Source organism: Tyto alba, unplaced genomic scaffold (genome assembly GCF_018691265.1).
Source record: "Tyto alba isolate M040663 unplaced genomic scaffold, T.alba_DEE_v4.0 Super-Scaffold_7, whole genome shotgun sequence".
Lineage (NCBI taxonomy): Eukaryota > Metazoa > Chordata > Aves > Strigiformes > Tytonidae > Tyto > Tyto alba.
In genome coordinates, this window is record NW_024881328.1 from 20,933,305 (window position 1) to 21,055,200 (window position 121,896).

The 121,896-nt window shown below is 37.4% G+C and overlaps 1 protein-coding gene across 6 annotated transcripts; it reads right to left on the minus strand.

Annotated features, from left to right (window-relative positions):
• Window positions 1–14,295: 14,295 nt before the first annotated feature.
• Window positions 14,296–101,932, minus strand: COBLL1 (cordon-bleu WH2 repeat protein like 1). Of its 6 annotated transcripts, none has more exons than XM_042784095.1 (14): window positions 101,398–101,932; window positions 51,632–51,811; window positions 44,708–44,909; window positions 43,554–43,782; window positions 41,887–41,925; window positions 40,908–41,002; window positions 40,542–40,781; window positions 31,821–31,965; window positions 30,708–30,776; window positions 24,935–25,193; window positions 22,303–22,388; window positions 19,344–20,971; window positions 18,528–18,710; window positions 14,296–15,886 (listed from the first exon to the last, which is right to left on the minus strand). In XM_042784095.1, exons 1-14 carry the CDS (start codon window positions 101,439–101,441, stop codon window positions 15,800–15,802), a joined length of 3,486 nt encoding a protein of 1,161 aa, XP_042640029.1. In that variant the 5' UTR covers window positions 101,442–101,932; the 3' UTR covers window positions 14,296–15,799. The 6 variants fall into 6 exon arrangements, with proteins under 6 accessions (XP_042640029.1, XP_032863757.2, XP_032863758.2 ...); XM_033007866.2 differs by lacking the exon at window positions 101,398–101,932 and adding an exon at window positions 66,929–67,030; XM_033007867.2 differs by lacking the exon at window positions 101,398–101,932 and adding an exon at window positions 65,105–65,230.
• Window positions 101,933–121,896: the final 19,964 nt, after the last annotated feature.

The window sequence follows — 121,896 nt, forward strand, 5'->3', positions numbered from 1 at the left end:
AAAGTTAAAGTCTAGTAAATTCAGAAATCTTGCATTGTGAAATTGGGTTTTGGAAGCTTTCATTAGATCTAAGGAGATTTTTCTCCAAATCTGGGAATAATAAGAAATTTAAAATGTGTTTTTATGCATATCTGCATACATGTGAAAGGAGAAGGTATTTTTCTCTTTCAAAATCACTAGAATAACTTAGCCCAGATTTGCACCCTTAAATTTGCACCAGCCCTCACTGAGCAAAGCAATTTCCAAATCAATTTACCTATGCATGTGCAATTTAGATATGCCTTGAAAAGGGACTATGAAATGGAAATGTCTGCTGAACCTTAATGATGGAGTCATTACATTCATCCCAAATGACAGAAGGTAAACCAAACAAATGCTTATCTGGCCAGCTGGAATTCCTAAGGTAGTGCCACTGTATGATAAGATATCTGCCACCATTTTAATATATCACCTGGTAGGGCATTTAGTACTTTTTGGAATTAATTAATCCCACAGGGTTTACACAGAAAAATGGGCATGTGCTCTGTCTCAAGAGTTTTTCCAAGAAATCTATATTCAGGCAATGAGGTATTCAATAAACCTTTGAAAAACCAACCTACAATTTGTGTCTTAAAAGCATTGTGCTGACTACTTGGAAGTTATTATATTAAAAGGTTATTAATGCAAATGTCTGTAATTCAGGAACCCTATCTAATGACAATCTCAGCACTTACAAACCTAATTATCACATCAGTGCACCTAACATTTTAATGTATTTATTCCCTTCGTATGGATGAGTAAATGTTTGCATCTTTATGTGCCTGAACATGTTTGAAAATTAACCCTAAGTGGGTATTCAGAGTACCTGACTTTAGACACTATACCAAGTTAGGTTGGCCATTTAATATAGAGGCATAGAACTTCCACGGAAAGAAACAGAAGACTCCAGAGGTCAACTAAAAAAAACACATAGCGGTTTTAGAGCTGACAAACATCCAAAAATAACTTTTTGTTTCCTCTGACTACATAGGAAATCTAGGGAGAACTTTCTTCTCACTTAAGTATCTCAGTTGGCTGTTGAAAATTAGACAATGCAATTAATTTGCTAAGTGATTTTCTCAAGATCTAATGGAATTTGTAGTTCAGTAAGGAATGCAAACTCTAAGTCCAAAATTAGTACTCTAACAATCAGGCTGTCCTTCTTTGTAACTATAATGAAGGTTTCTAGTTTCTAAAAATAAAAAAGGTAAAATGTATTAATACTTCAGTACTCCTGACAATAAGTCAGCTTTAAATCTGGTCCAAAGGGTGATTTTCCTTTGAGCTGAAAAGTATCTTTTCCTTTGATTTCAAGTTTACTGAAGCTGTGCTCTGGAGTTTGTTAGCTACTCTACTTCATTTAATAAGTGATTTTTTCCTAATAGTCCTAATTTTACCATGACAAATAGAAAAATTTCATAACACTGAATTCACTTTTGTGTATTTATGAAGGAGACATTACATAATATATGAATAATAACATACAAGATAATTCCAGACAATTGTGTTATATGTAGCGGCCCTGTAAATTCTACTTAAAAGTCAAAAATTCTTACAAAGTTACCCTTGGGGTGGGAGGCGAAATGAGAAAAATGCTGGCTACTGAACAAGTTCATAAATAATTTGCACCTGACTTCAAAGAAATTTCACATCTGATGTATCTGAAGCATTTGGGAAGCAGGAGTACAAACTGAGCTCACATCTAAAATTAGGAAAATTGTTATAGCCATTCAATCCTTTTAAATTCAACCTTCAGTGTTCTCCATTAGTTCCATAAATTTAGCTCAATCCATTGTACTTGTCTGAAAATTCAAATGTGAGAAAGCAATACACGTGTTTTTCTTATTTTCATTGGACTTATGTCATAAAACAGTAGCAATGCAGTTTTCAGACTTCTAAGATGCAACTTACACCCCATCATCCAAGAAGAACTACTGGACTAGTACATTCCATTTTCATAAAGTTCAGCTTTTTATAAATCCACGCTAGACACAAAAGTTGGTATTCTTTCTTATAACTAGATATTTGTGCTACTGAACCACTCAAGATGACACACCCATTCCACAGAAAGAATAAGCACACAGTCACATTTCTGTCAAATTAGCCACAGCACTTGATAGAGAATCTGTAGCAGCTTTATGTTTCTGGGTTGACATTATGCAGGCTGTGGGAGGACAGACAATATCTGATTTGGCAAAAAGCCTACTGGTAAAAATTCAACCCATTGAAAATCTCTTAACAAATTTGAACTAACAAAGTGATTTTGAGGATTCTTCTTCCTGTGGCAACTCTTCAAGGCCTCAAGCCCATCTTAGCATGTTGCCAAGCCATGGCCTCACAGCCAATACCAAGCCTCTGACCAAGAAATCATATTAAAGCTAGAATGTGTCGCTGAAGGTGATACATCATACTTCCTAACTGATAAATTGTACTTTGTACAAATGTTAGATGGTGCTTTAACTAAACTCCAATTTACATTCCACCAGTCTGCATGGTTTTAGTTGAAGTTACTTTGCACTGTAGCTGGAGGTAGCCCATTGAATATTTCATTCAGAGCAAATGTAATTGCAGTTCAGCGATAGGTGAAGGGAGTTAATGGGCAAAAATGGATGTACAGTTCTTAACAGTGTTTTGAGTGCCCATAGGAAGTAAGATGCCACCATCTAAATACGAGGCTTCCAAATATTCTACTTTCAAAGTGGCTTTAAAAGAAAGGAATATTCCAAACTCTTTTAATAGCACAGTCCCTTCAGAACATTTCTCCTTTTCTTTATTTGAAGGGAAAATCTACCATTAAGTGATTTGTTAAGACATTAAAACCCCATTCCATTTTCTACAGAGAGTTTGGCTGGCTCTCAAGCAAGAACGTAGGCTTCTATTATAACATATTGGGAGCTTTTAGAATCAAAGCAATTCATAATAAATTTATTCAAATTGGCACATTTCTGGTTACAATGTCTTCATTATATCTTCAGAGTTATGAAACATGAATTATATCACTGTAACCACAACACTAGTCAAGGAAATCTAATTTGCCATGAAGTCTGTTTGTACAGTCACCATGTAGCTCAAGGCATACATTTGATTATTTTCTTGTACTGTTTCTTATACTGGTGTTATTCCAAAGGCTATAGTGGTATTATAACCTCATTACATCTAATTTTTAAAAATATTCTTACATTGCACGCTCTAAAAATATATAGCTACAAAACAAATCAGAAATAATTACATCACTAAAATCTATTAGGCAAACATTAGACAAGTGTACTTCAGATTATTTTATATATTTCAAACACTTTCTGTTTAAGCAGTCCATGCATTTATCATCATAGCCAGAAAGCTAGCCAATATTTTATTCAATTCAAATTAAATCTGAATTAAATTAACACAGCATAGAATTCCTGAATCATGAGAACATTATCATTAAAGTGATCAACATAAACCAAAAAAGGACTTTTTAAAGCAAAATTAAAAGGTTCTCCATAAGTATCTTTTCTCTCTTATTCGTTTATTAAATTCTTCTGACAAGAATGAAGTGAATTATAATTAAAAAAAAAAGCAGCTGATAGCCTCTTTTACAGCTTCTTAGGATGGAACGATTTTTTTTCTCTCTCACTGCTGTCAGAAATGAAAGCCTGAGCTGCAATTATTAAAGGTCTGAATTTGCATTTTTCAGCAATCCAGGGAAATGAGAGCAGCTATTGTTATGATCATTATCATTATGAAGTTCTTTGTCTATACATCTTCTAACAAAGTTGTTGGTCAGCTGTTTATTAGATGCCTTGTCAGTTATCAGATAATCTCATAGTAGATCAAAAAGAACAGCAAATTAAAATAATAGCTTTGTATACTCACAGATGGTAAATCCTCTGTAAACTAAAGTAACTGGATGCAGCAGTTAGTGCTAGAAGCTAACAGAGGAAATTTGCAGAAGCTAAGAATATATCGATGGATTTGTTTGTAAATAGCTGATAGGGGTTTGTCTCCAAAGCCGGTTCTCTTTCCCCCCAGTCCTTCTTCTTGAGACAGCTGGACTAGATGACCTCTCAGAACTAAAAACTCCCCTAAGCCAGGACCTCTCAAACTTACTATATTTTGAACAGCTATTTAAGGACACATATTAAGGTCAAAAAGACTCTTGATAAAACCTTGCTGGCCCAAACTACCAGTGAGAAGGACCAACTTGAGAGAATAGAGAGTGCAAGATCCCTTCTGGAGTAGTAGAAGAGAGTATCTTCTCTGCCAAAAGTCAGACAAGTTCAGATGGCTCTTTAGGCGACTGAGCTGACTGAGTAAAATATGCAACCCCAGCCTTATTCTATGAATGAATCTTTGCAGACCTGCCTTGGAACATTTCTAAAAACAGCTCAAGCAGACACCCACTGAAACAGTGTGTCAGGACCTTATCTGCTAGAAGTACCTGACAGGAAAAAGTGAAAGCCAAGCAGAAGTTTTCTGTTCCTCAGGAGGGTTGAAGTATGTGTATTTTATTTCCAGTTTTCCCTTACAAAGTGTATTTACTTGTATTATTTTTCACCGTGATCAGATATGTGCATATCTCTAGTCTTCCTGTGAAGCCAGTCTGGAAAGACAGAGTCTAACATACTATCCTCTGATAAGTTTCTGCCCTGTTTCACTCCAAATGCTGTTGCTGCAGCAGTTACTGTGGGAGACTCCAGTGGAAGGCTACAGCTACAGACAGTCCTCTTGCCACTGGCAGCCTTTTGCAGAGCCCTCACCCCAGGGCCTATGCAACCAACCGCCCATGTTTAGTGTGTTACAAGGTAGAACAGGAGAGATGGAGTGAGGTAGTGGGTCCTCACACTTTTGTAATGCTTTGGAAGTGAGGCAAGATTACATTCCTCTGCACAGATTGTTAGGTAAACACCATGGGAATAAGTGATTGCTTCCTGGTCCTGCACAGGATGAACAGCTGAAAGAGTGTCTGCAGTTGGTGTAGGTTCCCACACCACCTCTCTGGCTACCTCTGGCAAACCAGTGGCATGGTCAGTCTTCAAAAGGTCTTGGTCCACCTCGCTGTGCTATATATGCACCACAAGTGAGTCACGGATGTGCTAGAAAGGCCTCCCGAGTACATGAGAGGTGGTGGGACACCACAGAGAGGCAGGCATTGTGGAGAACTCCTCTGGGTCTGCTGCATAGATGTGCATGAGGTCCTCTTATCTGAAAGGGTCTTCTGAAATGCTTGGCAGCAGTCACACAGCTGAGGTATTGCCATTGTTCCCAGAGTTGAGGGGATTACTACGTTTCCAGTGTCCAGCTGCTGCACAACTAAGGGAACAGAAATAATTTAACAGGTACTGCAATTTGTTTTCATACGAGGATTCCATTTTTCAGGGAGTAATAGTGAGAATATATCAAATTGTTGACCCTTTGCAAGCAGGCTTCAACATAAATTAATTGTTGTGTAAAAAACTGAATTTAATGTTTACAGTGCAATTTGTCACTGAAATGGAGGCTCAATTAGAGTCTCAATGATTTACTAAAGACATTTAAGCATAATGTCCAAACAATGCTACATAAATTAAACATGATGTAATTGAGTGTAACACTAAGTGGCTCATCACTGTTGATTCATGTGGAAATCACAGAAATTTTACTGATCATTATGCATTCATTCAGTATTAATGTAGATACCATATGTGCTTCCATAGGGATTCTACGGTTACTCAGCATTCATTAAGTTTTAATGTACCATTAAAAAGGCATCAGAAGACCCATCTAAAAATACTGCCACAAAGGTAGTTCATTTCAAGAGAGTTAAAGAAACATGCTTCACTTTAACATTGCAATACAAAGTAAGTTAATGATGAATCAGGAGAAATGTATTGAAATTTCACATGTAAAGGTGGCACACTGTAGCTGCCAAAGGAATCTCATTATTTTAAGTTGAAACTAATGAAAAACTATCACAGTAAACTGAACAATTTATGTATCATATTCTCACATTTTTAAATTCTTGTTTATTCACTGGCCAGAGAATTGAAAAGGTCATCTGTGAATCAGATGATCACATCTGTGAATAAATAACTTAGCAAGGTTCTATTCAGCTGGATATTTAGTATTTTAGAAGTGTGACACACAAGCTTCTTTCAAACTCATGATCTGGTACTGAAGATAGGTGTACTCACTGTGGCAAATAGCTGCAAAAGGAGACAAATTTGAAAAATAAATGTGGCTTAAAGAAAATATTCTCTTCCCAAGATATTGAGAGCAGCAATTCATAAGTCATGCTCAGACCTACATCTTTGTTTTGACAAACCTTGATGACATCTAACAGATAAAATGGCAACTGTTCAAGTCTCAAATGCCTATGGTACATCCCCTTACGTTATGTAAAGACATGAGTGACATAGAGACCATGAATGGGGATTGATGAGTTAATGTCTCTTTCAGAAAAAGAATTGGAGAGGATAGAATTAAACTAGCAAGTGGAAGTTCACAACAAACAAAAAGAAAGATGGTTCTTCAGACAGTGTGTCATTAAGTTAAAGCACTCTGTCACACAGTACTGTCTGTCACTGCTCAGATTTTACAGGAGTTGAAAGAATGAGTAGCTAAGTTCTTGAACAAGACAACTACTAAGACTATTAAATACTTAGAAATAATTTTCACTTAGGCATTCTCAGAGCTAAAAATTGTTGAAGGTTGAGCATACCTAGGGTAAGTATTACTTTGTGTGTTTTATATTATTATGGTTTTCCCTAGGTATGAATTTTTGATCATTGTCAAAAGTCAGATAACGATCAGTGGGCTGGAGCACCTCCCTTATGAGGACATGCTGAGAAAGTTGGGGTTGTTCAGCCTGGAGAGGAGAAGGCTCTGGGGAGACCTTCTAGTGGCCTTCCAATATTTAAAGGGGGCTACAGGAAAGGTGGGGAGGGACTCTTTATCAGGGAGATAAGATGAAGGGTAATGGTTTGAAACTGAAAGAGGGAGATGAGATATAAGGAAGAAATTCTTCACTGTGAGAGTGGTGAGGCCCTGGCACAGGTTGCCCAGAGCAGCTGTGGCTGCCCCTGCCCTGGCAGGGCTCAAGGCCAGGTTGGACGGGGCTGGGAGCACCCTGGGCTGGTGGAAGGGGTCCCTGTGCATGGCAGGGGGTTGGATCTAGGTGATCTTTAAGGTCCTTCTCAACCCAAACCATTCTATGATTCAATGATTTCTTTTTCATTTTAAAAATTCTCAATTAAAAAAAGAAATCATTAATATCAGACACAGTTTGAATTAAAAACATTTTCAGGCAGAGGCCTGAAGCCCACTTCCCCTGAGTCTCCTCTCTCAGGGTGCCTTGTCCTGATGGGCCAGCCCCAGGCAAACCCTGCATACAGCTCGTGCCTGTGTCTCATGGGCTTCTGGTAGAGCTCTCTTACACAGTCATGTGTAAGAGAGTTAGCACACAAGTTACCAGCAGCTACAGAAACTGTAATGCTCTCTTCTTCCCACCCCTTGGTCATCTTTGTAAAGGGAGACTCAGGTAAGCAGTGTCTCCAAGAACTTTCTGTTCCCAGCACTCTCTGGAGATGGTTAAAACATGTCAGCTCTCTGAGCTGGGATCACCAACAGCTCAACTGCCTGTTGGCTGTCTCCCAGAAGGCCTTCTGACCATTCAAAAATTAACCTTAGCAGTATGTCAGCTTTTAATAGGGGTTAAGAGCATGCTAATCCTTGAAAGTGAGGTGCCTAACTGTGCAGCTGCCTGGGTGCCCATCTTTCTCCCAGTCATGTACAATTTGAAAAGGAAGTCTTCTGCAATCCACTTCTTCAGCTTTTGCTTCACCTCTTTGCATCACTTCCTAAGTGCTGGAGTTTGGAATTGCAGCAGCCTGGCATACATACCATAGGGATTCACTTGCTTGGTACACGCACTTTGTAGCTGCAGGTGTCTCCCCATGTGATCCACATGTGAGTGGCCCCAAACACTTCAGTTTGCAGAATGCAAGTGCTTAATTAGCTTTTACCATTTGAAGAAATGGAATAGCATGTGCTGATGGGATCAATCATGCTGTTTAACCAAGATGACCAATTGCAGCTCTCTCCACATTCCTTCATTCGTCCGCCTGTTTAGTTCAAGTGTTTCATTTACAAAACTGCAATCAGCTTAACTATTTTAAAGATGATTTTTCACTGTATTTTTGGTAAGTCAGAACTATATAAAGCCTTAAGCAACTGTGAAATAAATTCATTTGTCTTCACTTTACCACTTCAAATTAAGTGTGACTGTAGCCATTGTGTCTTAGTTCTTGCTCAGGAACATGTCGTGGGGGGAAAAAAAAAAAAGTAAACAAACATGCAGACACACATATATAGCTGAGGAGGAAATGATGAAATTTTGAGTCTAACTACAGTTTATTAATTATTTTTTCAACTAGAACTATATTAACCATTAGTAAGTACACTAGTGGTTAATGTACACCAGCACTAGTACACTAAGTACACTAGTACCTGCAAATAGACACTGTTGGCCAGATTTATTCTTTAACAACTGTTGCAACTGCAGGTTTTGTAGACTTAATTCTCTCCCTGCCCTGAGCTGATTGCATGCTTCAACACCTTTACTCCTCTGGATGTTCACTACGACATGTGCAAGCCCATTCTTTAACATGCCCATTCTTTTAACTACTCTCTTACTCATGAAAATTTCCACGTATGTACTGTGTTTTAGTGTTTGCTTGTCGCTCTGGCTACGATGATATTAAATATCACACGCTAAGCAAGGTCAGCCCTGCTTAGTACTCAGAGGGAAGACTTTAAATGTGTCATTACTCTCTCTGTGATACAGGAGAGAGTACTGCATTATTTGTAGCCAGTATTTTGCTTTTTGGCTTACTGTGTTACAGACTGGTAAATGTTATTAGAAAACTCTGCTGCATTAAAATTAGCTTATTTATTAAAAAAACAAGACACAAAAGGAGGACTAAGAGCTGCATTCAGTCACTAGACATGACAAAGTCAACTTCTGTAGAGGTGGAAACATCAGCTGTCCAGATATACTAATGCTACTCTACACCTGACTGATAAATACAAAACAATTATCTACAGACTTCAGTTTCAGTATTTTAAATCATTCCAATCCTTATTTGAGCAAAAAACTGGCAACTGGTAGACTTCTTTAAATTACTCATATAACCTGATGTTTTTAGTTAAACCTCACTATTTATAATACATGACTATGTTCTATCTTTCCCCCTTCCTGCTTCTGTATCAGCTTACTTTAAAATTCACAAAATTTTCTGATATGTATATTGATGTACTATACTCTTTTCTTCTATTATTACCTGTAGGAACTCAGGTATCTGATACTCACAGGAAAATAAAGCACCATTTTGACCATCCAACCCTATGCAGTGGTAGTACTACATAACCTCATGAAGTAATCTTTGCATCAAGTCTGTAATTTGTGATCAAGTTAAATCTCAACTCACATACAGAATGTAAATAATGACTAAATCTAAGTTTCTGTGGGAATTTTCTTTAATGGTTAATTAACTTATTTCATATCAGTAAGGTTGACTTCCTTATACAAGTTACAAAGCAGCACTTACTCTCACATTAGTGTTAGCGGCACACGATGTTCTCATACATAAATCAGAGCAGGCTTGAATTTACATCTTAAAAATGATCAAAAACATTTGTAAAGGAGCCATGACTACTAAAACAGGAATAGCTTAAAATTTCAAGAATCACTGACATCATATAGACATCCTCAGGTGCTGTTCTAGTCCATTTAATAGAGGAATGCCTCTAATCAATGCCACTGTATACCTTAAGTGACAGTATTTCGTTAATTAAGTGATTAGCTCCACTTAATTATAGTCTGTTAAACGTATGAGGATCCTTCACACTTAGAGATGTTGAAACATTTTAACAATTGCATATTTGTTCAATATTTAAGTTCAAAATGAAACTCAGATTTAAAAAAATCCAAATAGAGACTTAAAACTATAAAAAGGCAATGCCTCATTGCTTTGATAGTCTCTGAGCATAGAAAGAACAGAAGCAGAGCCCCTTATACTGATAAGTGCTCTATTTTTAAAGTTTAATTTGAAACTTTGAAGACCGATGGAATATTTAATGAGCATTTATTGGCACATTGCAAATTCTTCTCTTCACAGTAAACCGAGATATAGGGGACTTTTACAGATTTACAGTTCATATAACCTAATGCAACCAGATACCACAGCTGCATAAAAATGCAGACAAATTATAAGACTAAATCTGTTTCATAGCTATGTAAATGCTTTTGAATATTCCACATGGTGATCTATCTAAATTTTTTGCCACTAAATAACTAAGGGAATATGATACTTAATTCATACATGGCACATAATTAGGTGTGCTATGAAGAATCATGTCAACCCAGTGAGATCAAAGCTTTAAATTTCAGGTATTCCAGTTTATTCTCTCCAATGGAAGGAACAATGGAATTTTCCATTAGCAAGTTGTGAGTTTTTTCTGGAGTTCAACTACATTGGTCTCAGAGATTCTCCTCCCTCACCACAACCTCCCCCACCTCAATGCCAACTTTTTACTGAGAGATAATTGGGTCACTATTAATACAAATAACAAAACAATGCCGCCTTATATTTCATACAAGACAAGACTAGAGTGTATTATTCAGAAATTCCCAGTCTTCCACTCTGAGCAAGCAAGTTTTCTTCAGCCTCTTCATCTATTTTACCAGTTTCTCTGAGGAGCATTCGAAAGACTAGGAAGGAACCTAAGAATCAAGCTTCCCACCCTACCCCTAAACTCCTGTTTTAAGCATTGTTTGGGAATGCCTGTGCACTCACAGAAACTGATGCTTTAGAAATTGCCAAGCAGATCATTTGTTGAAACAGAAGACAGTTGTTCTTCACATGCAGCAGCTGATATCAGCAAAACTGCTACTGAAAATACACTCATTATACAATCAAACTGATAACTAGTAAACATCACTGGCATTTTTGTATAATCACATTGGCTGTAGTATGTTATTGGCACAAGACCATTCTCAAAGTTTGAGAAGTTCACAGAAGAATTTGCAATGTACATCCATATCCAACCTTTCTGGATTGTTTCTGGCACTGGAGTTGTATCTATTTCTGCTGGAGGTGATACAACTCTTGTTGTTTCCAGGTGCTAACTTATACATGCACAATCACTCTGCAATAATCATTATCAGTAGAAGTAGTTGAAATTTCCCAATAGGTTTAGTGTCCTTTTCAGATACAGTTGTTTCTCCCTTTCCTAATGCTAAGAAATTTTCTTTCATTGCTATATTCGCAAATGCAGAATGATGCCTGTCCTGCACAGGATTGCATTTTCATCATTGTACTGACTACATGAATGGGAATCACAAGTTATCAGGCTTTCAGAGTTAAGCTTTTAGCTTCTGGCTTGTACCCATACATTCCAAAATGGTACAATATTTGTAGAACCCTGAAGCCAAACCAGAAAATAAAAAATATGAAAGGTGGAGGGAGAAGCAGCACTTCTTATTGTAAGACAACGATGAAGAATACCAAATTCATTCAACATCTTCCGCTGGGAAGCAAGTGAAGTCATTCCTCAACTGATAACTTGCCTATAGATTACTCCTTTGTGCATTAAACAGGGGAGGAGCAGAAATATACTTCTGCCTCTCCTCACAGAAGTGGTAATTCTTCAGATTAAGAAAAACAGAACTCCTTTTTCTCTACCTCATCCCCTCTCCTTCTCCCTCCCATTCATTTTATTCTCTTCAGTGTCTCGAATAATTTAGGAATAACTAAGTCCATTAACAGTTTTAGTCATCTTTCCAGTGTGATGGAGGGAGGAGGGAAGGAAGCGTTCATCTATTCTTTCACTTAAACACTAGCTATTGTACGGTTATGTGGATGTACATCTCTTCCAAATCTGCTCCTTGAAGACATAAACACACCAAAAATGTTAAGGTGTTATGTGCTTGTGCTGATGAGCAGGAACAGCTGACAAAAAATAATGCAACTTCATGTACAATACATTGTGATATATTCTTGACACACATTTTCTGTTAGTTACCATGTCACATAGCTCTTGCAAGGGACACAAACCAAAATGAAGTATTTTTAAAACATGTAGTTTCCCATTACTGGTAAATTTCACATCATTCTAATAAGGGCACCTTCCCTCTCACAAAGCTACCTAACCAGAAATTATAAAGAAAAAAAAATCCACCTTACCTGTGATTTTCAACTGGATTGTATAAAATCATCCACATAGAAAGCATCCTTTTCAATTAAAAGCTGTGAAGCGTTTCCACTGCTATTGCTACAGCTATCATTGAAGTAGACTCAGTAAGAAAGCTGTCGATAACAAGTGGTGTTTCAGATTCAGCTATCCAGTCAGCAGCCAAGTGCTAACAGAACAGCACAGCTTCAGAACCTCGGACCACTCACAGCACCCAGAAACAGCTGCTGTGCCTATGAAGATGGCAGCTCTGGTCTAAACACGCTATTTTGACTTCAGCCTCATATTCTGTTAACATAAACATAGACAACCAACTTAAGACACATTTGCCCTTCTGCAAAGAGCTCTATTTGCTTGGCTACCAACCCATCAGTTTAGTTATTTACAGTTACTCTTCAATCTCGTTGTAGCCCAACACCTGATAGACGCACTCTGGCCACGCACTCAAGGATGTACACCATACTGCTCAACAGCATCTTTTCTTTGTTTCTATTTAAGATAATTATTTCAATCTTCTCAGCAACTGTGTATTAAAATAGGATTCGAAGCAGCTCCAACTGAAAGTGGCTGCTTTGGCTGGTAACAGGTGCCTGTGCAAACTTAAAATCAAAAGCATTGGCTACTCCCGTGCTATATTCTCATCCATTACCTAGTATGTGTGATCCCACGCCTTTCGGTCCATATCCACATAATTTTAATGTCTTTGAGATCTTCGTGTGGTATGCTACAACATGCTAGGGCACAAATCTCAAGTAGCAGGGAAAAACTAGGGCACTGATTACTAGATATGTCCCAAAAAAACAGAGACATCCAATGGTTTAATGTCTTTCAGCTGCAAGTATGAGAGTTCTTATCTTGGCCTTAAAACCTCTAGTAACATGAATATTTCCAAATATTATCTGGTGATGCTCTCCCTGCAAAACTGCTTCCTTCTCCAGGTACTTCTGTAGCTTTAATTTTATTCTGTAGGATAAATAAAAATGATATCTGTCTAACTGGGGCTTGCAGTTGCTAGAAACACTTGTTACTTCAGCAGATATGTTTTCTTGTTTGAACAATGAATAAACATGTCAAGTTCATCAACAAGAGTTTTTCTGGCAGAATTTAATAAAAGAGTGTAAGAAAAAATGACTCTCTAGATATACAATAGCAAGATTTAAAAATGTCTTATACATATATGTTGGAAGAAGGGGGAAAGAGAAAGTTTTGCTAAACAATACTGCCAGCTAGTAACAGAAAATCTCACTGAAGAGTTTCATGGTACTGTAGTGTGTGCAGACATTTCAGTTAATTATCAAGCAAGTTAAGTGACACGGACAAGAAACCCTAAAATTCAAGCAAGGTGTTTTTAGTTTAAGTCTGTGTTACATAAGATGATATTTGCCTTCAGGGGTTCACATAAAAGGGCAATGTACTTTTAACATATGGAACTAAGGAACATACAGTAGTTATAGTTTTGTAGTCAAAATCAAAGAAAACAACAACAAAGCACAGTTATTTTAACTGTCTCCAATACCAGAATAATTGGACTTCACTGATTTGGTGGAAATAGTGAAATGTCATATAGACTTGTATTACCATAGGTGTAGATTAAATTAATTTTATGAAATAACTTTAGTCATCTTGGCAGAGAATACCAAGGTTTGAAAAAACCCCCATGTAATCCCCTCCCACCCAAAGTACAAACAAGGGGATTCCTTTTGCAGTGCAAGCTCTCTGCGGCAGGTACAGACAGACCACCATGGTGTATAGCGATGCCTGAAACACAGACTTCAAATATCACAGTGAACACAGACACTAGAATCCTGGGAGTGAGTTACAATTTTCAAGTCTGTCCCTCAAGGCACAGTGAAATGTAGAATGTAAGCCCCAGTTAGAAACTAGAAAAACCCCTACCTCTTCTGTCTCACCATTTTCAAATGAAGGATGAAGCGTTCTTTTGCAATCAGACCCTGAAACAGATCTTCTGAACTGCCATGTGGGTTCCCCCCACCCTTGGAATTAGCCCTTGATTGGAGGCAAGAACCAGAAGAAAGTGGTAATACACATTGACAGCGGACTAAGATACAGGAGAGAAAACAGGAGAGAACAGCCGTGAACAAATGTTCATCAGCTCTCTTCATGAATTTTTATTTACTAAAACATTCTCTGAAAGGGTTTCAGCATTAAGTTAACACTGTTATTTGTAATCAATAATTGACTCTGTACTAGAAAAGTAATGAGACCTCTCTGATTATTGCACAAAAACCTGGCAGCAAACCATTAACAGCCCTTTGAAATGCACATATAGATCAGTTTCTGAAACTGAGTTATAGAATGTCTCTAAAGTACAAAATAAATATATTGTTAAAGAATAGAAACTAAATACAATTACTTTTATTTAAACCAAGTCCAGCAAGAAAATATTTTAATATGGCAAACACCCCAGCACTTGCTGCATGCATCCAAAATCTAGCTAATTTCATGATAAGTGTGATCATATTTCCACCCCTCTTCCCAAAATGTATAACCTTGACAAGAAATGCAAAATAGATGAAATATAACATGAAGCATTTTCTTTTAATATATATTCCCATTTTGGTATTTAATGTTTAATCTATAAATAGATGCTTTCAGACACAAGAATGCTTAGCAAGTGTGTTATTGCGCTGTTTTAAGATTAAAATATTTTACATGAATAAATCCAAAGCAGTTCATTCTTTAGTCATACTTCCAGTGAAAAAAAATTCTTCTATTAAGTATCAAAACTTGAATTTTCATGTTATCAGTAAGTGGCTGTATGCTGATGACTACTTTAAAATATATCTAGTTCACAAAAACTATTGCTTATCTGAGTGCTAGGTAAATACTATGTACAGGAACTCAAAGAGGAGATGGGAAATATCTTGTAGTGCTACTGTTAGAAGTTTTTAAGTAGTACAAAAATTTCCAATAATTTATGTCCTGATTTTTTGTGTGTGTACTACCAGGAAAAAATTAAAGGAGATTAACAAAAAAAAAAAAAATTCTAAATACTTAAAATACTTATCCCTACGCTCAACTGAAGGAACAAAACCATCTATTTTTTTTAAACAAAACCAAAGTATTATATATAATTAAGATTTTCTATTAATTACAAATTTAATTTAACAAAGTAATATGGAGGCAGCATGTGGTAGATTTAAATTCATACAATCTGTTAAAGTAATACACAACTGAAAATTAATGATCTAAAATTCTTAGATTGCTTTAAATCTGTAATTTCAGCATAGTGCTACATATTGTTCAGTCTTGAAGGCTAAAATCAAGAATTTCTGATTCTCATTCTAACATAAGCAAAACTCATCTGCACCTTCTCTTAAACCTTTTTAGCAGCATAGTCAGCTTTATAAAGCGAAAAAGGCAAATTATTACCATAATTTACATATTCTAATAATCTTTCCAAGGCATCAAAAGGACCCAGCTTGAAATTCTTATCACAATTGACAAAAATATATTAACATATACTTGCATTTACACTTTCAAAAATTCGCAGTTAGTACTAAGTTGGCCTATGAAGCAGTAGTAAAGTGCAAAATATTTGGTATAATATCTAATGATTAGCTTTTGCTTCTGGAGAATACAAATGAGTAAGCCTGGCTCTTCCATTGACAGATATGGTGTTTGATGGAGGACCAACCTGGAGGGGGGGTGGGGGGGGGGTGGGGGTGTGGAAGAGAGAAAAGATAATAAAAAAAAATATTAAAAGAAATATTAACTTAATTTTTCAGATTCTTCTCTCTGTAGTATGTTACACAATATTACTTCAAGGAAACAGAAATATCGTTACTTCAGTTAGCATTTTTCTCATTGCAATGGAAGACCTCCTATGTGATTTCTGATTAATGCACAATGCTACAGAAGTGGAAATATAAGAAATTACTTAAAACCTTACTTTATTATACCTAAAATTTCCATTTATAACTATGTGAAGCACACAATTTTTAGTCCTCCTCCAGACCTTGTTGTAAAGAAATACTTTGAAAAACATCACTAAAACTCCCTATTGAACAGAACTGGTTTCTTACAAAATCTTCTAACACTCCTTTATACAATGATAATATTTCTTTTATCAGGAACAAACTATAACTTTTAGGATCGATAACAAAGACCTGATTTCCAGGGGAGCTGCATAAACAAACAATTCCCACTGGGGCTAATGGGAGCTGTGGATGCTCCACGGCCATGCGAACCACATACCACGGCGCACAGTTTACTAAACACGATGAAAACATTGTGAAGAGGAATGGTGAAAAAGAAACCTCATTTGACCCATTTTAGGTTAGCACTTACTGAGGACCCTACTGAACAGCAAAGAGACCATGTTTTTATTAAATTTGCCATAGGCCAAAACCCCTCTTTCTGCTGTCAGACATACCTATCCTACAGCATATGTGCTCTGGGTAAGAGTGAAAAGAACAGCATGTACAATTTTATGTTTGGCAAAATTTCAGTGGGTTCCTTCATTGCATTTTGGTGGGTGTGTGTGTGTTTCAGATTCTTTTTGAAGCCTGTTTCAGGCTTCTGTGTTGCAGAATGCTTTTCTTCATGCTTACAGCATCTTCACTATTAAAATTTCTCCTTAAAAAGTATAGCTCTCTCCTCACCCCAGCCTCAACAGATACTATACTATACTGAGAAAGAACAACTCCCACCCACAGAAGAGAAAGGGAGGGGAAGAAGACTTCCATCATCATCTCTCTCTTCTTCCCCATGCCATTCTTGTACCTAGACTGATAAAAGACTATATGGGTCAAATCTACCCTAAGAACATTTTTATTAGGAAAGAATTAATAACCATATAATGAAGTTTTTCTTTGTTTTCTTTCTAGTAGAAATAGAGTACTTGAATTTTGAAAAGCACATTATGAACTTTATTTTTTAAAACAGTTTTAAGCTACTGTGCCAACATCCATGCCTATGCACACTTCCCATAGAATCATAAAACGAAGTTCACACACTATGCAAAATAAAGTTGTGTTATTCAGAATGTAATTATGCACTGAAATAAAAAAAGTATTTGCAAACAAAATCCAAATGATATTTCTGGTAGAACAGGCAGATTTGACCTCAGTGACTGAACAATACAGCATCTTCCTCACCTTATCCTGTCTTTAAAGTGGCTGTGGTCAGTGACATGTAGTTAGAAGTAATACTATGGTGTATTATGTACTACTTTTACTAGAGGTCAAAAACTACTTGAGCATGCTTGTAACCCTTCCAGGACACTGAATCTTCCTATTAAGAGTAGAAGTGACAGGAGGTCTACAAGCCCCAGAGAGGCTATTTCAGTGCTACACTGAAACAAAACCTTACATATGAAATGGATTGTTCTAATATCTGATCATCCACTGAGAGACTATTACCCCAGGGAATCATGGACTTCCATAAAACAAACAAAAAAACTCCCTTACATTCACTCAACACACATTTCTTTCTTTCAAGTTGCAAGTGGAAAAGGGAGGAGAAACAAAAACTCCTGAATTTTTTTAGCCCTTGGCAATGAGAAATTATTCCTCAATATAGAATGCAACATACTAATGCTGGATCAAGAAGGCTTTGTGTGAGACAATCATTAAGTTGTCTGGTTACAAAATTAAAACAGAACAGATTTTAGAAGTGTGCTATATTTTACTGAAAGATAGAAGTATAGGTGAATTTTAGGAGATAGAAAAGAAAAATTAAGCTGCATTTTAACTTGAGGGGGTGGGAGAAGACATTCCTACCAGGACTGTTGACAAAACACTTAGAAATATCTTAGTAGTGATGCCAAACACCAGCAGAAGTCCTGAAGTATGTTTAAGAAGAATTAAGGACCTGATAGAGTCCAATAAATAGAAAAATACAATCTTCAGAACTTCTGTGTGCTATCTGCCTGCAAAAGACTGCAGCTACTTCAGGTCTAGGGTGAAGCTGCTTAGCATATGTCTAAAACCATACCACTCCAAACCGCACAAACACAAACAAGTAATTGAGTATTTTCCTGCTTTCATAAAAAGAGATGCTTAGACTGATAACTTCAAGATTTCTAATCCATTTCAGGAAGATTTCCAGTAGGATTTGTACTGTTTGAAAATATAGACATAGGAAGCTTTGTGTGTGCATTCACCAGTTTATTCTGCAAAACAGAACCCCCTTCCACACCTCTCTTCTCACCTTTAAGAGACCTCCTGGCAGCACTTTGTGCCAAAGTTAACTGCTTTCAGTGTCAGGCATAAATACGGTAATTTTGAAGGAAGTACCACGAGTTCAATGTTATGGATGCAATGATGAAAACTCACCCTTTTCAATTTGGCAGCAGCTTCTCCAGAGCGGATTGCAGCCAGCAAGCTCTGGTGGATCTGTTCTGGGTCAGAGCGCTGGAATGTCATCACAGATTGTCTCTTAGTGACAGGGGGTGTGTGGTCAGTGGAAACACCTGGCTGCACCTGACTCTTCTGCTCACTGTTCACATTGCTGCCTTTCTATAAAGGGATGAAGTGGGAGGAAAAACAAACCAAAAACCTTTAATCTGAATTAGTCATAAATGGACAACTAAGCCAACCTGGCACAAGGTTGCATATCAAACTGCCACCATTCTAGTGTTTGCTTCATTCAAGATTTCAGAGATCAGCCACTTTTCCACTATAGCACATAGTTTCTCCCTCAGATAATTATGCCAGCAAAATTTTATATCCCCATTCAAGTGCGTTTGTGCCATGATCACGTGAAGCCAAACTGATCATGCTACTCAGAATTAAATTTAAGAAATCAACACACAGAACCATAAAGAACAAATCATAAGCATTCTGATCATAAAAATAGGTAAACACAGTATAATGATTCTATTTAATTTACTGTTCTTCAAAGTAGGGGATGCTAATTATGGCAAGAAATCATTATTTCCCATAATCTGAACGAGGTTGTTTTCTCTTTAACATTCCCTGTATTCCTGTATTTCGTTATGATGCCATGACACTGCTAGACACTACCGAGGTGTTTACACTGTATGAATACAGCACTTTCTGATCAGGGAGCAGTTCAGAGACTAGCCTCTGGACCAGTCACACTAGATGACAGTTGATCAACAGTCAACCAATATTAGAAAAAAAGTTTACCTTATCCATTAGACTATTTTGTGACGCCCCTGTTACGGTCTGTAAGGAAGGGTTTTTCACTTGAGGCATGGAGGTAGCTGAGGAGAATCCAGCTGCCAAGGCAGCAGAGGAGAATTCAACAGGAAATTCCTCTCTCGGTGCCTGGTTAGTGACTGTACGTGTCTTATTGAATGATTGTGACCTTTTGACTGCAGATGAGACAGCAAGAGCAAAAGGAGATGGTCTCGAACTAGAGTATGGCTTTGGAACTGCAAAAGTTCTTAGAGTTCTTAGGTTCAGTGGTGCTGGTGGACAGGAAGGAAAACTTGAAGGCTTACTGCTTTTAACAGAAGTGGAGGATTCAATTTTTTTCCCATCATCAACTTTTTCTTCATCAACTCCTGGAGAAGAGGAAGTACTTGTTTTATGCAAAGACAAAGAAGTTGGATCAGGTGATGAGGTTTTTTTGCCCACCTCTGTATTCTTAGCTTCATTTTGAATGGAATTAGGAGCACAAACTGTACTTCTGGCAATTGCAGATGTAACATAATGACCTGAAGCTCTTCGTTGCATCTGCAGATAAAAAGAACTAGGCTTTGTTGTAGGACTTAATGCATTTGACTTGTCCTGAGTCTCAGAAGAAGCATTTGTATTATCCAAGCTTAGCATCAGAGGGACATGCTGTTTGGAAGACACTGTTTCCATCTGATTGCTCTCAGTAGTAATCTCAGCTCCAGATGTCACAACATATTCAGAAATACTGTTCACTCCATGCAGATCATCTGCTGCTGCAGTTTCATTTTGTGAACCAACCTGTAAATGACCCACACTTTTTGGAAGATGAGGAATTTCAGCTTGCAATACAAATTCTTTAGGGTCTTCATGCTTCAGAGAATTTTCCAAAGTAGATACCTCTTGATCCTTACGATCTGATGGAATTTCTGAATCCCAGCTCTTCATTATTTCTAAGGACTTTGGAGGCACTATTTTGTAAGTAGTCATTCCAATTTTTGGTATGTAATCCCTTGTAATTTCATTAGCAGGCTTGGGTTTGGGCTTAGGTTTGGTGTCCTGTCTATAAAGAGGGTGACCTTTTACAGGAGAGCCGTCTGGAGTTTTTGCAGTTGTTTCTGATGAAGCAAAACTACTGCCATTTATACAAATATGACTCTGATCTTTTATGGGAGTGACTTTTTGATGGGTAACTTCTTGTCTCTCAAGATTTTGTTGTGCTGAAGTATCTTCATCCTCTTGTATTCCATGCATCACTTGAAGAAGAGGGTTGTTTGTATCCGTGTTGTGTTGAGGGACAAGTCTTCTGAATGTGGATGATTCACAACTCTGAGGAACAATAATTTCTTTCTGTGTAGTCCTTCCCAAATTGCTACCTGATGGACCTGTCTGGATTGCAACATCCTGAGTTTTTACTGTGACCAAACTGGTTTGATTTGTTTTCTGATCTTGTTTTTCTGGAATAAGCTGAGGATAACTCTTATGACTTACAGAGATGTCATTTTTACATGTCTGGCAGTTTGATAGTTTGTCAACTTCAAGCTTGTTATCTTCTCTGGAATCTACTGTTTTAATTTCAGCTGTCTGAAGTTCTTTCCCTTCTTCCATTGTTGGAAGGAGTTTTGCATCACCATGACCTTTAAGTTAAAGGAAGATTCCAAAATTAATACAAATGCCAAAAAGATTTAAACTTCCCCCTTACATCACAAAGCCCTGTATCCAATGTATTTAATTACAAGGACTGGCTCCTCACTGATACTAAAATTTTCCTTAACGGTTACTTTAAAAGCTATTTAAAGATATACTTATTTTTGACTAATATTGCCAAATAATACTATTCTAGTATTCTTCCTTAATTAACAGGCTACTGGTGCCATGCATCAACTTAATAGAAAAGTCTATTCTAGAATAATTTTAAAAGTGCTAAAGAATGTCGGTTGATTATATAAGCATCAGTGACTCAAGAGCTCAAGGACTATTCAATATCAGGTTAGATCCAATTTTTATTTAATTCCACACTTTTGTGGCTTCTATTCTTTAGTTTTAACATTACAAATGCTATTTGTCAACTACACCTTATGTGTTTCTACAAGGGAACAACTGGAATACATATGGAGAAAAGCAATTATCCAAACTCTATTTTTCCAACTGTTTAGCAGGTCTGATAATTCAATTTTCTACTCCTGGACTAAGTACATAGTCCTCCCCGAAACACAGGAATATTTGGGTTAAATTATTTTAAATAAAATATTAGAAAAAATTAAATTCTTTAGGAATAATCATCTGGGCTGGTATTTTGGAAAAAAAAAAAAAGGCAGTTAAAGCTTGTATCACATATAAACAAGACAGATGCACCATGTTGTTATAATTTATAAACAGAGGTGTACTGAATATAAAAGCCAGTGGAAGGCTTAACGTATAAATATGAAAATTAGCATCACAAAAGGATAAAATAAATCAGTCAGGTCACTAAATCCACAGAAAAATTTATGATCCCTTGGATGCACAGGATGTCATAATTTCTTTTCAAATCAGTGTATCACTTTAAATAGAAAGAGAACAAAAATATTTGCATGTTCATGCAGAAAACTCATGTTAATTTCATACGCAAAGAACAACTGATGGCCTCTCCTTCCACGCTGCGGTGCCCATGTCACACCACATGGCACGATAACCTCTGTGTCCAACTTTCCCTCTCCTCAGCACTTCTCCACCCCATACTGCCCTACAACAGCACAATGCAGCTTTGACTATTGCTTTAATAAAAAAAAATTTAAAATAAAATATCAAAAAATCAAAACTGCACTTGTCATCTCAAAAAGGATACACAAGAGCTAGAGAAAGTACAAAGAAAATAATCTGAAGATAGCAATTCAAGAGTTGACTGTATTGTCATTTTTTTTAAAGGAATAGAAAAGTTCTCTTCAACCGTGCTTTGAAGTATTAAAAATGAGTGGGAACTACTCACCATCGGGTTTATTTTCAGCCAAAATTCTAAGCTTCCTGTCTTTTTCAAATGCAGCTTGCTCACTGCTTATCTTAGTCTGTAGTCCTCTGTAAAGCACAACAGTACATTAAATATGCTGCTATCATTCATTTCAGTAAACACAAGAAACGATGCAAGAGAACTGGCAATATTCTCCAAACACAGATGGACAAAATAGCATCACTCTGCCAAACACTGGAGTACCCAACAGAATAGATTATTTTTTTTTTCTAAACAAGAGGAAATGCTGCTATGATATTTTGCTAAAATGACAGGCAGCTTCATTCTCTCCAGTGTAAGCTGATGATCGTTTTTTCCTCACTCTTCTCCCCCTCCTTTTGTTTACTTGTGGAGTTTGAACAAGCCCCTTTCCACTAACAACACAGTTTTAGTGAAGCCACAATGGTTTATCATTCATGTAACACTGTTCTTATTGTGAAGTGTTCTGACACCCCCGACATGTAAAACCTGTCCTTGCTTTTGTCCCTGACACAATATACAGGAAACTGCACGAGACACTGACTACATGCGAACATATGAACTGTACAGTACAGACTTTTCAAAACAGTAATGAAAAATTTTCTGTTCCCTTCAAGAAATACATTGAAAACAACAAAGAAACATGCATCAAGCATGTTACGTGCATACCAAACATTTTACAAATGCAAACAATTTCTATCCTCAGATCATAAGGGACAAGAGAACTGCATAAATGCTGAATAAAGCCCTCATCTTTGAGGGGGGAGGAATACTGAGTCCTTGACTTAAAAAGGTAAATGAAAAAGGCCAAATTAAAATTTCTCTTTAAAAAAATTATTAGAACTTCAAACTTACATCTCTGTTTAAGATATTTTATTTTCTGTAGTTACAAATACTGGCATTATGAAGAATCCAATTCATTTGCCACATCAAATGTACTGGTTGTCAACCACCAGTGCCTTGAACTGAAACATCTGCTTTGATTAATTTAAAATGATAAATTCCTCAATAACAATCCATCCTCATGTTGCTTGTACAGTCCAAAATATACTATAAGTGTCCAATAAACCACTAATCAGGAGCATACGCTTTCAAAATTATTCTTGGAAGAAAGTTAAAGCTCAGTCCTGTATTCTGTACTCTTTTTTTTTTTTTTTTATTTCCATTCTCTTGAACACAGCTGAGGGACCAAACTACAGGTATTCATAACAGGCTGAACTTTTTAGTAAATAAATAAATAAATAATATCCCAAATCAACAATACACCACAAATTATCATTATAGAAATCAGTGGTTTTGACTGGAATATTACACATATCCCTGATTTGATTAAAAAGCACTTCTTCAAAGTAACTAGATCTTATATAAAAGGTGTGAATGATGGAAAGGTTTCCAGAAATATAATGTCAGAGAAACTCTAGTCCTCATTCTGGAGTCCCTGTGATATTTCAGGAAAGAAAGGATTGCCAAAATCTAATCTTAGAGCACAGTGCTTGCTACATGATACTCACCAGGACTGTAGGCCATGAAAGGCCATTACAAGCTAGTGGGGAAAAAAGAAACATCCCTGAACAATTGGCCAAATGGGCCCAGTAACACAGGTCTGATAATCTGCAAGTTCAAGACAATTTAAAAGTAACATTTGGTTGATCCTCCTCCTTGTAGGTCCCCATAAAGCAGACACACCCAAACAACTGGGCACAGTATTTGTCAGGACAGAGCACCAAAGATTTTTGCAAAGCCCCATTTGGCCTTGAACTGACAAAAAGACCCTTGAAATACAAGTCAAAGCTCTCCATACTACCTTGAAAGCTCTTGGCTTGTAGGGTTTATTTTGGCTTCAGTACAATAATTGAAATAGTTCTTTCAATTTAAATTGGGAACAGTAGCCAGTTAAGTTGCCCCAGGGAACAGAGAAATAGTGAATTACATTAACACAATGCGACTTCTCTGGACAATCAACATTTATTTCGAGCAGGCACTAACTCATGTTGGAAACCTGCTGAGTCAGGTAGTTTAACAAACATGCTGAAGGGCAAAGGTACAGCACCACCAGAAGGGAAAAGGAACGGTTAAGGAAACTAATATGTTTTTTAATTTTAAAAGACAGAATTAACTTGTTTTCCTGAGAGCAGATGGATCGAGATAGGACAAGACAACTGGCTAACATACAAGCAAAAGACAAAAGAAAAATTAAAACCAAAATAAATATGCAAGCAATAGGTAACTGTGCCCAGAAGAACAGAAATGGCTGGTCTACCTGTTTTTACCCCAGCTGTAAGAATGAATTTGTAAATTTTCATTTAGCTAATCAATACAATTTTTTTCACAGAACACTGCTTAGTAGATATGCTGGGTATTTTAGCAACGGGTTCAGCTTTTCTGGGGTCCAGCTGTTTGAGTAGTAAGGAAAGGGAGGCTTAAACAGAATAGCCTGTAGAACACTGTCATTTTTATTGAAAAGCCTCATGAATTACTGGGCACAGAAGAGTACTACAATGGAAGCTAAGCATATTAAGCTCATTCCTCTCTCAATTCTCTATTCTGTGCTCCACAATGAAACAGCACTCTACGTTTTATTTGCCTCCCCCATTCCCTCCCCAACGCTCCTTTCTTTGTCACAAAACGTACTTACTTGCCATCTGTGCTCATATTTTCTTGTTTTTCTTCCTTGAAGCTTTGTGAGTTGTCTGCAGAAACACTGCCAGGAGCTGAAGCTGATGAAGCAGGATCATTTTTTTCAGTTTCCAGTGGTACCTCAGCAGAGCTGAAGGCTGCAGTAACCTCTCCTATCCCGAGAGAGGCATTTGTGCTTTCACTGTCCTCTCTCACTTGCATACTCATCTCTTCCCTTTCATCAATTTCTTCCAGGCTGTATTCTAAGCTCCTTACACCTACACTCACAGGATAAAACAAACAAACAAAACAACCCACAGCTCTCAATGCTGGGTATAGATACAAAGGGACTGGTGAAGTCAGGCTAAGTAGTTTCAAGAAGGAAAATTAAAACTTCTTTTCATAATTCAGGTAAAAAAAAAAACAACCAATCAACCAAAAATCAAGACCCATTCAGAGTTTTAACTTCACAGTATTTTCTGGTTCTTTCCAATTGTCTCTTTTTAACATATGAGAATATGCTCATCACCATGCTACTGTCCATCTGTTTCTGCATCTGTAACTACTGTTTAACATTTACCTTGTTTAACTTAAATACTGGATTAGGATAGATCAAAAATATATTTAACAATATCATAGTCCCAAATGTCATGGAGGGAGACAGTTTATTTTACCCAGATTTCTTGATAGTTCCATTAGCTTTCCAATGAGGTTTAAAATACATGGTTCCTTTATATCAGAGTAAGTATGTTAGACAACTAAAGAGCAAACCAAATCTCAATTTTGCCCATTATTTGAACAAGTTTGATCACCACTATCAAAAATTTCCCATAATTATCCTAAGTATATTAAAACATAGTTAGAAGTGTCTTGTGCAGTGCCCTGTGTTACTGTAGAAATGCACAGAAATAAAGTACACAGAAAAGTCTTAATCCGTAATGAATTTTTCAGTTAGAGCATAGTTAAGCCAAAAGGTTTAAGTTACTGGATTAGGACACACATAAGTCAGTGTACCTGAAGTTAAACTAATAAATCCACCTATTTTGATTTCCAGAGGGCTTAACCATCTCTAGATTTATTGCCTGCCATCAATCTTCCTATAACAAGATGATGATTCACATTTTTCAAATATTAGTAAGTAGACTGTAGAATTTACCTCTTGGGCTCTGCAACTTGCAGTCTATAACACAGAGAAGACAGTTAATTCCATCTATAGAGTGCAATCTGGTACCATGGAAAGCTACTGGCGACAACTGAGCCATACAAGCAGTGTACACTTCTCAACCTGCCTAGGGTATTTCTGTCAGCTCTGCATGCACCAGTACCCACTAGGTACAGGCCTTGCACTTAGGCAGTTAGGTTTCAGACTTTTCCAAACTGTATCAGTAAATTTCCAAGTGTAAACCAAGGCTAAGAAAGAACACAAAGTACCGGCTTAAAGCAAGCAATACTGGAAAGTAGCAGATCCCAGAGTACAAAAAAATCTTAGATTGACTTTTTTTGTACAGTATGGTATCCTACAAGGCTTCAAGTACTTCTCTAGAAGTACACCATTATAGAAACATAATAGAGGACTGTATATACTGGAGAAAGCCTAAGTGCAGAACAGAAACTAATTTTTCTAACAGGGTCGTTAGTTAAGAGTTCAGTAATACCAAAGTTATTAATTCACAGTTACAGAGCAACTACAAAATCCAAACATTTTACTATTTAATTCTTGTAATAATGCTTTGCAGTTACACGTTAAGAAATGTGATCAACATGTGTCATAAAGCTGAATTCAGGGGTGATTCAGATCCCCAGAGAAAGAGGGGCAAGACTGCAAAATGGTGCAGATGAACTCCTTCCACGTGTTTTAAGCACAGGTACGTATAAATATGCCACAATGGTATTAAAGGGATTCCTCAAGAATTTAATTAGTAAGGACCTTCTCTTCTTTTCCCTCTCCCCAAACCCTTTTATCTCCATCTAGGGAAAAGTCATGCCAGCAGCCTCATAGTTTGGGAGATTATTTTAGTGATAGCAGTATAATTTTACGTGTAAAAAAAAATATATATATATATATATATATATCTCACAAGGCACAAAGCGTAACAAAATGTGGGCAAACATCAAACCCTCTGAGACTATCCCACAGCTCATAACCAGCTCTCAATAACACTGTCTCCTCCACCAATAAGACCTATTACTCTATGGGCCAGAGCAATCACCAGCCATAGGAACAAAGGCTAAGACCTTCAGTCTAAATACTTGGTGGAAACCCGAATTATACAACAAAGCACAGCCAGGACTTCTGACAAGACAAGTGGAAGCATTCTGGAGCTGCTATGGCTTTGTGCCCAGGCACTGCTGTCATCTCTACTGCTTTTCCTCTGGTGAGAAGTATACCAAAGGCTGAGTTGTATCTATACTGATGGGATGGAAACTTAGTTCGAGTTGGTAGGAGACATTCCTGCTATGTGAAAGTCTGTTCTCTGCTGAGCTAGGAACACTTCCAAGCTTTGGAGTGCACTACCCTGACCTACAAACATACAATACCAAACAAAAACAACCCTCACTTTTTTAGAAGTGCTCTACTCCATTTGTCAGCATATCATCAGTCTTGCTTGGAGCTCATTTCAACTAGTGGTTTTTCATCTGTTACTGGATCTCAATCCAGATGTGGGCCACCACTGCTGCGGCAGAATAAAGTCTGAACACATTTGATACAGGAACTACATTTAACAGCCATCTTTCACTTACATCATGCAGTTAACCCCCCAGAGGAATAGCTCAGATTTTATGACTTGTTTCCAAACCCTCTGTTCAGTTTTTATATGCAACATATCATGAGGAAGTACTTATGGCAATATTGGCTACATACTGTTGCCTTATTGCTTATACACTCTGTATGTAAGTCCATATATAATATAAATTGCATTTTTGTCTGTGTACAATTTATTCTCTATGAACATTATCCCTAAAAGAACGTTGATAAAACCTCCAGGATGACATTGTGAATACATACCTGCTAAGATGACTGACATACCAACTGCAAGTCTCCTTTGAGTTGGTAAGAATACTCTTTGCACAACAGAAAATAGGCTGACACTGCTCTGTGAGCCGTTATGCTTGTAAGCACCAAAGTCAGACTACATCATGCAAATCTGCCAGTGGTTTTGCTCTTGACTATATAGTCCTTAACAAGGTTCTTAAGAGATATCATAAACAAGAAGATCATATCAACAGATTTGTTTGATGGGAAATTATTTTAAAATCTGTAATTTTTAAATTAGTTAAAACACCATTTCACCCTCTTCCCTAGAGAAGACTGAGCATTAATTAAACTTTGGGAAGAGTAAAAAAAAAAAATCGTAATCAAGAAAAAAAAATGTTGCTTATAATCCCAAATGTTCAAATTAATTCTCTGTCAATATATATTTTAGTAGATGTATGCCTTCAAACTACTTTTGTCAAGGTTTGTACAGGCTGTTTTTTACACCATGGGAAAACTGTCATTTCACAACAGAAATATTGCCTATTCCAAATTATACAGCATAGTTAATGTATACGTACGTATCTATTAGCTATGTACTACTTAGACAGCAAATTGAACATTTGTAATGGTTCATTATAGGGCAGAAGGTAATGCTATATTTGCAACTTAACTTTTTTTTTTTGCTTATTTGCTAAACTAGCAATGTGTAACAGAACTACTTTGGGAATGCCAGTCACAGCTGAGCAAAAACTCACAATGCTTCCAGAAGCCTGGTAATCAAAGCAGTATTAATCCAAATGGAAGGAACTACCAAGTTTATGTAAAGTTAAGATTATGTCCAATTTAGCAATTAAAGAGATATCGAACTATTTTATCTATTTAACAATACCCAAATGTGCATGATTTTCAGACTATGAATAGGACAAGTGTGCTGCAATTGATTTTGGTGCAGGTGAATATTAGTTCTCACAGCATGATGGGCTTTATATAAAGGGTGCTTTTAGCATAGGCCTCAGGACAGTTTCAGAGATGCCACCAGAGAGCAGCAGTATCCCAGGAGAAAAAAGGAAAAAAAAAAAGGCAATGAAGCTGTGCTATTCGACTTGTTTCTACATTAAAAAAACAAACAAACAAACAAACAAAAACATTTTGCATTAAGTCTTCAGCAAAGGACACTGCATGAAGACATCAGCAGCAGAACTAGAGAATGAAGACTGTCACTAACTGCAGAGGTAAATCCCAGGCTGTTCTAAGCCCAGTGAAGATGATTACACTTTTCTATTTCTTTCCCTTGAAGCTTAAATTAAATTTTTTAATTAATAAACTCAAATGATTCAATCAGAGCTTCCTAAATCTACCGAAAAGCAAACAAGCCATTCCTATGAAGTTCAGGGCTGTTTATTCAGGGCAGCACTTGGACCTTACAGTGATGGAAAATGCACAAATTCTAACATGGTTCTACAATCTTAAGATAGAAACAAGCTCAAGAAAACAAAAAAATTATTTTAAATCATAGTATGATAACTTTTCTCATCATCTTAGACCCATCACATTTAGATAAATGCAGTTTTCAACACAGAAAATTAAGTACTAATTAACATCATTAAGAGCCACTCAGAAGTGTCTACCCTACTTCAACTGCCAAAAAAACCTAGGAAAAGCAAAGGTTACATCTTCATTACGCCTTCAACCTCAGACAGCATAGTATAGGTTCACAAATTCCATTTATTAAGTTACATATTATTTTTATTAAAGATCTTTTCTGACAATTTACATAAATTGCCCTAAACACAAACTAAGCCCAAATTTACTGATTACTGATTTTTTTTTTTTTTTTCCCCTCTTTGCCAGAAACCTAGGATAGCAGGTGACTTCTTCAGCTCTCATTGTGGTACATTTGTATTTTACCACTCCAACCAATTTGACTGGCACCCTGAATAAAACAGCTGGAAAACTACTTAAAGAGTTCCCATCAAGTAGCACAGAAACTGAGTGTTCAGTCTCATACACTGCCAGTGGACTCCACATGCTTAATGTTTATATATGTTGTTTTTAGTAAAATATACTGAAGAGTGATTTTTCCAGACTGCACTGGCACTGATTATTCTAAAAGCTTTTACAAATTTTAGAAGACTCCTAGATGCTGTATCTTGCCTCTCAACCCTACAGTCTGATGATTATAAACAAGAGTACTTACCAGAACGAACTGCAAAAATTAAGAAAGTACGATGTTCAACAGCTAAAGAACTGTATTTTAACCAGCTATAATTTTATACATCACATTTTTTCCATAATATCCAACAAATTATTTAATGTATAAACAACTATTTATGTCTACAGTTTATATTTACAACTTATGCTTTCAAAGGCTTTTCAGATGAAACCAAAAGGCAGGCACAGATTTGCTCCTACCCCTAGATAACGCAGGTCAAGGGCTGCACAAGGTGGGGTTCTGAAAACAAGACTGGACTTTAACTTTTGAAAGCCTTGTTATGCAGTATACAAAAATCACAGAAGTTTTGGCTTGTTCATGTCTACAACTTGTGGGGGAGGAGGAAAACAGGGATAATGTTTAATTTATTAAACATAAAGCACAGATACCAAAACAAAATATACTGTATGTGCTTTTGTAGACAGTAAAACATCTTTATTTTACAAAGCCACATTTGTATTTCAAAGAAAATGTTAACTGATCTAAAGTGTTAAAATTAGTTCTACACTTATGACACATCTATAGTATAGTAATTTATTACTATGAATTATCATAGCTCCCTATGGAGTAGATATTAACAACGCATTTGGAAAAAGAACCAACCTGTTTCAGACTGCATTTCAGTGGGTCTTTCTTCCACTTTAGTAGGGGCTGATTCTGTTGACTCTGTTACTGCAAAAAGTCAAGTAACAAGCTTTTTTACTCTCAATTTCTGCAACAACAAAAGTTCTAAATAAAATGTTAAATTGTGATCTTACAGACAGGCGAGTTCTTCAGGAAATAAACCTTCTTATAAGCAACCAGTGCTTGCTGTCGCATTGCCCAGATATTTTAATCTCAACTCTTAGGCATTTTTGCTCAAACAGAAGAATTACAGAAGAACAATACCAAACTTTCTCCAAAATTATTCTTCTTATTCCATTTCCTATTAAAACTTCTCTGATTCAGAAAAGCTAATATTTTCTCCTCAGCCCAAGCTGTCCATGTGACTAACACCAACACAATCGCTGTAGTTAACCTAACTATAATTAATTTGGTATTTTCTGCTTTTGTCTGGTCTGTGTGCCCTAAAACCTGCCTACTTTCTCACACGTTTGACAAAATAACAGAAGATTGGCAAGGAGGATTGTAAACACACTCAAGTGACTTGCAGCTGGGGTGTAGAAACACACATATATCATACTAATTGTTGTCTAGTCCTGTGTGTTTGACAAGTAGAGCATTTGTGTTCAGATAACACAGGCCTGTGATAGACTTCGAGGCACCCTATTGAACATGCTTGAGATTCCTGACCTGCTGTGGGAAAGATCAAAGCACAGTGGTAAACTATGCCTGCATGAATCCCTGGTACACAGATGGATACAGCAGGTTTGGTGATCCTCTAGCACGGACCGAGCTCCGCGGTGCCTGTGTCCCTGCTTGTGTGCCTCTGCCTGGGTGCTGCTTTGGGGATCTCCCAGTTAGAGAGGTAATAAAAATAAATCTACTCTTTGCATTTCATCTGTGGTTTTGTGGTTGTTCCTGCGTCCTGCCTGTGCTGGCTCACATACACTACATGAGACAATCTCATAAAGTAGTATTACCACTCCTTACTATCTGAAGATGTTTTTCACTCATTTTTTCACTTGAAGGTCTTATAAGGTGGTATTTCTTTAATGTTTAACCAAATTGCCATACTTTCTGTTGCCTCCCAATTAAACAGCATAAAAAGATTACCAGTCTCATTACTGCTTTCACTTTGATCTTCTGGTGCTCTAGAGGGTGGCGACGGTGCTTTGCGCTTCATTCTCCGTAGAGAGGAGTTCACGGAAGCGGTGTCACTGAGCGGCAGAGAACCTTTTCGCACTAATCCCAGAGGGGCCTACGAAGGGACACAGGGGAGAAAGAAGATTATTAGCAATCAAAGAAAACCAGCAAAATAGCTCTAGTAATTATTCTCCAGAAGTATTTATAACATGCATTTAGGAAAAAGAGGATATATACCTGTTATTAATTGTATTATGTTTCTTATCTTAATTCCTCCAAGGAGTAGTTTTCAAAAAAAAAAAAGATTTTCTAGAATAACTGAATATATTCACAAAGGTACAAGATACAGCAGTAAATCAGTTGTTACATATAGTATAAAAGAAAATTTGAATTCTTCTATGCCCAAAGGCTATTCTAAAAACCCCAAATAATTCCCTTCTGAAAGTACGTAAAAATCACTGTGGACTACACCTCACCACAATGACATCACACAACATTTCCTTTCCCATTCATTCAACAGCAATCCAAATTGGGCAGTGTACATAATTATTAGGATTTTTTTTCCCTTCTTGAAATACTTGACCTCTTATAGAAATTTTTTGAATGATAGCTTTCAAAACTTATCTTGGAAAGTACAACTGTCTTATAATCATAATACTTACTGAAGTTAAATTGTAGTAAGTTGTAAAACAATAATTATAATACCTGCTGATGTTAAAGGGTAATAATGTCCTCATTTTTGCAGCAAAAGACAAAAAATTTTCTTAATTCACAAATAATAAAAATCATTAAAAAATGGACCAAGACTACCTGCTGAAGACTTCATAGTTTTATGACACATCAGTGTAATTGCATTTTACATTGTTTTAAAAATAAAATCCTGTGTCTCAGAAAGACAGTGGTTAAAGCTGACCACCATATTTAACTGCAGTTTGTCTTATGCTGAAGAAATCTGGTATTTCCACATCTATTAGAATAACATTCACTATCCCAGCAATAAAGAAGTGTATTTTGGCACTAGACACAGCTGCCTACTTCTGCAGTAATTCTGATTCCTATCACTTGTCTACTTGACAATATAATAAAATCCAGCAGTGACATTAATTTCTGGCTAGAAGGATCCACACAGCAACAGGGGTCATCTTCATAGAACTTCTCTGTGCTTCAATTAACCAGCCCACTTCACAAAGCAGAATATGGAGGAACAGACATGACAAATATACCTAACAAACTTGTCTCCTCAATGATCTATTCAAAAACATCAGTGACAACAGAAGGTACCACTGAACAAATAAACATCATATAGTAACGGGGATATTAGAGACCAAAAGCTAGAGTATTTGGTTGCACACAGTCAAAACTGTGAGGAAAATTATTCACAAAATAAAAGATACTGGCACAAGATGTCTGTGAAGCAGTGTTTGGCAGCTCCTGTTAGATCTCAATAGAATACGTGAATGAATGAACCGGGATGGTGAAAACCATCCTCTGAGCTATCCTGGCCATGCTCAGTCATGTTTTGTCCCACCTCGATGTCAGGCAGGACAGATCCTTTAGATACTTTACTGCACTGAAGGAGCAACACTGTCCAAAACATTCACACAATTCTTCTACCAATCACTTTAATGTCAAAGCAAGCAACTCAAACCTTTTACAGAAAAGCACTCAGGGTTTGAAGGAGAAAAAACAAAGCACAAGCTGAAATGCTCTTTTAAGAACAGCAGAGGATATTGACATAGCAAGCAAATACTAATTAAAAATATTTGCATGCTTGAATAGTTTTTAAACAAGTTAGTCTCTAGATTAAAATATCACACAATAAAAATCACTTTGTACTTTTATAGTTTCTTATTCACAGTTCCCAAATAGTTCTTAAATAAATAAATAAATAAAACAAATAAAAGAATGAATAGTATTCAGCATCTGAATTTATGCAGGAGGGCAATGTCAAATGCAGTATTATTTTCCCAGATAAGGCTTTTTCTTTTGTTAAATCATTTTCCTCCTTGCTGTTGGGCAGCTCTAAGTCGCTGCTCTCCAGGCTGCAGCCCCTCTGTTCTGCACAAAGACACTGTTTCTCTGTTCAAACGACTGCACCCTCATCTGCTTCACACAGGCTCCCTCAGCTGACTTGGCTGGCAGAGTTCTGCACGCACTCGCTCAGCTAAACAGATGTCACCAGAGTTCCCTCCTGCACAGAAAGAGTGTGTGTGTAGGGGGGAAATAATGTTCTCAGCATAAGAGCACAAATGCTACTAGAAGATTTTTATAAGCCTCTCTACTGCCCTTTGCATCCAAAGAAACAAACGATTTGCAAAGAGAGATTTTGAGAAAGTACTAAATGTTCCAGTTAAGGTTCAAGTGTTGAACAGATTTTCTCAGGAATTATTCAACATATGAATATTAAGAGCTTTCAAATCCTAACAAAGGCTGTAATATGAAAATAGTACTTTAAACAGATGGAAAAAAAATAAAATAATATTATTAAGACATTATCTGAGGAAGTTTTGGAATATACATCTGGGTATTCATGTGTCATACCAACTGCCAATGACAACCAGTGTTTCATCAGTTACACTTAAAGTTCATGTTAGAATCACTCAAGTAATTAACCATCCTTGTGCAGAAACACCAGTGAACGCTGTTAAAACTTCCACAACACATGCAGGAGTTCCACCTCCTGGAACAAAAAAGGGCAGATATGAAGCTTTTTAGCCTCAAATGTGTACAGACAAATCTGGCACCAAATCCCATACCACCTCAAGCAGACACTTGTACAGACCAGTGCTTCCCAAGTTCCAGCCTCTGTAAGCAGTGGCATACATGGTGCCTGGCCATTCTTATATCAAAAAGCAAATGAAAGGTAATTAAGCCACAACAATTTTGCAGCTCGAATAAAAGATTAAAAAAAAAAAAGTATTTGGTAAAGAATGTAGTGGTAGTGGAGCATTTCGGCGTGCTGGAATGCAAACCTCACTGCCAAGGGTCACTATATACAGGTTTTCATAGCACCAGTACCCACCTCTTTTGCTCCATACGTAAGTAGGCTTAACAAAAGATACACAGGTGACTGGGACATCAAAGCACATTACTAGCCATATTGCTAGTACTTCTTTCTTCCCTTTGTACAAGGTATGTCCAAAGAGTAACAGGAAAAAAAACCCTGTATTTGCTCTTACAACAATTAATGCACTCAATTTCTACTACATGACTTAAGCATCCTAAAATACTTAAACTTAGCCAAAGTACTACAGAAGAAGTAATGTACCTCTGGCCTATTGGAAAGAAAGGACACACATAATATATCTGGACAAAGTCAGCTGGTGTTATTCCGTCCAAACACCTGATACTACTATTTGACACACTTGCTGGTACAGAAGTAAATACCCTAAGGGGACAAGGTTATGCATTTGGTATACTGAAAAGAGGATGCATGCAATGTTCACCACCAATTCTGAATCCTATCATCTCCATGAAAACTTCAGGAAGAACAAACAGGTAGTCCTGAGTGTTGTGTTCTTCCAGGTAAGTCTAGCTCTACTCAAGACCTTCCTGATGTTCATAGTGCTCGCTGCATAGTGCTCACTGCGCAACTTCTTTAGAGGGTTTACCATCAAGTTTCAGGCAATTGATCTGCTGGTGTCATTTCTTAAGCACCCTCCCAGAAATCTTGACTAAGTTGTTCTGTGACACTGGTTAATAAATCTTTTCAGAAATACTTTATGGTTTAGTTGCTTCCCATGTTTCCCCCATTCTCCCCTCTTCTCCTTCCCTTTCTTTTCTAAGGAGCAGACTGGAGATTGATATTTCTTTAGGAGTTAAGGTTGTATAAATAAAAGCAAGCTGTGTTTCTACAGTTGAGAAGTTCCATCCATCATTTAAAACTGTAAATGCTTTGACTAAAAATCTTCACTTAATTGTTCCTACCCAAGCACAGTTTACTTATGCTCCTTTACAATAACTGAAAACAGTGTAAGTAGACAAATGTTCATGGGATAAAATGAAGATATCACAGTCTAGCTTTTATAAATAAAGCATTAGGAAGAAAATTAGCAATAGCATTTTGGACATAATCAACTGCTTTTCTTTTAAAATAAGTTTTCTTTTCAAGAAGTGTTATTACTAGAAAATTGCATACACTTTTATGAAAACTGTGAAGATACATACTGCATTACACAACAGCACTTTGCAAAAACCCTTGAGAGTCCTCTCTACTTGCAAGTGTATTTACACTTGCTAGTTTCAAACATACTTCTGGCAAGAGCCATCTTGCCCAAAATTAGAACTGACAAATAAGTGAAGGATTTCAATATTAGAGACCAACATGCTCATTTTCCAATCTGATTTAACATAGGAACTTGTTGGACAAACATTAATCATTTAAGCTTATTAGTTATCTTCTGAGTCTCATATAGAATGAGGAAGTCATGCTACATAACTTGTAAAAGCTACTCTTCCATCCATTGTACTAATTTCTCCCCTAAAAATAGGAACATATCTCCAAAAAGTAATTCTATAATCACTCTGAAATTGAGGCAGAAAAAATTCCAATCCTCGTACCATAATGTAACTGCTCATATAAAAAGAAAGCAGTTTCCTTTTTAAGGGAAATGAAGTGGAGATGCTGTAGGAGGTAGACATTAAAATTCTTTTTCATACCGTTAAGAAACTGGACGACAATACATTGCAAATTTGAAGACAGACAACAGTGAGAACTCTGTTCCCTTAAAGTTGGCTCATTTCACTGTTGTCTGATGCTATTACTTTGGCATGTTTCTATCAAAACCAAGCAAACAGTTTATCCAGGCAAAACTGACATTTCACTTTGTCTTCCTTGTGGATGTTACAAAAGAGATTTGTCCATAATAAGGCACATGCAGAAGGTCATCCTGGTCCATAGAAGAAATAAAGTACGTATCCAGTCTGCCAAACAAACTGAAGGGCAGGCTTCAGAACTTAGGCATTCTTAAAGAAAATGATTTGCAAGGAAATGCTTTTTGTAAGGCAAAATCAGATAAAAAGTAACCCTTAAGAAAAAAAAAGTCTATCCTAAATTTTGTCAATTAACTTAATGGGACACTGCAATAACAGTGAAACTCCCAGATATACTAAACAGCCCAGCAAAAACACTGATCAGCCTAGTGAGCAACCCACAAAAGACTTTAAATCCTACTAGTCCGATGCACATTTTCAGCAGTGGGGAATATGAGAGACCGAATTCTTATACTGTTTACAATGAAGTAATTGTGGTTGAATGTGACCATTGTACTTGCCTCAGTACAGAGAACTGACTTGGATTAAATGAGTATAAGTTGGTCACTTTAGGCTGAGGAAACATTAATGCACATGATATAGATGAAAAAATGCTGTGAAACCATCAAAACTGACTTTGTTTTACAACGCTTATAAGTTTAATTTCAAATTCCATATTTAGGATGTGAATACTTGGAATACAGACTGATTCTTACTATGTATTTAAATAGTGCCCAGTTTAATTTATGAAGTTGCAAATCCTGTAAATGACATTTTTATTTAAAGAACGTTATTTTTACGTTGTTCCTTGCCTAACACCTTATGTTTTTAAGGGAACTGTCCCTTATTTTACAGTTAAGTGAAACCAGAAGTCTCAATAGCTAGAGATACCTGTTTGTTTATTTTAGAGACTTCAGTGGAAGCTCTGAGAAACAAGCTCCCAAATCTTCCTCTTGCCAGCATTACTCAAGCAGTGCTTGATCCCACAGCAAAAACAAGTATGTGTTGGTTTCTGGTAGTGATGGAGCCCTGCTATTTTTTTTTCTGTTCTTCTAAATATGTGCATACAGTTTTGAAAAATCAAGAGTCTGATTCAATCATGGGAATACAAGAGTCTAAGTCAGAAGGGACCTTTGGAGATCATTTGGTCCAACCTTCTGCTGAACACAAGGTTATTGCATGAGCCTGTCACAGCACATCTTGAATATTTCCTGTGAGGGAGTGTCTAACACTTGTCTTGAGCGACATATTCCAATGTCCAGTTGTTCTCACAGTGATGTTTTTTTTTCTTGTATCTGAATAGAATTTCCTGTGAAGCAATTAGTGCCCATTGGTCCTCATCCCGTCACCATGCATCCTTGTGAAGAATATTCCACTACTTTCCCTGTAACACCCTCTAGGTATCAGAAGAAAGCTATTAGATCCCATCTGATCCTTCTTTTAGACAGAAAATTTACATTCTTCAACCTTAACAATCATGGTAACCTTCCACTGGGCTCTTGCCTGTTTTTAATCTCTACCTTGAACTGCAGGAACCAAGTCTGGACACAGTAGTACAGGTGTAGCCTAAAAACTATTGAATACACTGGATTCAAGGTAGATCACATAGCCAGACCCCAGCCTGTACTGGTGTGCTTGGGATTACTCCATTCCAGATAAAGAATTTCACATGCCTTTTTTTTTAAACCTCATGCAGTTCCAGCCTGTCACTGTCTTCCAAATAGTGGCTCTTCCAGTGTACCTGCCTCTCCACCCAATTTGGTATCAACTTCAAGTTTGATGAGGGTGCATTAAATTCCATCATCTAGGTTGTTTATAAAGATATTCAACAGTATTGGCCACATTACCAACTCCTCAGGAACTCCACCTGACAACCAGTCTGACTTTGAGCCATTAACCACCACCATTTGAGCTGTCCATCCAGTTTCTGTCCTATCTTGTGGTTCATCTGTCTAGTCCATATCTTATTTTACCAACAAAAAATGTGGTAGAATGTGACAAACACCTTGCTAAAATAAAGGTAGATGACTTCATCCCTGGACTTCTGCTTGCCACTAACTTAACAGAAGCTTTTCTTGCTACTGTTGACATCTCCTGCCACTTCGAACTTCAGGCTTGCCTTTGCATTCTTAGCTGCATCTCTGCATGTCCAAGATGTATCTCTCTATTTCTTTTGGGGAATTGCTCTGTTCCCTTTCCATCTCTCACATGCTTATTTTTGCACGAGCTCTCTCAGTAGCACGTTTAAATGAGAATGTTTATTTTTATGCCTACTGCTTCTCCCACTTAGGGGAACGGACCACTCTTGTGCTGCAGGAAGGCTGTCTCTGAAAATATCTCAGCATTCTTCCAAGGAGCAGCTTCATCCTCCAAGGAAGTCTCTCATAGGATCCCTCCTAAGAGTTCCCTGATCAAGTTGAGCAATATGTACTATGCAGTCCAAATTCATTCATTAGATGATTTTTACTGGAAAGTAGATACTAAAAAGACAAAATATTTTACATGAATTAATAAAATTCAAAGCGCAGAGCAAATATTTTTCCTCATTTAAATCTCTAGCTCTATATTATCTGATAAATGACTGCGCAATCAAATCAGAATGAAACAGAAGTAATATTACAAGACATGTGCCAAAGACTTCTAAGTTTTAAGAGAGCTGTACAAAGTAGTACAAAATAGAAAATGCACACAAAAATATAACTTAATCTGGACTTATGTCCTTTCTTTGTGAGTTATTCAAATTCTGTCAAGTCACTTTACATGAATAAGAAATGTCAGTACAAAATAATAAATCTAAGCGATTTTGTTGAGTGACAGATCCTAGTGCAGCAGCCATATATTACTGTTAGATATAATAGGATATTAATCATTTAAAGCATGCTGACATTAATAAAGTATTTTCAAAAATTTTAATTCAATTAAAAGACAAACATGATGAGGGAAAAAAAAATTGTGAATCTCCCCCCACCCCCAACGTTCCTTTTATTAAAATACATAAAAAAACCTTTGTCATCTTAGAATGATAAAGCTTTTCAGCAGGACACAATACACAAACTCAGAACTTCTGTTAAACAGTGCTCTCTTGTGGTTCTGTGCATCAATGAAAGGCTAAATCATCGCAGAAAGATAAAAGAAGTCACAGTTTGAAATCTCTTGACTGAGTCAAACACAAAATTAATTTTTCAGACTTGTAGTTCATTTAGTTCTGCATTTTATTTTTCTAGCATGCCAATAACCTCATTTATTAAAGACTAACTTTAGATACTACATTCAAAGCAAAGTATGAAATTTTTAAAAATTATAATGACAATTCTACCCTTGATCTTTAATTGGAATTCATAATTGACAATACATGCAATACTAGGATAATACATCAATTCTCCCCAAATTCTGTAGGCAAAATTTCTGCATTGCATGGGATATATAGGTTACTTAAATATGTATCCCACATCTCATAGCTTCAATTAAATATATCCTATTTGATTAAAATAAAAATCTTCATTTAACTTGCTGGGAGCATAAGAATGTTAAGGCTACTCCCCATGGTTTCCACCTTTTTTCAGTAATGTAATGTAAAGAACATTAAAATTGACTCGAAATATAAAAACACTGATTACTAGATATGGTCAAGGGAGACAATGCTCTCACATTTAAATACATAAACTACTAATCCAAAAGAACAAAAAGTTGCTCACAATACTAACTTATACAAGAAGTTGGTTTTACCTTTTCGAAATACAGCAGCTACTTTGGAGACACGATATAAAGTTTAAAAGGAACACAACTTTGAAAATAACTACAGAAATTGAAACTAAAAGTTTTAAAAGCAAGTACTGCAGTTTTATTTCCCATTTATTTCAAGTCTCAGCAGATAATAACAGGGTTATCAGGATTATTGTGTATAAACTTCTCAGGAGAAGTGAGGCAAATGTAACTAACCTGTTCATTCCTATCAAGGCTGTTAGATTTCACAGTATCAGATGCTGGTCTGACTTGGGCTTGTGCAAGTTCCTGGGGAGCACTCTGAGAATTTGGCATAGGTGGTAAAGGAGCTCTCCGTTTCTTCGGCATTTCAGATGGCAGAGTATTTGAATCATACTGCTTGCCAACAGTGTTAGATCTCGTGATAAATGTTGGCCTTGGCTTGCTCATCAATGGAGTTGCTGGGGCACTGGCAGCCTTGGGGTGTAGGGGAGAAGGAAAAAAATCCAGGTTACTTACACCTTCTGGAAAACAATTAACAGTATTGATTGCTCAACATGAATATGTTTCTAAAAGTTTTACTTATACAAAGTTGTATCTTACTTGTTCTCTCTTCTTCTTGCTTCGTTGAAAAAAGCTGAAAAATCCTTTGTTTTCTTTCTCCTTCAGAACATCTAAGTTTTCAGATTGGTAGGAGTCTAAAATAGAAAACAATAGTTCTAGATGTTATTTATTGCCCAGATTATTTTTCCCGTATTCTTACTATTTCACTGCCTGTCATAAGCCGCCTGGAAGGATATGCAAAACACACTGTAAATCACCTGTAGCAATAGTTTTTCTAAACACTGCAGAATAAACAGGTTTCCTACCATCTGTGTTCTTCCTCTTTCTCAGAACTCAGATTAGACGAGTTTCAGCTGCTATTAATACCCCTCACACTTAATCCAGCCCATCCCACTTGTCATATATTTTGGTTCCTATCACAGTGGCTGTAAAAGGGAAAAAGAACATCAGCTTCTCCAGCTCTTAATTCCTACCAGTTTAAATTCACGGCAAAGTGTGAAGTGGGACAAGTCAGGCAAAGCCTGCAGATAATGTGACTATGGAGAAGGATCCCTGAAACACCTGACAGGTGCTGCACACGTCACTGCATGGCAGTCATTGCAGTCAAGTCCATTCTGGTGTCTCGCAGAATTTATCCTCCTAACATTGTCTTATTCATTCAGACAATTTGCAAATCTAAAGGTTTTCTCTTTTTAATTCCTACTAGATTTACCTTTCTTAAAGAAATCCCACTGAATGCAAATGCAATGAGCAACAGAAATCAGCAAGGCCACTATGGGGTCTTGGTACAAGTATCAGTATAAACATGGCTGTAAATTTAGTCAATCTACCTAGGGTAAAACTATAGAGATATACTTTATAGCTAGGTATATCCACTTCTGTATTATCTTTTTAAATATGCATTTATGATATGACGGAGACAATTATTCATGTCGCAGTTAAGCAGATGTTATAATAGGAGCGGATGGTAAAGTCACATAAGTGCTACAGTTTCACCGCCTATTTCAGTAAATCGTACCTTGCAAAGACGGTAAATTTAAATCAACTGGTGATGTGGCTACAGAAAGACAAAAAGAAAGACAGAAAATGTGAATCTGAATCAAGGATGAAGTCATAAGTTACAACCACAGAAAGCCAAGCTGAATGTTCAACATTAGGAAAAAGTAACTGGGTACTTTCCTGAAGTAAAAGGATGAGTATCTTTACTATCTAATGCTATAAGCCTTTTAAGAACTTAAGCCTGAAGACATGAAACATAGACTGGAATCCTGTAAATAAGGAGAAAGGTTCCACTTATATTTCTGAAGGAAAGAGGAAAATCAGTATATAGTTCACTCTGTAAATTTTGGATTGTCAGGGCGTCTAAACTTGGAAAACAAAGGGAATGTAAAATTAAAATATAATCTGAATAAAATAAATTTTGAATTTAAATTCTATTAAGTAAAAGGTACACTTCACCATTTACTTTCATAAAGAAAGCTGAAAATTCAGAGCTGTGAAGCTGTCAGCAAAATTGAAATGCTGAACTACTTTGTATCAAGAGGCACTGCCGTGTGGAATGCATACATGCCCTCGTATTCTCTCTTAAGGATTTTTGGCTGTTGAATCAAATGAAGCACACGTCACACTGTGCAAAAGCCAGACAACAAACAAGACAGTGCACTATGGGCACATGTAGTCCAGGTATTGGTTTCTGGTGGGGAAGAGAAAGGTATTTCATTTTTGTTTCTCCATGGGAAGAGAATGTATTTTCTAAATCTGTCATTCGCTTGTTCAAGATAACTGGCCTTTGGAAAATAACTGAGAGAACTCTTGGAACTGTAACCATCAAACGATAAGGTTTCTGTACTTAAGTTGAAGAGGGGAAAAGACACAACGGAAAAAAAAAAGAAAAGAAAAAAAACACACAACAAAAACCCTCAAGTATTTGAGTAGAAAGAAAAACAAGCAAATAGAACGGTGGTCAAGAACAGGAGTGAGCCAATATTACTACACTGCATATTGAGCTAAAATTTCCTGTGAGCAATGTCTGAAACAGAACAAATCACACTGTATGGTATTTTCAATCACAATACAATAAACCCTTCCTGAAAAAGACAGGTTTACAGATAAAGTTAAATCCAGGCACAGGAATGTCTGTACACAAGGAAGTTAGTTCACTGTTCCCCTGTTTTACCACAATTAAAAAGACAATTACTATTCTTTCACAATCTATAAAATCAGCTAACAGCACTCAGAAACATAAATACCAGCAGAATATTATAACACTTTTAAAATTTTAAATAATTTTTAAGTAAAACTAAATTTCTCTAATGTTTCTGTTCTTTTCAGTTCATCATTATACTATGTCTTTTCTATGAGCTAAGGGAAATACAGTGGTGGTCTTTTTGGAAAAAGGGTGGGGGAAGAAAAGGAAGGGGTTACTTTTAAGTGATGGTTTGTACTTAACCACCTTTGCTGGTACCTAACATTTCATCAGAATATAAAACCCTTATATAGCACTTCTCAAACACAAGTACAGGTAAACTTGTCCCAGTTTCAATTTTGTGGAAGGCTAATGAAATATATACAAAATTGCTAGAAATTAATTTCTTCATAAGTAAAAAAACCCAACAAAACATATACATTATTGAAATACTAAGTAATTATCTTTTCTAATAACTCTTGTAAATTGCAGTTACTTACCTTGACTGATATCCATGGCATACAATTCTCTTAATCCAAGGTCATTAAGAGATTTTGTCACATCAAGGGGTTCTTGAGACTGGTAATTCTTTAACAGTAGAGCGTGTGAAGGATCAAACTCACATTTACTACAAATAATTGGTATGTGTTCTTGAAGGGGTGAATGTGGACTAACTCTTACTACCGTCTTCTGTGTCTTCTTGTAGTTTATCACTACCCTTACTGTTTGCTGAAGAGAAGAAAATTCCAATAAATACCAGTACAAATTCCAAAATAACTGGCATTTTTATAACAGCTTTACAGTAATCACAGGAATTCCACTTATGGCCAACTTCACCAATGTTATAAATTCAGAAACATTACAAGAGAAACTAAGAACAATTTTGCTATTCCCTTCTATACAAGAAAAAGACACACGAAACACTCCGCTCCACCTTTAGCATCTGTCATTTGCCTGTGAGGCAGGGTACATGTCTGGAGTGGGATGCCCTGCTAGGTTAGACTTGGTAGCTGTAGAATTCAGCCAATGAGAGTGTGTGTGTGTGTGTGTGTACATGGCAAAGGTAAATGGGCAGCATAAGAGCTCCCCTGGCCCTGTGGTAAATGCTTTAGGTAAACTAAAAACCAGTATCTTTATTTACAGCAGACGGACAAAGGAAGAAGGGAAGATTTAGGCAACACCTGGAAGTTGCTTTAATACTTCTAAAAGCTCCTGCCTTCTTAAGGGTATATAAAAAAAGCCTAGTAACAGCAAAAAAGTACAGTATGTATTAAAGGAAAATGAACATACAATCAGAAGGGCATATATATCACAGAATGGCAGATGGTACAAGTTGTTGATTTTCAGTTTGTAGAAGGCTGTATTCAGCCACACTTTATCTGCAGAATTTGTCAAAAGGACAGTAAAGCGTGGGATTTCAAATAATATTGTAATGTTTCCTTCTTTCGGCAGCAAAGATGTTTGCTGCAACAAATTGAGATATATTTTACCTAAGAGGAGGTTATCAAGAACATGGAGTCAAGCATTTCATAAGGGTACGTGGTGACAGGATATGACAAAACAGGAAAAGCTGAAACAGGCTGAGCTATCAGCTCGACTTGTTGAATACAATAGTGATTCTAATTTCTCAATACACTTTAAGTTTAGTTTTCACCTCTGGTATAACTGGAGCAGGTTTCTTCTTATCCATTTGCTTTGGCTTTACAATCACCTTTTCCACTTCAAGCATTCCCACTGGTGTGTTGGGTTTGAATTTAATCTGGCTATTTTCTGCTGATACCAACTCTATAGTATAACTTGATGGATTTAAATGATACTGTGCACAGAGAAAGATCAGCAAGTCCATCATGGGCTTCCTGTAAAAAATAAATGGAACTGTCACAACAGATGACAATTAAGCAGGCTATAACAAAATGTGCCACTAAACATTTAACCCAAGTCATCCTTTCCATACCATGACTAAATAATTACCACCAGGCAACAACTTTAAATATCTGCAACATCAAAAAAAAAGCCAAGCCCAAAAAAAACTAAAAAGAAAAGAGAACCAGCTTGCACAAAAGTATGTCAAATGCTTGGGCAAAAGGGGAAATTTTTGCTTGTGTGAAGTGATGCTTTTCCTGAGGTCAGCAGGGAAATGTGGATTAGCTGCCTCGTTTGAAATTTAATGGGAACTGTAACAGTGGTGATCAATGCCCTGCTATTCATTAGGAACAATTTCCTTCCAAAGCTTGAAATTTTTATATCCATTCTGAGGTTACAAGGAACTTTATTTTCAGAAATTCTGAGCATGAGCCATTTGGAAGAAGCACGAGAAATGAAGTTTGAGGAAGTGACCTTTTAAGGAGGTCTTGCATTAGGGATCCCAAAACGAGAGCCAGGTGTTTAATACAGAGAGAAAGAAGCTAAATGACAATGTATTGAATGCAACTTCTTGAGAAGCTCTGTGTGATACAACAGATGTCCTTTTCACAATGAAGTATGGCAAACCAAATTTCTCATATGTAATCACTAACTGTATGTCCTTGTTCTCTCAGTGCTCAAGGAAGAACATGAAGAACAACGTATTAAGACAGGCTGATCATTCCCAGTTGCTACTGGATTACATTTATTAAAGCTGTACTTTAAACAGAAGTGTCATAGAAGTTTAAATAGACCAAAGGTAAGGACAGTATCCTAACTTTGCATGTTACAGCAACTGAATAAGGTTATAGTACTTTCAGGTCATTGGAACTGGTCATTCCTCAATAATTTTTAGAGTTGGGTAATCATCTGTAAGGAGCATTTCATTTTGACACTCTCTGCATTTCTTGATTATATCTACAAACAAGTAAATCTATCACCTGATCTGTTTCACAAGGATATTATGAAAATAATTTAAAAGGCTGTGAAGCAATCCAATGCTGTGTTGAAAAAAAAGTGTCTACGAGAAAATTAATATAGGGTTTGGCTGGTATGGCTTTATCAGAAATCTTAAATTCTAGATGTAATCTCGTAACAGATCCAAGTATTCTGGTAGCATAACCAAATGTGGAAATAGATGGCTTCTACAAAGAACCATCAAGTTGAGCAGAATTCTAGATAATATAAAGGTCATGAATACATTTAAGTAGTAAGTTAAAACAGACCTCTCACAGGATATCGTTCTGTAAAAAATACTAATGACCAAATGTTAGAAATTAAAGTGAACACTTTTTTTCCCCCCTTTAATTAACCCTAGACTTCATTCATGTTTTCACTTAGTCTTAAAGAACAAGTGTTCTTTAAGCAAACTGTCTTCTGATTTCTAGAAGCAGGGCTGTACTCTGGTGCACATGCTGCATTTCCAGGAAACAGAAACAGTTTGAAAGCTGACAGATATAGTTACTGCAGACCCGTTGTTTTCCTCCCCTCCCCCACACCAGAGGAAAGTTTCTGCCTGTGTAAGTGGCAGAAGAATACTTGCCTTAGGAGACAAAGGCAGGAGGAAAAATAAAACCAGAAAAACAAAGAAATCATGCTCCACAGTGTCAAAAAGCATCTATCAGATGGTCTGAAGAGGTATAGAAGAATGTAATATACTCCTGGGCCTTCATCTAGATGATATGTATCAGCCTGAGGAATGCAATGATGCACTGGGCACTGCAGCACTGCAGCAAAATAACTGTTCCTCTCTTTTCACATAGCTAAACTAGAGTTTATTTCAAGCCTCTCACATATATCACAACCTGCTCTGATCAGAAGAAAGAAGGAACTACTTTATTTCTTGTACTTCTAAACTATAACAGAACAAATAATAAGTGAGCTGAAAATGCAAAATATATTATTCCCCCATTTCACTGGGGGCAGGGCAAGGGAAAGCCAGAGGAGATTGCAGACACTACTTCTGTAATGACCCTTCTGGTTATCAGTCTACCCAATAAGTTACCCATTACTTTTTTTCTGGTGCATTTTTATACACTGACTAGCTTCATAAGCTGCCCTTCCTTTAGCCTTCAGTTATCGGAGCAGGGTAAGAACAGTGAAGATGACCAGGACAAGAATTCACAAGCAAAGATCACAGAAAGCCATCCTATGGAAATGCATCTCAATGACAGAGGCAAGCCCTCATGTTAACCAGTATCACAAGAATTGACAGAATGGTAAGTGCTCACAAACAACAGACAGGTACATGCAAATTAGTACACAAAAACAGATTCAGTGCAGATTTGCTTTCCATTGGTACTTCTGGAAATGATCTGCTTGACTGGAGGATGCTCTACTTTAAGCCCTTCTACTCTACTGAAGGCCAAGGCACCTTCAACAACTGTTTTAGAAAGATATTCCTACAGTGATAGAAAAAGTAATATTTTTTTGTAATCACATCCTCCAAAACTTGTAAAACTATTTTTTTGCTAAAGCCTTCCAGGATTGCAGGTAGAGGAATACATACATCACAGTAAATTTAACAGCTTCCATAATTAATATTTAGTAAATGTCCAAGAATTAGCCATCAGCTGTCTCAGAGTACATGATCTGCTTGTCCTCCTTTATCTAATTTCAGTAAAATCTTCTTTTACAACTTCTTTAACTTCATTACATTAGTTTTCCAGAAATCTCTGATCATAAATTTATTTACATATCCCTATACCCCTTAGTCTCTCATGCATTTTCCTCTGGTTATTCCTACCTGACTAAATAACAACAAAAAGCGTCTAATAGCAACCTCTCATTACATCACATAAGTGGTAGTTAAACGATGAACCTCCACCTAGAAGGTATTAAACCATGTTATGTTTGTAACAAACAGAGAAAGGTGTCACTTCAAATACTGGATCAAGTATTTAAAGGAGAAAAAAAAAAAATCTGCACTCCTCTCTGAAAATGAGGGCTAGAAACTTGTTACTTTAAAAAAAAAAGTTGAGATTCTTACACAATCAAACTTTAGGAACAAGGTCTTCCCGTCATGAGACTCACAGTAAGCACCACCGAACAAACAAAACTCTGTCACTAAGCTCCAGAAGTATTCCTAGGTAGGGACGGAATTTAAAAAAAAAAAAAACAAAAAAACAACAAAACACGGAAATAAACCTACACAGTTTGGCTTTCTATAGATCTCTGATTACTTAAGCATATGGTTTCATGGCCTTCGTTGCAAAAATATTTACTAATCCTATTCTCTAAAGAGAAAAAGACATTTGTTTCCATGCAGAACAACAAAAAAACACCAAAACCCTCAGAATTTGGTACTAACAAATGTAAGTATAATAGGTTTTGAAAAGTAGGGCAACATCACAAAGCTTGTTATTCACTAGCTAGCTATACAGAGTAAACCAACAATTTATTAAGAATACCTTAATGACTGAAAACACTCAAGAATGGATCAAATGAAAACTCACAAAGGACTCTAAGAAAACAAATTCAGCAAAGCGAAGGTCTCTCTGAAAGGCATCTGAAACTGAAGCCCTAAACATGCTACCCTGCAAAACTATTTGTTTGATACATCATTTCCAAAGAAAATGCATGTCATTATCATAGTGGCCCTTGAAATCTCTAAGTTAATTTACCGATGCATATAACTGAAACCAATTATTAAATTTCGAGAAAACTTACTCAAATTCTGCATTTCTTCTTTGTGGGAAAACAAAAAACTAACTTAAAATTATCAGGCTGCTAAATAAAATAGTTCTTTTCTTTGGCTGCAGAACATTCTTCAGTCCTATGATGTACTTAGAACCAATGGAGAAGATTCAGAAACTTCACTCTGAAAAGCATTAAAAAAAAGGGAAGAAAAGAAGATTCACTCATTCCCTTTCTCTGAACAGTGTCCCTTTACTTCTTACCACTCATTGCTCTTACCAGGTTTTTGGGGGTTTATGTTTGTTTTTAAATAACTGCTGGCCTGGACCCACCTGCAGGAATCCTTGTGTTAGGACAGTGCGAATTCCACTGTCACATTCTGAACAAATAAACTGAATCACTATTACCAACTACTACAAAATACAAATTAGTGCCTAGGCTTAAATAAGAGAATCAACCCATGCTTGAAGTTTCAGAATGAGGAATGAACTACTTCGGTCCTCCTTCCTTTTCTCAGTCTCTCAGGTTTTTGCTGTAGACACCCATAGATCAACTCAAGGATCAAAAATAGTTCTCTCTTGTAATCTTCCCCCATTTTGGATTTCATTCTGATCCTCTTCTGCCTACTTTACTCACTCAGGATATTTATCTATATAGCATCTTGCTTTGTTCTACATAGCTCTTGCCATCCACTTCACCAAAGCAGGGAGCAAACCAACAGAACTTCATCTGAGAACAGTAGAGAAGTTTCTCCTAGTGGACTGCGGCATTTGAACACATGGCTGTACAAACTCACAGCTTTGCTTTTTCTAGTATGAGATTTTAAAAGATATTCTCTCCTCAGGAGCTTTGGAGTTGCTCACCTCTGATTATGAACAGGAAAGAGACAAATTAGCAATTTATCTGTTCATGTCATTTCTAGAGGGAACTTGCCTATTTATCCACAAAACATGACTATCAAGACTGAGCAAAACTAAAAGAAAAGATAGTTTGAAGTATGTTTCACAGTGGACTGCGGGTCATGCACAGTATCTCCATTTTGAGTGAGCCTAGCGGTGCTAATACAGGACTTACTTGCAAAGAGAGCCATTTATGTAAACAATTACATGATGTATCTTGATTGAAAAAAATCCACAGTAACTGTGGGATAATAAAACTGATTGGGAAATGTGTGTGCTTCCTGATAAGCCTGCAAGGCCTGTCCTGAACACTGAGTAATAATACACAATGTAATTTGACTGAGTGAAGATATATGCAACATTCCTTTCTGGCACTTTGTTCTGAACAAAGCAAGGTAGAGGGCACATGGTACTCGTAAGTGTGGAGTGAAAAGAAGAAAGAGAAGTGCCTGACAGTGTACACGTGGAGTCTCACCTCTAAGAAATTTTTAAAAAGAGAGGAAGGCACTGTATTTACCAACAGAAATATTCTTTGCTGCAAACACACTAGCAAGAATACCATAGGGCGCCATAGTAGTCACCATTTATTTCAGGAAATTTCTTCTGAGGAATAACCTGATTTAAGTGATCCTGAAAATGGAATTGGCGCAGGGGGTCGAGGGCAAATCCACAAAAGTTCATCCACTGTAGCTCTAGTGAACAAGCTGATATTTGATGTCTAAGCAACAACCTCATGAACTCTAGCAAATGACAAAGCATGCAAACAGACTTGACTCAGACTTACCTCTCTAAGTAGTGAAGTAGGTGTAACAACACATTTATATGAACCGGTTTAATGAGTGAATAAGTAAATAAATAAATCAGCCTGCTTGCTTTTGGTCACAAAGACACTGGCAATACAGTAAGTTTCTTTATCTCAGCTTAGGAAAGCAACAAACTGGTATCCTAATTGCTCTGATCCATAGAAGGCCTTGCATAGCAGCCTTCTTAACTGACTTGCTATGATAATTCTTATAACATTTTAAGCCTCAGGATTTATGATTTTGACTCACCAGTCAATGAGCAGGTCTTTCTGAACTAAAAGTAACTTGAGAGTTATATACCAAATCTATACTACCAATTAGCAGACTGAAATATTTTTATTTCAAATTAAAACCAGCTTAAGCAAAATACATTTGTTTAAAAAAAAAAAAAAAAGCCAAACCTGTCTCTAGAAACTATTTCTTTGAAGCATTATGGATTTCATCTGAAGTGATGATGCCTTTTTTTAGGACTGTTACTAGTCTATAGGTAGTAGTGCTGTGCGAGTGCCAAACACATGACACTGTACCCAAATAGGATGCCAGAGCTCATCTTTAAGTCTGACAAGGGAAACTTATGCGGGAAAAATTCAGTCACTCATACAAACCAGTATTTTTCTAGAGATTTGCAGTAACGAGAAAGAATAACAGGTATGGCTATGCATCCTGATAGGATAGGTGTCACACAGAATTTCTGAACGTCAAAAAACAGCCTTCCCAAAAGATAGGCAAATGTATAAAGTATATGTTTCCACGCCTACGCAAAAATCATAGTAAAATTATATAACCATTTAGGTTGGAAAAGACCCTCAAGATCATCGAGTCCAACCATAAACCTAACACTGCCAAGTCCACCAATAAACTATGTCCCCAAAAGCCACGTCTACACGTCTTTAAATACCTCCAGGGATGGTGACTCTGCCACTTCCCTGGGCAGCCTGTTCCAACGCTTGACAACCATTTCTGTGAAGAAACTTTTCCTAATATCTGATCTAAACTTCCCTTGGTGCAACTTGAGGCCATCTCCTCTTCTCATTTACTTGGGAGAAGAGACCAACACCCATCTCACTACAACCTCCTTTCTGGTAATTATAGAATGATAAAGTCTGCCCTGAGACTCCTTTTCTCCAGATTAAACAACCCCAATTCCCTCAGCCACTTCTCATAAGACTTGTGCTCTATGGGCCCTTCACCAGCTTCACTGCTCTTTGGACACACTCAATGTTCAGGCTTATACAACTCATGCATTTTACTGAGTGATTAAAACCTGGATGAAGTCTGAAGTAAAGTAGAGCAATAAAAAAAAAAAATTAAACAAAAATGTCATTCTGCGTAACTTACTTGCCGTTAACTGTTGTATACTTGACCACATCTCCTGGCAGGACCACTGGTAGTTCAATATCTTTATCAATTACATTGTCTTTCTGTTCCATGATAAGCTTGTCTGATTCTGTGTCATCAAATGGAGAAACAGCAATAGGTTTTGGTTCAGATGGAGGAGGCGGCGCCTTAGATTTTCTTCTGAAATAAATGAATAAAGATTAAAAGTCAAGTATGTATTTACACATATGATTCCATACTGGCATACTAACAAGTCTCAGAATAGGAATGAAACACACTTGCTACTTACTACTGTTGTAATATTTCTTGACATTTCAGTCACAATACGTTTTCATATTTTCCCCTCACTTATGCTGATTTCCTATTTTCTTGCTATCCTTTCCCATCCTAGCAACAAGCCAGTGTACTCTTAAGTGCACTAAAGTTTCACTTATTTCACTTTTAAAAATAAAAAAAAAAAAAAAAAAAAATCCAAAATGGTATAAAAGGAAAACTCGCTACATCTCAATATATTTCTGTTACAGTAATTCTGAAGGCAGGACTCATGTTCTACAACACAGTCCAGCATCCCCCTTTATTCAAATAACTTTGCACAATAGACTGATATTGTCACAAGGAAAAGACACTATTATTAGCAATTTCACCATCACAAACAAAACCAAAACACTGTGGAGATGCATTATCTCATAAGAACTTTAAAATTTCTTATAAACATTCTTTTAAAAAGCTTGAATGGAGTCACTTTCACAGAAAGTTAAAATACATTTCAAACATAATACACAAAGGTTCCAAAAATACGCCTGCAATTTAGATTCTGGAGCTGTATCAAAGTTTGTTTACTTTAAACATAACCAAAGAAATTAACTTCTATAATTGTTCTACAGAATTAAAACAATGATCTAGCATATAACAGAAACACACATCTTTCTTGGAAAAACAAAGTTTAAAGTCACTCACAAAAAAGAACAAACAAGGTCCAGAGCAGCATTGCAAAAGATGACTGTGTAATGAGACTTCACATGACCCATCTGTGGCTGAAAGTGCTTAGAGTTTTGAACTTCAGAACTCCCTGCTGAATAATTAACTATTCACAGCCTCTCAAAGCTAATCAGGAGTACTCACGGACCTCCAAACACACCGAATGCGGATTCATCATCAAAATTTATACTTCCTCTCTGTTAATGTTTTAAATCAGTTTGCTGCACTCTGCATACAATTCAAAATGTGAGGTGTTAGCTGCAAATTTAACTTTGGTCTCTAGGGCAGCTTGTCTGGGTTGTTTCTGAGTTATGCGAGCATTGCAAAACGTATTAATCAAGATTCTTTTTACTCCTCCCTGACTTGTTTGGAATTTTTCTGCATGATTTTTAGCTTTCATACAACTGCCAAAAAAGAAATTACCAGCCAATACAGAGCATCAATATAACTATTTTAAAAAACCCTAAAACCCTATAAACTCACCCTATGACATACCAAAAAAAAAAAAAATCCAAACCTGAAGTGAAGCAGTACTGCTTTTCCCATTCGTCATTCATTTTTACATCTTGAAGTGACTTCAAACGACTGTTAAGATATACATACCACAACTGAACTCAGAATTTAATCTTTGAAGACTACACACTACAGAAGATTTGTTTCACATGCTAGTGGACTCTATTTTCTATTAAGCAGATGAATGCAATTTTATTGCTGCAACTCTACTAGAGTGCTTAATCACACACAGCAATAAATGCACGGTCCACATCAGTAATATGTGGCTTTATTTATACAGCGTCTAATTTACACTGTAAAGAGCTAGAACTGATAAAATACTCTTGTCAAACCTTGTGTGGAACAGCTAGATAGATGAAGTTCCATGTGTTTATAAAGAGTGCATACACACAGGGTCAGGCAGTCTAACGAGGTCAGCTGAATCTCCACACACAGAGCTATGTACCCGATCCATCTCTAGCACACTTGCATAACCATAAAGATATGGTTAGTTATGCTTACATTTCCTGTCCCACACAAAGGATGAAAAGTCTCCAAGTATACTTTCTCAGAAGTTATGCCAGGCTTTTGGCAACCTCTTATTAAACAATAACAGGGATCCCAATACTTCCATTTTCTTTTTCCAGATGCCATGTCTCTATTTTTGTCATTTTTCACCAATTCTCTCATCTCTCAATCTTAGCCCAATGTATTTACATTTGATCTTACAGCTTTTTTGTTTCTGGTGTTTGTGGCTCTGCCTTGCCACAGGAGAGGCTGCCTGACACACAATGGAAGCCCTGCACTCTCAGCACCCCAGAGCTCGTATTGGGCAGCAAGAACAATTCCAGTTACCATGATTACATCTACAGGTGCAAATCAAAAGCAACAAGTGACAAGACAGTGTAAATAGACTCACAGGGGCAGTTTTAACTTATAAACCCTCCTCTCTTCTTTTGCACAATGGGGCCTCCAGGAAGCTGACGTGATTTCTCTCACAAAGGCATCCTCCACATACAATTTTAATAAAACACAAAAAAGTAAACCCAGCATTATCCAAGTAACTCCAAGTCTACACCATCACTTCGAACACTTATCCATCATCATAAAGAACAAACAAAAGTCCACTTCTCTTTTGCCTCTTCACTTCTACCAGATACTGAGCAAATTAGGAGAGCTGCTAGTTTTTAATGAATTCGCTAGAAAGTGGTTAAGGTAGTTTTTTCTCCTGAAAAGAAGAAAACCTTTGATTTTTACTACAACAAAATACAACCATAACAAAGAAAATAAATTAACAGTCATATGAAAATACCACTTTAGCAGTCAGAAAAAAGGTGTTCAGTAAATGGTCTCACAGCTTTCTTTCATGCTCAGATAGCTCCAGATGTTCTAGTTGCTAAGCAGACCTAACTTTCAAAGTAAACATTAGGAGGAGTTAGTACAACTAAAAACATACTCTATTTTCATGGCTACTACAAAGCTAAAGGAAAGCTGCAGGAAGAATCAAAGTACAACTTACTTAGCTAGGACAGAGAAGGAGTCAGAAGATAAATTTTAATCAAATAAGGCCACAACTCAAAAACTCCAAACTCCTCTGGAAATTCTGATGCAGTTATCCTACACAATTCAGATCCTCACTCCTCCTTTGTCTCCAAAGGTCCCAGCCCCATCAACTGACTGACCTTCCCTACACCAATTAAGACTGCCAGTCTCAACTCACCTGAAGGGATGTGCTCCCCACTGTTTGTCATCAGATAAACAATTCCAGCTACCTATTACATTGTAACAGTTTCCATGTCATCTTCTATTTAATTAATTGAGTAAAACTAAGCAGGAAAAAAACAAACAAACAAACAAACAAAAAAAAAAAAAAAAACCACAACACCTCTTTCTTCTCTGATTCTTCCTAGCCCTGGAAAAGGCAACCAGAGGGACACCCACAATGCTCTCACAGTGTCCCAACAAACACAAGCTGGTGCAGCCTGGGCATAGCTTGTATTTCCCTTGTTACCAGTGCACCTGGAGCCCGCCAGGGCTTGACTTATAGCCAAGTCTTTCAGCTTGCCCTCATTTTGTGAGATTATGTTGTTACCAAGAGAGTTGGTTCCTATCTCTTAGAAATGTAAATTTCTGAAGTCCCATCTGCAATTCCCACCACTCTTTGTGACAGAATACAGTTCCTATAAAGACATTAAAGTATTCTTTCAGCCAAATGCAGATAGAAAACTTCATAATTTTGTTAGGAAAAACAATACATCTTTTCAAATCAAATGCAAGGCCAAAAAGTCAACATTTTATGTGCCTCAGATCCCACTTCTACAGAATAAAGTGTCATTGCTGTATCAAAATATACTTTGGGCTTGCCAACAAAAATAATAGTGTTAGTGATCTGAATGTGTGGAAGCCCAAGCCCTTTTTAAAATAAAGGTCTGGCACCGTAAATAAATAAAGCATCTATTTATTTGATTTTCCAAAAATTCCTGTTAGAAAGTTACAAGCAGTATATTTTTAACTATCAGTAACTATAAAAAGGCACTTTAAAATAATGAGAAATACTTGAACTGACAGTGACCTGGATATTCCAGTTATCACCTGTACTTCCTTTTGATAAGGATCACTTTCTCCATAAAACTGGAGAAAAAAAAAAGAGGAAATCTGTCTGCTAGATTTGTACACAACCAAAGGCTACAGCATTAAAAAAAAACGCACCTCTTCAAATCTTGATATCAAGGAATATTAATGTTTATACCACTTGACTTCCTGTTCTGGACACAATTACATGAGACACTGTACGAAGACAGCTTGATAGTCCTCTCAATGACATTATTTTGGATCTAACCACCAACATCAGAAGCATCTCTCAAGTTTTCTACACCAATCACCTAGGACAGGAAAGGTCATAAGGGACCTCACCTGCAAGTCAGTCATCCCTCAGGTACTGAAAAAGTTCATTAAATAAAAACCCTCTCTTGCAAAACAGATAGACTTAAGTTTGTTAATTTGACTTATGGCACCATGATGAACACTGATTTATAAAAAAAGTAACTAAATATTTTTTTATATCAAACTTATAAAATTACATATGCCAAAAATACAAGCAGCACTTCATTTTATTTTCCCTCACAGGCAGAAAAGGATGTAGCTCTACTAAGATCACGAGAGGAAAAAGGCCACTGCAATAAAGCTTGTTCTGGAGCTTTTCTTGCCTTTGACCTCTCACCCCACGCAATTATTATAATGGTTTCTCAATTATTACAATAATGCTGTTCCACTGCTACACCATAGTAGCAGACAGCTGAAACCTTGCACATCATCTGCTCAACCAAGAAACAGTCAAGTAAGAGCTCAGGTGTACATTAAGTACATTAATTTGTTTTGTTTAAAATGATACATCAGTTTTGGCCAACAGGTATATAAAATATTTAAGCCCCTAATTTCATTTATAAGCATTCCCAGTCCAATAATCATCTTTAATACTCACAGAACAAATTGTCTTCTACACTAAGCAAAGATCATGAAAGTACCAACTTTTCTCCTGTTTTTCAGTTCCCTCTTTGGAGATCATGGTTTCACAACATCATGACTGCACATCTTCAAGATCAAACACTACTTGCTAGGAAAAAACTTGGACAGAACTGCAGCATTTCTATCGGCTTCTGCTCATGGCAGTTCAGCAAGTGACTGAAGTTATCAGTGCAAGTCACTCAAAAAATCAACGCTATATGTTTCAGGGCATATGTATAGATAACCCTTTTTTTTAAAAAAAGGAGGAGGGGAAGTATTTCGAGTACTTCATAAGGCATAAATGTTTAGTAATTCACATTTTAAGTTAGTTTGCAAGTTGGAGCTCCCAAATTGGGACTTGATAATTACATAATCAAACACAAGAAAAGTGGAGTATTTTACAACAGTGTCTACTGTCTACAGGCCAGTCCGAAAGGCCAGTTTCATCTGCAGTATAATTACAGCTGATACTTTTCTTTTCTTTCCTTTAGTGAAATTCAGCTTCAGTTTCATTTTTACTCTTCTTAATCTGAATACTAACAATTGAATTGACATATCTATTCCACATGAAGTATTTTTGGTTTAGTTTAAGACTGGAATACACAGCTTTTCTTATTACAGTAGCTACAAATATGTTGCAAAGCCACTCCGTGCAACTTTGTGATAGACTAAAATGAAAATACTCAAGAAATCAGACCATTACTCTTCCCACCCCTATCCACACAGCAAAATAGCCCACATATGAGGATTTATCTTCTAAGCACATTAAGCATTTTTTCCTGTCTATGATCTGATACTTGTCATCTCGTCTCTTAAAGCAAAAAAACCTTTTTCCAGACATCAGTGAAAACAAAGAATTTAACAATAAGTAATATGTAATAAAGTATATATTTTCATTAGAAATTTTTAAATCTGTATTTAAAAACAAAATCTTAACAGCTAGCATCCTACAATAGATGAGTTTCTACTTTCCTGTGTGCTATTAGCAAAGATCAGAAAATTCCCAAGTCCCTAAACTATCTGTTCATCATTATGGGGAAACACTGCATGGTATCAGTTAAAGTCAACAGTGTCATAGTACATATAGGTACAACAGCATATGTATGTGCTTATTGCATGCACACATCTTAACATTTTGCAGTACTTGCTAGTAAGTCTACTTGCTATCACATATTTAAAACTGTATTTATTTCATACCACAACACAAGGTTATCTGTTTTTCCCATTTTCAGAGAGGCTTCTCTTTTACATCTTGGATTCACCCATTATCATTCTGGCTTCTTCCAGCCCACATCTGAAGCTGACAGAAGAACCAACTGGAAGTCCTTTGCTTTACACTGCCCAATGAATTGGAAGCTTTCTCACAAAAAAAAAAAAAAAACACTTTTTACTTTTTTCCAAAAATGGAAAAGGGTGTTTTGTTTATAAACTTCCAGAAATTCTCTCCCTTAAAAACTGAGACTCAGAAAATGAAGGTGAGAACATCACCTGTAACTACCTACACTACATCTTAATTACCTTTGACTGCTGTTTGATGCATCCTACCTCCTCAACATACACACATTTCTAACATATTGCTTGAAATAAATTCTAGAATTTTTTCAGTCACTTGAAGCTTTAGATCAAGAAGTCAAAAGTTATTCTATAGTTGTACCAAAACTCTGCACAGCTGTATCGTTCTTGTAATTCAGCAACTGAATACTAACTAGTATCAGCAAGTGCATATATATTAAGTTAAGAACAAAGACTCACAAAATCCTGGCATACTCACTGGCAAATTACAGTTCACTATTTAGATTCTCTGATCAGGGCTGTGAATGGGAAGTCCCTACATTTACTTACCTTCCACTACCTTTACAGTTGCAATGACCCATTTTTAGTTCTAACACTCCTCCAAATAAGACTGCAAGCCATCAGTCAAATCTAATGGAGAACAATGAGTGCAGAATAGACTATGCTTTCTTTTAGGAGCACTTCTAAATGAAAGAAAACCTCAGAGACAAACAACATCAAATAAACCGTTCAGAGAGTAATAGAACATTTCAACTCCTCTTTCTATCTTCTTCAGAGTCACTCTGTCAGTTCTAGATGTTCAGTGCTGGTTTGCCCTAAAGCTGCTACAAAACAGAATTCACACAATGACCATTCCATCGTGCGAAATAGGCACTGGATGGTAGAAGTACATGAAATGACCAAGCCATTTCCTTGAATCTTTATGATTTGCTAAGCACATAAAGCTATGAAAGCAAACTCCCAGAACAGTCAACAAGTTCTTGCTCCTCAAGAACAGAGTTCCCACCTCAAGGAGGGCATGAAGATATAAAAGTGAGGCAACTCCTGAAAACTACCCTTAGAGGAGTCTAGGGTTTATAGCAGAAGCTCACGCAATGGATCAAGTTCAGTGGCTGCCATGTGAGAATATGTGTCCTTTCTTCAGGTCAACTTACTGTCCACTGGAATAGCCCACTGTATGTTTGTATTTTGCACTGAGAGACTAAGACAAATGAACATCTGAACAGGGAAAAAGGCTCAGATAAAGTGAGAAAGGAAACCACAGCCTGCAAGGAGATCAAGAACCAAGCTTGAAATAAACTATAGACTAGAAAAACTAAGCAAATTAAAACAAACAAAAAACTATAAATGCTGAAAATATAAAGAAAACAGAAATTGCTTTTTTCCTGGTCATTGGATATCCGTTGTAAAGACGATCGAACTGAAGAGTCTAGAGATCACACCTCAAACAATTATAACAGAATGGCAGACATGAAAATCATAGAATTGTAGAATGGTTTGAGTTGGAAGGGACCTTAAAGATCATCTAGTTCCAACCCCCTTGCCATAGGCAGGGATACCTTCCACTAGACCAGGTTGCGCAAAGCCACATCCAACCTGGCCTTGAACACTTCCAGGGAAGGTGCATCCACAACTTCTCTGAGCAACCTATTCCAGTGTCTCACCACCCTCACAGTGAAGAATTTCTTCCTTACATCTAATCTTGATCTGCCCTCCTTCAGTTTAAAACCATTACCCCTCATCCTATCAATACAATCCCCGATAAAAGAGTCCCTTCCCACCTTTCCTGTAGGCCCCTTTTAAGTAGTAGAAAGCCATTAGAAGGTCTCCCTGGTGCCTTTTCTTCTCCAGGCTGACCAACTCCAACTCTCTCAGCCTGTCCTCATAAGGGAGGTGCTCCTGCTGCCTTATCATCTTTGTGGCCTACTCTGGACCCACTCAAGCAGGTCCATGTACTTCTTATGTTGGGGGCCCCAGAGCTGGACACAGTGCTCCAGGTGAGTCTCACAAGAGCAGAATAGAGGGGGAGAATCCTCTCACTCGACCTGCTGGCCACATTTCTATTGATGCAGGGCAGGATACAGTTGACTTTCCGGGTTGTGAGTGCACATTCCTGGCTCACAGTCAATTTTTTATCCACTAGTGCCCCCCAAGTCCTTCTCCACAGGGCTGCTCTGAATCCAGTCATCACCCAGCCTGTATTTGTGCTTGGGATTGCCTTGACCCTTGTGCAGGACCTTGCACTTGGCTTTATTGAATTTCATGAGGTTTGCACAGTCCCACCTCTCCAGCCTGTCCAGGTCCCTCTGGATGATATCCCTTCCCTCCAGTGTGTCAACTGCACCACACAGCTTGGTGTCAACAGCAAACTTGCTGAGGGTGCACTCAATCCCACCATCCATGTCACCAGCAAAGACGTTAAACAGTGCCAGCCCCAACACCAGCCCCTGAGGAACACCAATCGTCACAGCTCTCCACTTGGGCATCGAGTCACTGACCACAGCTCTTCGAGTGTGACCATCCAGGCAATTCTTTATCCACTGAGTGGTCCATCCATCAAATCCACATCTCTCCAATGAAAGAACAAAAGCATCAAAACCACTCCCAGTTTTGACTCATCTTTTTATAATGCATGAAATAGACATACAATCATTAGACTCAGCATGAATCTTTTACCTCTGCTTAAGATCTGTGGCTGTATGTATACACCAAACTTCTTCATTCCTCATTTCTTACATAAAACAGTCTCTAAATTTTTCTTATACAAGGAAATTAAACACTGAAAGTAGTCTTGAATGACACTTTCAACTTTTGCTTCATTCCAGCACTGCTTGCCAAGAATCTAAAAAAAAAAAAAAAAGTCACAAACCTGATAATATTGTGTCTTCCTCTGGACATTGATTACTTTGTTTTTGCATAACTGCATGTGGATCACAGAAAAGAGACTCCTCAGCAGGACATGGCTTTCTTCTCTAATTCTGTAATATTTTGGCCACATTTATCTGCTGATGAAAGTCTTAAAACAATATAGTTTTCTTAATGACAATCCTTAAGAACAGGTAACTTCTGGTACATGACAGAAGCTATTCCAAAACACTAAGATTTGTTCTGCATATTAGAAGACTTATAATTTTGTTTTTAAAGTATCAGCAGACCACAATGAGCAGTTTCTACAATGAAAACACTTCTTCCCACCCTCTAACTGAATGTCTGAACTTCCTACTTAGGTCTGCAGCTGATGTTTTGTAAGAATAGACACCCACATGGGATTGTAAACATAAAATCCATCTAAGAACTATTCTCATCTAATTCCTAATGAAGCTTTTTCACCATATCTGGCATTCTCACACTAAAATTAACCCGAAATCATTTAACATTTATCTGAAGATTTCCAGCTGAGTCTCTAACTTGCCATTGCCTCTCCTTCTACCTAAATCACACTCAAAGAACAGTGCTGTTGCTCATGAAAAGCACCTCTCTTTGATGGAACTTAAAATAATAATTAACTGGAGTTTGGCTAGTGGAAATATCACATTCTATTAGTCCCAACTAAGTAATTACCAGGCACACAGGTTTCTACACAAACTTTGGGTTGACAGAAGTGCTGCAAAAAAATTACTTAAGTTAAACATACTGCAGTTTTCTCATATTTATCCTCAACATAAAGCAGCCCAAGTATTTGCTGTACCAGCCTTATGGCATCTATATAACATGCCTATCAGCCTTGATATTAGGCTACCACCTCTAGATCAATAACATCATTTGATACACAGTCTATTTCTACGATAAAAGCAGCAACTGGATGTTAAGATCAAGTTATGGATCAATGTGAGTCAAACACTGTCCATTCTTAGGTTATCCCTTCAAGCCAGGCTTATGATACATGTAGGATAAAATACAGGAAAAATATTTTCTGTACCTGCTCCATAAAAAAAATACGAGCTTTCAGGTTCTAAAGTCATTCACTTAGTTATCTGGGGAAGAGTCTTAGGTTATATTGTATGGATATTGTGTCTAGCAGGTAGCTCAATAGGTACCAAAAAAACTAAGTTCAGAAACACATTTTAAGTTCCATTTCCAGGTAGAGGAACAAACATGAACCATTTGTAAATATTTTGTGGTAATGGGGTATTTCACAGTGCACCGCTCTATATAGATTCCCAAGGCTGAAAGGAAACCAATATTGCAAATAATATTGGTATTTTGAAAACATTACATAAAAATAAGCTGGCATTAAAAATGAGACACTGGGTAAATAGCTCTCCCAACACAAAAACATGTAACTGATAAACCAACTGACAAGTCAGTAGTAATGCTATGGGTGATAAGACTATTAATAAACTGATTTTTGAAGATTATCTCTACAGGTTTACCCAGTGAAGTTCCAGCAAACAACAAATCATCTACAGATGTTTTCTTACTTATGCCTATACTCAGATGAAAGTAAAAAATGTGGAATATCTATGTTTCCACTCTCTTTGCATAAATAAATTTAATCAAGAAAAATGAGGTATCTCTGGAATCAAGACATGTTTTCAGAGCTCCTGCTAGAGAAAAGATTTTCCTAGTCAATGGGGTGTGTGGATTCCCCCCCGCAACTAGCCTCATAGCTCTAAAGAAAATTATTTTTTTAAAAAGAAGTCTTATCCTAGAGAGAAATAAATCACAGGACTGGGACGGTAACCATGACAGTAAGGTGAAAGCTTAATGGAATCTTCGGACGTCTCGTTCACCCTAAAAGCGAGAAAGCAGCAAATGAACCCTCCAAGTTCCCTCCAGACCATTTGGAACAGACACTGGCCTGTCTGATTGTCTGTCCCCATGGCAGTGGCAGTCTTGAAAACAGAAGAGACTGTATTCGAGCCATAATTCATGCAATGTTTTCTCTTATTACAAGGAAAAAGGGGAGATTCAGAGGCAATGTAAACACAAATCTCTATGGTACAGGCATGTTTTCCATTGTGTCCCTCTTAGCATTAAAGGGGCACCAACTCCAGCATAAACTTATGTAATGTAATATGAAAGACTACCCAACTCCTGAGCACAGATAGCCACTGACTCAGTGTTGTTTTACACCATCCAACAAAACACAGTCAGCCCCTCTCAAGGGATAAGAATTGCCTTGCTGTCAGGAAGACAGCCAAGAGCTCAGAATCCTAGCAGGCAACAGAGGATAAAAGAGTACCTCATGCTATAAATTAGCATAAAGTTTATTATTATTACTGAGGAAATACAGAATGTGTTCTGATACAAAAGTTCCTTTATAACACATTCTGTTGTGCCAAAAGAAGTATTTATTTTTTCCATTAAATAAATAAATACATGAAAATGAAAAACAAGAGGCATAGTGAAGAATTAGTCCCAATGACATTATTTCTAAGGAGGTTAAGAACTTAGACTTCTGAACTAAATAGGACTAACACAAAATACAAATACAATCTTGGCATGTCCCTGTGCAACATACCTCTGCAGTAAGCAAATACTTTTGCAACCTTTCCACAAACCATAAAATGCAAAAAATAACCCAGATTTACTACCAAAAGAAAGTACAAAAAACTTCAAATGACACTCAAAACTGTTAAAACTTCATATGACTCAGCCTTTATTATATTTACAGTTATGGAAGCAGCCTGGCAGAAAGAAAAGAGCAGGGAAGAAAAAGCAGTAAATCTGTAACAGTAATTGAGTAATAAATAACTGGCTGAATAAACAGGAGAAGAAAACAAAGAGTAGCTTGAACTGAAAGGGGGAGCTTAACCTTTGATACACTAATAAATCTAACAAATGCTTAAAACTCAAGCAAACGTATGTTGCTTCCACTAGGAACAAACCCTTAAATCTTTCAACAACTGTCATAAAAGGATGCTCATATAGATGTTTTTCTCCTATGACCAGTAAGAAAAGTTCAATTAAGGGCTCTCAAATAGAGTAAAACCTGAATCTGCCCTTCTGGCCATTATCTCCCAGTCATGACAGCTGGTATAACACCACTGTCTTTTCAAAGCCTGCAGATGAAACACCTAGCTCTGCTCACGGCTTTTTCAGCTGCTATTCTGAACATCAATAGAGATAAGAATTGTCAATTTATCTGAGCTTTTCTGCTGCTGCTTTTCTCTCCTGTTCAAAATCACGTCTTAGAAGTAACACTGGAGGCAGACACTGGGTGGATTTAGAGGCTGGGAAAGGTAAGGAAAGGAAACCAGAGCCACTTAGTATCGCAGCAGGCAGGAAAGAGGGTAACACAGACCCTTCCCTTTTTCCTCACATACACACATGCCTCAATATAGGAAGGTATAGGTACGTGGGTGTAGCTGTGGGTGGGTAAAAGTAATGCAGGACAGCAGCTAGGAAGCTCTGCAGTAACAACAGGGAAGACAAACTTTACTTCCTCTTCCTCTTAGCTGCTATAGAAGGTTGAATTCAGTCCTGTTTCCTAGATGAAGATTCAGGTACAAGAAGAATAATTGAGCCAAGCACAGTGACACAACTTTGAAGCACTGCAGCTAATTTCTGTCTTCCATGCAGGTGTTCGGAACAGAACAAGCTTTCTCCCTTGTAGAAAGCTCTTCAGCCATCAGGAGCCTTCTCTTAGCAATTATGCCCTTTAACTACTTACAGTTTGATAACATTTCAAAATGTTTCGTATATTTGCATAAGCAAGAAATACGAGGGTTTAGTAGATTGGAAAGCAAACATGACACAAAGCATTGAAAGGGAATGGGATGCAGGGAAGGTTTCCTATCACGATCTTAAAAAAAAAATATATATATATACGCAGATGCTATGTGACACATGGAGAATGGACAGCGAGTTCCTACACAGACAACCATGTCAGCAAACAAGGCACCCTGGTTCATTACAGGAAAGAAAATAAAAGAGGAAAAAAAAAAATGTTACGTTCATGCCAAGAAATTGTACTAAAACAAGTGTTTTCATTAGTAGATTGCAAGAGAAGCATCTTTGCAGTTAATATCCTTGAAAGCTAGGATGTAATAAAGAGGTTTCTCCTGAAGTATAAACAACATACCTTTAGTTTCCCAAACAGAAGCACCACGCATCTCAGGCTAACACTCCTTGCAAAACTAAGAAATGCTTTGAGTACCTACATGCCACCAGATTCTCCTGATCAACTTTCACAGCATCTTCCTCAACACTCAATCCCCTCCCTGCATCCTCCTCGGAAAGCAAAGTGGGAAACCCTCTTACCTTCAGGAACAAGGCTGCATTTACTCCTCAAATGTCAGTGCTGCTGCTGGAGCCCAAGCTCGACCCTCTTATGCATTGCCTGAAGGAAGGTGGGTGGTATGAATCACAGCCTGAAGTCCTAACCCAGCTCTCTTCGTAGCATGAGCCCGAGCAGCTGTTTCGTAGCCACCTTTACTGCCCCTGACAGCAAAAGCTCCCTCCCCTTTGTCCTACTTTAAACTAAACTCCCTCATTGGTTGGCAATTCAAGGCCCCAAATGAATGCTATTATTTCCACCCAAACTCATCCTCAACTACATACAAAATCTGTCATTAGTCCCGTTCTCCACACTCAAAATCCCCTAGATCCATTTCTTACTGGATTCTTGCAACAGGCAAGGAAGGTAAAAGATATTTCTTCAAAGAAAGCTGGCTCCCTGCATGTTGGTGGTAACACCAAAGCTACTTTGGATGACCCATTACTTCCATCAGAAAACATCTGCCCTTTATGAAAAAGGGTTCAGGACTTCAGCATTAACTATAAAGTAGGAAAAACTTCTTTAGGAAAGGAAGAAGCATAATTCTTACTAACCTTTATAACTATTATAATTATCATCAGCAGTCTGCTCTGGGGAATGTAGATAAACTTTCCTACACAGCTATGCTGATGAATAATTTGCTGTAACTACTATACTTCACTCTTGTATTCATCCCCTCATCCTTTTCAACTTTCACTATCACTGGTTTACACCCAGTATTTTTCACTGCTGAGTTTAAAACACATTAACATATGATTCAGTGCCAGAAGTATACTGACTTTTACAACAATTTCAGCTGAGCAAGATTTCTTAAATTCTTTCTTTGTTTCTATAAGCAAAGTGCATCTTGGCATAGCACAGTTATTTAGGTATTTAGTTTATTTCAATCCTACAAAATTATTTTTATGCTTTCCATGATAAATGAAAGTGATACACAATATTCAAGGAATACACAGAATACACAGCAAGGACTCTGCTATATTAAACACTAAAGGCATTGACTTTTACAAGTTATTACAAATAACAAGTGGGGGTTTTTCCAAACAAAATTTTAGATTAAAGTCACATGAAAGACAATCAAAGTCAGAAAAGCCTTACAGTCTGCATGAAATAACATCATCCCTCATTTAAAATCATCTCAATAACCTCCTTCAAGCTTTTAGGCCCCAGTCATCAACTTAAAATATTGAAGACCTTCTGTACCCAAAAATGCACCACCAAAATTCCAAAAGGTCATCCACATGGATAAATGTACAGGTCTTTATATACCCTCATCTTTGAGCCAGAGACAAACTTTAAAAAAGCTTTTGTACCTCAAAACAAAAGAATTACATTCTTCCTCTGAAAACAGGACAATGGACATTAATTCTTCTTTCTTATCACAGGCCTACACTTGAGTTTTGGCAATTTACATACTGTCCTACACCCAAATTCTGCCTTCTCTCAAAGAGCAATGACTTCAATGCTTCTGCAGATACATAATTATTGGTAAATATTTTTCCTCACAGCAGGTGTTAGGACAAGTTCAACCAAACAAGCAAGGAAATGTTGTGTAAATACCAACACTTGCATCTTAGTCTTGCAAAATATGTGTCATTTTACAACAACAAACACTTCCAGAATTCCCATTTACACCAACCAGAACAGTTCTGTGTGTCAACGTTTTATCTGTGTATAGCAAACCAAAGTATTGCTAGTTTGACACTCCCCAGTAAGATAAAACAAGTATTATGCAGAAGACATTCTGCCAGTCATCTAAATAAAGAGGGAAGAATAGCTAAAATTGATTGCACTACTTTTCTGCTTACCTCCAAGATAACAGAGGTTTTTCTTCTCCATTAAAATCAAGTGAATTTCTTTCAACAGCATATGTAGGTAGAAGGGACGGAGTGTGTGTGTGCATGACAAGCTCTCTGTTGTTCCCTTCCGCTACTGGTGACATCAGTAAGCCTACCTATTTATAATCCCACCACCTGACCACACAGCCTACCGAGTACATCTAGAGATTTATGTAGCCATTAATCCTGACATCTCTACTTCAGCCAATTCAAAAGATAGTATTAAGTAGCTTTATTATGTCTTCTGTGGCTTTATACCATAAAAAGAATCCAATCCTGTTTTCTGTGTCCCTTTTATTTTTGCAATACAAGTTTAATGGGAAGTTTTAGAATTAGGACTCTTCCTCACATCCATGCTTTTTAGCCTTCCCTATGCCTCTGTAAGATAGCCAACTAAACAGTTCAGGTGACCAAGTTGTAGTGATCAGTGACATACTTAGGCAGCAGAGGCAAATACCCATTTACATCTAGCTAATTTGATCACCAGTACAACCTACAAAATTATTGAAGCTTTAGATGTTGATGAATCAAGTTCACAAACAGAAGTTCAGTATTTATGCTATCACAAAAACAAAAAACAACTCTGTAGTGTTTGAAGTAGGATAGTTTACAGAAAGCTGACCTCATTGTCAATTAAAACCAGAAACTACTTAAAAGCAATTCTCAATTCAGTTACCTCTTCACAAAGTCAAGTCTAATGCATACAGCCATGTAAGGACTGCTTACAATTAAGTCTGTCCAGGGAATGGGAAGGAATGCAGTCAAACACTTTTGAGCAAGCACTATCAACTGCAACACCCTGGAAGTTCCTATCATTGGTAAACGTTGCTTCTAGATCTGTATCAGGCCACACAACCTTTTCAAGTGGCTTGTGTACCACTTCAGTGCGAGGATAACATCTGTGTGACTGAATGTGTGCCAAGTGAACAACATTACTGATGATTCCTTATCTAGCCTCTCTTACCTGAGAACTACTATCACCAGCATCCATTCCCCTTTATTTCAGACAAAACAGAAACCTACGCCAGTTTTACCTAACATGTATAAGGTTGAATGAAACAATCAGATCAAACAGTTGTGTTTCAAGTCAACTGCACTCTGCAACCAAACCAAAAGTTGACAATGCAAAGAATAGAAATCCTTGAAAGAATTTCAATTGCTTGAAAAGCGGGGGACAGCGATAATGCAGATGCAGCCAGACTTGCAGGACTAGACAGCCAGTAGTAAAAGTTCCATTGCAGACAGGGTATCAATGTTGTCTAGAATACGAACATATTCCCTATGGCTAGTATGTCCTACACAGGACAAAACATTTGGGAATTCCACTTGGAGACATTAATTACTATTTGGGTCTAAGGTCAGTAGCTAGAAATATTCAGTTAATATTCACAATAATAAAATACCTGATTTTTTTTTTTCAGTCCTACCAGTATCTTGTGGTGCTAAATTTTACATATTGTTTATCTACATAGCAATTCCCTTCTTACGGCTTTCACATATTAAGCAGTAAATCTATCATTGATGAAGAATCATGTGGTTTTCATTCAGGGAGTCACCAATGGAATCTAATACTATCAACCATGATAAACAATTGCCCAACATTTTAGCAAGTGTGTACCTGGCTATTTCCCCTGTATCTCACAGAGGTTATTTTTACTTTTCCTTCCACCAATATCACTCAGCATAGGCCAAGTTTTTGCTGTTTTTTTTTTTGTAAGTTCCTAGAACACATTCAAAAGGTAAAATGTTTTAAAGATGGGATAGGAGAGCTTTGAGAGAGTATTAGGAAAAAAAAAACTCAAACTGTTAAGGGAATGGAATTAAAATGTCTTCTTAGAATTTCTTTTGGATTAGAATTTTAAAATGCTTCTCATTTTTTCACAAAGCATCTACTTAAATTATTCATCTTGGCATTGCTGTACTAACAAACATTCCCTAAAAAGGAAACATCAACTGACTAGTATCAGCAGCAAAAGGGAATGCATGGGAATGGATCATAACCAGGCAATATATTCTATTTCTTGTGTGTATGCTTTAAAAAAATAATCAATCTAATTCTGCTAACTACAATTGCACTATAACACTAAACACAAAACACTTTCTACAGAGGTCCTTCTATAGGTCACGTTTTTAATACATATATTTCATGCTCTTTAAATCACAGAACTGTTTCCAAGACCAAAAGGAAATGAAGACTTGCATATACTAGTGAGGGCAGCAAAACTAAGTTTTCCAATATTAATTTTTAGATCACTAATACCTTCAGATTAACTTTTCTGTGGATACTCAGAGCACTGGGTATTTCTGCCCTAGGGAGGACAAAAAAAAAAAAAAAACACAACTAAAAAAATCCATAGTAAGCTGTTAGAACGGATGTATATCAGTTATCTGCACATGGAAAAGCTGGTCAGAATTATTATCTATTTTTAAATCCCTAATAGGGATATAGATCTGTGAAGTTGGGAGCTCTTTGAACCTATTGTCTCTAATGTTATAAACAAAAGACTATTTTTTAAAAAACTATCTGATATTTCATCTAACCCTGAAATAGTAATGATTATTTTTTTAAAATAATATCCATGAGAAACTAAAGTCCAAAAGCAGCAAGAATAGCAGGAAACCTGAACTGCTAGCCTAAGAACAGGCATTCTTCCAGATTAAATTCTTGCTTTATTAAATAGTCTATTTCTTCAGTTGCTTTGTACCTACTGAGATGACATCTCATCTGTGATGGATCAACACAGCCAAGTCTCCAGGGAAAGGCAAATAGTTTTGTTCTATCAAAAACAACTGGAGAAGATAGCTTAGAAAGGAGGCTTCCAAATAGCTTGGAAGCAGACCAAGAACTTGTTTTTCTTATGCAAGTCACTCATCAACAAGGAAAGTTGATTATAGATTGTATAATCACTCAACATTAAGGGAGACTTAATTACTTTTCCATTATTTAACATTCATTTTGAGGATTTAATGCAGCATCATTAGACAATTCTGTTGCATGTTCTCTCTTCACTTACTTGGAACAGTTAGAACACAACAAGTTGGTACATGTACAAATGGTAAATATAAGAACATGAGAGCCAAAAGACCACGTCATTATGTCCCTTATATGAAAGTCTTATCACACCTTTGCCCATCCCCGTCGATCCTCTCTGAACATTCTCCAGTTTTACTATATCCTTTTGGAGATGACAGAGACCAGAACTGTGCACTGTATTGTCATCACAGGTTTATACAGTGGCATAATCATGTTTTGTCTCTTCTTCTCTTTTCCTTTACTAATACACATGGCAAACTGATTTACATTAAATTAATCTAAAGTGAATCTAACTTCATCTTATTCTCCATTTATTTTTGTAAAATCATTCTGCAAGTATTCAGTCATGTCTCCCCTCATTACTACAAATAATGACTTTACTATCACCAAACTGCCGCCTCGCTATTCGGCTGCTTTTCTAGATTATTAGCATGTTGAACTAAAGAGTTCCAGCACAGATCCCTGGGGAACTCCAAGGTGACCTCCCCTCCCCTTCATAGTAGACCATTTCCCTCACCTCTGTTCTTGTTCTTGAGGAAATGATTTGCTCATGCAAGGTCTACCATCTTATGACATGTTTTTTTAGTTTTCCTAAAAGCCTAGAGACTGGCAGAAGCCTTTTGAAGGACCAGAAAGACTGCAGCAGTTGGCTTTTCCTCATCCATTTGGTCAGCACAGCACTTAAATTTTTACAGCATTAAGACATTTATGCTGTAGATATACCACTATATCAAAGAGTTCCTTGTTTTATTCTGTGATTGTTGCATCACAGTCTGCAGAGAAACAGATTTTGTTCATAAGTTCAGTCACCAAATATATAGTTTGTCTTGAATACTAAAGCAGTACTTCAGAGCCCTCACCAACGCTGTCTAGTTGTGCAAATTCAGGACAAAAAGAGAATGCCTACTCAGAAAACTTTTGGGAACAATATTTTGGGCTGCCTGTCATTGGTGTGACTTCCCTTTATCTACTGCATGACCCTTCCACCTCTCATCTCAATTACTATCTTTTATCCTCATTTTCATGTCATAGATCATTCCTCTTTCTACTCAGCCCAAAAGGCAATATGCAAACACTAGCACATTTTATGACATTACTGAGTCACATTTCATCTCAGCTGCTAAGGATCTGTGCCTCACTATCCCACAGTTGTTTTAGTATTTTCTTCTGTGCCAATTCTCCTCCCCAGAGCAATTTCTGTAACTTTTTCCACAGGACCGCTACCACCTTCTCACCTAAGGCTCTACCTGCATTACACCTCCAAACATCTGACAATGAAAAACTCATAATATTTCTTGGTATGTGCGTGGTAATACATTAAAACTTCCCTCCTTTTTAAGGTCAAAGAGAAGCACAGATCAAGGGACTTGGGAAAGTTTGTATGGATTAAGCTCTATAGAGGAACACAGAGGTTAAGGTAAAAGGAGCAGCAAAAACCCCAGCATGTGATGAGAGTAAAATGATTCAATTCATGCTCACTTTTCAGAGAAAGACAGAATACTAATAGATGTTATCCAGAAGTTTTTATTTATTTACAACCAAAAAGAACTATAAACTGCAACACAATCCCCAGATTCTGAGTGTTGGTGATTCAGAGATATTTGAGAGAACATGACATTGAAATTGAAGGGTCATTAATTGCCTAGAAATTACCATTTTGGAAAGTCAGCACCTCTTCCTCCCCTCACGTGGAAGTTATAATATAGAAATTGTAAACTAAAAAAGATACATCATTTAAGGGGTAAATGACATGTTACTACAGTGGTGGCACTGCCATGGCACTAGTGGTTGCCACAAATAAAAATGTAAGAAATAAGAGACAACTGGGGTTGTAAATTGCAGGATTTTTTTCCTAATATTTTTTGTGTCAACTTGATATGGCTAGGTAACAGATGGTATAATATGTTTTTCCTGCTTTGACACAATTTATAAACAAGCTACAGATGGCTATAATGAAATCCTCATTAACACACTTATATTTTCACAGTTTAATATAGCAATAATGAAACTTTCAGGTCTGGAATTTCCTGTTGGTTAATTAGTGGTTAGGTTAATAGCCTGAGGAAGTGCACAACCCAGAAAGTTTCCTTATTGTTTAATCATATAATTACTATATTCATATTTCTGGGAAAGCTCTCAAGACAGATTTAATGTCACAATAAAGCTACCTTCATAACACTCTCTCTGTTTGTGAAACAATTGTATTATTTTATTTAGCAGAGTGTGTAGGCAGAAAAGACATGAGCAGGCCTAATTCAGCTGTCTCTGGGAAGTTTCAGCTCGTTTTTCTTTTAGAGATACCATTTTACACTTACAGGATTCTTCAAATACACATTACACCAAACAGTACAGAAAAGCTAGGATCAAGAACTCTTGGTCTATTTATACAATGTTACCATAAAATCACTGACTGATACTATTTTTTTTTTTTTTTAAATCCCAGTTTATAATCCTCCACAAAAAGCTTGAAATACAACACATGCTTAGCAGCACACCAAGATTTCACTAGATCTGGGATCTAGAAAGGGTTAAAAAAAAGAATCACCACAAATCCTGTACTCAGGTTATTTCCATAAATAATGCTGCTGCTCTAACACAAACAGCCATAATGCTAGCTGTAAATTAAACAATATGATTAAAATAGTAGTGAAGGATGTGGTATTCACAGCTAAAAGCCTTCTGGGGTTTAGTAACCCACGCACCAGTTACTAACTGATGACACTGTGCCTTCCTTACTGTGTTACTTGTGCTACAAGACTAAAGCAGCAGTGAGCAGCCATACCCACGCCCCAGCCGTGCCTTCCCTGGGTGGTACAGGCATATCCCCACACACCTGATACCTGTGCTGGTGCTATGGCACAAGCAAACTGGTATCTTGGCAGAACCAGGCTCCAAAATGTTACTGAATGCTGTTACTGAGATATTTCTTTTTTTTTTTAACTGTCATCACCAAAAATCTACACTGAGAAAATGCAGCACTTCTGTACAAGCAGTTACATACCGAGTTACCAGGCAAAGACCAATGGAAACAACCACACTACTTTTTGAAGTGCTGGAGGTTCAAAAGAGGATCGCTACTGCCAAGTCATCATGAAAGGAACTTAATGTGGAAAACTTGACTTGTGACTGAAGTCACACAGTTAAAAACAGACAGTATCCAACTATTTAAAAGTTGTAAGGCTAAAAATATCTTTTAAGCATCCAAACTCATTTATGACAGAGGACCATAAGGAAAGAGAATTTGGATTTTCTAACAAATACCTTATTCTTTAACAAACACATTATTATGACTATTCTGTAAGGTTCTGGAGCCCTCCCATTTCTTCATAATTTATTTAGACAACATTAAGGAGAATTGAAACAGTAGTATCTTCCTTAACCAGCAGAAGCAGAAGCCATGCAAAACAAAGACTTTCTGGAAAATTAAATGTCACTGTGGGATTCAACAATCAAATGTATCCAAAACCAAACAACTAAAAAAAAATTAAAAAAAAAAAAAAACAACAAACAAAAAACAATGTTTTGGGAGATCTGAGAATTACAGTTCCAAAAGAGTTACCGTGCTTCCTTAAATCACTCTCAGAGGCCTAGAAAGTTAATCAAAAAATGACAGACAATAAAGCTCCCACAGTGATTTTCCTCTGGAAAATCCTGTGCTTTAATTCAGAAACCTTCAGATCCAGTTTCACATACAAGTTTTCATAATCATATCCATTCCTTGACAGAATAGTCTGTACTTCAACAGATTTTATGGCACTGTTGCTGTAAGGAATTTAGATGTAGCTTTAGTAAAAAGTTGAACAAGTTTCTTGTTTTATATGTTTATATATAGTATAACACTGTTTTTAAAAACCTGTAGCTCTGGTCAAGTTTAGTAACATTCACTCTTCTCCTCTCAAAACAAAAAGTTAAAAATAATTGCAGTATTTCAATGCTACACAGTTTGTGAAGCAAGGACATCTTGTGTTTGCTTCAACCAGCGCTTCTCCACTCCTTTCTTCAGAACTGCGCATCTGGCGATGTGCTCTTCATCTTTTGAGTTCCTGAACTTATCAGATGCTAAATTAGAAAGGGGCAGGGGGAGGGGGGGGGGAAGAAAAAAAACACTAAAAAAATAACAAAAGCAAACATCATACTTCAGTTATAAACTTTGTTGTGCAAGTATCAGGTACTTCCTCAAACTGAAGTAAAACATGAGACAATGGAAAAATTATACAGTCAATTGCACTGGGATCAACAATAAAATTTATAATGAAAAGCCCTCCTCTTTTTAATTATGACATTAAATAATTCAGATCCTTTGTTTTACAGCAGCTGAAACTGATTTACAGGAGGGCATTCATTCCAAAGGGGTAAGAAGCCATCTAGGGAGCAAAAGCCCACAGTTGCAAAGATGGCATGTGGGAAGGAACATTCCTCAGGTTCCCTGCCACCCCTAAAAGAAGAATGAGGAAGAAAAATACAGTGTTCATTCTTACTTAATACACACACACAAGCTCCTTAATTCAGATAAGCATATATCTTTGGAATCAGGATCATGGATAACTAAACTGGGAGTGTACCACACCAACTTCCGGAAGGGGTGGCTAGTCATGAGGATTATCTCCAGCATTCAAATGAAGAAAGCACAAATCAATAAAGTTGAAAAAAAATAAAAGAAAACATGCCTTCTACAATACAGACTTCATTATAGATATAGCAGAAACAGTATGGTACCATTAACAAAACAGTTTAAAATACCTCCAAGAAAATCAAACATAACAGGTTTGCACCCAGAAAATGCTATTTGCAACACTATAATTTAAAACTTGAAATAAAAACAAAACAAGCAAAAAAAACCTCACAAAGGCTCAAGTTAGGTTTTATCTGCTGCAAACCATAATTCCAAAGTAATATTCAGAAGAAGTGCAAGTGCTCCAGTCATACTCAATCTCTATTACACAGGTCATAGTATTTGGGAATTTACTTCTTTTATTATTATTAATTTTAGAAAATTTACAGAGAAAATGCTCCTGCCGTGAGCTATCCAGGGTGGGGCAGAGAGGCGGGGAGGGCAGGGAATGTATTATGCATTGGCAAAATTAACAGAGCTCATGTTTCATCTTCCACCATTCAAGTATTTTGCTGGAACGCCCACTTGAATATAGAAACCTTACTTGCACTACCTCAACAGGAGCTCATAAGCTCCTTGAAATTGCTACCAGAGAAACCAGATATTCTAGAGACTAGGTGCAACACCCTATACTGCATGGGCATACAAGTTCATCACTCAGTGCTATACCACTTGTGTAGACTGTCATCTCTGTGCAATAGTACAAAACAGATGCTTAACAAAACTTTGTATGTTAAAGCATCCCAAGTTCTTTCAAGCTCTTCACAGAGCAGGACTGTCATTTGGATTTTCTACCTACTCAGAGAAGATTAGAAAAAAAAAAAAAAAAAGAGGTGACAATTCTATTTGTGTGGAATACAAAGACTGAAATCCTATCAAATGAAAAGCTTACTAAAACCAAAATGAATGAAAGCAGGAGGAAAGAAGACATGCCAATAGAACACTTTAATGAAGCTGAGTTCTGCTGGATTAAGAAAACAAAAGAGAAAAATAAAAATATTTACTCATGCACTATGAGGCCTCTTATGACACAGTAAGTTCATAAATGTTTCTGAGTGTCTTATCTTGATGTGCTACTTAAAAAAACAGTACATTATTGTAGAGTGATATACCAGCCACAGAACATTTGGTCTGCTTACCCGGTATTATCCACTCCTAAACTTAGGCATACAATACACCAAGTTTTTATAATTCAGTGTTTTACTTCAGCCCTGTAAACTTAGCAAGCCTTCAACAGAAAGGCAAACAGTTATGGTAGGTGGCTATTTCTGGCACTATTATTTTTCTATCAAACAGTCCAAGTTAGACACAGCACATCACAGAACTGAAAGAACAGCACATATCAACACTGGGGGTTTTTGTTTTGTTTTGTTTTTCCCCCTCCCCTTGGGGACTGTTTGTAAAAAACAAAAAAAGCATCTTTTCATAAAAGTTCCTAAAGATACAGAGTTTTATAGATGAAGTCATGTGACAATTTAAAAAAATTTTATTTTAAAGATATAAACAAAAGTACCTATTAAAAAGATATGGACGGGCATACAACATGGTCAGGAATTTCACTTTCACAACAGAGAGCAAAGATTTTCCTTCCTGATGAAATAAAGTGCCATTACATACACTAACAGACTTTTATTCACAATGCTGAAGTCTTACCAGAACTTGAATCACATGGTATACATTTAAAAACTTGTATTTTCTTAAAATAAAATTGCAGTCTTTTTGCAATCTAGGGTATGAAGTGAGACATTTTGCTAGCCAAAATTCTAATACAGGAAGGACTCAAGCCAGGACCAGTGATACACAAGAGTGTACATGCGTACATTTCAATATTCTGTTTTAAGAAAGAGCAATCAGAATTGTCCATGACTTACATTTGAAAAATATCCCCTGAACAAAACCCAAGACCTACAGTACAGTGAACTTGTTCCTTCCATTGACTGCAGTATAAATTGTTGTAACATCCTGAAGAGAATCTGCAGTAACTACCTTAAATCACAGACACTTTAAACATCCCAAATACTGCAAAAGCCTGACCTGTGGTAAAATAAGCTTCCTAAAGAAAGACAAGTAATAAAAAACGTCTCTGTGACTTTCTCTCACATTTACTTCTTCTACCTTTGGCTGTTATTATCTGGAAATCCAGGCTTCTGAAAATATGTATTTAACTGCATGTAATAAACAACTCGAAACTGTTTTACAAAAATACAGTCTTTTAACCGTTTCTTTTTAAGCCTTTTGTTCATTATTTTGCTTAGATACACACTGCATTTATATTAAACGTAATTAAAAAAAAATGCAACACTTGTCAAAGAAATACTGGAAAAAGAAAACAGTATTTTTAACTCTCACTGTTTGAAGCTTTCCAACTGCACGTAACAAACAGTACAACCTAGAAGTATGGACTGTAGTATCAGATATTGCTACTGCTGGCTTTAAGATTCGGCAAGAACTCAGAGCCCACATTCACATGACTCTACTTACAGTTTACAAGCAAGGTATGTGAATTTGGAAAAAGAAACATTAATTTTCTAGAGAAAAGCCCAAGTATAACTTCTATAATTAGGACACAAATGTGAACATAAGCACCTGCTTATCAGAGAAAGCCTATACATGTTAAATATACAGCTCGATACTTACCGTGCTCTCACATTTTATGTTTCTATTAGAGAAAAATACAAAGCCCTCAGTAAAGACACTAAAGCCCAGAGGTGTCTGAATAACACATGCCGAGGCTTTGCTAGCCCGGGCTCGATTTGTCCCCTTAGGCACCCGTCCTGCCTCCGCACAGCGCAGGCAGCAAGCGCTCTGCAAATGCAAGGAAACCGGGGCAGGGCGAGCAGGCCGACAGCACGGCGGTGCGAGCCTGCAAAATTCATTACGTTAAAATAAGTAACTGCTTTTGCTGCAAGAAAATACTGCAAGCATGTTGAAAACATGACAATCAAAACTCTTACAACATTAAAAGCACCTATTTTAAACACTCAAAAACGTAGCCACTCTCCTTAGACTAGGGAGTGTCAGGTCAGCTTTTGGTACCTGGGGAGCGGGGTGGGCCGTGGCAGCGGGCCCAGGGAATGGCTGCCCATGCCTGCACAGAGCAGCGGCGTCACACCTGCCACCCGGTCAGAAAGGGCAAGAGAGTCGGTTCTGCTCCCTGCCAGAATATCGGGAAGAAAATACAGATAGGGAAAACCCTGCCTTTAATCCGGAGATGTTAGTAAAACTAAGCTAGCTATGAAGGAAAAAAAAAAAAAAAACAAAAAAAAAAAAACACACACATTCTGCTCTCTGAGGCAGGCCAGGCAGGTGAAGTGCTGAAAAATTCCTTCCTACATGATTGCCTGGTGTGAAATATCCTCAACATTGTATTACTTCCTATACGTGAAAACCACTGTCTTAAACCTGCAGGTACTTACCCCACCAAGATCTAAGCAACTCTTCAAAGTTGTGCAAGGCAAAGCACAATATATCCCTCAAAGCCTAATGCTGCTTTTAAGAACAAAGTCTCTCTGACATCCTTTACTTAAAGTCAACAACAGTGCAGATGTCTTGACTGTAAAATAATATCAACTATCTTCATAAGAATTGCTGTGTCTAGTTTTAAAATGAAACCATCTTCCTAGAAAAGTGACCACCTGGAAATAAACTATATGCATACGTAGCATTGCTAGAACAGATGAGACCTATTAACTTGCTCCTTCAAGTTATTGCTGTGAACTGACACATCCTTTTCAGTGACCAAACCAGCCACTGCTTACTGATTTGATGCGTTAGGTGAATGAACCAGTATTGCTTAGAAATCCTCTTTCTGGTTCTCCAGCTAGCCAGGTTTCAGCAGGGACACATAAATACTGCCTCACAGAAGTTAGGCAAAGAAACGTGCTTTACCACCCTCGTGAGACGAAGTCTGCAGCCAGGAATACAGATATTTTAGTTCATAAGTGATCTTCCCACTGGGGATGAGGGAACAGAAACTGGTTTAAGAGAAGCCATGAAAAAAAAAAGCCACAGGGTGGCACTGCAGTAGGCTCTATTTTGAAACTACTTGGCTTTTTCTTTTCCGGGCAAATCAGAGCATATCTAATCCCATCTGTATAAAACAGGAGACTGGTTAATTTTTCTTCAAGCATTGTATTGTCCAGCAACAAGTATCCTTACAATAAATCAAATCTTAAAAGACATACTCTACTGCAGAGATAGCAGGCCATTTTATAAATTCATTAGATGGTATTTAAGAGCATAACATAAGAATGCTATTGTAAAGATACTCTAAGAATTGATACATATTTGGGGTTTGTCAGTTCATTTTGAAATAATTTAAGAAAAAAATCTTCATAAAGCTTGCACATTTTCATACAAAAGCTAATGAATTTTCTTTGGACCGTGACTTTTTAAAAGTATTGAGATGTCAAAAATCTCTAAACAGTTCTCTTCCACTGAAAGGAAGAACAGTATATTAATTTATGAGAAAGTGAATGAAAGTTTGAAAAAGTCTTAATACTGGATTCAATACTATTGCATCCTTTTAAAACATTTTCCTTCTTGTGTATAAAAGAATTACACACATAATTTCATCCAAAATAAAAGATTTAGTACAGCAATATTTCAAAGCTAGATTTAGGAGTCTCTATTTAATCTGCATTGTTGGCGGCTTCTCCCCCAAATTTCAAATCCCTGGCATTTGAATTGAAAGCCAAAACTTTTGCAAGAAAAGCTATTCCTGTTCATTTAGTGAAGAAACTGATTTTCAACAGTGATTTGGAGGTCATCCAAGATTGCAACAGTTACTTTCCACTTTATAAAACAAAAGGTTTCTTTCAAGGTATAAACCTGATATTTCAGTAGATTATAAACTAACAGATAATATATGACTATGCATGACTATTTTAGTCACCTGAAGTCCTAGATCACTTTAAGTTTTCAGTTTGAAAAGTATGATCAGTAACAGTCTTCCTTATCAATGTTTCTAGTAATAAATGCAAATAAGCAAAAAGTTGTAGTATATTTGTTCAGTTGCATCATATTATAAATTAGAACACCAATTCATCTGCTGTCATTTTTCTTACCACAGAGTGCAAGAATTCTAAGATATATAAATTTTTATTCCCTTAGACAGAAGTGCAAGAGTGGATTGGTAATTGTTTCAACTTCCAAGTAACTATAAACCATTCTTTCTGCCACAAGATTGCTCTTTGTATTTTTTTAAACTGTTTGCATATGAAGATTATTTTGCTATATAACAACACTACATACATAACATTAATATTCTGACAAAGAAATATAGAAATATAGCATTGAATTTAACATTGGATATGGCAGATGATTATGTAATAGTATTGATTTCCAAAGCTATACAAATTTTATTTGAGCATATCATTTACTTATTTTGCTGACTCTTATACTAAAGCACTACACATTTTAATAAACAGTTTCAGAACATGCTCCTGACAAATACTAAATTAACAAGTTAGTAACCTGATAAAATAAATTGATTTTGGTACCAAAATCTCAGTGCTTGGAGTCAGTATTTCTTAAAAATCAGTATTTAACAGAAAAGAAGCAAGCCACCAAGCAATAACAAAACACAAAGGAAAATACTTATTACTGAAAAGATTTAGCTATTATTATTTCCTCTGCTTGAGTTTGGAGAGCAAGGACTTCTGCTGAAGTGTTTGCCTGTAGACACTAAGTAACTATATTCACAACACTTCATACAATAACTTCCCAGTGCATCAATTATGTCAACTAGAATACTGTTTACACATAACACAGCAAGGTCACATGCTGTTGCAACTAATGACAGTGAACTCCATTAATTCTAAATAAAATAAACTATTTAATCTAAAAATAGACACACTGGATGTAGTCTAATAGTGCTTCAAATAGAATTTCTGTCTACCTCTATTGCCACCTATACCACTATTAATAGAAAGCTAAACAGAACTGGACAAATTGAAGAAGTAGGTACTTTGCTTACCGAGACCTAACCCTTAAAAGAATGGCCTCTGAGAAAGTTGTCTATAAGATATATGGAGGAAGTAACTAGCATGTCTTCTGTTTGAGCTCTGTTTTCTTCTTCTTTTTAATTTCCTTCCTTAAGGCAGAGAAGTGTTCATAGTTAATTTGTACATATTTTACACAGGTTTGGAATAATGCCTCGGGATGGCACTAGAAACCCTATGAAATTAAATAGGTAATTTTGCTAATCATATGGCTAATAATCAAATTGCCAATTGCAATTTCAAAACTTGCCAATGCATTAAGCTTCCATAGTTGGTCATGAGTAATTTGAACAGTACTTGGTCTATGATATGCCATTACAGAACTCTGCAATCTAGATGACAGGTTACACACATGCTCCCAAAAGGGGGGGGGGGGGGGGGGGGGGTGGGGGGGGGGGGAATTCAAAATTAAAATTCTAAAATTTTAACCCACAAAAAAATCAAATACCAAAGAAAGGATCCTGCCAATCCTAATCCTGTTTTAACCATTGTAGAGCAAAAAAAAAAAAAATAAAAAGAAAAAAATATCTGTGTTTTCACATCTTGGGTATCTGAGAACTTCATATCTCTTTATTTATGCAGATGACTAAATAGTTCCCTTCGCTTTTCAAATATCCTTGAACATAAGTATTTGTTTAAGAACATAAAGAACAGAAATTAAACAGCTGCATAGCTTTTATCACTGCAGTGCAAAACTTCTACATTCAATTCTTAACAACTGAAGTATCACACAATTTTACACTCTTCCTCAAAAGTGCAATCAATATGTAGCCCAAATTTCTATAAAACCCACAGAAATTTAGATACGAGAAAACAAATTTTACAAAGCAGACCAAAACCCTCCACACAACTACTCCTAGCCAGCACTGAGAGACATATTTTTACATTCCCATGGAAAGTTAACAGTACAAGGAGCCACATGCTCCCTTGAGGCCATGCACAACTGAACTATTGGACAAAGAACAAGTTCTGGTCCCCATCACTTGCACATACACACAGATCATGGGAACCCATTTTCTCTGGGTCACTTGGCTACACAGCTGTGTGTGTCATTTGTCTTTAAAACACAAATGTCTTCCTTTAAGTGAACATCCACTTACTGCATGATCAAAAAAAAAAAAAAAAATCCAGAAAAGACCAAAATATCTCTATTGCTAGTATGGTATGCTTAACAGCATAAGCTAAAACACATGCAAAACTCCTGTTTCACTGAACAGTACAAGAGTATCTTATGAGTACAAATTCTGCCAAATTAAAAACTTTAGACAGGTGACTATTATAATCAGATCACTCCCAGATGGAGCCCAAAAACTATGTTGCAGAAGCCTCATCACACTATGACAATCTTGTCTCTGTCTCTCGCTGACACATGATTAAAACTTTTACTAACTTTCTGCATCTTTCTATCATTATAATTTTCTCATCTACTTAAAAGATACATTAATAACAGCTATCAAGATTATCTAATGGATCAAAAAAGTAGAAATCCAGGAGTGGAAATACCAAGTTTTAAAATGTAGCCCGCATACAGGAAGACTTCTTTAACAATTTCAGTAGAACTGGAGAGTGAACGTGCATGGAAAACAGATGTAATCATGCAACTGCAGCTTCTATAATACATAAGTGGTTTTGTGTTGAAAGTGCTGGAACAGCCACAAATTAAATTTGTTGAACAAAGTTGGTCTAGTATTGACTCAGACATACAGACAGGGATCAGAAAAATAGACTATGGCTTTGTCACTTCAGATATGTACAGAGGGCCAAATAAACTGTGATTTACTGCTAAGAGATACCAGAATTCACCTGTCAAATTAGGGATTACATTAGGAAAAGACAGGAAACCAACTGCATGATTCTCGATACCTTCACCGTCCCCTCCTCTTCTTAAGGTCCAGCAACCTTTTACCATCTTCTATATCTAAGGGCCAGCCATTGGCCACACAACCTCACTAAATCCCACTGCTAATCATAGTATGAATTACTAGACCACACCTTCTAACCACTCACTAACAGTCTGGCTGAAACTGTTTTCTAAACAAAAAATAAAATTAACATGGCTAAATAATGGCTGTTCATAAAACACTTTGCACCAGTGCGCTATTTCTGCACATGCAGTCACATGGTTTCTCAAGCTCACAATCCTTTTCAGTCTCAATTTTATTTTCTGCGTATTTGCTGATGTGAAACAACAGGCTTGAATGGGGGATACATCTGTCACGGTAACACTGCAGACTACGTGAAACATTTTTTTAGACCATATGTTTAAGCACAACCCAGCAGTCTTTAAAAATATTCTATACTATTAGCTTTCTGGAGTTAAAGGTGTCTAATAAGGTATCACGTGGCTGTCAAAAGCAAAGAATCATAACCATGACATAAGTTTCTGAGAAACCTGCAAGACAGATTTTACAGCTAGGCCAAGCTATCACTTCTCTCTTTCAACTGTTTTTTTTTCAGTCCCCAATTATATGGCTGCATAACTTTATCACAACTGATGCTAAGTGATGCAGCTAAGTGACTAGTGAACAAAAAGTTAAAATGATAGAATCATTTAGGTTGGAAAAGACCCTTAAGATCATCAAGTCCAACCATAAACCTAATGCTGCCGAGTCCTCACCTTCTTCATTGGAGGAGTGAAACCACCTCTTCAGGTTATCCCCCTCTTGGTCATATTATTTTAAATTTTTTTAAATAAGAAGAAAGGAAATCATCCTCACTTGTTCATGGGTAACTAGCTAGAAGCCCCAGCCTTCCACACATTTCACACGAGGGGGCTGGAAGTGAGCAAGAGCACAAACTGAAACTAAAAAGAACAATCTTTCTGCTCTTCTTGACTTTATGTGAAGCTCCACGCCACAGTCAGTGACATCTGTCACCACAGATTCCTGAAGATGTACATTGAGCATACTGGTTTGCATACCTGGAGTTCAAGACACTTCTCTTTCTTTAGAAGGCGTGTTAAGGGAAGTGTGTAATCAGAATTAATTTAATATTTGACAGCTCATTTCTACTGTTGTCAACTACCAACAGTGACAACATATACATCATTGTTATCTAAAAATATACAGAAATTGTAAGATTATGCTCTGGGAAACAAAGGAAAATGCTTGAACTCAAACCCTGTCTGTGAGCATACATATACAAGTATGTGTAAGTATATGTAAATCAACAGAATGAGTCAAATGAGTAAACAGTGATTCTAGTAGTATCTAGAATTAGATCCTTTCACCTACCAAACATACTCCTACTTAGATGCTGCAAACAAATATGGATGGATAGCTTAATTTCATCAGCACAATGGAACACAATTCCATATTCCATATATAGTAAGGTTTGATATTGTTATGCCTGGTCTTCTAACCAGAATTTAAGATTAGCCCAAGTTAGTAGCAGGAGAGCTTAGTCTCAGGATATATAGTAGAACTTGTTCATGATAATAGCTGGAAGATTTTTGGCTTTTTTAAACATGTAAATATATTGTAAAACTCAAGACAGTAGAAACTGAAACAAGCTGGTTGTTTGCTAAGACAGAGCAGACCCTTTTCTACATTTTGGAAAAGGTACATAACAAGCTTAGTTGTCAAAGGATACTGATGGTTACAGGCCTTGGTACCCAATCCTGTTTTACCATGTAGCTCTTTCTGAAAAATCTGAATATTTCATAGCCAAATTCCAACCTGAAACTCCTACTTATGGAAGCTCAAGGGATGTAAAATCATCTCCTTCCTTTCTTGGCATCCTCTGCCTCAGAACGTGACACTGTTATGTTCAAATTGGATCAAATTACCGAGCCTAAACATTTAAAGTGACATTAAGCAGACACCATTGTAATCAACCCTTCCGATTCTTTGATATGCCAGTTTTATCTCTGATCAATCTTCTTTATGTCCAACAAAATTATAATATAATACAATATAAAGAAACAAACAAAGCAGATCTCAGAACTATCACCAGTATTTCACTGGATTTGCTGTATGCGATTAAGCTTAAAAGCAAGCTGAGTGATCTCTTATACTTACTACTATTTCAGTATTGCACTAATTGCAGCAAGAATCCTCACACCAGCAGATCAATTTAAAATAGAAGTCAGGGTATAACAACCGGCACTATGAAATGCTACAGTACAATGCAAATATTCTACTTAAAAGGCAATTAGCCAAAACAGATCAGATAAATAAGAATTGGCTCAGGCCAGGTTAGAGTACCTTCCAGCAAATACACTTGAACTTTTTCTGATGACAAAGCCAACATTTAACAATAGGAACCAGTGGTATCTCTGACTCTTTTATTTTAAAACCTTCCATGAAGCATGAGAGGCACTGTGAAAAACATGCTCCTCTTGGGGTTTTTAATCTTTTTATTTATTTTTATTACTGAGGATCTTTGCATGTCAAAACAGAAGCTTGATTAGTGAAAGAATTCATTAGAATGTATCAGTTCCTTGTCCTTAATTTCTTCTTGATTTAATTCCCAGGATATCAGTTATTTTTCTGTTAATTGTAAGGTCAAAGAGGACCCCATGGAAGCAATAAGCAGCAGGAACTAAATAAACAGAAGACCGGATCTTTAATGCAAATGTGTTTCCTGAAGGAAAGGAGTAAATCAGTGAAGATAATGTAGTACAGAAGCAGGAAAAAAGTTTAAAAAAAAAATTAAAATCACATGTTCTAAAATAATCTGTTCAAAAGATTTCTCACTGGAACACAAGCAGCTCTTCAAAACCAGTGCTCTGCTGAGGAATTTACATACTTGCCAAGGTTTAAGTTACTAATCAGAAGCAACAGCTATGTGCTTTGGGGATGAAAAGTTGTGATACTTGCTCAAAAATTTAAAAAACAAACAAATCACAATCATTGTAAGGTACAGTGCAACCTTCACATTGAGAACTGTCTGTGTGAGTGCACAGCTGAGACAAGAACTCCAGAATACATCCCTCTTCATTAGAAGTAAAATAATATTGGCAGTATAATTAAGAGGCCTTCAGAGTACTGGACCAGTTCAAATAATGCTTAATGCCTTTCCAATCCACCACTTACAAGGTCACATCAGGGTAATTCCACAGCATGTCTCCTGATAACCATGCTTCTGGGATGTTAAAGAACACCATGTGTTTATATGAACAGCTAGAATTTAAAATTTATCTTTAATGACCATAGGGCATGACTACTTAAAAGTTATATGCATTTTCCAAAACCACTAGTCTACCCTAAATTATTACCTACCCTTATCTGATGAACCACTGCTACAGACACTAAGATATCTGATAACTGATAAATAAGTTTTCAAATAAATTAGTTTCTGGCCCCAAAAAAGATTCTTCCTCCACAGAAATTATATATCTTGACATTTAATATGGTATCCTCCCAAGTACTTCCAATATAACTCAATCTGTATTACACAACTCATTACGTTTCAACAAAAAGACTTCACTGCTGATTAAGTCCTACAACCATTTAGTACAGACGTGAAACAAATTCAAGATTTGGATACTTCTTCCTCCTATTTCATGCCTGTGAAAAAGCAGAAAGAAGCAGATCAGTAAGGCCTTACTACTTCAAAAATATGTCTGTTAATTGATATTGGCATATGGTTACGTCCCAGTTTTAAATCTAAAGTTATCATCATTTATGTTAAAAAAATAATGGAAAGTGCTCCAATAGGTTTCCCTCAAGAGCATCTCACCTCCAGTACTTTTGACTGAATAGTTTTCTAATGCACACAGATAATGCAACAACATATGTGTGATTCAGGAAATAGCTCAAACACCAGGAGCATAGCTTGTTTAACCTAATACAACCAGTTCTCTCAACTGCAAAAATTTATAAGAGTAACATTCCAAAATAACAGCACTATCTAGCCCTTTTTAAAAGTTGCTATTTCAAATGTGCTACTGTCTGAACAACAAGACTGAAATGTCTTTTGGAACATTATATTATAGACACACTTTTCCTTCGGTATTACAACAACTTGTTAGCTCCTGCAATATTCTTCTCTCACAGGACATAAGGGAAATGTAGATAAGTGATGGTAAATAATAGAAAAGTCATTCTGAATATCAAACTTGATGAAAAATATCAATTTGAAAGATGAATTTATAATTCAGTATAAAGTAAAACCAATATTAAAACAATATTAAGTTTATGCTGTAAAGCCTTTGAGAGTAAAGACACTTTCGAGAGTAAAGCTTATCTGCTTTCCCTTACAGTTCTTCATAACTGACTCACCATGCTGCCTTCTCACTTTCTTATCAGACTCTTTGTTCCTCTACCATGGAGGCATCAGCAGCATGGACTGGTATCAAATCTGATTCATGGTCAGAGTCCTACTGCAGGGAGGCTAACTCTGCACTTAAGTACTGAGAGGCTGACAGCTCTCTACTAACCAGTGTAAACTGCTATGCTAAAATCAAAATAGTTCTGGTTTTGAAGACTTATCCCAAAAAATTTTCTGTAACATAGACACACGTAATATTACCAGAACAACAATTTAACCTTTATCCATATACTTGTTCCATATTCAGCTACTTCTACCTAAGAGAAACTTACTTATATTTCTTAAATAACAACCTAGGCTATCCTACAGTATACTACAGATCTACCATGGGGTTTTGACTAGATGATTTTCAAATGTCCCTTCCAACCCAAACAATTCTATGATTTCCCTGAAGAGGAAAATAAACAGGTGGAAACCAAAAGCAGAAAAGTAATTTGACATACTTCCTTCCTAAAGAGAGCAAGTGTACTGGGATATAGTGCTTAGAAACATAAAAACTATTAATTTTAAAACCAAAATTAAAGGCAATACCATTCTAGTCAGCATTGAGAACAGCCGAACAGTACTTTGAGTGGAATAGAGGCAAAGAAGCACTTCAAAAGACCTTATGAGAATAAACAAAACACAGCTTAGCCTATCAAACAAAAATCTAAGGGGACTGTAAGTAAACAGTTAAAAAAACCAAACAAACAAACCAGAAGGAAAGGTCAAACATCAGCAAGGGGAGAAAGCCACCTGGCCATTTCCAGATGACATGACTAAGTGGACACAACTTGAACTGGCAGGGTTTAACAGTCACTGGGGAAACATTCCATGTCCCCATCAGTAAATCACCTTTGACTTGAATATAAGAAAGGGGTTTTCTATTTGTATGATCTAAGGAACCATAAAGAGATAAAAATAACCACAATCTGTTTGTCCTATTGAATAGGGGATTAAAATAACTGGCAATGTTTTGTCTTACGTCATGAATTAGAGGTGGATTCACCAGGTCACAACTGGAAAAGGAGAACTGCCAGTCCTTGATAAGCATGGCAATTACCATTCTTTTATATACAGAACTACTCTAAGGGAGTACAGCTTCCTTACACAGTAATAATAGCATATCCTTTGATTTATACAGTAGTCCTCCAGCAATACAACCAACATCCTGTTTTCATCTTAAAGTACAGCTGGGCAGTTTGTCTATGGACTTAATTTATCAGAGTTCCTATAACTGAATGCCTTCTCATGAAGAGAAGCAGCATGCTCTGGTTTAGCAGCATTTTATCTTCCTAGTTCTTTCCTCTGAAAATTCTAATATGGTACCTACCTGGACTGTACAGTATATATACTAAGTGCTTTGAAACAACATGAGTTAAGTTTATAAATATTAACTAAAAAAAGTAACACACTTCTCCCATCCGGGAAGTCATGTAAAAACACCCAAGAAAATTCAGAGAAAAAGGATTTTCTTACTTTATGTCTTTCAGAGGAAAGGACAGAAATACTGCTCAAATGATCCTAGCTGTAAGACCTCATAAAGCCCTTAAAACACACACACACACACACACACACACACACACACAAACTCCTGACATCTGAAACCATCTTTGAGTTCTCCCTGGATTTATAAATTTTCCCTGAATATAACAGAGAATCTCTGTAAAATGCCTAAAAGAATATATGTATAAATAAATGATTAAACATCTCTCAGATTATTAAGTATTTAATAATTCTGTATCCTGTGTTATCACAAGTCAGAATCCTGTCAGAAATCCAGTTTTTTCCACATTCCTACCCGTTAAAGTAACCAGCCAAATAGCATTTTGAATGATTTACATGCTCATAATCTGTAACCATGCAATAACTCATGAACATGCCATTCACATGTTGTCACACTTTAGAAATAGAAAGACGAAGAGTGCTTAACTGTTAACCACTGTACTTGTTCAAAACAGTTCTAGAAGAAATTGTTGCTTGTTGAATACATTAAATCACTAAAAAGCTTATAAAATGTAGATATAACTAGCAAAACATTCCTCAAAACATACACATTTTTTTACTGATTCATCTTCAAGCAAGTGGTAAGCAGTATGCCAGCAGAATGTCAGTGGAAACAAAAAGGCAATTACTAATACCACTACAGGGCAAACTTCTTAAATAGAAACCAATGATCCTGATTCAAAAGCACTAGAGAACCTTGAATTTGTCTACACTGGCAAAAAAAAGGCCTGGGATGGGCAGTGGGGGTGAAGGATAGGCAAAATTACCACCAACACCGCTAGAGCAATAGACGCTTCAGTGAGAAGGTGTGTAGATCAGAACATCACCTAGACCAGAACTTCTGCTCTTGTCCGTAGTGGTAGGAGCTCGGTCAGGGACAAGCCACAGATCATTCGTTTTCTAAAATCTCTCCAGAATTTGTCCCGATTTCCCCAAGCTTAACTGCAGTAGATCAGTGCTTCTGTTGTTATAAAACTGAAGTTAACACACTGTAAAACAGTAGTCAATCTAGAGAAAAGTTCATGGGCAGCTAGATACACAGATGATAGAAGCAGAATGAGACACAAACAGGAGAGCACCAAAATTCATCTGCAAACTCTGTGAAATTGAAAAGTTCACCCTCACTCTATCAAATAAAACTTAAACCCCATCAACCTCTCTTAAGTGCCACATTTTTTCTCTCCCAGTAAGTAAGGGTTGGGTTTCAAATGCCACCCAAATGAGGAAATCCATGGAAAGAACTCTGGCTTCATGTTGGAGAAGAGATTCAAGTTGTGGCTAATGGCCACCCGACTGTTCTTTTGACACACATAAAACAACAACAACCAGAATTTTGGGAATTTTTATTACATGGGTATAGAGTCACTACCATAGTGCTGCTAGCTTAAAGCAGAAAGGCTCTCTCTGGATCCAGAAATTCAAAGCTGACACTTCAAAAACATCCCCAAACTAAAAGAATATCCTAAGGTGAATCCAGGCAAGGGAAGGGAACCTAAAGCAACTGAAACTTTGCCTAACCTTAAAAAGAGAAAAACTATTTACCTCTGACTTTTGTGATTAAAACCAGCTTGTCACTGACAAGTTTTAACTGAAGAAAAGGACATAAAGAAGCTGCAACAAACTTACTCAACAGCAAAACTGCTCAGTTCAGGATAAGACACTGGAACTTCCTTCCACCCAGACTGTCCATGAGGGAGGGAGATAGGTATGCAACCTCTGTTAATTATTCGACTACTATCACAAAAACAAAGCAAGGGGAGGGGGGAAGGCAGGGAGAAGAGTGAATCTCCATAACCAGCGCCAGATACCTGAATGAATTGCTCTTCCTCATACAGTCACTCTCTCATAAAGAGTCTTGCTGCCTCTTAAAAATTTAACTGAAAATATTTGTTAATCAAAGCCACAGAGAAACACAACAGTACATAATGCTGATACAGTTACGTCAGTTTGAGGATGTGATTCATGTTTTGACAGCTCTCATTTTACTGTCAGAAGCCAGAAGTTTTTAATGGATTGAGCTTAATGACTGAATTTTTACAATTTCAACAAATGCTATGCCGTGTTTAGCTATCCCTTCCTATCTTTGATAAAGTATCACATGCTCTTTTACAAACAGACTGGAGAGCGTTCTACCACACTGAGCATTTATTCACATGATACCACAAACTGACTCAAGGAAACACTCTCAGTGTATGACTGAGATGTGAAACATGATGTGACAGGATGTGGGAGAGGCCAATAAATGTAGATAGAGATTTCCATATCTCATTGGGGTTTTTTATTTTATTTTTAAATGAAAGTTGAAACCTCATAAAATGATTACTTCTAGTCTTGGAGCTTTTGTTTAGATGTAACAGAAGAACTCTTTACATACTCAACCACTTTTCCTTTCTGACAGTACGTTGCTGGCAAATGAACTGCACATTTCTCAGAGTAGGAATTTGCAAGGGTATTTCTATCTTAATTTGTTAAAGTTCTTCCAAGTGGCTCTGACAAACATTTATTAACAAAATAAACAGTTCACTAGGCACTTCATTTCCTACTACAGATCTCTGCACCACAAATAGGAAGAGGCAGCATCAGTTTGTCAGAGTGTAGACAAATTTCATACAGAAAATGTAAGGAAAATCCAGTTGTTCTTTAATTGAGAGAGTATGCAGGACATCTGTCTCTTCTGAAGAGGGGCAGAGCTTTGACTGACACCATATAGATCTTTCCACAAAACCACTCAGTCAGGGTACCAGGTAATTTTAAAATCTCCATCTACAGTCAACACATATGAAATACTGCTTGGCATTGTATAGGATGAAATTTCAGCATTTATGTTATGTGTCATTATTTCCAAACATTCTCAAGTCTACCATAAAAATTTATTCTGGATTAAGTGATGGCAAACAGTCTTTAAAAAAAAAATTTAAAAAATCCTGTAAACCCATTAGCTGGCAGGTTTTACATATTGGAGCTACAGAATCCAGGAAAATTTTTGGTAAGTAAAAGCAGGAAGAAAAAAACACAAACCCAAAAACCAGATGCCTATAAGCAGTATCTTGAACACCATCGGAAAGAAAAAATAAGAACTGATTGATTTGTTTGAATATTTATAAAACTATAATAGCACCAAACTCCTCCTCCTTTTTTTTTTTTTTTTCTAAAAGAAATAATTTTTAAGGTTTTATTTAACATTTACAATTCATTGCATCTGTCTCCTCCTTTATTCATCTGAGATTTATGGATAATGAGGCATTACAGCAGTGTATTTTGGGAGGAAGATTGGAAAGTTTGTAAGAATGTTTGGGCAGTGGAAATATGAGAACAGGCAAAGAAAGATGCTTAGAAATAAAACAGAGATTCCAATAGTTCAGACAATGATGTCAGATCCTTATTATTTTTCCAAAATAAGCTGCTTCAGATTCTTTCCTATCACCCTCACTATTGACAATCAGCTCTGAAGGAGTGCTTATAGAATGCTTTGGTTTTCCATACAGTCTAGATTTTCATCTTGTTTTTCTATAAAAGTGAACAAGCATTGCCTGTCATGTTGAGACTACCTCAACGATACTCCCCCCCCTTCTCCGTAAGTATGTGCCCCACACTGCAGAAGAACAATCAAAACAAAACCCAAAAGTTACCTAGATTTCTAAATCCTCTAATCCCTGTACATATCACTTGAAAGAAAAACAGACACTTCTCCACACCCCCACAAAAACCCCAACCAATCAACAAGAAACAAAAGAGAAGCATTAAGGAGCTGAAGGAATAAAGACACATCTGACCCAGTTCCATCAGTTCATTTCTACAGCAAATGTCCTGATAACCTGTCATGCAGACACCAAATTAATCTAATTCTGAGAAAGGACAGCATATAATAAATAAAATTACTGCTACTGACCCAACAAAATCATAAGTAAACTCTTAGCTGAAAGCAGAAAAAATAATAAATTAAATCCTATTTCATTTCATTTCTCTAGCTATCACTGCTGCCTTAAGAGCTCAGCTCCGAGTCCTTCAATGTCTAAAGCATTACTCAACCATAGATAAGTAAGCAGAAGAGAACAGCAACTGCAAACACAGCCAGTGACCCTCCTTTAAAGTGCCATGTAAAAGGCACTGGGAAGCCTTTCCTCCCTTAAACACTAGCGAAAATAGTCTCCATGTCCATGTAAGTACAAGGGAACAAGATGCATTAACCTAGGTAAAATGGGATACATAATATTTAAACAAAAAGCCACATTTACAAAAAGAAGAATCTATAGTTTCATGGTGAAGTGAGGGCAAGAGAAATCAGATACAAACAGAATGGGACACAGGAAAAAAAAAAAAAGACAGAAGGACCAAACTGAAGGGCCAGGTTCTTTTTAAATTGCAAAAATTAAAAGAATGTAGAAAAACAGAACCCAAAAAGCTAAAACTCTTTCATACACTTATTCTGCTGTAAGGACAGTGTCATACACTGTAAAACAGTTTAAGATAATAGGAGGAAGGAATCTCCTCCCAACATAAAGGAATTAAAAAGCCCAAATCCCCCAAACCCCAAGTGTTGTCTTCAAGAGCATCTGCCACCAGTAAAAACAGATGAGGAAAGACCACTTTAGCTTCCAAACATTAAAAAAAAATCACAACAGTTAAGGTGCCTTCGGAACTCTTACAATTCTCCAAAGTTCCTAAGCATGGTTTATGAGAAAGACTTTTAGAAAAGAAGCAGTAGCTTATTGAAGTTTAAGATTCAGCATAGCAGGACTTTCTCCAAGTAGTGAATACTTATAAAAAACTGAATGAGGTAAAAATAGCTCAAGGAGGACGCCAAGGATGGAATTAGTGAGGCTGCTTTGTAGTGTGGGTGGAAGGAGAAAATCAAAAATGCAGGCAAGGGGAAGTGAGAGACCATGAATCAGAGACCAGCAGAGGATACAGAAAAGTTTGTCTGGAGACTTCATAGAGTAGATGGAGAAAGCAGTAACTCTTAGGTGTCATGGTTTGAGCTCGGTCAGCAGCTAAACGTCACGCAGCCGCTCACCCGCCCTCCCCTCACTTGGGAATGGGGAGGGAATCGGAGGGGCAAAGGGAGACTCGGGGGTTGAGATAAAAACAGTTTAATAACAGTAACAGAACAATACGCTGACAGCAGTATCAACGGGTGATGTACAATACAGCTGCTCACCGCCTGCCAACCGACACCTGCCTGCTCCTGGCTGGCGATCACGAACTCAAAGATGCCCGAACCAGGACATTAAGAAATGAAAGTTTGGGAACCTAGGGACAGCTTTCAACACATAGCAGTACCTGATTACTGAGGAATTAAAGTTTCTGAATTAAATAAATAAATAAATATTGTCAAAGCTCAGATTTCTGTCATGGCTTGAATTTCTGATTTTACACAAACTCCTGAAAAATCATTAGAAATTCCACATACTACACAATCATCAACTAACTAATGCCTTGTTTGTCTTGCAAACTAAAGAACTAAAAAGAACATACATCCATGCAAATAGTTTCTATGCTCTCAAAGCCAGAATTGTTTCATATTTAATTCTTCACAACATGCATTTTTAATGAAAAGAACAAAAGGTTTAAATCCACAGCTGCTAGTGAAGAAAGACATACTTCATTTTTGCCTGAAGTTGGTTACAACCCACCATGACAAGTTGTAAACATTTGTTTTCTCAACTTTGTTACTAACAGACATTTAACTCCTCTGTGTTTTTTTACTGGATCCAGAGACAAAACACTGTTCCTCCCAATTAAAAAATGCTTTCAACACCCCTGTCACAAGCACAGTTAAACAACAGATACCTCAGTAGATTACCTACTACCTGCAGTATTACATCCAGTTGCTTTGTCAGTCTCATCTGACAGTACAGAAGGACTGTACTAGGTTTTACAAAAGTCAAAAGCAATACAATGATACTTAAACACATGGTAAATTAGTAAATGACATAAAACAAACTTGACACACTGCATTTTTTCCCTACAACCCTCCTAAATACCTTGATACCTACACATAAAAAGTACCTGGGCATTAGTAACACAGTTTCCACTGCTACCCTACTGACAGTCCCATATCCTTTAACATTCTTATTTAACTCGCTTTATTCAGCAAAGTGCCCAGCACATCAAACTGGGAGAAAAACCCCAAAAACCACAAAGTCAAATTGGATGCAACATACAGTAAAAATCCAATTCATTTTGCAAAAAGAATATAAAAAGCAGTCCCTCCAGGCAACTTTGTCAATAATATGCTTGTATTATGGGGACAACTGAAAGATGCTTATGCCTTTCCCATAGTCAAATATTTAAAAGTTACCTGCTAAAAACCCATGTACAGACCCCTTAGCCTTTGGAAGAAAATGCATTTGAAGATCTGACATGAAAGCCAGATACAATACCAAAAAGAAAAATGAATTCCCAACAGGAAGCCAAGGCCCATTAAAAGAACAAGGTTTTTAAAAAAATAAATAGGTATTCAGGAATATTACACTGAAAAGGGATTTGATTTTAAAGAAAAAAAAAAAAAAACACATTTCTAATGCTGTTATTTTTAGAGAGTGGTGGTTGTTTTGTTTTGTTTTTTTTAATTAAGACAGTATCACTTTGTAGGAGAGATGTAGGGAAAAGAACAAAAACTGTACCATTGTTGGTATTTGAGGAAAACTCAAGCTCACAGCAACTCTTGTTTAGCATAGAGCAACTGTTTGCACTGTTTGGGAAGGAGGAGAGGTTTGTTTGTTTGACCATTTTTAAACAAAATTGATCTATGTTTTCCAACCAAGTAGCTACATTTCCAAAACATAAATAAAACTCAAAGAAATGTGTAGAAAGTATTTTTAAAATACTGCTAAGGAAGTACAGCTTGGAAGCTATTTCTTAATAGAAACCTCTGTAGAACTAAAGCTTCCAACAAAACCAATGCTTTCTCACAAAAGAAAGCTTATGCCTAGCTAAAAATATTCATGTGCTCTATTTTCTTTAACTGAAAATAGTAATCCTGACAATCCTAGTCTTGCAGCACAGTTGACATATGCACAAGCTTCCCAGGGAGACATTTCATAGATAGATTAGGGATCCATCCTTTAACCACCTACAGCACTTTGACCATTTAGAACCACCAAAAGATACACATAAATGTACATGCCCCTTCTGAACTGAATAACCTTCTCATAAATAAACAAATCCATGAGCTCTCAATTCTGTAAAGATTCCCATGGTATTCCACCTCCGGTGCATTAAAAAAAAAATGTTTCTTAAACTATGAAAAAAATGCACTTTCACCCACTAGTCCACCACCATGCAGATTTTAAGTTGAAATACGTCTACTGGAAGTCCAGTTAGCAAATGTTTAAGTTTACTTTCATACAAAGAGTTGCATTCTTAATTGTGGGACCTTACCTTAGGAGAGAATGCAGGTCACACCTCAAGTTTTCAATTGCTTGGTACAGCTCAAAAGAGCAGAGCTGTTTTTCCCCCCTGAACTCTCCACAGTGGAATGCAGCACAGTCAGAGTTTCCTCTTCATTGTGCTAATGCTGGGCATGGCCACAGGACTCTAGGAGCCAACATCTTGGCTTCTTGTCATCCTCTAATGCCCTGACATCAACTCTGAGTTTTAGAGCAGTACGTAGTGACAGCAAATACTCACAGTAAAGAGCAACTTTCTCAAACAGCAGGCAGCTATGTGAACTTAAGTCAGAGTAGCAGGTCAGTTCTTGGGGAAGCAAGTGAAAGCCAGGTGAAAAGGAAGCACACAATCAGATCTGTTTTAACTTGCAAGCAGCCATAAAAGGCACCTGGCATTCCTTGCATCTACTACACTAACAGAGCAAGTCATGATTTTGAATTGTTAATTTCTAGGAAGAAAAAAAAAAAAGAAAAAACACATTAGTTGAGCAGGCTAACACTGTTACAGTTCCAATGGCTGGCTGGATAATTTGGCATCTGCTTCTCCCAGCACAAATAAAAGTACAACAGTAGCAGCAGCTAGAAACAACAGCAGTCAAGCTAGAAAAACCTGCACGCTTAGAAACTTTCTTCCAAGCTACAGTCAGGGAATTCAAAAGCAGGACTGGACTTCATAAAGGCAGACCTATTTAGATGTTGCCAGATTACAGGAGAAACCCTTTATTTGTGACTTTAAAATATTCCTAGCAAGTTAATTTACCTGTCAGATGACAGGAATCTTGTAAAGATCTTCAGTTAGCTGTAAAATCTAAGCTTTTGGTCCCCTACAATAGGCTCTTTCCTTCTTCCACCCAATATAGATGCATCTATTCAACATAAATGGTGAACTTCATGTTTACATAAACACTGTAATCTCCTTTAACATTCACCAAAAAAGTCCATTAACAATAGAAAGAAAAGAACCTATCCTAAAATAACACTGAAATGCATCTTCCAGTCTCAAGCACTTTTTCCCCTCACATGCTTTAGATACCTCACTAACTAGCTCTCACTTTTCACAGGACACCATCACACTTGGACAAAGCTTTGAAGTAACTCCGCTGATTTCTCTATTTGTGTATTACCCTCCCACACATTTTTTCACCCTAGTATCCACATTCCTCAACCCCCTAATGTTTCCTTGATCTCATTCCCACAGAAACACACTCCAACAGTGAACATTACCACTGACTCCTCCATAGGCACCCAGCCATGACTTCAGACTTGACAAACATTCAGTTCACGGCACCACTGTGTCATGCAACTATTTTGACGCTGTCTTGGTTAAAAGAACAACATGGTCACCTCAAGAAGTATTACGTGTATGTTCAGAAATCAGTTGGCAAATTACCCCCTGGAATGATTAGCATTCAAGTAGCTCCTGATGGGCACCACCCACAGAGTAGCTAACTCCCTGTTTCAAACATCCAGCAAACTCTATGGTCACAAATTCTCAAAGTTCTTTCCATTTTGTTATTGTTCAACTAGTTGATCTTCATCAGGGTCACAGGCGTGAGAAAATACGAGCTAACTGTTTATCTTGAAGTCCTCAGTCTAAGAGATAAAGCACATGTAAGATCGGACTACTTATTAGACTCATGCCAGCCTAATCTCTGATGCTAGACAGTGCTACCAAAGGTCTTGCAATTATTCATAAAACTGTGTATACAATAATGTAGTATACAGAGTAACAGTAGCAGCTAATTCATTGCATGATAAAAGTGTAATTTTGTCCCTGACCTAAATTTCACCAAACTGAGCAAATTCATACACACATACACTCACAGTCAGTCTGTTTGGCAACAGAATGCTCAGTTTGAAGCTATCGCTACACTTTCTGTCCCATCTCACACACTGTAACAGGGAGGACTTTCATTTATACTTGAACAAACCTATGGCTATTTTGTGAACTGACTCAACTGACAAGAGAGAGGAAGAGAGCTCAAATCAGTATGCTAAGCTTGATGCCAGACACTTCTCAACACTGAGCCACAGCTGATATCTCCAGAGATCCGTAATCTGATTGAAACAATTTGATAAAAACTCAACCGTTATACACAGAAGAGAACAGCTGAATTTCTGAAAACATCTCTCACTTCCTGAGTCAGCTCTAAGCATGGGAAAAAGACACCTCCCCTATTCTTATTATTAAACTTTTCAAATACATTCACTAGGGCAAGCAAGGGAATGGGAGCATGAAATCACACGTGCGGAGTGTTCCTGGCAGTAAGGTAACCAAAGTTCAGTTTGGTTCTTCCCCCACCCTGCGATACAGCCACAACTATCTTCAGCCCTTGGAGAGAGCAGCTGTATTACTAAGCATGTTTTCATTAGACACACAAAAAGAAAAAGACAAAACAAAGGGGGTTTGCTTAGGTAAAACAGGTCAGAAAGTAAGAATGCAGCTTTAAATATAATTTAAGAGAACAAATGAAATAATGTAAATTTATCAGAAACCAATTCAAATTGAATTAAAGGTGGACTTCAATTGCATTCTAATATTTCAAAGGAAATCAATCTTCTGTTTACTGAAATCCACATTTGCTCCAATATTTTAACAGCATATTAAGTTACAACACAGTTCTTCATGGTAAAAGCCTATGACAACTAGTGAAATTACTTGGTAATGTAAAAATTTATTTACTCCTGGGTACAGCATTGCTATCCAGCAACAGAAGGAAAACTGTATTCAAGAGGTGGGATACCAACCAGAGCTACTTTTTTTTTTTTGAAGTATTAAAACACACATTTTCCTACCATCCCATAACACATCAAATACATAGAGGCAATTCAGCTCTGTGATAAACAGGGACAGACTGTGTCAACTGGCCTGGCAGGAGCACACTGTCATGAATGCTGCTCAGACTTGGGGCAGGATAGATGAGCTGTAAAACACCTTAAAAGTAAGTCCAGCCAAGTTTCTTCCCCTACCAGAAGAAACTATGTGTCATGTCCACCCAGTTACTGGGCACACCTCCTATTCAACATATTCCAAGAAAATTCCAGCCAGTTACTAGGCACACCTTCTATTCACCATATTAAAAAAAATTCCAGCAGAGGCTGTTTTTCAAAAATCTTTACTGATTTAACTTGATTGTACGACAAGAACAACAGTGGCATATTCTTCCTCAACTTCAAGCACACGTTTTTATCCACAACTGGTTTTAGCAAACAATTTTTCAATAGAAAAGCCTAATCCTGTGTGCAAAATAACAGTCTTCCAGGATATAATTACAGGATGCTTTCCCAAATCTTATCCCCACAGAACTGATAACAAAATTATATGAAGAGCCACCTAGGACTAAGTTATACAGAAGTTCCAAGGCTAAATATGCTTGAAAACTCACGAAACACCTTTAACACCTCTAGCCTTCTGAACAGTTAGCATAAATAGACTTTCTAAGCTGTGAAGAGTTATCAGTAATTACTCCATATAACTTCAGTGATTTAAGAACGCATTTACTGGTAAACAGTTTTCAGCTGTGGATTAACAATATTCTCCACATTGCCAGACAAGTTAAGAAGATATATAATGCAGTATCACATCATTTGGTAATACATTTAAAGAGAACTGCTATTTCAACTGAAATTCTTCCCAGATTGCACAATTTTTCCTATCATCTCTGAGAGAGAACTGCAGTATTGCTTACTATTCAAAACCATATCTGTGGATCACTTTCAGTAAACTAGGAGCTGTCATTTTTGCTGGCATATCCAGATTTTTTTCCTCAAATACAGCATTTGCATGCACAAACGAGACCATCTTCAGGAAATAATTAAGACTACCAATAAAGAACTCTTGTTGTAACAAGAAAAGAATGGTAAATTGATTTCCTAAGTACCAAATTACATGGGAACAGCTGATAAAAGGCCTGAAAATATATCTGCAGGGCTAACGCAAATAAGCACTGCTATTAGCTAAATCTTCTTCAAAACTGAGATGTGAATGCTGACAGATGCTTGAAGTCACATTAAGGGAACAGACTACTCTTCCTGACTTAGATAAGTAAAGCAACAGCCAAAATTCAGTATAGCCAGCAGCATTACGGCAGGCAACAGGCCTAGAGAAACAATCAGAACCACCAAAACTTTAATTGTGCCTTTTTGATTGTTTTCATGTTCCTGCCCACAAGTAAGAGTGAGGACCTTCAAGACATACTGTTTTAGTCACTTCCTAACCTGCCATGACGCTCGATTATCCTACGCTCAGCCCTTTCAACTCTGTTTACGTACACAAAGTCTTAAAAATGCAGTAATTATCTATACTGTAATACCTTCTACATTTATATTAACAATATAAACTTCATTTCTCAATGGCCGTATGTAAATGTAGAACTGACACAAGGCCCTAAGTGAATAAATGTCCCTCGTCTAGGAGTCTTCCATATTCGCTACAGCCACGACTTCAAACTGATCTGATGACTATTGCAAATACTACAGTAAATTTCCATTAACTGCACCTGCTTATCCTATATTCGCTTGGTCAGAAATCCAGTTATCCAATTTTGCATATAATATGGAAGCCTCGGGAAAGGTTTGGTGTTAAAAAATACACTCACCATGTATTTTGTTCCTTCTATTTACAGATAATCCCAGCAGCATTGTATTTTAAATCCCTCAAGTTCCTAAAGAAGTTATCGAGCGAATTTTCTTCAAATGTACCTGACTATTTAACTCAATGGGAAGCCCTCCTCCTCATCATCTGTAAGTGGGGTAGTTTTCCTTAACTTTAAAAATACATTCTTGAAAGTTACACTTTCAGACAGTCCACAAGCAACTCATCAAAGGAGCCTAACATGTAAAAACAAACACACCAACCCTTTTACTTCTCCCAACAGACACTGCTTGTTTATTTTTTTTTTCCTCTTCCACTGTGGGCAGTCACCAAAGCACGGAGCAGCGGCCAGCTCCCCCACACGGCTCCCACCCTTTCGCCCAGCGAACCGCAGGCCGCCCTGCGCCCACCTCGCGGGGCACACCGGGCTCACCGGTACGTTCTGCGGGACAGGGATTTCCCCGAGGGGCCGCTCCGGACAGGGAAGCGCTCCCCGCCGGGGACCGCATCAGCGGCGTCTGGCAGAACGGCAGCCCGGGCGGCAGGTCACGGTTTGTCCCCGGCGAGAGCTGGCGCGGCAGTCGGCCCACACCCGCCCGCCGCTGCTCGGCCGGGCACTGCCGAGGAGGGCGCCGGGGACCCGCGGCGCCCGCTCGCAGCCGAAGGCACCAGCCGAGAGGCCGTCGAGGCGCGGGGGACGGCGCCCTGCCCGCCCCTTCCCGCCGCGCCGCGGCCGTTTAACGGTCGCGCCGCTCCATCCACCTCCGCCTCCCGGCTCGGGTCGGCTCGGCCGGGGCGCTGCGCTCCCGCGCGGGACTCTCCCCTCGCTCCCTCCGCCGCCGGAGCCCGGGGACGGGGCACACGCACACCCCGGCCCGCCGGGGCGCTGGGGAGCCGCCTCTCGCCCCTGGTTCTTCCCGCCCCCCCCCCCCCCTCCCCGCACCCCTCAGCGCTGCACCTCGCAGCCGGACGCGTTCCACACCGGCCTCTCCCCGCTAGAGCCGGGGGCCGGCCGAGGCCTCCCACCCGTGGGGTGAGCCGTGCTTACCCGGAGGGCGGCGCGGCGGCCGCGGGCTTGGCGCGGCCGTCCATGCCGGCGGCTGAGGGAGCGCGGGCCGGCGCTCGGGGCAGGGCGGGCGCAGCCGCTGGGTCCCGCCCGCGCAGCGCCTGGGCTCCCGCCTCACCTGCTCGGGGCGGGCTGAGGGAGGCGGCTCCGCGCTGCCGCCCCCAGCGCCGCCTCGCCCCCGGGCCCGGGCATTCCCCGCTGTTTACGGCGCGGCCGTGGGGCGCCTTGCCGGGGCGGGGGCCGCGGCCGCGCACACGGCTCCGCTGCGCTTGTCTGCGCCGGGGCGGCCGCTCGCTGACCACACCTTGGGCGGAGGAGGAAAAAAACAAAACCACAGGCACACACACACACACAAAACTCAACCAACAAAAAAAAAAAAAAAACAAAAAAAAAAAAACAAAAAACAACAAAACAGCAAACCACAAACACAAAACTTCGCGGCGAGAAACTTGAAACGCGGAACCTTCCCCGCTCCGGCCCTCGCGCAGAAACAGGGGCTCCCGGTTCCCGTCCCAGCCCCTCCCTCCCTCCCTCCCTCCCTCTCGCCGCCCGGCCGCCCCCACGCACCCGGCTCGCCCTGCAGGGGCGGCCCGAGCCCGGCCGCTGCGGGGACCCCGCTCGGCCCCGGCCGCGGGCTGCCGGCGGGGGCAGGGCCGCTCCTCTCGGCTGGAATTTTCCTCTCCCCGAGCAAAGCGTCCCGGCGGCCGCCCCGGGCTCGGCCCTTCCCCATTCCAGCCAGCAGGGCGCGGGGCGGAATCCCCGCAGGTGGGGAGAAGCCGGGCGAGGCGCCCGGGGCGCGGGGCCGGGCCCGGCGGTGGGACCCGGCGCCCTTAGGCTCAGCCGCTCTGCTCGGGGGCCTGAGCCGGCTCGCCCGGAGCCCGCTGCCGCGTCCCGGGGCGTTGCGGTGCCCTCGCGGTTGTCCCCCGCAGCCCAGGGCTCGCCCCCCAGCCCTCAGCCCTGGCTGCCGCGGCTGGGGCACGGCGCGACCTGCCCCCCCGGCACCGGGAGCTAACTGCCGGTGAGTTACCCAGTGCTGGCAGCCCGATCTCCGGTTTGCGCCCGGAGCCGGGGGGCGCCTCGGTGTTTTCCGTGTGACAAGCGGCTCCCCGGCAGAGCCTGGCGAGCGGAGCTGGCAGGACGCGCCACTTGCCCGTGTCAGCACAGAGCACCTCCCCAGCTCTACCGAGGGATCAGCTCGTCACGCAGGTGGTATCTTGGCCAGTGCTTAACAGAAGTTGAAAAATGGCCAATGGCAAAGCATTTATACTTTTTTTTTTTTTTTCATAGGGGAAAATTAAAACATGGCATTCTAGTATAAATGTCCTTTTTCTGACTAGTTCTAAGACTACACAGCTGGGAAAAATGTTGTAATTGACCATTCTGTTTTAATATTATTCATAATACAGACATTGTCTAGTATAATATTGTATATAGTATAATATAGATACACTTTAACATTTTGCTTCTCCCTGTATGCCCTTCTCATTTGTACTGTACTTCAATGAAGATTTATTTTCTTCTGCTTTTATTTTCTGCTTCTTCAATAGAGATTAAATAACCCTAAAGCTGCCTGTTTTGACAGACCCTAGAGGTTGTTCACACCCTGAATAACCACATGCCATTATCAGGCACACCCCATTAATCTGTGTACATTTCTTAAACCAAAAAATTAATCACTGATGAGTCAGATAGATGGATTTTCCATGGTTCACTTTTCAAAGAGATGGTGTTCAACAAATTGATCAGGAAGAAGGATATCAAGAACAATCCCACTGAAGACCTTATGTAAGTCTCTGACCCTTTTTCTCTTTTTTGACAGTCCACGTTATTTTCTCACGTTCCTCAAGTTGTTTGGCCGCTTCCTAGGTTAGGATGAAGGTTTGACAAATAATTCCCTTCTATGTTGACTGTTCCTGCAGTAAGGGCAGGGTAACTTTCTGCATTCAGACCGTAGCCTCAGTTTAAGAACAAAAGAACTTCATTATTTCCAGCCCGGTACTTCTTGGGCAAAACAATTAAGTGGCTGCATCTTCTAAACGGTAACAAAACTGCCATGATGCAAAGGTGTGAGATGATTCAATGCTACAGTACTGTTCCAACTGAAGACTATCGTAGCTGATCGTATATTAGTTAGAATTATTACGCAAGTTGAGTGATGTTGTCATCCTTTCTAATAAATTTTGCTGGATCACCAACACATGAGGTACTGTCGTAGCATATTCTTTAAAATCTCATTTGAAAATCACTATATGCTATGGTCTGATTTTTTTGGCAAGTACTAATGCCATGAAGATTACAATCTACAGAATAGCTCACATGGGCTTATCATAGAAACTCAGCTATTCCAGGGAGAAAAGTGACATCAGGGAAATAACCTAAAAAATTGTTAGTGGTGGCAATTTCCAGCAGATAGTGGGGAAGTATCTAAAAACACAGTTCACTGAATAATGCCAATCACACTTAAGAGGGGAGAGGTTATGCTTATCTTTTTACACCACTGCTTCTCTTATTCAAATCTCGGTTGTTAACTAAACAGTCTGAAATGCTGATCATTAGAAACACTGTAGGCTCTAAACTCGAGTGCCTGCAGGCCATGTTCTGCAGTGACAGTTTTATGATGACTAGACTTAAAATAGTGGGGTTTATGAGATACTGGAGATACCATTTGTTCTAGGGATCTCAGTTTTTAAAAACAAATTCTAGACTCCTATGGCACTTTGTTTTCTAACAATAGAAAATCAGTTCTGTGTTTGAGTTTCTTAAGATGCTGACAGAGTCAAACATTCTTTTTAATTTTTCTATTTTTAAGAAGTTCACAACTTTGTCCTGAACTCAAAATGTTGCCTATACAAAGCAAATACAACTCTCATGGACAATAAACAGAAGGCTGCAAGAGGGAATACCAAGTAAATGGGCTATTAATACACTATTCATGCTTCTTCTATTGAATAGTAAAAGAGAGAACATTTTAAGAAAAGTTCCCTGTTTTTTTCAAGCTGATCTGTGAAGATACCATTGTAGCAGTTAATGAAGGGGCAGGTTATTAATTGCACGGTTGCAATAATGTCATCCTTTGTCTATGGTTTGAGGTAGAACAATCATTAGCTGGAGGCATTAATCCTCATGACAAGCCACCACCCGCTGCACTCAGTGAACATACTTGGTGCCGTTGTATATTTAGTATAAATGTTTGCAGATTAGTACCTTGCTCTGATTACTGTTAGCATAACCTTCAAGTTATGCTTGTTATGAGAACTGTTAGTTCCAATTGCTATTTGAAGGAGAACCTCTGCCTTAGGTAGAGATGTGGAGTTCCAGGCAGCTTACTAAGTATGGGTTTTTCAAACAAGTTAAATTACTAACAACAAAGTCCTGCCTGTTCTGAAAAAGCAGTAATATCCCATGGCATTTTTCATAGCAGTCAGGAGTTGTCCTAGACAGCTTTGGGAAAATCTCCATGCCTTCACCCACACAGTAGGAGAGTGCTGGTGTTCAAGAGGTTGCCAGAAATGTGGAATACAAATATTTTGGGAAGAAAGATGCTGTAGAAATGTAATAGTATGATTTTCAAACAGGTATGCCCATTATTGTCTGTGGTGAAAGCTATTAGGAGTGTTAAACAGACCACAGGAGTCTTACGATATTTTTTACTGTTGGCTGTTTACAAGGTCTTTCTTTTTAAAATTATTCATATATAACAGCATATTAGTGGCATTTTGTGATTTAAGGATATAATCTGAATGCTCTCTTAATGTAGTTTTGTACATAGAAAATCATACTGTATCACACAGTAGTTGTTTTGAATATATTGTGCAAAGTAGGTGTGAAATAGAATATGGAATTGAAGGGTGTTTTCTTTGTTAAATTAATTTTATGATGCATAATTAAAATACATTAGAAAGCTGAGCTGTTTTATTCTGTCAGTAGAGCAGACATGATAAAAATGAGGTTTTTACCCTTATAGAATAAAGATAAATCAAGGAATTATTATATAACAAGCTTTTGTTTAAATGAAAAAATAAATCTGTATGTAATTTTTTTTCTTCGGAGCAAGCAATCAACTTACATCGCATTCTGTTGAACAGTTGTGCCTTTTCTGTGTTTGCATTCCAGCATGTGGGTGAGGTTTTGGGAAGCATGCACACACATGCATATAGCCACTGAAAGTATTGCTGTAGGCACAGGGACAGGTTTTTGTGCCCATATAAACTGTGTGCTTAATTGAAGAACACTATACGCATCTCATCTATCAATACACAAGAGGAATAGTAAGCATTTTGTTAACACCTTTTTTTCTAAGGAGCTCAGGAAGCGTTTCTAAACAGTAAAATGTTACCACCATAAAGAAGTTAAAATTTAATTTCTATGTCTCATATTAAATAACCTCAGTGACTGGAGATTATGCAATCTGCTAAAATCACAGCTGGTTAACAGCACAATTGGGATAGCACTACTTTATATCACAACTAGTTGTATTCTTTACTCCCATCAGCAGATGATCTTAAAGAAAATTGGATGATAATAATAAAAGGCATCTCCGTGGGTGGATGCCATATTTTTAAGTACATGGAAAATTATAAAAGTGGTTTTAAAATGAGTAGGCTCAAAATTTGCATCAGAGATTTACCAAGTAGGGCACTGATACATGGATTTGATAAACATCGGAGCATAAAGACATTCTATGCAGTATGTTGATGGATTTATATTGTGTGTGGTAGGGCTATTGATTTTTTTTTTTTTTTTTAATTAGAATAGAGTAGAATACTTCAGTTGGGAGGGACCTACTATGATCATCTAGTCCAACTGCCTGACCACTTGGATTAGTTAATTGTTGAAGTGCAATGGAAGATATAAAAGAATGATTTATCTCCTCTTACACAAGGAAAACGTAGAAAATAGTTCAAGTTAGGATTGTCCTATCTATGTGACCCTAAGAAATATTAAAATTACCCTACAGCTAGTTTGTACTGGTGTACGGCTTTGCAATGGAGTACAGTAGCTGAAGTATCACAGACTTCGCTAACCTAAACAGGATTACACATATACTACCATTCAGTCTTTGTGTTTAAAGTTATATTTTAATAATTTATATGTAAATCATATCTATGCTGGCCATCTACACAAAGGCGGGTTTCACCCTGAGAAGGAGATAGATCACATTATTCTAAATTGTAAGCAATGCAGTTGCCTGTTTAATGCTTTGGCCTGATAGGTGAACTACAAAGATGACTATGAAAAGGTACCCCATACACTGTCAGATATAGGACTAAGAAATTTTTGCCTTTCATGGAGAGCTGTCCCAATAGTTGCTACTACATATAATCCGAAAATATTTTCCTCTTTCATTAATACTGTCCCAAATATATTTTGCTCCTAACATGTACATTACAGGCATTTACTTTCTTGGAGATACAGTGTCCTTTCAGGTCATAGTCGAGGTTAGCATGATACAATGATGCATTCCTATTGCTACATTGTGTTTTTATTCTGACAGTGTTTTATTTTTGCTCTTGGATCGTCAAGGTGAATGTTTTACCACATTACGTGTCATGATTTGTAAGTTGTTTGTTGAATAGCATTTTTGGGAATGCATTAAATAACAACTAGTGAGGTATTCATGTAGAATAACTTTGCACTTCACTAATATTAGAAAGTTTCAGATGATGCAGAGTAGTGAGTGATTTAACATATAGAATCACATATGTCCTGAAGTATCATGTTGCAATGTTAATATTTTTTAAAACATCTTTGTATAATGCTTTCAAATCATGTTAACCACCGTAGGTGCAATGAGGGATAGATAACAGTTAATTTAAATGTTAATCTTACCTAGGATTTAGAAGAAACTGCAAGTTCACTAAATTGCTATCTTGCACTAAATTTACAAATTCATATAGTTCATATATAACTAGGAAAGTGTGCTGTGCAAAAATCCTCAACACTGAAGTCTGTAAAGTCTAAACACTAAAAATATTTATGAAGACAAACACCTTTGAAAAAAATACATTCATAATATTTATTCAAGTGATTAGTAATCTATTGCCTTATGTCTTAGTGTATCATATAATAACACTGCATGAAACATAACCTCCTTTTTCTATTAGAAAAATACACAGGGATCCAGAAGAGATTTGGGAATTTCTTCAACAGAGATACAGAATATATAGCAATAGCTAAGCTATCAGTGGAGGAGTTATCTTAGGTGCTGAAAGCTATATTGCTGTGATTGTAATGTATCATGAAAACAATATATTAGCCCAGGAGGAGCTTTGTGCTACAGAAATTTGTATCTCTCTGTACTTCATGTAGCTTGCTCAGAACTAACCTGGGTAACTTTACAGGGCTCACACTTTCTGGACATCCTCTGAGGCACTACATACATTTAGGCGGAATCTAGTGCCATATGTTAAGATACTTTTGAAGCATGGAGAGGGAGTTCAATACTTGGATATTGTGAACTGCATGCTCTGATTAGACAACTGAACAAATGGGGAGAGAGGGAAGAGGCACTCTTCCTCTGGAATGCTGACAAGAAAGAGATGGTGCTCCGTGTGCAGCACGCTTATCCAGGTATGCTTTAGGGACCTACTGCTGGAATGGATTCCACAACAGAGCTCCAAAGGGAAGTATTTATCATGTCTATTTTAAACACAAGATAGTACTGAAATGGTCAGCACAGACAAATCCAAGATAATTCTGGTCACATTTGCATATAGTGAATTCTAGGGACCTGGAGAGGTCTATTTGTCAAAAAAAAAAGGCTCATCCCACCTTCAAACAGTAGCAGTTTCAAGAATACAACACTGTACCAAGTTCTATTTAAGCCACACTGTAGGCACATATGCCACTTCATAGATCCAGAAATCATTAGTGCTCTAAGCTTTCAGAAAGCTGGGAATTTTTTTCCAATAAATGTTTGAATAAAAGTAATGGACAAATACTTACATAAAGGTTTCAGTCAGAGTAAGTACCCAGCAGAGTTTACCAACTGTGATAATTCCCACAACCTTTTCAAGTATATTTTCCAGGTATATCACTTATCGCTATGATTCTAAGAAGCAAGAATGAACACGGACGGGAGCTCAAGGCTGTGTATTACAGCTGAATGTGGCTTTATGTCTCATAGTTACCTCATCAGGGGGAGACGAAACATCAGCTGCAGAAATTCTTTGAGGTCTTCAGCTGAAAATTATTACTGATCTGAGTTTGAAAGTTTGCATAAATAATTTAAAGTCATTTCAAAGCCCAGCTTTGACTCTGTTTCTTTTCTGCAGTTTGCCAGTGTCTCCTTACAGAATTACCTCATTAGTGAGCATCTATGTGTAGCCAACACAGCTTGTGCAGACGTGTCAAAGACAGTTTGAAACTAGCAGCTGAGTGAAGCTCAGCATGGGCTAACAACTCATTTTCCGAGCCAGGCTTCCTGGAGAATGTAGAAGCAAAGTTCTTTATCTCTTTGGCTGTGCTTAGCAGCAGTACACAGGACAAGGTAGCTCAAGGGTAGCACAAGTATATTCTCTGGCATGTATGCACCAGTATATATATCACTGTGTCTTCCCAGTAAACAAAAAATGGTAATTAAGCAGCAAAGTAGTCTCACACATAACAAGCCCATAGCAACACGGACTGAGAAAGCTGTCTGGCCTGTGTGTGTGTTGTATAAAAACATAACTTGCACGCGTACCTATCTGATATTGATTTACCAAACTGCAGTGTACGTATTCAGCATCTTGATATGCTTCTAATTTAAGCAGTTACATTTTAGATAAATTTAATTTTATTTACAAAATGTATGGAGCATTTTCTAGGACTAGTTTTCCCATTTTTGTAATTGAGGGACTGTGTCTGTACACCACGGGAAGCAGTCTTCCTGGCATCAGAGCTGCTGTTATTTCATTCTTCCTTCCCTCCAAACTGCTATGCTAAAGACACTGCTTACTATCCACTGAGTATGGCATGACTTGGAAAGTTTCATTTGTATCTTGACATAGTCAGGAGTGAAAAAAAGGCCTAACAATCTAGTTTGGTTTTGTTCTGTTTACTATGGCATAAAAACAAACATAATGATGCTTAGAACTCACACATGCTAATTACTATCTATACATGCAGCAGTTTACGTTGCTTTTTACTGTATGCTAACGTCTATTAATTCACTGTAGTTAAGTACTGTGTACTAATCAGAGACAAATGTTGCATCAAATTGTCCAGATATTTTCATTAAAAATAAAGTTAAAAAAATAAATAAATAAACAAGCTAGGTAGGCTAGAGCTTTAAATGCTCCATATGGAACCAGCAAACAGAAATGCTCCTAGCTCAACAAATTTGGCTTGGGCATTAGACCAGATTTAGAAGACTGTGCAATTAAAAGATCTGAAGATTCAACTTTTAAGTAGCTCATTAAAGGTATTTTTAACCTTTTAATTTGAAAAGAAAAACACAACTAAATACAGCAAAAATATTTTCAATGCATCAGTCAGTCCCATTCCATGACCAATGTGTAGCTCCAGTGTCACACATTTCTGCCAGGAGATGTGAAATTGCCATCATCATTCTATACTGGAGCCGTAGGCCACTCAGCTGCTGTAACAGCACTACAGCTATTTCTGACTTTGTGGAATGAGGCCAATGTTTTTCCCAGAAATAAAGGTTAGAAAATTAAAAGGGCACCAGTTTTATCTCCCCTATCTCTTCCTGGAGAAGACCGGGCAAGTCAATGGGAAAGAAATACATTAAGAGTTATTAAATACAAAGCACCGTCTCTGGCTCAGGAAGTTCCTGAACCACTGATTGCTTGATGATAGGAATATCTGTGGAAGTATATATGCTTTCCCTTCATTTATAGTGTTTCCTCAACATCCATTTTTGGACATTGTCTGAGACAGGATACCAGGATAGATAAGACATTTGGTCTGACACAGAGAGGCTGTTCTTATGTCCTAAGGTTCTTTAGATATATTTGGAGGTCTAATGTTAAAACAGAAAGGCCTCAGTTTTTAATAAAGGTAAAGGAGTGCTATAGATGTCGGTGGTTTCTTTGAACCTACTGTAATTATTATTTCAAGATTTTGCCTTCAGTCTTATTTTTTTACATTGTAATGCACCACACCTTTCAAGCATTAGGCATGCAAAGAGCTGGTAAAGGCAGTTTGGTGGTGTTAGAAGGTAAATTACAGCTCTGATGAATGGCTTGCTTGGGTATTGACTTTAGAAGCTCTGTGTAAAGTGGTGATGCTGAAGGGCCTTATTAACAACTCTTGAGGCCAGTGTGTGTGAAAGTGTCAGCACTGGGACAAGGAGATGTTTTATCTCTCCCTAGCAGTGTATGAAATGCTTACTGACCTGGTTGAACCTTAAAAGTCAGTCCATTATAGTCAAATACAAGTTCTTGGGCTTCATTCCAGGCTAAGATTCACTAAGATAAACATGTAAATGCTAATTAAATGCATCAGTCTATTTACGCCAAACGGTTAAAGAGAAAGGTTGAAACAGAGTTGAGCTGCCCAGATGCAGGAGGAGAAGAAAATAAAGGGAAATAAAGAGTCACCATAAATGGTTTGTACTATTTTTTATTTTACTCCTTATGAAACTGCATTTGAGAAATAAGCAGCCGTAGACTCTGGTCCACATGATATCAATTTGGGTTGAGTCACACAACCATTTTTCAAGTGAACTAACTCTTGTCTCTTGATTTTACAGACAGAACCCTGCTGCATAACCCATTTTAAGTAATTCAAGATGCACCTTAGAAAATCCTTGGCCCAAGGGCAGAAAATTTTTGAAACATTTAAAGTGAATGAAAAAGAACAGGGAGATAAAGCTGCACAGTGGCTCAGGACACAGATTCCTGTGAGGGCAGAAGGAAATTGTTTTAAAACATAGACCATGATTATCAATGTTAAAAAGAAACATGACATTTTTCAGAATAAAATCTGAAGACTGGGATAAGAGGAAGAAAACCAAGAGGTAAAAATGTGTGGCAAGGTCAGGCTACATGGTCAAGGAACATGAAGGTACAGGAACAGATTCTTGGCACAAGTTGAAACAATGTTCTTGGGCTGGACAGATGGCTAACCTTGCTCACTGAGGCTTTAATCCCCAAGTCACTCTGTCCTCTCCAGATCACAGTAACTATTAGGCTAGGATGTATAACTATTTTCATCATTTATAGCAAATAAACTATTCCTTTTTTTAAAAAAAGAACTTTTTCAAAACACCTTTTTTTCACTTCACATGCCTCTAATGAAAAAAATGCAGAGTGCATAAAGAAAAGCACAGTCAAAATTTTGCCACTATTTCATCCTTAGTCAAGAGTGAGAGATTTTAATGCTGGTACTCTTCAAGGTCTGCACTCTGAAGATTTTGATCATCTGTCTGAGTCTGAGTCAGGAAATCAGATTTGTTACTGTCTTAATGTATGAAAAAAACAGCAGCAAACTGATGCGGTTTCACAAGGCAGCTATTATGCCTGTGTAAACCTGAAAGGTAGTGAATGTGAATCTGAATTCAGGTCATTTAAACTGAAATGGCAGACACAACTAAATTTCCAATTATCTAGACTACTGCAATTTTACCCATGTTTTTCAATTAAAGATTTTCAATCCTTCTTATGATAAAAATTATGTTACAGAATGTGTAGTTGACAAAAAGTAAACTAGTTCATAAAGATTTAAACCACTGTTAATTAATCTGAAAACATCTTTGTTCAGTTAATATGATGCATATGAACTGCAAATCAGACTAAATATATGTTCTGTTGAAAGCAAAGGAAACAGTAACAGTGAATCTGTTGTATTCCAAGAGTCAAGGAGCCACAGAAATATGTATTGCTTCTCCAGTAAACTGTAAGAGAAATTAGTCTACAAAGAAGAGACACTACTCTACTGATTCACCAATGTAGAAGACACAGACACCATGGATTAACTCCAACCTACTAGCTTCAAGGGCAAGATCCTTCGTGATTCTGAGGGGTGCAAATTTACCTGATATTTCAAGGTGTAAGCATAGGTATTTTCAAGGTTTTCCTCTATCCTACCATTCAGGCTAAGAAGTCTAATTTTTCAAAGGTCACAGATATTTAAGTCCCCAATTCTCTTTAAATTAGTCCACAAAAGCAGGTAAAAGACAGGACTTAGACAGGGATCACTGAGATGTGTAATAATAAGGGGCAATTATCTTAAATTATTTTAAATGTATGTGGAAGCTTTTTCACTTTTTCTTTATTTTTCCTAATAAATTTTATTATGGTGGACAACATTTACCTTGTTTTATACATGATGGAATACTATCTTGTATACTTTTTCTTTTATTAAGACTTCTAGTCCTGATGCTACTAACAGCAGATTTTTCATGCATAGCTTATGACTGAAACTTTAATCAGAAGCCTGTTCATCTGTACAATGAGGCAGACAGCTGGAAACTGCTGTCCTATCTTCTGAGTGAATTTGCACCAAGATTTCCATCTGTGCTATATACAATCCTGGAAGGGTACCAATGACAATTACTGATCATTGCAAAGATCATCCCTAACCGACGGCTTTCAGTGTAATTTTTGAACTCATTCCACGGTTTTCTCTAAGTTCAGGGAAAGATCTGAACCATAGTGCTGAAAGAGAAAAAAAGCTAGGAGGCAGTTTCAGAGCAACAATTTTGTAATATATTGAAGTCCTACCCTTACACACGTCCATTTTTCTAGACTTAACTGAGTCTCTCTCTTGACTCCAAATTAAATCATGAGATATATTCTGAAAGTTACTTCTGTGAAAGAATCCTAGATGTCTGGGATTTATGATAAGAAAGGAAACACTTTGCAATCTTCATGAAAATTGAACATGGGGGAGATAGTGAGGGCAGTGTTCAGAATTCATTATTGCAGTCACTGTGAAGAGAATCTTCTCTCAAGAGCTGCAGGAATTACATGTAGCTAACTGTTACAAACAGGAAACTAAACTGTATACATTTCCTTAAGAAAAGACTAAAATCTGGAAGCTTTCTCTGATGACTGTGCAAGTCAAATATCATCCAGGTAAAAATCAAGAGTACAGCACAGAAAAGGTATGTAAGTTCAGTATGATGTGACAAAGAACACCAAGAATCTGTAATACGCTTGTTTTGACAACTTTAGCCTGATGCTGGGAAGAAGAAAGTGAAGTAATATTTCTTAAATCCTTCCATGCAACATAGCTTACTCCTTGTGTTTATCCAGCAAACCTGCCTTTTCAGAGATCTCTCCAGGTTGCACCAGATACCAGTGAGTATCACGCATTGCAAAATGCCATAGCAGAGAGCAATCTGATTAGAACTGTAGCATTTCGTTTGCAAACAGTCTACTTCAGTTACAGATTAACAGAAAGGATTTAATTTATTGAAGAAGAAAATTAGTAGCTGGTAAAAGCAAGATATGAAAAAAAGCATGCTGGAAATTACAGGAAAACCTCAGGACTTGAATATAATATATGTTTTAGATTTTTGTATACACCTTATAGCTTTTATGTGAGAAGCCTCATCAAGACCAAATATACTTTCCAGAGATTATTAATGGTTTCACCTTGTCCAATGAAAAAACACAGTAAAGTTACTGAATTGCAAAAGTCAGCCCGACACCCCTGAATTCAGGCCTCAAATTTACATAGTTGGCATGACAAAACAAGGGACCTATTGGGAATACTGGAATTATAATATAATCTATTAAATTTTTTATGATTGCCACCATGGAACTGTTGGTAAAGGAATGGGGTGGTAATACCTTTTTCCACTTCTGCTAGAAATCTCAATCCTTATCTGCTTCAGGATCTACTTCACCAGCAGATCCTGCTTGAATAATACTTGTGTTTAATCTGCAGTGCATGAAACAGAAAGGAGGAATAATAAAATGGGTAGAATGCCCTGACAAACTTGCAACAAACAGCAAGTTCCAACAGCTCCTCCCGGCTTTCCTTTCACTACCCAGAGGCATACAAAAGTCAGGTAATTGTTGCAATTTAATCTCTTTAGCAACATCTGACCCAGCAGACCTAAGAGTATTTTTTGTATTTCCATACCTAGGTACATGCATGAGGTATCATAAGCCTGATTTACTAGAATATTATGAAGCCCATTGTAAGCATGGGGAATTCTACAGAAAGACATCTCTGTCAGCCTGCAAGAAAAGCCTTCCTGAATTTCTTCCACCTGGCAATCACTGTAACCCTAGTCACTTTTCAAATTGCTAAGGCTCATAAACTATTTTACTGGAAGTGTGAATAAAAAGAATGGCCTCTGTATTAAAAATATGATTGAGAGCAGCAAATCTTAGCACACCATCTGCAGTGATTGCACTCAAATATTTATTATGTAAGTTCCACTAAGGCATAGTCAATAAGCTTTGTCAGAGAGCTGATGAGAGTTCAGAGGAGAAAACTGTGTGTCAAGCAGCTTGTGACAGTATAAAGAGACTACAGAAATATATGCATCCAAGGGGAGAGCTGTCAGGCACTTAAAAGTTGGAATATAGCATTCAGTCACTCTCAGTTTCATGAATACGCACTGGATTATTACATGAAAGGAAACTGCAGTTCTAGCGATACCGTGTTCTGCAATACAGGTGCGTCTGCTGCCAAGGATGACCTTCCTGACAAGCACCTTATCCTCATCTCAGTGCCCTGGATTCTCAGTGATATACTTCACAGTCACTTTGACATAATGAATACAGACTTCCTCAGAATATTGTCTTATGGCTTGTGATAAGAATGAATGCCCAGAAGTAGACTGACTAGTCTCAAAAAGAGACAGAAACTCCTCTCTGTTTCCTAAAGATCTATTCTCAACTGTTATAGACTGCTAACTTTCTAACAGTCATCTTCCCTTCCAGAGGCATCTGAGAATCAACAACTATCTCAGGAATAGGATCTCAAGTGTTCTGTGCTTCAGCTTGTCTCTGGGGCAGACTAATACTGCCCTGCCAGTATTTGTTCAGCAGTTGCCATTGTCTGATACAATGGGCCTGGGTTACCATTTATCAGACCTGTTCTTCCAGCTAGTCTACATTCCTTGCCCTTGCCACTTCCAGGATGGGGAGATCCTTTATGAAGATACTCCCCTAGCCTCCCAAAGGGGCATGCTCCCTCTTCAAGAAAACAACAATAATCACTTTCATAATAAATTTAAAACTGAAACAAATGCTTTGAAAAATATTTTGACTAATAGCCCTGATATATTGGTCTTTTCTCTCTTATGCTTCTTGGTTCCAAGAAAATAAAATGCCATCTTTCTACCTTCAAGCTTAATTTCATTATGTCTTTTCCAAAATCTTCTTATTTGCAACTTTTGCTGCTCTCTGCAAGTTCAATGCAAGCCCTGTGGAACAGCTTTATTGAAAAGGAGTTTAGGAGTTTAGCACTGTGCACAAACTAAGTGTAAAAATTTATCAAAATTCAAAAGGTTAGAAATTAGTAATAAGAATAATTTTAAAAACTTTATAATTAAAATGAAAAAGTAGTTCAGCAAGCAAAATTACATTTTTGCTTAGGAAAATATCTGACCATATCTCACAACTCTTCTCACCACCCTATTTTTCAGTTGTTTCATATATACTCAGCTATAGGTTCTCTGAGTCTTTACAGAAGGCAGGTATGCTCAGTAAACCAAGTATCACAAAGCTCCTGATTTATGCACCCTTAACTGAGATACCCATAAATAATCCCTTGAATTCACTGTCAACTGCAGAGAAAGGGGATACTGAATAGTATGAATGCCCTCTCCAGGTAGAACAAGAAACTGCTAGAATTCTGGGATTTGCTTCAGTTTGTCTATTTATTAAGTAGGTACTAAATAAACAAGTCTATATTAGTCCTTATTGGCCTGTTCTGACATTGTCTGAAAATTGTAAATGGTACAGTGGTATCTCCTGGTATTGTTGATAACCTATAACAGGCTTTTCACCAGTCATAAAGGCATGCTGTCTATACTGCTGAATTATATAGGAACAAGATTGAACCCTGCAGTCTTTTTCATCAATTGTTACTCCTGGCGTGGTTTGACTGTACCAGCTAGTATTCTTTCCCATACCCTCTGTATAATGCTACCTATGAGTGTTTTACCAGTCCCATGAGCTACTGCACATCCTTCACATCATTCTAAATGTTTTGAGCCAAAAAAAATCTCTCACACACACATGCACAAAATATGCCTAGAACCAGAGCAGTACTCTACTTTGTCCAGGGGACATCACGGGCCAACTGATAAGCATTGTGGATATAAACAGTTCTGTGCCATTTGGCCTCTGATCTAGAGACCAGTCCCCTCTCCCTAAAGCCTCAACAACATACTGCTTTAAGATAATCAATACTGCATTTTTCTGTAGGGCCAACTTAGTGTGGGGGACACCTTGTTAGGTAGCCCACAAGCATCAGGTGAAAATAGATTCCTGCTGAAGCTATTATCAAAACAGATGCTAAACCACCAGGCTTACACAGGCCTGCTCTGAGCCGACTGCTGTCTCTGTCTACTACACATTGCCAGAGGTTTCAGAGCCTCTGTCACAGCAATCTCCTATTCTCCACAGAAAAACAGCAGTCAGCAACTATTGCATGCCTGAACTCTGTGACATTCAGCCCCATGACCTCCATCTCAGCATATCTGTGCTGGATTTTCCAACTGGCCAAGTCTACTATGGATGAGATCAACAAAAATATAAATATATGCATTCAGTTTAAGAGAAGAGTGATCTCATGCCCTAGCCAAAGATGAATGTGAATAAAACTGAACACTATTATGAATTCAGAGCAGGAAACAAGGCTTTTAAACACAGTCTTTACTGGAATAAGAGGACTGATGGACACCATATGAAGTGCAGTAAATGTCATATGCAACAAGAATAACAAAGCAGAAAAAGTACTAAAAATCAAAACTAAGAAAGGATGGTGGTGTGACAAAGAAAAATCTACTGCCAAGCTTAATTTTAATATTCATTATCATCCTTGTTATTTCCAGGAGCTCCTGACCACTTCCATGAGAACATGCCCAAAATATCTTGCTTTGGGGTAGATTCACTCTAACAAATGGCCTTGATTTCAAGCTGCTCATGAGCTGCAGTTCTAAATTCATATGCAGTACAGAGTAATAGCTGCATTCAAAGACTGTATAGAAAGTAGCTGTATAGATAAATGACTTCCTTGTATTTGTCCCTAACTCTGCCATGGAAGTTCAGGTAATGCATACAGTCCACAAAATCAATATACACCATTAGAATGCTTGTCTGTTCACTAAAAACATAAGCAAATGACTTCATTCCTATATTTGAGAAAACAAAGAGAGGTGTTCTACACACAGGAGCCTACGGTGCCAGCAGAATAAGAACTGAGAAGCAGAAAACTGTTTGATCAGCTTTGAGTTCAAAGCCACGTCACAGCGTACATAAATTCCAAACTGGATTACTGTGACACTGGTAGTTACAAAAATACCTTTCTTTTTCTGTTCATGACTTCAGCATATTTGAAAGTCAGAGTCTCTGTATACATGGCTTTGGACTTGCTGGGTAGTCTGATTCATTCCCAGTCTATCAAAGATCTTAAGCCATACTTAAGGTCCATGAAAATCACATTGTATATATGATTACACAGTTTTGAATGGAATCCTAATTTACAGTTTAGTAATTTTTTTTTTTTTTTTTTTTTCCTGCTGGAAATTCAGCAATCTCAGTAGTTTACAGCAGAAAACCTAACTCAAAGACATGCTTCTCTTGGATGCTGCAGGTGTGCCAAGCACTGAAGAGTATACAGAGCAACTGTAAGAGCTGTGATTTTCTGAGAATGCTTTTTTTGAAGGTCCTGTCTTAATGTCTTTTATGTGCAGCCTAACAGAGAGCAGATAAATTTTTACTTTTTTCCTCTGACATATCTGTTGAAACACTAATGGAGAGTTTAAGAGTAAGTCTACAACAATGGGGTTAGCAGCAAGAAACAAAGACCAGCACCTTGTTTTCATTTGCATGCTATGTAAATTATCTGGCTTGCAAGTTTTTCCTGCTTCTAAATTGCATTTTTTCCTTTCCAAAGAATGCATGGGTGGTTTTGATTTTTGTTTTGTGTGTGTCTGTGCGTGTATGCACACATATTTCTACTTCCTAAACTCCACTGCCGTGCACACTCTACCTGCATTTTCCTGGAATTTATGTAATCCAAAATCTGTTACTTGTCATAGACTTCTTATATTAACTGTGAGTTCTGTAGCTGTTTCCACTGATGTGCAAGCTAGCATTGTATACATCTGTCCTGCAAGCTACCACTGTATACAAGCTGTCCTGCCAGCGTCTTCACAAAACGCTACCACCAGTATACCATCTGTCACATTTCTGATTCTTTGTCAAATGTCTCTCTTCTTTCCAGTACAGCTACCTCAAGGCAGTTACTGCCAATGTTAAGCTTTTACTATTCCAACAAAACAGCTTCATTAACTTGCCAATATATTTAATTAAAAACAGACTGCACACCTTGGGTGGGGTTTGCCAAAGCTCCCAAGCTAGGTTCCTTTTCACACTCTGTTACATAAACTGAAGTGGGCATTTATCAAGGTGTCTGCAAGTGAAATATCCAAGGAAGTAGGAACTGTAAAGCTGACAGGTGTCAAAGTACCTGGGTGTATCATTTGCAGCATCTAGAATGTAGCATGTCAACAGGTTGTCACAGCCATAGACTGAGACTTAACAGGATGGCAGAGCATGTTAAATTTACTGCATTTTAACACAGGCCAATGCTTGCCTTGTGAATATGAAATTAACATTGAATTTTCTGATTTGCAAAAGGTTTCATGGTTAATATACGGTGTATAAAATTCCCAACACTCTTAAGATTACTAGTGTATCTTTGCAGCTTATCTTCTGTTCAAGCAGAGACTTTTTCTATTATTATTTTTTTTTAATTTAATAACTATCATCTGCAGTTTCCATTGCCCCTCCAACTATCATGACAATTATTCCCAAATCTACAATAAAAACCACATCAGTCGGATTAGGAGGAAATCTAGAGTTTTAAGATAAAACTGTTAACATTTGAACTGAAATTAAGTAACATAATAAGATAAATGATGAAATTAAAACCTACAGTTATTGCTAGGAGAAAACTTGTAAGGATGCAGACATTGATTTCTAAGGAGTTTTAGGTATTCTGTTCTTCCATCCTTATTCACATTTCCATTTAATTAAGAAATGTGCATAATAAGTATTATATAAAGAACAAGAAAGAAAAATATATGAATTGAAAGGGCACCATCACAACTCGGTTATTTTTGAGCACCATCTGCTGGTCTGCTTCTAAAACAACAGCCAAATTTCCCAACTGCTGGTAACATCTAGATCTGTATCAGGTCTGTATTGACTTACCACTTATTTTGTTACATATTTATTAAAAGTTCCCACGAGTCATGCATTATCATCATACTTGAGGAAATAACAGAATTCACACAATAACGGACAGCTATAGAGGAGACGTGTTGAAAGGTTAAAATAGCTACTCTGTAGTTAACATAGGTTGAGACAAGCCTGTCATAGTGATGTTTTTAAACTGAAAAGGTTTCTAAAGTACACTGAAAATGAAAGCAACTTGGCCACTGTTTCCATCTTAACGTACCATATGTCATCGCTACCACCACTCGTCAGCAAGGACAGAAGAAGTATCACTGCCATCTTTTATCTCTTGCAGATTCTCAGATACTACTAGAAAGAGTTGTAGAGAAGTATACAAAGAGAGAACCTCACCCTCAAATACATCATCATAATTACTTCCTGCTTACTTCTTGCTCCTAGCAATACAGTACCATCTGCTTTTCTTGTCTTTCTCCTTACTCCATTCCAGAAAGACTAACATTTCCTCTAGGACAAGACGGCAAGGTTCCATTTGAGAAGTCTGGATTCTGATGGAGTTAACTACTAGCGAATCTGGAGCCTTATTCTTTTATCCTTCTCCCTAGAACACTAAATAAGTGTTTGCTCAATTTGCATTTATCAGAATATTTTTTAATGTAAGAAATCTGTACTTGTTTTCTGTTTGAATTGCCTTATAATGTCCAGTTTAGAAGAGAGCATCTGAATCTTGACGCTTTCCTCCCAAGCTTCTTACAAATATACTTAAATGCCACAAACACAAATAACGAACTAAAGTATTTTTTAAATACCAATTAAAATAAAAATTAGTTTAAGTATCAAACTGAAGGTACAATCTGGAAGGCCTAGACATAAAATGCTGGTCTGTTGATACGCTGAACAGTTATTTAATTAATTTGAGTATTGAATTATTGAACAGTCACTAACAATTATGAATTGAATTATTAATTTATTCATACTCCACAATTGCTTTGTCTACTGCCCAGAATACTGTAATCAGTCTGGGTATATTCTGTGAAATGGTTAATATTTTACAGTAGACCGTTGTCAGAATAAAATCTTGATTCCTACAATATTCCAACAAACACTTAAATCTTTTTTCTTTTTTCATGTCAAAGTAAATAGGACTGCTTCTGCATTTTCACTTAACCATATATGTTCAGGATTGAGACTCTGGAGCCCTGTGGAGGATCACATCAATTTAAATCCAAGTAGAAGAGCACGCAGAAGGCTACTGTTCATGAATGGAGTCTTTTCAGAATTTAAATGTGCTTAATACTTCAAGGAACACTAACACTTCATACAGGAGACAAAAAATCCAAGGTATTAATCTGGATCAAGATAGCTCTAAAAAGAGAAAGTGCAATGAATTCTTATTACCCATTAGTAATTTGCATGAATCCCAATGGCATCAATACAGAGTTTCATTTACAAGAATACTGATAATAGAGTTAGTCCAAAAGCGAAGATCCTTCTTGCATTTGCAAAACAGTAGTTTAAAGGTTTGGTTTGTGCTCTTCTCTTTTTTCTAAAAGGGGCAGGTATACTACGATGAAAATATATAAACAAGTTTTTATTTATCACTGTTCTATAGAGAATGAAATTTAACTAAATATTTTAACACAACAGTTTATCTAGTTGCCTGCTTTTATCTAGTTCACTTCATCTTTTCACATTAACAACTTCTTTCCCTTGGGTCACAGTGATATTCTTCATAAACTCATACCAGTCCCATGTTACTCTGTTTAGCACCTAGTGACATCTTGATGCATAGGATCTATTATTTTATAATTCTATACTGGCACCATCCCACTTACTATAGGAAATGGATAGAAGCTGGTGCACAAGTTACTAAATCTCATAATAAGCAATGATTACTTGTAAGACATTCTTATCGCAACAATTTAAAAATACAGTCCAATGAAATGCGGTTTAGATTGTTAAAACACTAATGTTATGAACAATTTTAAAGCCAGTTCCCAGCTTATATCTAACTATAGCACAAAAAGCACAATGTTGGGGTTTTTTTGGCTCTAGTTTTAGAAGCATTAAACATCAGTTGGAAGTATTTGCAAATTTTCAACAAAGTTCCTTCCTCAGTTTCAGGATGCTCCTCTTTTGGTGCCCT

Coding starts and splice junctions, on each gene's coding strand:
- COBLL1 (XM_033007866.2), bottom strand. CDS start 67,023: ATGCACACACACACTCCGTCCCTTCTACCTACATATGCTGTTGAAAGA. Junction 31,966..40,541: donor GCCTTGATAGGAATGAACAG/GTTAGTTACATT, acceptor GTCCCTTCGTAG/GCCCCTCTGGGATTAGTGCG. Junction 15,887..18,527: donor CTGCTGCCAAATTGAAAAGG/GTGAGTTTTCAT, acceptor CCCCCCCTCCAG/GTTGGTCCTCCATCAAACAC.